Consider the following 110,585-nt stretch of genomic DNA (forward strand, 5'->3'; position numbering starts at 1 on the left):
CAATTTCCTAGGCTGAAGCTACAGTATCTCTCTTCTGCTCACCCCACCCTTGCAATGACCAATGTACGGCTGTATGTAACCAGTGGTTTCCTATAATATAATATAATTATTATTTATTGTTTTATATAGCGCCATCAAATTCCGTAGCGCTGTACAATGGGTAGACAGGACATAACAAGTAGTATGTAACATAACAAATTGACAATTTGACATAACAGAAAAAAAAGGAAAGTGACCCAGAGCCCCGAGGAAGGAGCGCTTCACCCAGAGAAACTCCTGGTCAAACCCATAGAGTACACATAAGGTGATTTTCTCATTCAGATACTGTATTATATAGGTCTGTATATTGTACTGACCTGGGTGATATTGACTTTATTTGTAGTGCTTTTCAAAATAGCCAGGATTTTTCCATTTCCTATCTCATTAGTACATACAGTATTTCAATCTGTGGGTGTCTCTATAAAACTGTCTAGAAACAGATGTACTTACATATTTACAAATCTCTGAAGCTGTTTATTTGCTTTTTATGACTATTAACTTTTTTCTAGTCCATTTGCCTGTCTGTTTTTTTTTGGTAGAATATTCATCATTGCATACAATTTACATATATTGCTTTATTAAGACTATTTCTTTGTCATATTTACGCTTAGCAGTGTGTATTTAAGGAAGCTTCCATACCGGGATTTAAAAGTTATGTCATGATGAGAAATATATATATATACATTTTGAATATTTGGTATCTGGCTCTTCCATCTTCTGGGTCAGGACAGGTCTGACACCCATTGTAAGTAAATTCAATTACTTTTCATTTGTAGAAATTCCCTGCAGTCTTTCTTTTTGGGTTTTGTAAACTTACCGAGCACCTAAAGACCTGGGGGAGGTGATTGCCATCACGCCCTGGTTATATATTAATATTAGGTTTTTCCAGTTGCCCCTTTGACCTCTTCTTAGGTTAGGGGCTTATCCTGAGAATGGGGTTATATGTTGTGTTTCATTTGTGTAAATATAAAAACAAAGTATCTAGTATGTTATCAATACCTACATTGTCTTTACTTATTACCTCCTGATCCAATCCTTAAAGGGGGGGGGGTAATGGGGAAAACAAATTATATTTGAGGATAAAATACAGTAATACAGGTTAGTGTTGACAAAAACCTGGTTTTAAACTTCCTTTACCTGCAGACCTAGAGGGTGCTATCGATGTCAGTCATGATATTTTGACTTTCCCTGCTCAAACACCACACTGGGCTGATTCTTTATGGCAATGCTAATGAAGTCTGCTCCTCAATAGATTCTCATCAGCCAGAATGTCTGGCTGATCAACAGTTAGTCTTTCTATTGCTTTCCACAGGCAGTATGATAAGGGGTCAAGGTGTTTGTCTAGAGGATGGTGCCAAGATTAGCAGAGCAAAAACACATACAAATGGCTAATATGTAGCTGTCCAAAAAGATGAAATTATTCCAGAACTAAAACTGTTTGAAAAAGAAAACACAATATTTTAAAAACTTATTTTTAAATCTGATACAAGTAAAAGGTCCCATATTTCAATTTTACTTCCAATTTCCATTTGGCATGTACACATTTGTTTTAGCTTTGTGACGCTTTCTCTTAATGCGAAGGCAGTTGACAGGCTTGGACAGCACATGGAGCCCAATCAGTCTCTCTAAGATACTTGCCTATTTATTTGTAATGTGTTAGTGGGTGTAGGTCTGGAGTTGAAAGTCACTATGTGCCTACTCTCATTTACCAAACTCATTCCTGTCCCATGCTTACTCGTCCTATCTGGCTTTTTTATTTCATGACAGAACAGAAATTCTTATTCTAGTCTAAATATAAATAGTTACTTAAGGCTCTAACTAGCTGTCTATAGTTGTAGATGACAAGGATATAAGGATCTATAGAAACTAGGCATGTAGGGCCATATACATTATACAGTATGTGGTTGTATACTGGGGTGGCCCCTGCTACCACATATTTGATATTTTATTATATGTAAACCTAGTAGTGGAGAACTCCCTGGCACTTCTTAGAATAACAAAAGACTGCGAGACACATACTTTGTCTCTTCATTCAGTAAGCCTCTTAACTAAGATTATACTTTATCCCTTCATGTACAGTAGCAGGTTTATAATCTCAAGCTTCTTCTTACAGATCCCACCTTTTATAAGAAGGGATCAAAGCCTGTCGCTCCTGTTCAAATTCTGTTAACCCTTGGATAATACACAGATATGAGTGATATCAGCAAATTAGGTCAGAACTCAGAAGCATATACTGTGAACTGTTCACTTCTTAAAAGTGTGTATGTATATCCTATATCATGTATATCATGTATATATATATAGTTCCAAATGGCTGTCCCAAATAATACCCCAGTCAGAGGATGGCAACAGCAGAGTTTGTGGCAGTTTTCTATATTAACAATCACTTCCACAAGCCTTCTAACAGAGACTTTCCTTATCCCTGGTTTTGCCCATATAGTGGCCAAATAAAGCTCATAAAATACACTGCTGGCAGAAGATACTTGACAACATTCAGGTCCCTTTGGTAGAGACATCAACAGATTGATGTCTCCAGTATTTCGCCCTTCGGCCTGTATCAAAATCATCACGTCTTCCACCCTGATATTTCCCACGTTGCTCATGTCCACTACCCATTTAATAATCAAGGCTTGTATGTAAGACACTAATTGTGATGCCAGTGGCTCATCTAAGACTTAGAAAATCTATTTAGACCTGGTTAGTGATGGATTGTCAGCCTACCTCCACCTCCAAAGCTGATCGTGTGTGTAAGTGTACTAATTCCTGCAAGATGTTATTTTTTCTTTTAATTGACTTGCCATGTCTTGACCCCCTTATCCAGTAGGCATTTTGCCAACCTAGAACTGATTTTCTGTGTGCGGCAAGACTAAATTTAATTGCAGAATAGAATGCTTGTGCATGTTGGGTTCTAGGAGCTGATTTTGATACCTTACCCATTCCCATGTACAATCTTAATCTGAAAAGGCTGTTATTTAGGTAAGTTTTTGTCTTTGCCATGGTATTATATATTTTAGCACTGTGATTTTAAAGGGTAACAGTACGCAATGTTTATACACATTGTACAAATTATAAATTATGTTTTGTCCTTATAACCGGTAACCAGCCATTTACAATTACGGTGAAGAATACCTATATGGATTATGTATTGTCTGTGATTCCATTGTGTAATTGTTGTCTCTGCTATTATGTACTTGCCAATGGACATATTTTCATGTGTCCAGAATTATTATGCTATTAAATACCCACTTGTAGGCATTTTCCATTCTCACTTACCGTCCAGTACTAGAAAATCTGTGTCTATTGGTACACGTGTACACATTATTATGTTTATATGTTTCTACAAATATCATTTGTTATTTTGGGTACAAAATATAATGACTATTTTTAAAGTGGCGATGTCTTGCATAATGATTTCAGTGCAATTACTAATAGATTAAATGGAAGCTAAGAATGTAATAAAATAACCCATAATTATTTTCTGTTTATCTGTATCAGTGTTTTTTATACACATTGTATATACCGGTATTCTTTACATATATGCACTTTCACATCAAAACAGTCAAAGCTGCCAATCAAAGGGTACTTGTTCCTCCTAACAAAAGATCCAAGTACAATATGTCAAGGTCCTTGTCCTTCTGAGCGTTGTGCCTCATTGTTGGAAAGAAGAACAGTAAGCCAGTGCCATCTATTGGTTATAAAGCCTTCAGTCTCCGTGGTTGTGAGAAATATATTATGATGCATACCTGACTCCATTCGTGATGCATTAGCTAATGCATCTGTCAGCCTGTGTCTTTGCAACCTAGAATTATTGTTTAAAACCAGTGGGTCTTATGATTACTAAGCAGGATCATTATGCAACTGATATAAAAGTGCTTTTAGTCCAAAATGGATTAACCCCTTATCTGCAAGGAGGACCTGTAAGAAAATCAGCGCTGATAGCAAACTTCACTCTGGCAGTCCCGATGTTATTGCAGTTAAAATGGATGATTATACTTAATCATTATACAAATCATTCTTCGCACCCACCCGTTATCTTAATAAAAAATATACATCCTTAAAACAAAATCCCCCCCCCCTATTTTATGGATGTAGCTATCAGAATTTCTCTTTGATATAGGTCTCTAGGTCATAATTAGGAAAATGTAGGTTGCATCACCAGGATGGCCATCTCGGACTCGACCTTATCGAGCTATCATGATAACTATGTCTATTAAAAGCATAGGATCCATGTAGCAGCACAGGTTGGGTGTTGGCAGCAGGAACATTATATCTGCTGCATGGTGAGTCCTGGAAAAGAGACATACAGCTGACCAGACTCTAAGTAAAACCCAAGATCATTTTATGTAATTATAAAAGTGATTAAAATCCAGTGGCCAAAATTAAGTTGTGGTCCCTCAAAACAAAATATGAATACTTTTTTGTCATGCTCCATCTACACTAATTAATCTAAAATGGGTGTCCCACAGTTATTTTCTTTTCAAATTCCATATTACTTGTATAATATATCAATTGTGCTTCTCAGTCAAGTTAAACATTTTATAACTGAACACTGTATTAGAAATAAAATCCCTAGTATGGTCCAAGCCCTTAGCAGAAATAACATAAAATGTTTCCTTGATTATATTTTTTTTATTCTTACATGTAATAGGACACAAATGCAGGTGCTGATCATATAAGAAGTTTAAGAACCAAGTGCAATTATTATTGTGAAAATAAAATAAAGTTTAGAATTGTCCGTTTGTCTCTAGGCTTAATAAGCATTGGGGGGGGGGGCACATGCAGGGCATATGTTTTAATTAATATGGGAGGATCTGGTTGCCGTAAGGTAAGACATTGCTAAAACATAAACTGCCAAAGGTAAGGTGCATAATAAAAGCGGTATATAGACAATAGAAACCGTGTGAATACCAGGTGATTTTAGAAAGGAAATCCCAATATTTAGTAGCAGAAAAAGGGACATAGTTATGCCTCTTTACCTAGATCTTGTCCCCCCCCACAAGAAAAAGTGTTAAACATGCATGGGACAGCCATATGCATTGAAGAGTATCCATGAAGACAAGACCAAGGACTGAAAAGAAGTTTGAGATTTTTAATAACAGGACAAATGGTCACACTAGATGGGCCAAATGGTTCTTACCTGCTGTCAAATTTTATGTTTTTTATTTTTCTATTTAACATCTCATCTCAGGCTAATTATTTTGCTTAAGGTTAACCCACTAAAAGCCAATCTCATTAGCTATACAGTGAAGGTCTCAGTGTTGCTGTGCACAATAGAAGTGACCTTGTCCCGTTGTCTAACAGGGTTGAGGTTAATTGTTTTTTTCATTCTAAAACTCAAACAGAGATTAACCCACTAAGTGGTTCATCTGTTACAAATTCAAGGATAAGCCAAGTGTTTATGAACGTTCGATGGTGTCCGGGTACATTGCTACAAAATTTAAACTCCACCAAATTTAAATTCCACCAAAATTACGTAAATGTAGCAAGGATCTGGAGGACTCTGTGGTACAGTTGACGGCATACTTGGCGGACTAAGAAAATGTCACCCGGGCCCTGCTGGAAAAGGTGGACAATTTGGAAAATCATAGTAGGCGGAATAATCTTAAATTACGAAACCTGCTTGAATCAGTCAAACCCCATCAACTGCTGCAGACCACCCAGAGGTGGCTGCTGCCGCCTTAGGCGTAATGTATTGTGCAGATCAATCTTTGCTGATAGAGAGGACACACAGGATCGGGCAGGGGATGGAAGCAAAAACCCTGGTGAACCTGTGATCTTTAGGCTGCTGAACTTCAACAACAAGTCAAAACTTCTTGCAGCCAGCGGAGGTTGTGAATAATCCCCTATTAATTTCTACAATTAACGCATGGAAACCGTTTTGTATACGTTTATGCCTTCATTTGTGCTTTTCAAAATGGGAGGTGTCATTCCCATACTGTCAGTGGCACTCTTGGGGGTTATAACCTTGGATGCTCTATATTCTGGCATTCCAATACCTCTATTTACGTTTAATCAGTTAATGTATTACTCCCCATTACACCTTTTTAAGATGGGAGACAGGCAAGACAACAATTGCACTAAACTTAAAGCACCCTCAGTAGACCTACTGTATTTCACTGCTTTTGGCAATGCCCGTTGATAGAACATTTCTGGGCACAGACCTTAGGTTTTTGCCAGTAAGTGGGAGCACAGCTCAAACAGATAACACCGGAACTAGCCAAAGATTTTCTTGGTAGTAGGGTGACACTGAGAATGGGAATGCCAATATTGACTCTATTTACACTCCTAAAACTGAAATTGATTTATGTTTTAAGAATGGATTGGTTGGATTTAAGAATGGATTGGCTGGAGGCCAGTCTTCACAGAGAATAGAAGGTTAATAAATTATTTCAGATCTGGGGGGATTTATTGACACACTGGATAATAATATCAAGTTTGGGATCAGGGATACCTTCCAACACAGCTCTTGGTATTGTATACAGCTGATAGGGGGTAGTCCACCTATAGGGGGGGTAAGGTGATGGACCTAGGCTTTACTACGGTGACTGAGCTACATGGTGGGGAAGCATCCAACATTTCAATTTTGAATAAGATTAGACCATTTGAGGGAGTGACGGAGACAGGCAAATTGTTAATGACGGTTTATTAAGTTATTAATTTTCTGGGCTCATTTTACCTCCAAGAAAATGGGAAATGGCTAAGGAGATTGGAGACGATATTTCTTTTGCAAATGTCTTAATGTATATAATAATTGAACTAGCTGAAGCCACTGCTGTCAATACATTTGTACCTTTGTCTTCAATAAATAAAAAGTTTTGTTTTTTTTTTAAAGTGATTATGGTGAAAAATTGGATCTTATCACCATATTAGCCAGTAGAAGGCCAAGCTCATGCGTTGCTATAGAAATAAGACCACTTTTCAAACTGTAAGTTCCTTAGTTTCTGACCAAGAGGCTTGTAAGAAAAGCACTTCCTACATCAGCAATGTTGGATTTTGATATAGAAAGGTTATAATATACTGACTAAAACTGGTAAACTAATATGATCTTGGTCCAGCTCTATTTTTTCCTACTATATACATTTAGTAGAAATTCAACAAGGGTCTAGTTCAAATAACCCCTAATTTACATGGACAGTAGACTAGTGTAATATGATATTATGTTTTCATTAATATATCCAGTTAAGAAGGAAAAATGGTTACTCATAATGTGGATTATGATTAATAGGATTTATAAATAAGGCCAGCTTTTACGTGATTAAATAATTACTTCAGGCAAAGGCTTGGGCATTCAGCAGCACTATTAATGCTATAGTTAGTAATACAATTGTTAAATTTAGCAGAGTAGGTGGGATACTGACTTTAAAACATTATTGCTATATATATATATATATATATATATATATATATATATATATATATACCATATTTTTCAGATGCACCCATAGCTAAAAGAAACATCTGATCGCCTTCATTTAAAGCTCCGTATTGGGAGGCCTCAGACATTGACTGAAGTGCAGACTATGAACATGGCTCAAGGGGATATTTAAATGAGAAATTATGTCTGCTCATTTTCAGTGCCAATATCTACTTCCAGTTGCGTATAGGAAAGGTCTGATCATTTTAATCACAGCTTCCAGTGTCAAGGGAGTTGGAAAATTGTGTCAACAGAAATGGTGAAATTGTATTGTTACACTCTGGGATATAAATCAGTGTAATACTTCATATCTTGAAGTGTATTCTCAGAGATACTGTCACTTGATTAAATTTGCTCTAATACAGGCTTACCAAAGGTAATATATTCAAGAATAAACCTCCTTGGATCATTTGCACCATATATTGAAAAATGCCAGATTTCCTTATAACAAGCCCTAAAATGTTGGATTTTCAGGCAGGATGGATGTTGAAAGGTTAATGAAGTCGTATCACATTCTGTGTCTTTGTATATGTGCAAACTTATTATGTATTATAGCAGGGCAAGTTGACATTGATTTGACCCAGATCTGTAAGAGTGAAGGAATGCGAGCCAGAGCCAAACTCTTCCTGCTGCAATGTCCTTGCAGCGTTTCTTAATGCTGAGTTCAGCTCACACGTTGCCGGAAGAAGTGAGCTTGGGGTCCACCTCGGCTTGTGCTGAGCTACCTGTGTACAAGAAAGACAGAAATGCCAACTAAACATGTTGTTGATGCGCAAAATGCTCCAAAGTTCAGCATTCTAGATACTTTTATAATACTGACATGTAATGCTACTGAACATATAAATCTGTCGATGCCAGTAATTAACTAAGGGGCTTGTAGTTATTAGTAATGTACTTTATTTGTACATTTAAACAAACCAGTGTTGCCAGAATTCCTGTGGAAGAACCAGGTAGCCTTCACATCTCTCCAGTGTCCATTGGCAGTGCCAAGTACTGGTAGATACGAAACCCATGGCTCTGGCGACTGATTTCTCACTAGCCGTTAAAAAAAAGAAAGATTTGTAGCAGCCACAACAATTGTGATTTCAAATAATTTATCCTTAAATAAGATATACTTACTAGTCTTCCCCTTATTTCTTATATCCTTCCTTACCTCGCTAATCAAAGTTTTTACTTGTGTGCCAATGATAGCTCTGCCACAAATTCTAATTTGGATTTTTACGCAGGACGTGAAATAACCAGACCTGAGAATTCCTGGTTCTAACGTCGAGTCTAATTTTTTAATCTAGTCTAATGGTTCATGGGGGAAAAGACAGGATCAAAGGGACTCTGAGGCTTACTCCTTCAAATTCTACATAATAAAAATTCATAATAAAAATGAATCGTTACCATTTCTTATTAGCGTGCCCTAAGTGAAATCCTTGTATCAATGTAGTTTGGAAATTAAGCCAGGTAGAGTTCTACGTGGCATTTGGTTACCAAATATCATAAGTCATCATATAAAATTCTCATAATTCAGACTCTTTTGGATTAAATGTTTGCCATAACTGCACCATGTAAATGATATAAGGGCTTTAACCTTTATCAATCAAATACTGACATGAATTTTTATTATTACCATTATACTTATTTTGCGACAAAGTAGCAACGTACTCAGCGTCGTTTCAGTAATTATGCTGTATGATGTCACAATAATCTTAACAATATGAACTAATCTATATACAAAAAGCGGTAACGTAAATGTAATTAGAGGGTTGTTAAAAAAACTTTGAAAATTATAAGAACCATATAAAATATTAAGAACAGTGAAGTCCTTCAAAGAATGTTGACTGTGTTTTCTTGCCAAGCGATTTCCTTGCATAGGTTGCTGTAGTAAGTGTGACTACAGCTTTAATAAGGGATCATCGGATTAATTAAAGCGTGGCTTTCTCCATATGTGCGTTTTCTTTTGTTCGGAAAAGAACAGCTAAGGACCTAGCCATGCGCGCCATTCATTTGTTTAATTCTGTCACCATTGTTTTTAAAAACCTGTCTTCAAATCGTCACCATAATGGGCTTCGTTCAGACACGCTCCAGGGAGCCTGCTGATGCGCTGACATCAGCTCCCCGAGCATCGTGGGTAACCGCCGAATTAAAATGGAGCTAAGCACACAAGATTGTGGGCAGCTGGCTCTCGCCCATTCCATCCCAGCAAAGACCAGATTGAGGAGGAAAAAGGGGGACAGCTTCAGCAGGTAAACATCTGGCATGTGTGCCCCCCTTATCCTCTTTTCCTGGAGTGTGCTGTGGCCCTCTAGTCCTGTAGTGAAAAACAACGTTATTTAAATGTTGCGCAGTATTGTGCTGTTGTTAATTTCTTTACTGTAAAGTACTTTAGAGTTCATACCAAATTAAGTATAGTTTACGCATTAACCTAAATGGTGCGTTGTAGGAAGGCACTTTTTGTTTTAACGGTGCGTGTAATTCTTTAAATTTATCAGGATACCTTAAACTGTGTTGTAACATTATGTATTGGTAACAAAGGTTTGGTATTTTATATAATCTCGATTATCACAGTAAGTATATATATATATTACAGTGTGATTTTATGTTATTTTATTTTTAATGTGAAAAGCACTAATTTACAGAAAATGTTTTGAAGTGTGGGTTTTTGTTTCTATGGTAACATCATTGATATGACAACTGTTGCACCCCTTTCTGTCACATTGCTTTTGCATTATATATGTCGGATGTGACAGATATGTTTTGGCCAAAGTACCGTATTTGCTCGATTATAAGACGAGGTTTTTTTCAGAGCAAATGCTCTGAAAAATACCCCTCGTCTTCTAATCGGGGGCCTTCTTATAATCAGACCTCAAATAGAGGTCTGACTATGAGACTAAGATCCAGATCCCCCGCTGCAGGGGACCTGGATCCTTCTGTCTCCCCCCCACCACCCCACACACACTTACCGGTGCTTCCTGCTGTATACCGGGGCAGCGGGTTGACGTCCACACGATCCGCGTAGACAACTTTCGCTGCAGCTGGAAGGAGGTGTGGCTAGCAGCGGGGGTTGTCTGCGTCCATCGAGCAGACCTTCCCCGACTGTCAGAGATCAGAGTTCCCCGCACCGGTGCCGGAGACAACCCCCGCTGCTAGCCACACCTCCTTCTGGCTGCAGCGGGAGACAGAAGGAAGACTGCTGGCCCGGTATACAGATGGAAATTGGAAGCACCGGTAAGTGTGTGTGGGGTATGGGGGGGGGAGTGTTAAATGGGGGGGAGACAGAAGGAAGACTGCTGCCCCGGTATACAGCAGGAAATTGGAAGCCCCAGTAAGTGTGTGTGTGGGGGGGAGTGTTAAATGGGGGCATAGGGCATTTCTGGAGGCAGAGTGCTCTATGGAATGCCTTTTAACCCCCTGAACGCCACTCTGCCTCCTGAAATGCCTTATACCTCCCTATATGCCACTCTGCCCCATAATATGCCTCTTAACCCCCTAAATGCCAGAGTGGCATATAGGGGTATAAGGCATTTCTGGAGGCACAGTGGCATATAGAGGGTTAAAAGGCATATCATGGGCCCCAGTGCCATATTGGAGTGGCAAGCCTGAGGGCAGATGTGCGTAACTGGGGGGCAGGTTGGAAAATACAAGGAAATAAAAACAAAAAAATATTTTTCTCAATCATAGCTTTTATTAAAAAATGTAATAGTTTACATGAATTAACATTTACTGGTAAAACTTTTTTCCTATAGGGTCGTCTTATATTCAGGCTTTTTCTTTTTTTCCTAAATTAATATTCAGATTTTGGGGGGGTCGTCTTCTAATCGAGCAAATACGGTATTTCACAAAATATTATTACATAGCAGCTTCTTATGGGCTCGCTATACATGTAAATATACAAAAAGAAGGGAGGGGAACAGAAGTGGCTCCTGTTCACCTGAAGGTGGAAGCATAGGATGGTCTGTTTGGAGTCACCACACACTGGTGATTAAAGCCAGGTGAGGGCTGACACCTTCTGGCCAAGCGGACAAGTACAGCTGAGTGCCCCCCTGCCCCTTGCCCCCACTCACAGTGACATACACACACTCGTATTAACACACATACACACCACTGTGCTCCCGGCTCTGTTAGCGGCTCCAAGTCAGCCTGTTAGAAGACTATTGGACCTGCCCAGAAAGCAATTGCTCCCCCTGTCTCCCGTGCCAACCTGCTCCTGATTTAGGGGCCGTTGTCCTTAAAGGTACAGTATAATGTGAACAAAGTAACAAAATGACGCTGACTATGTCAGTACAAATGATTGGTTATACTGTGAAGCAAATAAATACAAGGTGCCAAGTTTGCACAAAAAAAGCCATGATGTGAAATGAAAAACCCTGCATTTGTCTGGCCATAAGCAACAGATGGCATCAGTGCCAGCTTCAAAGCATCACCTTGTGTACCAAGAAGCCTCTTGGTTAAAGTCAATCAGATTTCTATACATTCATAAAAAGCCCATTAAACCTTTGGCTTGGAGAGGGTAAAACTATAATTTCTCCCCCCGTGAGGCTAAGCCAATCTTTGTAATTAGATTTAAAAGACAACCTTATTAACATCTTGCAGCTATTGAAACCTTATTATTAGGAAAGCTATTCATAGATATCCTGTTTGAAACACATATCCCATCACATCATATAATACAAAGAAACCAAAATGCATTCTTCCCTAATCTTTTTTTTATATATGGCAAACCAAACAGTAAACACAATAAAAGTAATGTTATTAAAAGCCCAAATCACCCATAGTAAATGAACCCTATATGTAGTGGCACATACATATAGGCTGTGCATACAGTAAACCACATATATTAGAGTAGAAGCAGTTAAACGTTATAATATTGTTAAATGATTAAAATATAAGCAGTAAATACAAATGTCCACAAGGATCCATCATGCACATGTTAAGGGTGGTGAAAGTTGTAGTCCACATCCACAACACCTCATCAGCTCAATGTTAAAAAATGAATTGAGTTATACAGATCTATGTTGCATGTATCATTTTGTTTTAATTTTGATAGGGAGAATGTTTTACAGTGAGGGGCACCTGTGACATTGCAGTGGCTGATCCCTGCTATGTATGCTGGTATAATAATGGTTAAAGGGGAAACTTTAAACCATTGTTAAGTAAAAACACACATTTTCCAATTTTCATCGTTATTTAGCAGATCTCTGCCTAATCTACTTTACTGTATAATAGTGTCCAGATCACATCCATGTCTCTCTTGCTTATCAAAAGAAGGATGTTTCCCCCATTGTTTAACCCGTTTCACATCACTGGCAATCACTATTAACACTATTAACAGTAATTAATTTGCCTCCTCCATGTAGATTCTGCAGTGCAGAACTGATCTTTTTGTCAGTTTAATAAATAGGCTGCTTATTTTTCTTGCTCCTTTTTTTATACGGTTGGGCTCAAAAGTTTGCATACCCCGACAGAAATTGTGAAATGTTGAAAATATGTCTGCGTAACAAGGTAATGGAACTTAAAGATGGAAAAGGATATAAAAAGATACCCAAAGCTTTGAAAATGACAGTTTGTACTGTTCAATCACTTATTAAGAAGTGGAAAACTCATGGCTCTCTTGATACCGAGCCAAGGTCAGGAAGACCAAGAAAGATTTCAGCCACAACTGCCACAAGAATTGTTTGGGATACAAAGGTAACCTCAGGAGAAATAGAGACTGCTCTGGAAAAAGATGGTGTGGTTGTTTCAAGGAGCACAATATGACGATACTTGAACAAAAATGAGCTGCATGGTCGAGTTGCCGGAAAGAAGCCTTTACTGCGCCAAAGCCACAAAAAAGCCCGGTCGCAATATGCCCGACAACACCTTGACACACCTCACAGCTACTGACACACTGTAATTTAGAGTGACAAGACCAAAATTTTACTCAGAACCAAGACAGCTCCTTTTTACTGGAGAAATTTGCCAGTTTGGGTCCTTCATAATGAATAGATAAGTAGTTGGAAGCACAACTTTCCTGCTGACTCCCTCAAAACTTGATGGACCTCAAAGTAAACATGTCCCATTAAGATCTATAGGTTCTGTCATAGTTGTGTGCACTATTTACAAGAGTTTTCTTATCTTTGAAATATTTACAGAAACGTTTCACAGTTGATGTCTTAATGTTAAAGCTTTGGCCTGGTTGGTGTTCTGAGCTGTACCTAAATGACAGAATTAATGAAGTAGTCAAAACATTTTGCTAGTGTAGAAGCTGCCCGAGGACATCTGAAAGATAGACTAACTGGACCAAACCCATCACCAAAATGACTGCCAACCACAGTGCTTTTTGGGTCTTTGTGTTTTAATGCTTTGTGTTCTTTTAACGTCCCATTAAAAACTGCCACAAAGCAAGGGTAATCAAGTAGCTTTTTGTAGTTGCAGTAGAATCAAGAGTGAAGGCAAATCAGAACCTGTGGGACCTCAAGGAATTACATATGGCTGGCTAAGTAGTCTGTAGAAAGCAGACTTAGAGGTACCAGATCAGATCAGAATCAACATCAAAGTTCCATCCAGGATTCCCAGAGGTCAATGGAAAGAGGCACTGTTTTATCTTCAAAGCAATAGGCTTGTGTGTAAAAGCAAAAAAGCCAAGTAATCAATTAGGGTAAGAATTTCATTATGTTTGTAATAAAGGGTAAATTGAGGCATAGGGTGGGGCTGTCCACTAAAAGCTTCATTAGCCTTTCCATAACACCAATCCAAGGGGGCTCCAGGTAGCCTGAGCCTGATAGTTCCCAGGTATGCCTACTAGGCACATGATACTAGGTACACTACAGACTAGTGCATGTTTACTACTGGTTGCATTGCATACTGCCACTACACGGTTAACAGCTTCCTGTCCTATGCCTTGTTTAATGACAGTAGATAATAAGGGAAACCTTTCAATTATTTGAAAATAATTTAGTGCACAAAAATCTTTTAATTAGTAAAACTGGAACTAATTGGTTCCTTTCTTCAATTCTTTAATTTTACAATTGCTCTTTGTTGGCCTCTTTCATAAGTTTCTTCTTACTTAACTTTTGTGTGAATTTGTGGACCTTGTCCAGATCTTTGGATACCCCTTTTCCTGGTAAGAAAAATAAAAGACCTAGAGACAAATTATGACTTTTGGTTACCTTGATATGCTTCTTAATAACCATCACATTAGCGACCGCCACCATTCTTATTGTAACTTCTACCATTTGAGTTTCTACAGGGCATACTGTGTCTTTGGTTATCTATTTGTAATGCTTACTTGTAATGCTTATGCATAATACACCAACTACTCACATTCTCTTTTTTTTTCAAAAAAGAGAAGGAATGCTTGGGATTGTAAAAAAATATACATTGTTGGCTAGTCACTTTTTCAGATAAATGCCTACCAAACACCACTAGGTGCCACTGTGGGGCTTTCCGAATGCTAAATAATTAATCATGTTCCTCATTATAATTTGATTGGCCATATCAAATATTTTAACATTTAGCCAATCACAAGCTGGGTCAAAAGTAACCATTTATGGGTCATAAATAATAAGTGGCTTGGTTCACAAAAGAATAATATGATGGTGCTCAGATCCATTGTACTCTTGTCAAGTAGAGCACCAGTGAGGATGGTGTTCATTTAACTCACTCTCCAATGCTGCTTAAACCTAGACATCAAGTTTAAGTTGAGTAGCTACTTTATCTACTTTTCTGATACCAGTAGGGTATCATCATTCTTAAAGTCCGTGTCAGTACCATGGACAGGGGCCAGGGGCACTAGCATAAACTTCTATAAAAACTACGTATGCTGTACTTTAGAAGACCAAATACAAATAATAAACGCTAACAAAATAATAATAATAATATATATGTTATAATAATAGAGTAAAAAATATATAATTACAGAACATATGTGATTCACGAATCTGACTCTGTGTACGTGTAGGTAGAATTATGTTTAAGATACGGGAGAGTCTTGAAATCATCTGAGCCCAGATATGATGATTTTGCACCTGTGGAGCGTATAATCTCAGAGATGAGCTTTCTTGCCATAATAAAGCACTTTCTCTGGGTACCTTAATTTATTATGATATCCAACATGGATGGAACGGATCATTCACTTCTGCTATCACATCGCTGACCTGAAAGGAATAGGTGTCTTTTGGACTAACCACTTGAAGTACCATTCCTCTTGTTCAAACTACACTAATGGATCAATTCATTTTATTTCCTCGACCTTTGTTCACGTTGGGTTCAGTCTCACGTTTTATACTGTGTAAGTGTTTTCAAAAGTTCTTGATTGCCTGTTCTTCAGAGGGTACTAGAGTATCTGTTGTAAGGCGTTCCCATGTGTTTTTATTATCTTTTATTTCTAAAGCACCAACAGTTACGTGGCACTACTTAAAATACATATATTGAAGGGAAATGACAAGACTAGAATAGACAGGCTAAGGCAAACTGATAGAGAGAACCATGCTCGCAAGCTTACAATCTAGAGGAAGAGTTATTTGTCCTTGGAAGGGAAGTAGGTTGTCTAGCATGCTTTTGTATACCAGAATGAAGGATCCACCACTGTTTTGCTGTCCCTTAATCCTATTAAATAGAAGGTCAAATTATGGTCATCAGGAATCATTAGTAAAATGAAACAGTGACACCGTAAACTTACAAAAGCAACATTGTTTCTACCTCTAGCCCCAACCTTTAATCCGTGATTCTACTTTTAGATCTTTGCCCTCTGGTGACGGTAGCTGCAGTTGTTGCGCATTCATTGCCAGTTGTCTGGTTAGATGTTTGCAAGGTGACCACACCTCCTATTTATTGCTGAATGCTTCTGAAACATTCATAAAATACCGCCATGGCCTCAAGGATGATCCAAAGCAGAATGAAGTGTAGTGACCTACATTAAAGCCAAGAATACATGATGAACTTCATAACCTACCGAGTATGCGCTGTTCTTCATAACAAATATTTTCTTGACTTGCTACATCACAGCCAGTAGGACTTGAAAGCCTTTTGTCAGCATGCAAAGCTCATCTCTCATTACAGCAAATGATGATTCCTATTAAGGATTGTAACAATGCTTGTTAAATTAAACAATGACAATGCTGTGCCAAAATGTCTGGTGCCAAACACAAAGAGAATTAAGCTAATTTTGTCCTGAACAAAGCTTTCAGTGGGGGAGCCTAGAATACTTTGTAGGTCATGGGCAGCATTGGGTTAAAAAGTCAGCTGTGAAATACTTTAGTTGAAGATTACACTGTCAAAGTCCAAAAAGCATCCAGCCGCCTTCAGTGTTTAACCGGTTTGTGTGTTTGTACAGCTTCAACATGTATATTCTTCTGTGGAACGCTGGGATCCTAGGAATTCTCATCCCACAGGTGCTGGGCTGGGGGATCCAGTATGACGGGTAAGAATTTCTTTACAATTTGATGGTAAATGACATAGGATACAGATGTAAAGTTTACATTCCTTATTTGCAGCAAGATATAAACCACTGCACAGCACAGTCCAATTCTAGGAACAAGAAACGTTGTATGTTAGTGAACTTACTGGTAATTATGAGTTACAAGTTTAATAACTAACAATAAAAAAGGAAACTACCTTTACTACCTGTATTACTTGTACCTTTTGATAATATATATTTAAATACCATCATAGAATCCATTTAAACCATAAAATATTTAAGGTATTTTAAAAAAGACAAAGGCATAGTTTAAATTAGTAAATTGTGTTTTCCTATTTGCAACCATAAATACTAATAACATTTTTTTTTTATGTTATGTATGATCTTGAAAAAAGGGGTGTACGGTGCTTCTGTGGTTGTGGACAGCAGCTCAGCCTCAACTAGTGTCTCACTACTAGCTAAGTAACCAAAATGCAAGAAGAATAGCATAATGCAAGTGAAGAAAAGAGTTCAGAATACCGCTGTGAGATTCTGGACTTTTTTCTTCACTTTAATTTCCTAAGAGCCAACAGCTGTTTTACAGAGGTGGCACCTGGTGGATGTGTTGAAGATCTTGAATCCATATGTAAGATACTAAGTTTTACTTGTTCAGATCCATTTATTTACTACTATTGATGCTGTTCCTATGCTTCCCTGCCTGAGGTTCATTAATTACTACTCCCTAAAGCTGGGTAATACTGTGTATATTTTCCTATTTTGAGGTGTGGGACTAGCGCACTATGCTATTCTTCTTGCATTATGTAAGCACTGCCTCTATATACAGCATTGATCAGAATTAATTTGGTGAATGCACACAAGGGGTTATTTGGAAGTGCTGTACTAAGACATTGGACAGATTAAATACATTTGGAGCAAAATAGTATAAAAACTAGTGGGTATCCATGGATTAAAGTGGCTTCATACTACAATTCTCCCTATGATTTAATTAAGAAAAATGTTAAACTTTTCTAACAAATTGCCTTAAAAAGCAGTTATTCTTCAAGATGCAGATCTAAATATGGAATAGAGATTTCTAGCACATTACCAAGACTTCATACAACTTTTCACTGATGTATTGTTTATACAACATCCTTAAAGACACAGCCTTGCCTAATGTTCTTTTTTTTCCGTGACCAATTATTCACCTCTTGGTGGTTTTTAGACGTCACTAGTTTCTTAAATCCACACTGTGAATAGGATACGCAACGTTACTTAACATGCCCTCCTAGCGCACTTCTCCATGGTGCATAGGTTCAGTGATGTCATATATGCAGAATAAGACGTTGTTTAGGGACCCTATTGTGTTATAAATTCCAAATTTTTGTTTACACAAAGTTTAAGGATCCACAGTTTGCCCCTTAAAAAGTTTATACCATGTTAAAGAAAGAACCCTCTACCGATAAGAAAACAAGTGTTGTTGTATTATTCCAAGAAACATTGGAGTCTATAGTTAAAGGTGTATCATTTGTATCAATCTTTTGGCCACAAAGAAAAATATGTAAAGATACATAAGCTTTCGGGATTTCAGATGTTTCTTCATATGAAAACTACACTTTCTTCCATCTTGGTCCAAAAAAAACATATCAGCTTCAATGAGAGACTATATAGTAATACAAGAGACTAAAGATGTTTAGAATTCTAAAACATGTTGATACAAAAACATTTATACAAGGGCTGCATGGAATGGTCATCTAGAGCCAGTTATTAGTTATAGGATGAGACCACATAGAGGATAACTTACTAAGCTTTAATAAAATGCTGTATTAATGCACAATAGATTATACAGAGTGTAGGGTTCAGATTGGGGTGGCTGGACTGGTGACAGAAAACAGAGCATTAATTAACCTCAATAAATGACTTCTCTACTGTGTCTTATTGCATTTTCTGGTACATTTCATATGTGAAGATAGAAAAAGCTCGGTTGTATATTGTGTTTAACAGCCCAGAAGTCAGCAGTAATGATATGTTAACTACATGGGAATCCATTAAGAAACATCATGTCATGGGTTGACAGTAGGGATATCTGGCCTCAAGAGCTAAAATAGCAACCCATGATTTAGCATGAATGAAAGGACTGCTTGACGGGGCATGGAATATGTTTAACATATATAGGGACCAAGGTTTAGGTCAGTAGGGTTTGGGTAGGAGAAATAAGACAGGTCTACCTTCAGATCTCTTTGGCTGCATATGCCTCAAGGATATGCCCGCACACTTTTGTTTTTTGGTTCTGGTCAAGATGATCAGCGTTGACATGGGTCCCAGGAGTCAAGATGTGATTAGCTCTTGTTTCAGTAGCACAGGTATCTAAGATTCATTGTGGGTTCTTCTTGGTAGGGCCAAGCAGTGTCTCTACTGTGTAGAGGATGCTAGTGCAATGTCTCTGTTAGTGCTCCCTAGGGGCCACATTCAGTCACCAAGATCTCATCAGTTAGGAGGATTAAGCTAACAAGTCTGATAAGTTCATTAATATATTTTATTACAGTTTGTTAACCTAAAAATAAATGTGAATAGTATAGGCTTTTATCCCTAGTCTCCAAGGTCTGTGTCTTTATTTAATATAGTTGGCTGCCCATATTGACATTGCACATATCATGGGAGAGTGTCTCTAGATCATGTTTCAAGTACTCCCAACTAGAGCAGGCTTTGCTTTCTTCCTTGCATCAGTACAAATGTCTTTTGAATTGGCACAGGTTTGAAAGAGAGTCATTTATTGCTCAAAAGAGGAGATCCTGAAAGCCAGTACAGGTGGTCTGCAATACCAGGTGGCATTTTATATTATGCCTGGAAGCACCTAAACAAAGTTTTAAAAAACACAGCAATCCCGCAGGAGTGTGCTTGACATTTCGAGAATAAGTGAGATGAGAGCCTGCTTGGCAGAGGATAGAAATGCACTGGTTGAGTGAGCGATGTTTAAAAGGTGAAAATAGTGAGTGATGCCCATTTGACAGATTGAGATTTTAATGGAATGGAGCAAGCAGATAGAGACAGGTTGTTGGGTCAGAGGACTATAGTAGTTTGGCAACGTGTCGAGTATACGTTTTAAGGAAAAGTTAAGAGTGAAAAGATGATTGTTAGGTTGGGATGAATTTGATATGTCATGTATGAAAAGTGAGTGCTGGAGTAGATGAAATGTAGCTATATTATACATACATTTTACATATTTTGGTAGACAATACATACAATTAATTCGAAAAGTTATATTACTTTTAAAATAAATACTGTATTTGCCCGATTATAAGACGAGGTTTTTTCCAGAGCAAATGCTCTGAAAAATACCCCTCGTCTTATAATCAGACCTCAAATAGGTCTGACTATGAGACTAAGATCCAGTTCCCCCGCAGCGATGCAGGGGACCTGGATCTTCTGCCTGTGTTATGCCCCCCCCCACTTACCGGTGCTTCTGAGTCCCCGGTGGTTAGTCCGGGCAGTGTGTAGAGCTCTACGCGAATCGCGTAGAGCTCTACACGCTGCCCGGACTAACCACCGGGGACTCAGATGCAGGGGACCTGGATCCTCCTGTGTTATCCCCTCCCCCAACTTACCGGTGCTTCTGAGTCCCCGGTGCTTAGTTCGCTCAAGCGTGTAGAGCTCTACATGCTGCCCGGGACTAAGCACCAGGGACTCAGAAGCACCGGTAAGTTTGGAGGAGGGAGAGGGAGGGAGTGTTAAACGGACGGGGGGGGGGGGCATAAGGCATTTTTGGAGGCAGAGTGCTCTGTGAAATGCCTTTTAACCCCCTTAATGCCACTCTGCCTCCAGAAATGCATTTTAACCCTCTATGCGCCACTCTGCCTCCTGAAATGCCTTATACCTCCCTATATACCACTCTGCCCCATAATATGCCTTTTAACCCCCTAAATGCCAGAGTGGCATATAGTGGTATAAGGCATTTCTGGAGGCAGAGTGGCACATAGGGGGGTCAAAAGGCATATCATGGGGCACAGTGGCATGTAGAGGGTATAAGGCATTTCTGGGGCAGAGTGGCAAGCCTGGGGGCAGATGTGCATAACTGGGCGGTAAGGGGAAAAAAAAGAAATAAAACCAAAAACAACATATTTTTCTCAATCATAGCTTTTATTAACAAACAATTGTTCACATAGTTTACATGAATTAATATTTACTGGTAAAACTTTTTTCCTATAGGGTCGTCAGGCTTTCTTTTTTTCATTAATTAATATTCAGATTTGGGGGGGTCGTTTTATAATCAGGGTCGTCTTATAATCGAGCAAATACGGTACTTAATCTGAAAAATACTTAATCAGAAAAAAAAATCTCCTTCATCTCTTCAGTGGGAAGTTACTAAAAATGCAAATGTCTGCCCACTAATTTAATGTGGCAGAAATGTAATATTTATTAGACCGTGCATTATACAAATAAACAAATGTTTTTCCTGAGCTTAAAATAAAATGTACTATGTAGCTAACCGTTTACATTATATCTCTAGTATCAGGAATCGGTATATATGATTAGATAACTAATCACTGGAGCTAAAAACGGTAAGCATAGAATAATCTTAAACAGCTCCCTGTGAAAAACTACCAATGCTGTGTTGTATCAAGACCTCCCTGTTAATTAATTAAAAAAAGTATAAATTACTATTGCTGCGTTGTGTATAGATCTCCATGTTAATTAATTGAGCGGTAGAAACAAGAGCTTAAACGTTCCTCCATATTATTAAAATTAAAACAAATTAGTGTTGAGCGTGCCCATAAAGTACTTATAATCTTTAATAGAAAATAAAAAAAATAAGGGAAACACGCTCAGGCTACAGCGATCGACACGTGGTTCACCAAAAGTCTAGTTTTAGGGGGCCCAAGGCTTCTTGGTGCAGAAATGGGCTCTTTGAAACTGGTTTTAATCTGTTAATGACTTCTTTAATATTTTATTATTGAGCATAAGCAAGGTATTTGTTAACTAACTCATATTTTGAGCAAAACTGTTTTGCTCCATAATATAAATGCAGAAATGAATTGTAATTTCTCAAGTTCAACAACATATTCCAAGACACAGACATTTAGATCCCAAACAGGATACAAGTTCTGTTGTTAATCAAATGGTTCACCCCACTGCTTTTGCATGGTATGTATATTAAAATAGAAAGTATTTTACTGCCATTGCCCTGGAGAATGTATTCTCTTATTTTTTTTGGTGAGCCTGTCTACAAATGCTATAAAGTCTCCAATTTGTAGAGACCACTTAAACCATATTCTCTGTGGGATATGCCTCAGATTTAGTACTAAAGTTTAATACAGTATTAAGCATATTAATTGTTCCCTCAGAGGGTTAGCAGCGCCTCTGTTTTTTAATATTGATCTGAGAAGAGATTACTGTGTCTGAGAATTTAAGATGAGAGGGGAGATGAAAAGGAACCATGCTGAAATTCTCAAGGTCGTTAGAGTTATTAAAAAGGCAAAAACATGAATGCGTTCATAAAGGATTCATTACCACCAGGGTCTAACAGGAGAGGATTCCTTATATATCCCTTGCTTATACTTTACGTTTACTATTCTTCCATAAAATCGCTTTAGTGCGACAAGGTCTGCAATCTATCAGAGAACAATACACTACGGGGCAGATCATCTTAGAAGAGAAATCAGAAAACAAATTCTGTGTCTGTGCATCTACTAATGCTCTTTGTGTGTTTCCACTCATCAAAAGTTCTAGATATATTTCCTTAACTCTTTAGTATGGAATATAGTATGAAGAGGTGCAATCCTGTTGAGTACCTGAGGTGGAATCTAAAATCCACTCATTTGTGTAGGGCAAGCCCGTTTGGGTCCTGTGGCTGCTCCAGATGGTCTCACTTGTATCCAAAGTATTAGCCCTTCATTCTTCTCACAATGTCAGTTTGTCCATCACATGTATATATTTTTTTTTTTCAAAATTGAATTAAACTCATACGATTTGTACTTGTCATTCGTTTACCTAAGCATAGATTTTTTTCCATTTTAGGGACCAAGTGTTACGAATCATCCCTGAGAATGTGAAACAGGTCCAGTGCTTGCAGGAAATGTGTCAATCATGGATGGTAAGTAATTAGTTCATGGAGGAAGTCAAGCTAATGATTTATTCTAGGGGGTTACATTGTCTAGAACATCTATCTCTTTGTTACTAATAGCTGGCCCTTGTTTTATCTACAAGGTTAGGTAACCTCATCATGGACATTTTTAGCTAGGTTTTCTGCAGGAACTAGATTGCATGCCTAAGTAGGGTAGGCTACTCAGAGCTCTCCCTCTTTTGGGGAAGCGGCTTCATGGGAGTGGTGCCAGCCATGCATGGGGCAGAACTAGCCCCAGGCGGTCTTAAGTGGGGAGGAAGTAGGAATGCAAGTGAGCGTGGCCATACACCACTACCCTACTTAGAGGAAAAGAAAAGTGACACAGAGTCCTAGGGAAGAAGCGCTTCACCTGGAGACTCCGGGACAAACCCCGAGTTACCAGGTATGCTTGTTTAGTACCAGTGAATTCCAACCATATGGAACATAAGCTAATAGGTTACCATAAATGTAATAATGATCTTATTGTGGACATTCCGCCAAGGTTTGATTTAAGGAGTAGTGGCAGGTTTAATCAGCAGGATGTTGTGGCTGAGCTCCCCTTAATGAATACGAAAGTTGTTCTAAATTAACAATTACTAATTGGAGAAATAACTAAGCATTCCACAGTAGTTTGAACCACATCTGAAGCCTGAATGAACACATAGCTATGAAAATGCAGATTTGGTTGTTTTGTTGCAACACTTCAAAAGAAAACGCAAAAGACCCATCTTTAATAATCTTTAATACTTGGAAACTCAACTATAATTACAGTCTCTCTTCATCATGTGTAAGAATAGAGCAGGTCCACACCAAAAAGGGTCAGATGTGGTAGAGTGTGAGTGGAAAAAGGTAGAAAAGGGAAGTCATAGGCAGTAATGGAATGGCAGGTTGGTGATTGTAGACAGTTCCCAACTGTGTGACCCTGAGAATCTGACCCTTCAACCCGAGCTTAGGACAAAAACTCAGGTTCCCAAGTATGAGTACAGAGCCTTGCACATTCCCAGAGGCCTCCAATTCCGTGCATTCAGAAAATGCATACAGACATAGGGCTCCTTACCTGGTTCAAATTACAACTCTTTATTCTGGCTTGGATCAGACGTAATGATGTGACAATGAATGCATCCCTCTGTGCAGTGGCTGAATCCGTCATACCTTTGTCAGCACTGTACCTGAATTCTGATTTATTTACCTAGTTACACTCATATGTATTGTAATTAATGATGCGGCAGTCTATCTAGAAAGGAGGCAGGTTTAGTTGTAGAATACCAATGTCTTATTTTATATCATCCTTTGAATGTTAATGGGAGATGCCTCTAGGCAGTCACATTACTGAACACGGTGTTGCATTTGGCACTTTATTTCTATGATGTGTAATTTATCATTTTTGTACCAGATGGATCTCTGGAAGCCTCTACAGCCAGAAGATATCACTGTCGGGAATGTTGTGCATGTCAGGATCCCATCGACTGCTCTGCAGCCCATGAAACAGGACTTGCTTCACTGTTCACTATCTTTTGAGTAAGTGACGTGATGTGTGGTTAGCAGTTTTAATCTTACAGACTCTGGCTTGGTATAAATTGAATATCAGTCATGCAGAATGACACACTGAAGTTAAGAGAGCTTATATCAACTGCAGAGACAGGCTGCTGGAGTAACTACATATTTGTATGCAAGATTAACCCTTTACAACCGAGGTTTTTTAAATAGGGTTTACATAAACTTTTATAACTTGCATTTAAGATATTGCTGTTACAACCAAATGTCAGGCAGCTTTCAATATCCAAATCGTTCTGTATCATGGAGTCCTTGATTACCGTAACCCTTTCAGTGCCAGCGTGCAGGCCCGGACTGGGACAAAAAATAGGCCCGGGCATTTAAGCCTGAGCAGCCCATTTTTATTTATTTATTGTTAAAGCCCATCCTTCATGTACCATCTTTGCATTTACTCACTCATTCACACAAATCATTAACACATTCATTAATGCAGTCTCACAAATCATTCAAGCAATTCATCCACACATGTATTCATTAATTCTCATACACATTCACACAATTCATCCACACATTTATTCATTCATTCTCATACGCATTCACACAACCCCCTTTCCCCATCTTATCTGCCCCTTCTCACTATGTAGCCCCTTTTCACTATGTACCCCCTTCCCCACTTCTCAATATGTACCCCCTCTCACTATCTATCCCCTCTCCCTATTTCTCACTATCTAACCCCCCCTCTGCCCCTTCTCACTGAACCCCCCTCCCTCACCCTACTTACCTTGTTGTTGGAGCAAGCAGCAACTGCGACCGGGCCCGCGGCAGGGCCGGATTGACTTAGGGGCTGATGAAGCTGCAGCTCCAGGCCCCTACCTTAAAATAGGCCCAATCAGGACCGGACTGACTGGGCCTATGCGGCCTCTACGGCCGCATTAACGCAGGGCCCCTTAAGCCCGCCACAACTGCGACCGGGTCCGCCACTCTAAGGGGCCGGGAAGCCCCCACCAGGGCCGGCTTTAGGGGTCTGCGGCCGCACAGGGCTTAAATTAAAACATCGGGGTTTTTTTTTTTAACTTTATTTAACATCCTCCATGTTAAATAAAGTTAACAAAAACTTTATTTAACATGGAGGATGTTAAATAAAGTTAAAAAAAAAACCAACAAAAAACCCCCCGATGTTTTAATTTAAACCCTGTGCGGCCGCACAGCCGTAAGGCCGGCCCTGGTGGGGGCTTCCCGGCCCCTTAGGGTGGCGGACCCGGTCGCAGTTGTAGCGGGCTTATGGGGCAGGTGCCCCTTATTCCCTGCGTTAATGTGGCCGTAGAGGCCGCATAGGCCCAGTCAGTCCGGTCCTGACTGGGCCTATTTTAAGGTAGGAGCCTGGAGCTGCAGCTCCATCAGCCCCTAAGTCAATCCGGCCCTGCCGCGGCCCGGCCCCCCGGGCAAATGCCCGGTGTGCCCGATGGCCAGTCCTGCCAGCGTGATATGGGACACACTGGAATTATTTAAATCTAGAGCTCCAAAGGGTTGTGGGGGGATCACTGCAACAAGAAAATGTGTTCATTAAGAACAATATAGCAGTCATAGCAAGTGACCGATAACACATGCGATAAAGAATGCAGAGTTTGACCAGCATTTATTGGTCTTGTTACAATAAATGTCTGCCAAATTATCGCCTTTTATTCTAAAAATTGGTGTTGAAAAATGGAAAATTGTCAAGAGGCATACAAGCTCTAGCCTACTTATGTATACATGTCCATTCTTACTATTTACTCTTGACACAGATTACATGAAATATACACCAGTATACGTACCAGGGGTTATTTAGTTTTTAACAGGCAGTAATAGATGCACAACAAAAATGATCCAGATACAAGACCATTGCTAACATAACACTTAATTTACTTTTTATCCCTTTATGCTGTCAAATAGCACTTGTAAGTAATAATGACTTAACTTACTCACCGAAGGAGAGGTGAAATGTACTACATAATAGATTCAATGCCAGAATTCATGCTGGTGCCCTAATGATTTGTATAAACAGAATTACCAGGCTTTATACATATTTCTGTAGTGGATGCAATACCATCACTTAAGATGTGGTGACAAAATTTGTTAGTGATTTTTCAGGTGCAAAAACCCAATAAATATTTATACATTACATCACTTTTTACGGCATGACTGTTCCCAAAGTGTACTTTTTAGGTGTCAATGTTACATTCCAGAATTCCACATTACGAGATTTACCTCTCTATGTCCCAGAAAATGCTGGGCAAGTGGCCATAATATTTGTATTGTATCAGTATTTGGCAGGAGTAACTGGACAGTTTTTAAACAAGTGAAAGTGACTGATTGCCAGACTTAGCAGGGCCCTGGCATGTGCTTTATATACGGAGGAGAGAGCCCCAGGCACGTTCATGAAGTAGAGGAACATCAAGGTGTGCATGTGCTGGAGCTTTGTAGGCTGCGGAGATAACCCAGAGTCCTGTCAGGGCAGATTCTGTTTCAGTGTAATTTGGTACCGTCATTTAGACTATAGGGTTCCTAGGTAAGCTTTTATTCCTGGTAGGCTACGCAGACCTCTTCTGTTGGAGTGGATTTGCAAAGGGGTAGAGTCAGCCACACATGGTGCCACAGACAGCTTTTAGTGAGAGGTCAACTAAGGGCAATAAGCAGGAAGTGGGCGGGGACTGGACATGACCAAGCACGGCCCACCCTGCCTAGAGAAAACAGAAATTGAGCAGGAGACTCACAGAAGCAAGACTTCATCTGGAGACTCTGGGTCCAACCCAGAGAGTTCCCATGGTATGCCTGTCTCACTCTGCTCAGTTTTCTTGTGGTATTATATATATATATTTTTTTTTAAATGGAGGTTCTTTTTTTCTTCTTTCATTCTGACTTCAGGATTGAGATAAATTAATAAAAAAAAGGGTTAGAATGTATTCATATGCACATATAAACTGTTTATGTTATATTTATTTTGTGTTGTTTTTAGTGCAGACAGTTTTGTATACATTCTTTTTCAATCAGATTAAGATGTTTAACATCTTATTTGACACTTCTGTAGAACTGAGATCCCCAGTGGCTGGATAACGACTACTGCAGTTTTACTACCTTACATTCTATTTAGAACCATAATAAAATAACTACCGCAACATGTATACATGTTGGTCACTAATTTCTGTCTGAAGGTTTCTTGGCTCCTGCTCTTCATTTTTCCTGTCTATAGTCAATATTCCTTGTGAAGTCATCTGTGTGAGTAATGTACCTGGCTTAAACTGTAATCGGGTTATGATCAACATTTGTCTCACTTGTTTAGCTGGAATTACCGTTATTAGCACTTTCTCAGTGGGTCATACCGTCCACAAGTATCAATTTAAAGGAGGGATAAGTGATAAATGCACTGTACTTATTTAGGAAACAGATTACTGTAGTTATGCTCTAGAATTGCTAAGCGTTAGTGTTGAAGGTTGAGTGTTCGTCTGAACAGCAGTCAAGAAACAGCTGAGATGTTTGCACACCGAGAGGAGGCCTGGTTTTTTGTTGTAATAAAAACTAAAACTGGGTCTAGGTCAAGCCTAAACCCTACTTGTGTAGATGATGGGAAATTAGGATGCAGTTGAAAAGAGGTCCCGGTAAGTTTACTGTCCCTGTAGATCACTTGGGTCAGGTATATATTTTCTAAAAGTCTTCTTTCCTGAAGAACCATCTGGGGTATTATTCACATGTACGTTAAAGCAAACCATGCCTGGCCTTAGGTGCTCTGATCATCCATTGTGTCTGTCCAAGTAGTTCAAACCTGTGCTCGATCTACAAATTGTCCTTCGTTATATTTTTCTTAGAACACGAGGCACTAGTAGTCTCTGGGAGGCCTGGCATGTAAATATGACTATACCTTAAAGCAGGGCTTGACAAATTTGTTGTGAATCTAGGCACCAGCTAAAAAAGTTAGGAGCCAGCATTTTTTTAAAACTAACAGTTGGTCAGGAGTGATCTGATCATCATCAGCCCACTTACTAAACTCACAGCGTTTGACCTGGAAGCACCCTGGACTTTCAGGTCAGTGCCGTTTTGTTTTTTTTAATTTTTTGGGGTTTTTTTTAACTCTTTCAATGCTGATGTTCCATTGGAGCATAGCATTGACTGATATTTAGTCCCTACAAGCTTGTGGGGACAAATGTTAACCCCTGCAATGCCACGAATGTGTCATACACAATTGTGGCATTGAAGGGGTTAACGCTGCACTGTCGCTCTCATGGAGCGATCGGGCAGCAGGGGAGGGTTGGGGCTGCCCTCCACACTCATGTGGAGACCGAAGATTCCTCTCCCCTGTCCCTGAAGCTGCCTCTGGCAGCTGGGACGCAATTCCTGGTCTTCCATGCCTACAGGAGTCATCAAAGGGCTTGTGGGGGCTCGTTTTTGCTGTTGCTGGTCTGCCAGCAGCAGAGCCCCGTACAAAACGGGAATTAACCCCTAAAATGCCGCGGCATTAAAGGGGTTAACGCTGTACTGTCGCTCTCATGGAGCGATCAGGCAGCTGGGGGGTGTTGGGTCAGGTCCCCACACTTGTGTGGGGATCCAATCAACACTCAACCCCCTTCCCTGAAGCTGCCTTTGGCAGCTGAAAACACGATTGCTGGTTTTCCTGCAAGCGCGTTTTCAGCCTATAGAATCACTCCGTGGGAGTGATCTCAGGCTCGGGGGCGGGCTTGGAGTGGCTGTGCTGGTCTGCCCAGACTCCTGGGCAGACAGCAGCAGCAGCGCCCCCGCGTGGTGATGCGGGGCAGTTTTTTGTGGATGTAAGAAGCAGACAAACACCTTGGCGCCAGGACAAAATTCTCTGTCGACCTGGTGCCTGGGATTTGTCGAGCCCTGTGTTAGTTAACTGCTGGTTATAAAGATTTTAGTGTGCTTTGATAACACAGGGATACGTTATGCATACTACTTTTTCTTAGAGGAGTAGAGGATATAACATGTTTCTTGTTGTTAATGTAATTATAACATTATACATGTTACGTGTAGTAATGGGCAATTTCCTCAACTAAATTGCACCAATTTAGTTGAGTCTGTACAGAAAAACAAACAAACCCTTTTTTAATAATAATGTAAGCTTTTCTATAAACTTACAAAAAAGATACTATTAGCCCAAAATGGGTCACCAGAACTGAAGTATTCACGTAACTCTAAATTTACAGTAAAATTTGGGCCCCTGCTTTGTTTACTCTAATTCGGAACTTTGGCATATAGTATGGTTTCCTTTAAAAACTGTAAAACCTCTAAATCTTATAAAAAATTGTACTCTTTTTTTAAATACATTACAATATACGAATATCCCAGCTATCCATTTTAATATACAATGTGTTGTAGTTAGATATCTATGTAACTAAGGTATTATTTTAAACACCATAGTTTGACATTGGAATTTTAATCAGTAATTATGTAAAAGATGGTCAGGTGATGGGCTCAGTGGGGCACTTAATATGAAACAGCGAGAGAGGAATTCCGAAGGACTGGAAAAAGGATAAAATTTAGTTAATGATACAGAAACCCCTGTTGTGTTTACCTTCAACCCTCCTTGTCTGCAACAATGAATATTAGCTAACTGTTCTGCTATCTCTGCATATAGGTTATCAATCAGCAAGGAAACTAAATCCCATAATAGATACGTGAATTTCAGAAAGAGGATTACTATCCTGCGCCATGGGTCCCTTAGTTGTTAGACAGTTAGCAGTGCTTATCCTTCTTTATTGCCTTAACGTAAAATGTTGATTTTCTCGCATGTAGTGAAATCATGAACTGAGTTAACCAGGGTCTTCTTACATTCATATTCAGAAGCTCCGTGTTGAATAGTGGGGCATAATAATGGCATTCAGTAACTGTAACACAACTATTTTAACTTCTGGCCACCTCCAGAGAAAAAGGTCAACTGCTCAGTCTTAGTCACTTTCAAAGGCTCCTGAAGCCTCCTTTCTCCATTGAGTTCTTTGAACATTTCTTCGAATAGATTCTCAATCTAGCCAAATATTATAGCAAGTTTCTTAGATGAGAATGCAACAAACTCGAGAATACAATTCCTAAATTACTAAAACATTTGCAATCTGCTTTTTCTTGACACAGAGCACATTAAATATATACCAATATACATGAGGGGTTATTTTGTTTTTTTTTAAGGTGGTAATAGATGCCCAACAAAAATGATCCAAGAATTTCATGCTAAAAAGTTATTATTACACAAGAATGGAAAAGCAAAAATATGTTGTATATTACATACCACCAAATGTACTGTATGCAGTTTCAAACAAGGAGCAGATTAATACGTCATTTCTCCAGAAACACCCCAATCTCAAGCATCATGACATCATAGCATTGAAATGATCAAATTTATTATTATTATTATCTTATATTTATATAGTGCCAACAGTTTATGCAGCGCTTAATACAATACATAAATTCAAGGTGTATGACAAGACGAGAATTGACAGACTAAGATAAACCGATACATTAGGTGGAGAAAGTGTGAGAGGTAGTGGGGTGGTTGTCTCAGTGACAAGGAACTTCTAGCAGCTAAAACGGTGCGGCTTCTCTGAAGAAGTGAGTTTTGAGCTGTTTCTTGAATGTTGGGAGGGAGGGTGAAAGCTGAAGGTTCCTTGGGAGTAGATTTCAGAGATATGGGGCAGCTCGCGTAAAATCTTGTAGATTGGAAAAGCAAGAGGTGATGAGTGATTGTAAATTAATACAAAACAAATGGTGCAATAGAGTTAAGTAGTTGCTGATTAACTCCTTTATTGGCCAGAATAAAAATTGTCAACGATTAGTGATGAAATAGAAGAAATGAAAGCAAACATATTGAAGCAAACATAAGTAAAACATCATATCTGGCATTATTAATAAAATAAAAAATAGGGCATTGAACGTAATCAAAGGCTCAATAACATCAGTGGACTCTTTGACATTTATGTATAAATTTGTCTTAAAATCATTATGTGCTTAAGTTGAGCTACTTCATCTTTTATATGATTCCAGAGCATTATATATATATATATATATATATATATATATATATATATTCATATATACATTATGGCACAAAAGGATTGTTAAAGCTGTTAGCAGTTGACAATTCAAACAATGAAGATGTTGCATAAAGTACGTGCTTAGGAGATAGAGTCCCTGAAATGAAATGATTCGGCGTTGAGCAAGATTCGTGATAAATGAGATGGGTAAGATTTATCTGAATGAATCAGACACCCTCATTTAAATGGAGAGCTTGGAGGTGGGTTTGGGCCTTATTTTAATGCAGCAATATTTCGCTGCGCGCATGATATGAAGTATCAAGGGACAGCTTATGCCAGATGAAGCATTTTCCATTTAACAAGTGCTGCTCATTTTTAATAATAAGACATCCCTGGCATTCAATTTCTAGATGGCATTTATGGGCTGAATTAATGACTAAATTAAAAAGAAAACACAACGTTAACTCCTTTTGTGCTTCCGACGCCCATAAACACAGTCAACAGAAATTTACACGAAAAGCCCTTTTGCATTCAAAGGGTTCATTTGCGGCTGACTGAAAGCTCTACCAAACCTGCATTTTATCTGATAGATATAAACATTTATTTCATTCGTCTCAATGTACTCGTCAGATCCTTAACTGCATTCTAACAACCGATGCCTAGGCAAGGCTGCCTCTCATATTAGGAGAGGTGATAAAGCAATCCAGAGCTAACAAGCACTGGGGGAATTGCCCTGTGTATAAACGTTTGCAGTAGATACTTGTGTATGTATGGCATGAGAGCCTGGGATGCCTCCTACAGCCAACTGAGGACTCATTATGGGTATATGAAATCTCAGTTCTACATCTGTTGCTCCTCTTTTTGCTGAAAAAAAAGCATGGGGTTTTAGTATCCGTACCCTACTTAATTCTTCATATGGCCTATTCACGTAGGAAACTTTAAATGTAACACACCCCATAATTTCAATAGAAAAAAAAATCCCAAGAGTATATTTCTGCATTTAGCCACAAGACAGGCTTCTTTTGGTGTGGCGTAAAAAAGATATATATTTTATTTGAATGCCCAAATATTATAAATCAAATTGTAATGGTAAAAATGTGGAAGATCATTTCCTTCTAGCCCCAAATTCCATTTGCCTTAAACCGTGTTAAATGACAGCAATACTTTTATATTTGTTAACAGAATGTGCTATGTCACATATGGTTGAATTCATCCAATGTAGAAGTAATGCAAGAGATAAAGTACAAGTCTTCTTCTATTAGCCATAGAACATTGAAGGCATCGGGATACGTTGTTACATAAAACCAAAGATATAGCCGCATTAGCCCATAATAGCATTGAGTCTTTTGTTGAAGTTGATATTTTTCATTAAGCCAACGCAGAAAAGGATGCAGAATTACATCAGCTTGCGGGATCTCAGAGGTCTTCACATGGGTTTTTTTAGTGCACAACCTGCGGGATTTCACTTTTTCTGAGCAGTGCTGGTCCATAACGAAGCATAGCAGTCACTGGAAGAAGTTACACATCTTATTTTAATGTACCGACTGCTGACATTGATGCAGCGATTTGCAGTACCAGAAGAGTTACTTCAACCACTTATCTGCTGATTGAAGACAGATGGGCGATTAAAGCCGTATTGTTGTCTTACCTGCTGCTCTCAATGTGAGATTACAGGTTGTAAATAAATAAATAAAGATCAACTGGGAGGATTTATTGACACTCAGAGCACTAGAGAGGGGTCAGGAGCTCTGTTCATTCTAATGATAAATCATGCATTTGATGTGGGTACGCGTTAAACATGTACCTGCGTGTAGTGAGTTGAAGTGTTTTTATGGTTTGCTTTCACAGGAGATTCCCTGAAATACAGGGAGAAACAGTGCATCGGTTGCTTGTACTTTTGTCATTATATATTGTAAAGGAGGCATACTGTACGCAGCAATGTATTTACCTTAGGCGCAGTCCAAGGCTTGACCCAGGACAGCACCCATGCTGTCCCTTCCACAGCTGCAATCCTCACTGTGGAGCAATGGGATGTCCTAGGCCTAGTCAGCCTGGACAAGAAAAGGAGAGGTGAATGACACTGTTTGGGGCACTAAATCATAAATGGATTTAGCTTCCTGTTTTTTTAGGATATAATAGGTATATTTGTAACTTTTCATGCAGCTGATGGAGAGTTTAAATGTTTCCTCTCTGTTTCATCAGGTCTCTTTTCTCGTCTCTCCATCTTCCTCACTCTTTCCTTTCTTTTCTTTTGTTTTTTCTTTGCTTCGGTTTCACACACACACACAAACACACACACATATAATAATGTATATTATTTCTTGTATTCTCTTGTTTTTCTCATATCTCCTCTCTTATCTTTCCTTTCTCTTTCCTTCTTTTCTTTCTTTTTTCTCTTCTTTTTTTCTTTCTCACTCTTTCCTTGTCTCACCTCCTTGCTATACTTTCTTTTAACTAAACATTTTAGCTGCCATAGGTAAAACGTTATCCATGGCCACAGCCTTGATTATGCCCCAGACACAAATTCTTAAATAGTATCCAGGAATTGGGTTTGGAAAAGGTGGCAACCTTAACTCTCGGACTCATCTACATTATAAAGGGCAACCCCAGTTAGCATTAGCTGCAGGAAACATTTGGCTAGCCATGTATAATCCACATGCAACTTCAGCGGGACCACCCACTGACGTCAGCATGGCCGCCATCCTGCAAGAAGAGTGCTCCAGATAGCCAGAGCCACAAAGATCCCAATTATGTATAATGCATAGCTCCATCTGTGTGATTCTCCAGTCTACTCATCCATTAACATTATATGGGTCAGCTCAGCCTTTTGGACACAAATTGTAAAGTTAGACAGTTGAAACCACAACTTTCCTATAAACTTTACCTTTAACGAGCAGGCACCTTCAAGTCAGCATTTACTAAGTAAGCATGATAGTAGAGAACCACTGATGTTGTTGTGATATCTTCAACTGCCTAGGCAGATCGGATTTTTGACTAAAAGGTCACAGCTAAAAGGTGTCAGAAAAGCATGCGTCTTATCTTGCGGTAATAGTTATGATTTAGAGTCAGCCCAGGCCTTCCTGCATTTGGCCGAACTAGTCACACATATCTTCATGAAGCCCAGACATCTTGAACGGTGGGTAGATCTGTATTATTGTTATTGTCACATTTTGTCTACCCAATCTCTTCTATTCTGTTTTCTCTCCCCCTTACAGCAATTTTATCTTACAGAATCCTGATAGACAATGTAAAGCACTTGGTGGGTCCAAAACCGAAGGGTACAGAACAAAGGCACAAGAGGTCCCTGGCAAGCTACAACTACACCAAATATAATTCAATGGAAGAGGTAAAAATATAATAAACATGGGTAGATTAAAAAAAAGGGAAGAAATACGAGGGGGGGAAAATGAAGGTCACGTTGATAAAAATATGCATACATCTAGGGAATTTAATCTAAAAGGAGATCAAGGACAGGTTAAGGTTTAAATCTTTAGATGGGCAGAATGATTCTTAGTCATCAGATGGTCTCAGTTGCATCAAGATAAAGATTTGCCAGTTTTATTTTATTGTGGGCTATCCTTCCATATCTCAAGTGCTAAGTCTGTGAAGCATGGTTACGATGGTAGACATAGTCATAAAAGACATAGTCACCAGTGGGATTCCACATCTGAGCAATGAAGCAGCATGAGCTATGACGCTTGATCAACATACATTCTTTTGTTAATTCTTTCTTAAGCTTGATCTCTTTGTTTAAAAGGAAAACACAATTTATAAATTAACACACATACTTTGTATCTGTACAAACATATAATGCCACAATACGTTCACAAATGTGTCATATAAGCTATGCCTCAGCTATCCAACTGTTTCATGCCTTGATGAGTTTGGAGTGCTCGGGTATCAGGTAACATACGCATACCAGTCAGCATGAACTGTGGTTTACATTGCTTTCTTACGGGTAGAAATGCAGGACTGCTATTAATTATGTTAACATAATATTTCTCATGCAACAATTTTTCACCAATAAGCACAAGAACTATAAAGGACCTATAAATCATCTTATATTAAATTATATAGTGAAGAATCAAAGAATATGAAGCAGATGTGAGAGTATAAAGGAATTTATTTAAAGATCTTAAAGGAAAAGTATTTTGTTTTCCTTGAGCATATGTCAGTGATGTATAACGTCATTTAGGTTAGCATCGACAAAAGCGTATTGCATTCTGTTCTACTAAATTTTCCTTGGTGACTTTCCCTGCCCAAGCACCACACTGAGCTGATTCTTTATAGCAATGCTAATGAAGTCTGTTCTCCGCAGACTTTCATTATTTAGAGTGTCCGTCTGCGTGGTTAACACTGAGTCATTCTATTGTTTACTACAGGAAGTGTGATACAGAGTCATTTTTAGCAGATAACAGAGGTAGAACAGCAAGTTTAATGGAACTCTTTCACATAAAGTAGATACTTTGACTTGTGGGCCACATTTCCAACTATGCATGCTATGAATTTTATTTACTTGCTAAAGGTAGCTAAATGTTACGGTATATCAATCAATGACCCTCAGCCATTACCCATACTACTTCCCCAATTGTTGGGCACAGTACTGCCCTTGAGTGAACTGTCCCTTTCCTTATGGTATGGTTACTAGAGGGTTGTCTACATGTAATCCGTGGTTGGTTTGAAGAGTGATAAATTGTGTATGGACCACGCTTTAGTTATCCATCCTTGGCCTCAACCAGATTTTCCCCATCTATAAAACATGTAATCCAGAGATACTTTTGATATAACCACAGAGTTCAGGTGTTAGTGAGATCCTATGAGAAATAATTACTCTTAGAAGTTTAATATGTTTATAAAGGTACTGGAAAGAAGAAACTAAAGGACATAATGTTGTTACTATTGCCATTTCTGGCCACAAAGTCTCTGATTTGCAAACCACAGTGAAGAGGAGACTTTGCAGGCTGAGATGTTAAATAATGTTTGTTTTTGTTTGACAGATTTATCACTGGATTAGTCAGATGTCAGAGAGCAACCAAGGCTTAGTAACACAACATTTTTTGGGCACAACATATGAATTAAGACCCATGCACTACCTGAAGGTAAAGGATTCAGAGTTATGGTTTAATATTCTGTATCTTGATGCTTACACGTTTGAATGCAAGCAGTGTAAGCAATGTGTCACACAATGTCCACTAAGGCATGCAGTAAGCTCTCAATTGATATGGAAAATCAGGGTTGGGCTCATCATATGTGACTGCTAACTAGTCTTCAGACACACCTCATCCGTGTGGCTTTGCCTTCCAGATAAGTCTTCAGTCAAATAAATCAAAAAAGATTGTCTGGATAGATTGTGGAATACATGCCAGAGAATGGATTGCCCCAGCCTTCTGCCAGTGGTTTGTCAAAGAGGTCAGTATCTAAGCTCATGTACGTTAGCCAATACTGAGAGGATGGTCACTAGTATACTTCACCAGTGATCCTCTGTAGGTCTTAGTGTCCCTCCATCTCTCTTTTTTTTACATCCACTTTTTTCAAATAATAAAAGCGAATCTCCTATAACAGATTGTCCAGAAACACAAGAGTGATCCCAAGATCAGTAAAATCCTCCAGAACATTGATATCTACGTCTTACCTGTTCTCAACGTTGATGGTTATATCTACTCCTGGACACATGTAAGCCACATATTCAGTTGTGCTGTTTTGCTTGCTTTAGGTAATTTACTGTATTTGCTTATTTTACTTTCCAGTGTTTTATACAAAGAAATATAAGATCCAAAAAGCAACATCAGGGTTGATGACAAAATGTTGCAAATGCTTTTTGGTTGTACTCCTGTGTCTATGTTATTGATCAGTATAAAACAATCCTTAACCTTTATTCTTAATATAATAAAAACAAAATTTTTATTATGGAAAATATTTTTGCTAGGAAAGACTCTGGAGAAAATCTCGCTCTCAGCATGAGAATGGCACCTGCTATGGAGTGGACCTTAACCGTAACTTTAACATAAAGTGGTGCAGTAGGTGACGTTTTTTATTTTCACTCCAGTTTATCATAGAAGACCTCATTTTCAGGTTACCTTATGTCATATGTTATTTTTGTGAGGAGAGATATTTAAGATATGGAGAGATATTTAATATCTCTCCATCACAAAAATAATTATTCATTTTCATTAAACAAGAGATTTTTTTTATTTTCCATGTAGGCAGTTCCAACTCCCATTTTATGTTGTATGAATACAAGTAAAATAATGTGAGGCTTTCATGTTGATTCCTTCAGGCAGATGAGGAGAAGGGAGAGAACTTCAGGATGGGAAGTTGATCAGATAGAACTGGCCCTGCCACTGAACACAGCTTCCATGGGCTGACATTCTTAATAAAACCTCTTCAAAACAATTACACTAACTGACAAATACAAAGCGCAAGTTACTGATGGTTTTAATAAATTAATGTGGTTATGCTAAAATTTGTGACGGTGGCAGTTCCTCTTTAATTTGACAGATATAAATCCAGGGTCCAGGAGCAATACACTAAAAACATGGCTTCATGCATAATAAGCAACACGATGGAGGGCTACACAATGGCATCATGTATTTTATTATCGTATATGTTATATCCAAACCTAGGCCAGCAAAACCAAGAAGTGTCAAGCAAGAAACATGGCTACATAGATTCACACACGCAGAGAGATCTGAATCATGATCCAGCTTTTTATCTTAAGTGCATGACTTCATCTTATCCGGAACACAGAATATTGCCATGCGTTCTGCCACCCTGATGGAAACTATAGTTTTTAGCAGGTTAATACAAATGTTTTGGTTTTTTTTGAACCGATGGACCTTAATGTATTAACACTACACATTCCTTTCATTGTACTTTAGCTCTTGGGTCTTCTACCAACTGCAGCTCCAATTCTTTCTGTGGGAGTTCACCTGCTTCTGAACCAGAAACTAAGGCAGTGGTCAATTTCATAGAGAAAAATAAGTCAGATATGATATGCTACCTCACTATACACTCATATAGTCAGTTCATCTTGACTGCATATGGATACACAACAGAACTACCAAGGAATTATAATGAAACGGTAAGGGTTTGGCTCCTTTGTGTGAATTATTCTATGCAGACTATACCTTATGTGCTTGTCAGACTAGCACCATGTATATTACTTATAAATTATTTCTGACATCTACAGTATGTATCACTTTATCTATGGAATATTATAGACTACACTATGGAGAAATAATAAATAACCCCTTAATGACAAATGCATTGTTTTCAATGGGTTCAGGGACCGCCCATTTTCCTTAAGGGGTTAATGACCTTAGCCCTGTCATCTTGATAAAAAAAAATAAAAAAATAAGTTTGCTAATAGTGGATTCGCCGTTTCTTTTCCAAATCATTGGATCCAGTGATTTCCAAAAATGAACTTTTGGCAGAACAAGTTGATTATAGGTAGCAGGTTCAGTGGTGTTAGAAGCAGGGATACTGATGGCTTGGAGTTCACGCTTGCTCTACCTCTTGTAGGAAGGCTGTTGCACTTAAAATGTACAGTTGTAGCTCCTAAGGTTTGCGTCAAAGAGCTAAAAAATAACTTTAAACGAAAAAAACAATAACATAGCAATAGCAATAGCAATATATAGTCTCCAAGGGTCAAAGGGCTTTTCGCACCCTTTTTAGTCACTGAAAAAGAGAAACCTGGAAGCCCACAAGATCGTCATATGACAATGGATCAATGTCTAAAGATGGACATGCTAACATTCAATGAAAATAATAGACATTAGATATAGTATTTATCTGATATAGTAGAGACTGTTACATGTATCCTAGTATTTTACCCTAACAATCGATTCTCTATCTTAGGTTAAAGTGGCCAGGATGGCTGCCTCTGAACTGAAGAAGAAACATGGCATAGATTACAGTGTAGGAACCTTCTCCAAACTCCTTTGTAAGTGTTCAATGTGACAATGTTATTTATACAGCGTGTCTACCAATTGTCAATGTGAATATACTGGATCAGAAAGTTTTGTTCATTCAGTTACTTCAAATTATGTGAGCACCATGTTATTTATAAAACATTTTAGAAACACGTTTATAGTATAAAAAAAACGTAGATGTGGTGCATGTATTTTATATTGTGATGCACGTTGCATCAATAATGTTGAATATTTCATATAAATTCTTGTAAAGGCCTGTGAGTCACGTACTTGTGTTAGTCTTTTGTAGATCTGCAGCTGGGAACGCTGTGTGGAATCGTCCATTCAGCTAAAGATTTATTAATCCTAAACTGTTTTTATCAATACATTATTATTATTGTTGCTGGTCAAATTAGTTTATATTAAATCTCTTGGTATTTTTCTGAAATCCTTTGTGATAATTGGATGTTCCTTTCTACAGATGAAGCCTCAGGAACCTCACAAGACTGGGTCCACGATCTTGGAATAGACTTTTCATTTACTTTGGAGTTGAGAGACAACGGAACCCATAAATTCATATTACCGGAGGACCAAATCCGTCCAACTTGTGAAGAGACCATGGCAGCTGTGATGACAATTATAGATTATGTCGATGACAAATATTTTCCAAATAGCGCACCTGTTGTCTCCCTTTTTTTCTGGTCTAATGTTTTCATCACATATACTGTTCTCCAAATGATGTGAAGTATGTTGTTTAAACTTGCACTAAAAAGGGAAGCACAATTTCCAGACACAAAAGAATCACACAACTAATTTTTCTCAGGTCTACATTTCTCTTTGTGTAATTGTGAACATTTGTTCAGAGCACGTTTCGATGAATAAAAAGGCAAATTCTCTGTCTTTGTGATATTGTGTGTTATGGACAGGTTTTTGGTTTTTTTTAAAAACCAATTGTTGAATGAATGTAAATTTGAAAAATGTGATTATTTCTAATGCAACTAAGGATACATTTTTAATTTAAATAATCATCACGTGATATATTATCTATCACGTGATAGATTATATTCAAAAACATGAAGGCATCCATTAAAGGCCAGGGAGGTCACATTTGCCCAGGTTCATTAGAGAAGTGAAGATACCATGGTGGCGATCTAAGAGTAATCATTAAGTAGTCAGTATTTTAAAATCAAATTCATGCACAATTCCTTCACTCATCAGTGTTGATCCCCAAGGATTCAAGATTCTTCAAGGTAAAATTACAAATTCAATGAACTGTGCAGGAGTTTGTGAGGAACTAAGTGCCAACTCACCTAAAAGGGCTTTAAACACTCAATATCTCCACAATCTATGTTTTTTGGTGAATAAGACAAAAGGAGGTCTGGAAGGTTAAGGTAAGGAATCCTATAATAAATGGCAGTTTGTATGACTTCACGGTTTTGGGAAGGGGCAGGAAAGACTGACGAAGAATCCTATTGTACCTAAAAGCATAGCTGCCAACTCTCCAGGCTTGACCCAGAGTCTTTGGGCCAGTTTCTTTTTTTCTCTGGGCAGGAATGGTGTGGTCATGCCCTCTTCTCACCCACATTCTACCAGCTCCCAGTTCACTCTCACTAAAGTCTGTCTGGAATGATCTTGGCCCCTACATGTAGCAAGCCTCATACCTATGAGGTACCTACGACTTTAATGAGGGAAAGCTCTGGGTAGCCCAGGACCTTTACCTTATCGCCTATATTTTTCTGTGTCCCATTAATACAGCTATATTCATACGTCCCTCCATTGGCGTATTGTTGATGTTATATCAGTGGAAAATGATTTTGTAGAGTCTTTCATCCTTGTGTACCTAAAAATAGGTAGAGGACGGGAAACAATCTTTACTTTTAATATCTAGGAATAATGTTTGGAGCATGCAGTAGGCGCCTCCTTGGGCAATAGCGTGATCTTCCTAAACAAGAAAATCCATTCTTTGTCATAGAGAGTTTGTGAGCCTTGTTATGGGGGGAAAAACATAAAACATGCGTGTCAGAGGGGTTAACCTCCAGCGAATTTATGGCAGGCATCCAAATTAACAAAGTGATGTTTAGCCATTCCTCTTCTTATTCTGCTAACCCCGGGGCCTGAAATTAGATAGGCATGAATCTGATTAGTGCATTTGTGGCTTTTGCTGAATGAAGTATTAATGGTGTTCGCTCTGTCTGGGTCACGATACAGAGATATCTGAATTTTCATTTGCATATGTTTAAAAACGGAATATGCCTTACCTCGATTTCCTCTTGGCAAATGTTAAGCACCGAACATTTTTTTTATGACAAATATGATTACATTATGACTAGTTTGATAAAATTGCAATCTAACTCTGGACAAGTCGGCTAGTAAGTCCTCGGTAAAACTGATGTTTAAAATAAAAGTCAAAAGTAATTGAAATCAATGAATCTGTCATAGATATAAAAAAACATATTTATTTAATGGGATAATTATCATAGGAGTATTACCACTGTGCCATTGGATGAACTTTTTTTTTTTTCCTCTTCTCACTGAAGATGACCTTAAGTGGAAAAGGTGTGCATTGACGTCCCCCAATTAGATAATTAGTACATGCAGTGGCATTTTTTGGCTACTGAGGGCTACCATACGCCTGGTAATGGCAGCGAACCTCTCACCCCCAAGCATTCCTCTGCTGACATCGTGTGTGGATGTCCTGCCTCCTAGGGAGAAGTGGTGCTGGCTAGGGTTGTTCTGGAGACAACATGAGGTCTATTCACTAAAAAGGCAAGGTTGCAGAAGCAAACAGGGAATTTGCTAATATTTTGGTTCTTTCTAGTGTGCGCAATAGGCAAAATTCAGGAGATAATTTTCCCGCGAAGGCGGCCAGATTTGGTGAGGGACGTAATGTGAGGGATGATGGAGAGAGCAGAGTCAAGTGTGACACCAAGGCAGTGAACTTGGTTGGGTGGTGGAGTTGTCAACAGTGATAGAGATGTCAGGAGTTGTGGATGGAGGGGATGGCGGGATAACCATAAACTCAATCTGAAATGTTAAGCTTTGTGTTACGAGGTGCCATCCATGATGCAATTAGAGAAAGACGGTGAGGCGGGTTTACTTCCCCTCCTGGTATCCAGAGGCTGCTTGAATATACCGCATCATCCTACTTGGGGGAATTGAAAGACGTGGGGTGTCCATCCAACCAAGCTTGGGCTGGAAGGTGCATGGAGGCAGGGGATGAGTTTCAATGAGACTTTGAGTATAATTTATTCTTCAGTCCAACGGAGCTTCCATTGCCCCCTTTTTTACATTTATTTTCAATATAAATATTTCTGAAGAATAAATCGATAAGGGTGTCTGCTAATTGCAGATAAGAAATGCGAGTTGCAATGCAACTTGCATGGCCTTGTCTGCAGATCTCAAAATTGAACGCTGCATGCACTTGCAAATATTCACCAACACATAAGTTGTTTTGTGGGTGTTGGCAAGTGAGGGTATACAATTTTGGTCAGTCAAGTTAACATTTAACTCAAATTGACCACTCAACTTCGTAATGAATAGACCCAAGCGAGTTACAGGGTCGATGGAATTATTATTTTACCAAATATGGATCCGACTGTATGAAAACCTAAAGCTAATGCTCTCACTACGGAACGTTATCAAACAGCTTCACCTAGTGGTTACATATAAACTTCCCAAACGGTATGTAACATCACTGCTAATATGTAATACAGCTCCCATAAAACAACAAGCGCTACACAAGCAGATCCTTTCTTAACCCCTTCCAGTGGCAGATAGGCAGTATATTGTGAGCAACGGACCTCATCCCTTCTATATGGGGTACTTACAGGTATGGGTGGGGGGTAGGTAGTATTTTTTGTTGAGATAACTTTTAACACCAACATGCCACTGGGCACGTGTGTGTATCTACTACATGAAAGGTTGATGCTGTCCTTGTTAAATTGGTAAATTATTTCACCTAAACAAAAACCTTACGTTGTCTGTCAAACTTAAAACACATTTATTAAGTGCACAAAATAAACTGGAGATATCACAAAAATAGTAGTCAGTCTTTTAGAGGATGTCAACAAGTAATACCATGATTAAGGATATAATCATACATTTAACTACTTTATGTTAAATATAGTTTGAGTAAAATGATTATTTAACTTGGCCAAAGTGTATGACCATCTACAGTAGCCAACAAATATGTCACCTTATTATGTACGGGAATGGTTGAAAGAGTAAATGTTATGATTTCAGGATAGCATTGTTAACTAACCACACATGGTTAACAATAGGTTAACATGGTTAATAGGTACTGCATACATGATAAATAAGTGGACTGGAAATACAGTTATAATCGGTTATAAATTTATTGGCCAAAAATCTTCAGGACAAAACGTGAAATAAACCCTTTTTTTTTGGTACACATCTTTTACAGGTTCCTTTGCAGATATACACATTAAAAACGTCTCTACGCTACATCTAAAATGTATATTTACAGAATGACTGAATGAGTGAATGTCCATAAATTTTGCGTTTGAAGCCATAACTTATGACATTGGGGAACAAAAACACAAATTTTAAACATAGGCAGCATTTGCCTCATTTATTTCCTTTTGATGCCAAATTATGTTGTTATTGCAAAAACATAAAAAAATAAAGAGTAACATACAGTAGCAAAAATGTCTTAAAAATAAAAAGCTCTGCACACGAACAACACACTGATGACCAAAACGTTCCAAAGACGATGAAATAGCATGATGGTGTATACTGGTGCTACCCAACGTTTGTCACGAGGTGGCAGTAGGTAGTAAAAGATCACAAGATCATATGCACCAGGACAACATAAGGTCACAGATATGCTGTGGATGGAGGCTTCATGCATCCTATAAACATCAGTGTCCTGAACATCAGCTCTGGTGAGTTGTGTGTGCATTCCGGTTCTCCAATTCTTCAGCAGCAGAAGATTCACCTGGAAAGATCTGGCTTCTCAGGAACATGATTCTCTCGGCCTCTTTAAGCTGTCTAAACTTGTGTAGTGGAACCTACAGAAGAAGGTGGTGTTAACTGGAATACTTACACAAAAAGCCTAGCGACTTTAGTAGATATACACGGTAAGGAAAATGGTGTAGGCCTTCCATAAACAGTGCATGGTGGCCCTGAACATAGGAAGCAAATGCGCAGAGGTAACACAGCACTAGAAATCTATAAACGCTGCCTGGGAGAAGGTCAAATACGCTGTGCAAGTAAATCACAAACATAACTTGTTGATCAAAGTCTAAAACCTTACCAGTATTAAGCGATAGCCAAGTGTCTTGAGATGTCTCATTTTCATGGCCAGCATTCCTAGTGGATGAAGAGTCCCAACAGCAAACTGGGAGGACTGGATACATAGCACCGCCACCCTGTAAACAAGGATCAATGGGAAGCAATGCTTTAGAAGTGAAAGGTTTACATTGCGAGCAAATTAATTAGTTAAAATTAATTTGTAACGTGGAAATCTCTTGCGTTAACCTACCACAAATGCCACCATGTAGACACAAATAAATATATATCGCATCAAAGCACATTGCAACAAATTCATCTGATGTGATATTGTGAAATACTGCTATCACACACACATTGTTTCTTTAGATAAGGGTTAACAATCACCTACATTTTTGAGTAAGTATGTTGATTACATCAAGCAGTTTTGTATTACTATACTACTGCAGATGCAAAGTAACTCTCCAATTATGATATAACATCTGGTGGACTACGATATAAAAAATGTATACTGCCCTATTAACCCAAGAGAAAACGGAGTCTTCAGTTGAAATCAATACCGTATTTGCTCGATTATAAGATGACCCCCCAAAATTTGAATATTAATTTAGGGGGGGAAAAAGAAAGAACCTGTATATAAGACTACATTATAAGAAAAAAAGTTTTACTAGTAAATCTTAATTCACACGTAAACTTTTTTTTTAAATATTTAATAAAATCTACGATTCAGAAAAATGAATTTTTTGTTTTTATTTCCTTTTATTTGCCAACCTGCCCCCCAGTTATGCACATCTGCCCCACGCCTTGCTACTCTGTCCCCCAGATACGCCTTACACCCCCTACATACCACTCTGCCCCCCTGACATGCTTTATACCCCCTATATGCCCCCCCCGACTTACCAATGCATCCCTAGACGTGACCCTCATGCTCCACACTTCCTGGTGTCAAGTAGGGGCAGCCGGTGAACATCCGGACTTTCTCCGTCACAAAAGCCCTGGCGGAAGTGTCGGGTAGCAGCGGAGGTCGTCTGCGGCTTCACCAGAGAGGAGGATCCAGGTCTCCCGCAGCGCTGTGGGGAATCCTCCTCTCTGGCAGCCGGTGAACGTCTGTGCGATGCACGCACATAACCTCCGCTTCTGCCAGCATGTGACGCACTACCCAGGATCCTCCTCTCTGGCAGCCGGTGAACATCTGTGCGATGCACGCACATAACCTCCGCTTCTGCCGGCATGTGACGCTTAGTCATAGAAGCCGCGGCAGCAGTGGAGGTTGTCTGCACACATCGCACAGACGTCCATCAGCTACCAGAGAGGAGGATCCAGGTCCCCTGCAGCGCGGCGAGGGATCTGGATCTTAGTCTTCTGGTCAGACTAAGGTCTGATTATAAGATGACCTTGAATATAAGATGGGAGGTATTTTTCAGTGCATTTGCGCTGAAAAAAAACCTTGTCTTATAATCGAGCAAATATGGTATTTTATTGGGCCAACACAGAAAAGGGCCATTGCTCTGAAAAGGAGACCCCTAAGGTCCTGAAATCTTTTGTAAGTTTACTTCTGGTGGACTATAAACCCTCATTCTCTGATGGCAGCATCTAATAGCTTATAACAGATAATAAACCCAAGAGGATGTACGGTATCATTTGTAAACGATCCCATTAAGACATTTTTCTGGCAAGAGACCGGGCCTTTTTCTTAACCGAATCCTCTCAATCTTCTCATAAATGAAAGTGGTTTCATACCGGTCGGTGTGTTGAGGGTCATCAGATGGATGTGTCTCAGGTAGAGGGATTACTTTATTATTTTCTGTATCGAACGCAAACAAAAAATCTGAGAAAAAAAATAAATAATTACCATCAATTTTGTATTCATATGCTATTGAAGATATTATGTGTGAAGGTAATTAATATGGAACACATCCATGAGTGTTTGAAGACACTCCACCTTGATTGCATGTCAATTTCTCTCTTTAAACTGGAAACACAAAGAGGTCCTTACCAACATAGTAATTACTGGGTAAGTGGATTTTATTCTGTACAAGTGCTGGATCTCCCAGAATAGCGTGGAGCGTGGTCTCGACCTCTGGTTGGGCTGTAGAAGTCCCATCAGGAGGCCTTATCTGGCACATTGCTTCAGGAAAGGAGGCATTTTCATCCAGCTGCAAGCACAACTTAATACTGTGCAACATTTGCAAGTTCCTTTCCACCTTTTGTTTGCCTATGGCTGAAATGTTAAAAAGTATCGGTTATAAAAAGTACTATCATTGTGTACTGTAACAGTTGCCAGCGGCAATACAATACTTTTTAAAAGTAAAAAAAACAAAACACACAAAACTTTGTAAAGAGGGGGTGTTAATAGCAATATGAAGCAAACTTCTACACAGTGAAATAAAATATCCCCATAACATTTCCATGCATTACAAAACAAAAAGCACGAGCTGATTGATCCTCTTACATCTTCTTTGGCTGGCCAGGAAAGATCAAAGAAATGAAGGTCTGTGTTTCTGCAGCACAGACATCCATCGCAGCCCCCACATTGCCCATCATGACACTAGAGTTACAAGGTGGCTGCCATGAACACTTCCGGGGCAGCCCCAACTCTTGCTGACAGACTCCCAACAAAGGCAACCCCATTTGGTTAGACTAAAAGCTGTGAAGATCTAACAACGGCCACATTACCCGAGTTTTGTAACTCATTCAGAACCTCATCCTTCAGAAGTGTCTCCAGTGGACTTGGCGGGAGGAATCCTAGCATACAAAAGTAGTACACAACTTTCAGAAGCTCTACTGGAGAAATCCGCACCAGGTACAACTGCAGAGACGTGCCTAGAGCTTTAAGAAACCTTTGCAAGATAAAGGAACACAACAGAATAGTTAGAAACAGCTGCAAGTGATCATGTACGGCACAAAAAGCGACATCAACATAATAAACTGAGAACTCCTGGGTTAGGAAACCTGTAACCTTCCAACTGTTGCTGAACTACAACCTCCTGTAAGCTCAGATAGCCTTTAGGCTTCCTAGTCCGAATGGGAAATGAAGTTTAACAATAGCGAAGGAGCCGTTTATGGTTTTGCTCTTTACAGATATGTTGAACACTAGCTCCGTCTGAGTAAAATTATTCTTTAACACAACGCTGCTGGCTATTCCAATTGCATTCACCATGAAAAGGATGGGAGGTGGGGGCAAAGGGAACCACATTGAGTTTTATTGATGCATCCTGCTTTTATAGAAAGTATTTCTTGTAAGAGGCTGCTACATTCGCTACGATTCATAATCACCTTGGACTAATCGTGATCCGTTGTTTTTCCCCCACTAAGGTTTTATCGATAAAATATAAACACCCCAAACAGTTCAAAAGATTGTCAAAACAGCCCAAGTACCGCGAGGCTAAAATAGCTGCAGAGGCCGGTTTGGCGAAGGTTCAAAATTATTCCTGCACCCCTTGTTATCCCCACCATGTTTTCCCCATTCGACAACAACACGTAACATATAAACACGCATATAAACATACATACAATCTAGAAGACTTACTCTTGGCTCCCCTCCTCAGGTAGATGGTTCAAGGCAGAGTACACTTTAATTATGGCAATTAAATCCTTTAGCGTAAGCTCCTGTGGGTTTTCCATCACTTTCTTTGCAAAACTATCCAGCAAAGAAACATGTCGGAAGCCAAGGGTTTCCATCTGCAAGAGGAACAGTGACACCTACAAACAAAAAAAGGGAAGGACTGAGTAAGCCACTGGTAACACAACCAGAATCTACACGATTATGTACTTATAATACGGCACAAAGTATTTACTACAAAAATAACTAGCATAGCTAACAGAAATCTTCAGAAGTAGGGACATTGAATATCACGGTGGGTGAAAAAGTAGTAATGCTAGCAGTAGTTCTCGGCCACAGTGCTTTTCTGGTGGTTGCCCACGTGTACATACGTAGAAACACAGACTTCGAAAGTAATGAAAAACTATTCTGTATATTTATTTTTCCATGCTGTGTAAAAAAAAAAAAAAAAGTCCTAGTCTTGTCTTTTGCTCGGGATAGCCATAAGCCTATGTTAAATTCTCTTACTGCATTAACCTTAATCACTTCTGCTAGAAGACTGTTTCACTTACCCAACCCTCTCAGTAAAAGAACACTTCCTTACGTTAAATCTTAACCTCTCATACTCTTACTAGTTTTAAAGAAGGATATTTTTCCTCCTTTGAATATAAGAAATAAGAAGACCGCGATCAGATATGCCTGTTTCATTCTGGATTCATAACATCCAAGACTGAGACTGCCTGTCCTGATGTCAACGCTCCTTCTCCTCTTTCCTAAACATTGCACTTAAAGATTTGATCTAGTAATCTCAAATCCACCTGTTTATTCTGCCACATATACATCGTGTCCACAACATAATCTCCAATTGCAGTGAGCATCTCTTCGTCCCGGTATGACAGCTGATGGCAGGCATTTAGTATATGGATCAGCCTCCAAAAAGGGATACCATCTACATTTTCTGTGAAAAACAGAAGACATTGATGATGAGAATGATTAGTGGAAACAATAGCTTGGAATACAGATTTGCAAACATTTTCCCTTTTCTTCCTCTGCTCTGATTCCGCCGCTTACACATAGCAAACGTAAAATAATGTTCCTTGTTCTTATATCATTAGGTACATTTGAAGATTTTTTTGTATTCCAAAAATAGTATTACATCTGAGAAGTCTCAAAACATTAATTTGGGATGATTTATAAGAAAAATTGTAACGCTGAATAAACCTATTTGCAACAAAATATTCTGGAAAGAGGCTCTGATGTCAAAAGTATATTTTAAATCCAAAATGACCAGAATTATAAAATATAAAAGTAATGTACCTTCCTGTATAAAAATTGAAGGTTTTTAGCAAACAAATAACCCTCTACAAAATCAACCACTTAACATGAAGTGTCAGAATTATGCAGTATCAGCCCCTCTCCTCTCCACACACACACACACACACACACACACAGCATGATTCTTCAGCCCCTCTCCTCTACACACACACACACACACACACACACACAGCATGATTCTGCAGCCCCTCTCCTCTCCACACACACACACAGCATAATTCTGCAGCCCTCTCCACACACACACACACACACACACACACACACACACACACACACACACACACACACACACACACACACACACACACACACACACACACACACACACACACACACACACACACACACACACACACACACACACACACACACACACACACACACACCATGATTCTTCAGCCCCTCTTCTCTCCACACACACACACAGCATGATTCTTCAGCCCCTCTCCTCTCCCCACACCCACACCCACACACAGCATGATTCTGCAGCCCCTCTCCTCTCCACACACACACACAGCATGATTCTGCAGCCCCTCTCCTCCCCACACACACAGCATGATTCTTCAGCCCCTCTCTGCACACAGCATGATTCTGCAGCCCCTCTCCTCTCCAGACACAGCATGATTCTGCAGCCGCTCTCCTCTCCACACACACACATAGCATGATTCTGCAGCCCCTCTCCTCTCCACACACACAGCATGATTCTGCAGCCCCTCTCCTCTCCACACACACACACACGATTCTGCAACCCCTCTTCTCTCCACACACACACAGCATGATTCTGCAGCCCCTCTCCACACACATAGCATTATTCTGCAGCCCCTCTCCTCGCCACACACACAGCATGATTCTGCAGCCCCTCTCCACACACACAGCATGATTCTGCAGCCGCTCTCCTCTCCACACACACAAACAGCATGATTCTGCAGCCCCTCTCCACACACACAGCATGATTCTGCAGCCCCTCTCCTCTCCACACACACAAACAGCATGATTCTGCAGCCCCTCTCCTCTCCGCACACACACAGCATGATTCTGCAGCCCCTCTCCTCTCTACACACACACACACACAGCATGATTCTGCAGCCCCTCTCCTCTTCATATGCAAAGTGATCCAGCAGCTCCTGTCTTCCCTACAAACTGCACAACCTGGCTTGGTGCTAAATTCCCAGCCATGCCGGGTGATGCATCCATTCACACATGACAGATTCCACACATTTGGCCAGGCAGGGAAGATCATCCCTGGACTTACCAATAATTTTCTGTTTGCAGAAATTAAGAAGCGGAAAAGAACGCATGTTTACAGCAGCGAGAGTGGTGAACATATGTTGGGCATTTGGGAGAGTAAACTGGTCCAACATCTCCAGAGCTTTCCTCTAATACAAAACAGAAATAAAATAAAGCATCTCACAACAGAATATTGTATACACATACAACAAAAGTTAAATCGTTTTATCCATTTTGTCTTTGTGTTCATATGTGGTATGAAATATTTGTTTACATGGTAATGGTAGGTATACTGAGGGATTTTTCATAACAAACCCAAGTGTTTGTAGCCAAGTTAAATTTTTCAGCTCCAAGAAGTCACTATGCATTGTGAACACCTGATCTCAGGTAGCTTCACCTGTATTAAGCTCTAAGCTGTTCATATACAACATATAACTTGGTGAGATTACTCAATAAATAAAGAGATGGCATGTCTAAGGACAGCCGAGCACTTCTTACATTACCAGGATTGTTCCTTAATATTACTTATGAAAAGGGGCAAGAAACTATCCATTTAGGCTCACAGTCCCTACAAGGACACCAACCGCACTTCACAGATGAGGTCCGAGAAGGGCGTTACAGACGAAATTTGCCTAGCATTTTTGTCCTAGGCTACCTTTATGGATAGGGTTAGAATGATATGCAACAAAGCGCATGGGACTGTAAAGGTGTGACCTATACTTGGGCCAACAGCATGTATACAGTGAAAACATATGGCACTCTGGTACCTCAAGCTTCTTCTTTAGTGAGAGTGGAGCATCTTTTCCAATACACCGCATCATGGTTTGGAGAGGAAGGATCCCATTAATTTCTGGCATGCGTACCTCCACCAACAACCTACGATGGCCATAATGAACAGTCATTAAAAAGACTGATTTTCTCTCTCTCCCTGTTCTTTTTTCCCAGTGGTCACTGAATCTAACAATTTTCGAAACCCTGCTTATTCACTTCTCCACCAAACGCACCCACAAGGCAGCACCGTATGCTGATGAATTCAACCTCAGTGGTGGAGTACAGAATTAGAACTCACACGGAGGCTGAAGGAGATTTTTTCTTCATGAACCTACATTGATAGAACATATAGAAATATGGCAAATGTTACCATAGCTTTCTTAAAAAAGTGATATATCCTTGGTATATTCGGCCTTTTAGTTTGGTTAGATAAAATGTGTATGTTAGCTACCAAGAGACTTTCCAATGGTAAACTACCCACTACACAAATGTATTTCTTAACATAGCTTGGTGCTCACCTGATCCCCGATCTTAAAGAGTCTACATTTCTGCAGCTTTCCATCACGTTCAGTGAGCTGGCCAAGATGGAGATTTCTCTCTCTTCAAACTCATTGAGGTGCTCCTAAGAAAAACATTAATTATTGACGACGTCTGGAATTACACATTAATATAAGATTATGATGTAGAGGTACAGTTAACACTGTGGATTTACTCTAGAATTTCCATTGATTGTAAAGGTTTCCAAACTGTCAAGACGGAGTTGAGAGTCTAAAAATGTTATAAAAAATATTAAATGAACAACCAGACCTTGCAAAATCCTTTACTGGCCGGCAGAAGGTTACTGGTATGAAAGGTAAACAGTTTTGTTTTTTTAATTAATTTTTTTAATATTTTTTGTTTGTGGTAGTTTTTTTACTTGCTACAGGTGAACGGCCTGAGCACTGTTCTGACCATCATTTACCTGACAGACCCTTAATAAAGTCTGGACCAGTCTTGAGTTTTGGGGTACTTGAAGCATTACCACGGCATGCAAAGTATAGACCAAGTCATCGAGGGTCATTTTGTGAGCTGTATACATTGCTTGACGACATAAATTCTCGAAATTTGGGTGCTCAAACATAAGCTGTTTCTCATAATGTCTCTGTCCTTGGCCTTGTTTGATCTTCTTGAAGGTGGTCCACATGGTGGTGAAACTATTGCTAACATGCTTCGGGCTAAGTGAAGAACCGCTGCATAGGTCTAGTACATCAGAAGGAGAATAGCACTGCCGGAAAACATCAGAGTAGCGAGGAATATTGACTTCCTTAGTTCTGGAAGGACTCGATTGGTCTTCAGTACCTTCTTCCACAAAGTTCAGACTATTTGAGTCCAGTTTCTCTTCAAGCAAGTTGCCTTTAACATCAACCAAAACTTTGTCTTCTATATCAGGCGCCACGTTCTGTTCTCCTACGCTACCTGGGGCCACAGTACTTAAAAACCTTAAAGGTGCAGCAGGTTGGGTATATGCAGAGGGAAATAGGTGTGTTTGTCTAGAAGGTTTAAGACTTCTTAAACTTGTTTTTGATGTATAATTCTGTGCAGATTGAGGGATCCTGATTCCAACTGAAGAGCTGCATGACTGCAAATGCCGTAAAGTGCGCACCAAACACAAGTATGCCTTGTCACTCATTCTCTCGATAAGAAGGTGCTTGCTTGACAAGACCTAGTTGGGTATCGATGTGCTACGCTGTATCTGTAAAACACAAAAGAACATGGTATTTACCCAGAGCATTCATATTAAACTATTTGAAGACATTTAAAATCAAGATGCACAGTGATCACAAACCATTTAAAGCCCCTGTATAGAAGGATGTATTTTAGAGTTCATTAATATGTATTCTTCCAACAAAAAAAACCACGTGAAATCACTTGACAAAGATGGGGAAGTCCTGTTGCAGCAGCTGCCACCTGCCTCCACGCACGGGCGTAGGAACCGGGGGGGGGGGGACGGATCCCCCCCAGGAAATCATAAGGGGGGGACCGATAATATAGAAATCCCCCCCAGGGCTGTACGTGAGTCGAGTGCACTCACAGCTGCCCGATCAGCAGCTGCAGCCTGCAGGACTGGTTAGGGAAATCCGTGATCTCCCCAACCAGTCCTGCAGGCTGCAGCTGCATTAAGATCACACTCACCAGCGTGCTGTCTGTAACTGAGCGCCGGGGCGACGGGATATGACGTTTATATCCAGCCCCGGCGCTCAGCATAAACAGCTGTGCGCAGCCGCACTGCACTGAGAGTGAGCGGCAAAAAGGAAAGTTGAAAGAGAAATCAGAAAGGAGGAAGCGAAAGCAGAAAGGAGGAAGAGAAAGGTAAGAGATGTGGAAAACGAAGGTGGGGGGGTATGATGTGGAAAACGAAGGTGGGTGGGTGGGTATGATGTGGAAAACGAAGGTGGGTGGGGGGGTATGATGTGGAAAACGGGTGGGGGGTCTGATGTGGAGAACAAAGGTTGTGGAGGGGGGTCTGATGTGGAGAACAAAGGTTTGGGGGGGTCTGATGTGGAGAACAAAGGTGGGGGGTCTGATGGTAGATTTGTGTGTGCATATACATATGGTGAGGCATGTGTATGGGTACTTGGGCAGGCATATGTGTTTGTGTATAGGGCAGCTGTGTATATGTGCATGTATGTGCATACGCGTGTATGGGCAGTGCATACGTGTACGTCTGTATGGGCAGTGCATACGTGTACGTCTGTATGGGCAGTGCATACGTGTACGTCTGTATGGGCAGTGCATACGTGTACGTCTGTATGGGCAGTGCATATGTGTGTATATAAGGAAGGAGTGTATTTGTCTTATAGTGTATACGTCTGTGTAAGTATGTGCAAGGGCAGTGTATATTTATGGGGAGGCGTGTGTGTGTGAGCAGTTTATGTATGTTTGGGCAGGCGTGTATAAGGGTAGTGCATTTGTGTGAGTACTGGCAAGTGTGTATGTGCAGGCAATTGCAGCGTATATGTGTGTTTTTGTGGGCAGCCATGCGTAAGAGAAGTGCATATGTGTGTGTATGAGCAGGCATGTCATACTTAAAGGGAAGATAATGATTCCCTGTAACACATGTTTAACCCATTGTGTGTGTGTGTGTATGTTAGTGTGTGCATGTGTATGTATGTTATTCAAGTGTTTAAGTGTGTGGATATGTTCCTGTGTGCATGACGTGTTCGGAGTCTTAGATGGATCCTTCAATACATCATTGTAGTCTCTGTGGCCGTGTCCAGTGGAGTCCATCTGTGGTTGTAAGATTTTTCTGTTTCTGTGGGAATTGTCTCCCATTCATCTAGTAGAACGTTTTGTGAGCTGAAGGTGATATACAAGACATTTTAGACAACACTATGCTTCTAACTTTGTGGGAACAGTTTTGGGGAAGGGCCTTTTCTATTCCATCATGACTGTGCCCCAGTGTACAAAACAAGGTCCATAAAGGCATGGTTGCAAAAATTCCCCACAGAAACTCTCCAAAATCTTGTGGAAATCGTTCCCAGAAGAGTGGAAGCCGTTATAGCTGCAAAGGGGGACCAACTACATATTAATGTCTATGTATTTAGAATGCAATGTCATAAAAGTCCCTGTTGGTGAAATGGTCAGGTATACCCTACCAGTAAAAAAGCTATCCCCCCCAGATTTTTAGGGGTTCCTACGCCCATGCCTCCACGGCCTGACTATTCTTAGCACTCATTGGCTGCTTGAGTCATTGGCTGCTTGAAATCTATGGCAGCGCCCCCTCCCTGTGCACAAGCATCTGAAGAGCCCCTGGACACAAGACATTGGCATTCTTCTCAACATTTCAATTGGCCAAGGAGCTACCTTTTTTTTTTTAGGTGTGTTGTTGGCATGACTTAAAGTCTTACTATAACCTGTAGGCAACTAAATCCTGGTGTTTCATTTAAACGCATTTTCAGCCGTTAAAAAACACACCATTGGGACCTGTCAGATTGTAGAACCCTGAGATACACTAACACCCCAAAACATTGCGAGCACCTAGAGAAGAGCAGGATTTGGGTGTCAAAGTGGAACAGTTGGGATGAATATAAGCACACCTGACAACTCTAGCTGACCTGGTATGAATATAATACCAACTGGCTAACAGAATTGCATTAGATTGCAAGCTTTTGAGTCTACTTAGGGTCTTCCTTATGCATGTTATCCCCTGACGTACAGCATGCATGGAGAAAATGACTATGCGATCTAATGCAATTAAGGTACCATGATTACAGTATGTGTTTATCTCCGTCATGCCAGGAATCCCATATAAAGCAGGACAGGACCATGTGTTAATATGTTTCCGGGAAGAATACTCAGACCCCGATAAATCACGTGAGATATTTTCGCGAAGGCAGACAAGCAGCACATAGAACAGAGCCGCAGGTTTTCGGACAAGACCTTGGGATCTGTCCAACTCACCTTCACCCGGCACTCGAGAAGCATGCCATGCTGAAACACTGTGCGACTCCACGACACTGCAGTCACGTGATGTATCCAACTAGCTACGGTGTCTGCTAAGGATCAAATACAGCACGCGTTGCAAAATACGAAGTCAAACGCCACCTATAAATTGTTTAGAAACTAAACATATACACACACAACATAATGCGCGCAGCATTAAACCACAAACCAGATTGATTTTTACATGTCTAAGCATGTATATACATATAAGGACATCACTTTACTTTGCCCTTATAACTACATACATCCTATCTGACCTTGGACAGGGGTACGCTTGCGTGGTGACGTAGAACGTACGAGCCGTCCCCAAGCTGGACGACTTTTGGCGTTCTGTTGCCTAGCAACGGCCAGTATCATATACTCCTGCTTCCTGAGTTGATGATACCATGGCGAAGTTCGTACTGGCAGGTAAAGGGGATCTGAGGATACTACTGGGAAGATTAGCAGGAGGCTCATGTTATTTGTTAAGGTGGGATTTAATTTTAACACTGCTGCATAATTTAATGGAGAGAGATAAATTCTGATAGTATATTGTCCTTATTTGGATTACTTGTTGAAGTGAACGCATGGTTATGATCTATAATCTAAAAATCCTGTTAATGAGGGCTGCACTTTATGGCAAACCCAACCAATAAAGTGCTGACCTTTTGTTTTGTATATACAAGAGCATTATTATGGAGACTGTATTTTATTTTGCAGGAAAAGCAAACTGTCCCTATTATGCCAAGGCTGAACTGCTTGCAGATTATCTTCAAAAGAATCTTCCACACTTCAGAGTGCACAAGATCACCCAACATCCTGATGACTGGGAGGTGTGAGACTACAAATACATCCGTCGCCACGCGTGTGCTTGGAATGTGTTGGGAAAATGCCTTCCTTCCTTTCTTGCTTTTCTTTTGTCTTCCTTCTATTCGTTTGCATTATGTTCCATTTGATTGCCATATCTGTGAACTCTTAGGGTTTTCCCCAGAGTCTCAGGGTTTTTGCCCCAATATCAGGGTCTCGGGGTAATGGAGCAGAATCTCAGAGTCACACAGTCTAGAGCTGACCCATTCACAACCTACACAGATCTGAAGATACCTGAGCCTCCCAGTTAGTGCTTTTGCCTCCAATATGACATAGGTATTATCACAAAGTACGATTTTGAATAATGACGAGTCTGGTGTTAGAGCCATTTGATTAACAAATTTGGCGAGCCACTACATAAGATTTTCGCTAAAGGCTATTAAAGGGTTAATACTTAAAGAGTCTCAGGGTCAGCACTTTTAGAAAGTTTCCAGTTATGTCTATTACAAACCAATATCACTAGCCACCTTTAAATGTCATAATTAATCTTCATGGCTTAGTATATATATATATATATATATATATATATATATATATATATATATAAACAGTAAGGCTGAAATGGAACATTAAAAAGAAATGATTTTCTTGATACTTGCAAAGATATTTGTTCCCCTATATAGAAAGTTCAAAAAACTGTCCATATGGAAGTGAGATTTGATGTGCTTAGCAATAAATCTGGATTCAGTATTAGTTGTTTGTAATATTCAAAAGAACATCTCTACTTACTGAGAACCAACAAAAGTCTTTTTTTTTTAGCTTTGATTATGTCCTTAAGGGATGAGTCCGAAAAATCTACTATCCACTTCATTAAACCTTAAGTTTGTAGAACTAATGCTGTGTATGTGTGGGCTAGCATTATGGCTACTGATTGTGAGACCCAACGCTAGATGATGTGCGTGGGTTAAATGACTTTTCAAATCTATCATAACAAGTTTCTACTTTCCTGTTTTCTTAGTCATGGCTAACAAAAGTGTGTGGGAAAAACGGATGGAAGTACAAAGGGTCCCCGATAATATGGAGAGAGCTGGTACATCGAGGAGGAAAGGGGTTACTACTTGGAGGGTTCAATGAGTTCCTGGAACATGCTCAGGTATTACTCACACAAAATAAACTATTTCTATGCATTTTATGTGTTGATTCATACTATGCTTTGATCATGGATGTTAAAGATTAGCGTTTTCCTTATAATGTTAAAGCAATTCTGATAGATTTCCCAAATATTCCATTTTCTCTGTTATGTTACGTTACTGTCTTGATTTGCTCGAGGAAAAGGGGTCATCAGGACAGGAAATTGATCGATATGCTAGTTCTACCATCTGTTGCCACCAATCTTAAATGGACAGTCTAATAAATCACTTGGCGGACACAGAAGAGACTCATCCAGGGTCCAACTGTTCTTGCCACTGATTGGCTGCTTGAAGCTGCCAATCAACAGCAGGAAAGTGCTCCCATTGAAATCAATGGCAGCTTTTTCCACACATGCGCACTTGGGTGACCCGCCAAGCCAGCGCTGGAGCTTATTAAAGGTGAATGTAGCATATGCACACATATCCTGCATTTAATTTCCATTAAGTCAAAATAGCATCTTGCTTACCTTCAAGCTTAAATCACATACCTCCAAAACAATGATTGAAAAACAAAACGCACTCCCTATCGCTAGTTTTATGTCAGTTGAGGCTAAAAGCTTAAATAATGGCATTTCCCATTTAAGTTTGAAATGTAAACAGTTTCAGCTAATTTTATGTATAACAACAGTTTTTATTTTATTAGGAGTATTATAATATTACTTCAGCCATGGTGACCGCACACATGACGGCAATTGCAGCAGAGAACTTGGAGACTCACGTTGAAGTACAAAAGGAGCAGGAGGAGATTCAAAACAAATTTAACCCTTTACATGTCTGGATAACAAGGTGTGAACAGAGAGCAGTTGTTGAAATGTGCTAGCGCTTTTGTGTGTTAGGAAGTGAGTATTTTAGGTCAGGTAATAAATATCATTTTCATTGTTTTATGTGTCGTTAAATTGAGAGTTGGTAGAAAAAAAGGCCAAATAGACCTATTTATGAGCTTTCTGGATCCTTGGATTTTCACTTCTTATGGAAAAGAACACCTATAGTACTTTATTTTGATTTTTGACTTTCTTTGTAGGTCATCAGTGCCAGCATGCTATAGTCTGATCCCTGTTTTGGCCAGTGGTGAAGTGTTTGGGATGAGCAAAGAGATTTGCTTACACTTGATGGACACTGATCAGTGCACAGAAACTCTTCAAGCTTTAGTAATGGAAGCAGTAGACTTGGCATTTCCACTTCTCCGAAAGGTCACCATTCACACAATCACTGAAGATGCGTTTCTGCAGGCCAACTATGTCATAGTTCTTGATGATGTCCTTACTAAGGGGGATGAATCGCCTGAAGAATGTGTGAAGATGGTCACCAAAGAGTGTGCTCAGTATGGCTCTCTCATTGATCAGAATGCCAAAAAGGATGTCAAAGTGATTGTGGCAGGGAGCAGCTATGTGAACCTCAAGGCTCTAGTGATTGCTAGCCGAGCACCATCCATCAACCAACACAATATAGTAGCATTGCCCACGCAATTGGAATTTGAAGCTAAAGCTCAGATAGCAAAGAAGCTGAATATACATTCAGCAAGTGAGTAACATAGAATTTGGCAGCAAATGAGAATCATTCAGTCCATGTAGACTCCCTGTTTTTTCTGAACTAATGGACTCAGACCATAATCAGTCCTTGCTCTTGTCTTAGATTCAGGATAGCATGCATGTTTACATTGCCTCACTGTATTAGCCTCTACCACTTCTGATAGCATGCCGTTCCACTTATCTACCTCCCTCTCTGTAAAATAAATTCCCTTACATTACACCTAATCCTCTGACCCTCTAGTTTTCGATTACGATCTCTCGTTCTAACGTTTCTCCTCCTTTGAAATTAACTTCCCTCTTGTACTCTCAGTATGGGAAATTCAATTAAAGCAATATCTTAGTAATTATGTCAAGCTATTTAATTTACTGTTCATTGATGTTCCTCCTAACAGTAACACAGAGGAAATTTGCATTGTGGCTTTTAGCTTAACCAATGCAAAGTAGCCATACGACAACTGCGACCTGATCTGGCGGATTAGCATCCACACTAATGCATATTTGTTTTGTAGTCGAAGATAATGCTGTTGTAAAAACTGATCAAATCAAATGCCTTGTGAAAAATGTTATCATTCTCTTATCTCTTCTTCTGAGTGGTCCTGTGGTTGAGTCTCATTATGATTAATGGTTTCTAAGTTCTTATGTCTTGCATTTCTCATCAGCTGTTAAGGATGTCATTGTCTGGGGCAACATTGGTGGAATTAACCACCTTGATCTTCATGAAGCAAAACTTTACCAATATGATAGCTCCATGTGGGGACCTCCCAACTTCTCCCGTCCATTGCTCAGTATGATACATGACAGGTACTCAAATTTGTTAGGTGAGCTTTGATGTCTGTTTTAGATTTGCAAAAGGAATATAAGTAGTGCCTTTGCTTGTCATGTATAAAAGTCATGCTGTTCTGTATTCACATACAGTATATGTAACATTATTATGACAGCAATATTTTCATTTATTTGACAGCAATGAAATGTTACAGCTATAATGAATTTCAAACAGGCTTTGTAAATGCTAAGTGTTGCTGTTAATGTCACGTAACAAAACCCGAATTTAGAATCAGGTTCCTCCGTATTCCACTAACAGGTAATTCCATAAAAAAGAAAAACCGTTCTCAGTGAGTTGCAATGATTTCCGTTCCTCTTGCAGGAAATGGCTGAAGGATGATCTCGTTAAAGAATGGAATAAGCGGAGGGAGCACCGTAACGGCATGTCAACTGCTCGTTCTATAGCCAAAGTCTTGTCCTGGTGGCAAAATGATTCAAATACACAAGAGATTGTGTCGCTGGGTGTAATAAGTGAAGGTAAATATTGCAACTGATGTACTTCTGATATACTTCTTTCGGTAAAGTATGCAGTGTTTTATTTAGCGACACCTCTCCTGGCAGCTGTTACCTATCGTCGGTCAGGCAGCACCTTTGGATCCACCGTAGGTTTGCTCAGGAGCTCTGTGTACATGTTCTGACACCGACATTAATGACATTAATGGCTAGGTTCAGGATTTAACCTGAGTATACCCTGTCCATACCATGGTCATATTAACCTGCTGAACAGGCTAGTGTGTCTGATCATGGAACAGGGGGCTAGCACAGGGAAGTGGAGGGTAACCAAAAAAAATTAACATTTTCTTTAGCTGGGCTGCTTAGCTGAAGAGTATAAATTGTCCTGCTTAGTATTTTTACTTGTGAAAAGTGTATGTAAAATAAATATTAGGTTTAAATAATGCCATCATTATATACTGTAGTTGTGAAAAATAAGGGCAAGACTTTTGTTTAACTGAACACCACACTTACTCTATGTTTGCATCTTACATAGTAACATTTAGGTGGAAAAAAGACCTAAGTCCATCAAGTTCAACCCTTCTACTTATCGTTCCTGCTTTTGATTCAAAAGAAGGCAAAACGCCCATAAAACTCCAAAAAGTAATCAGATTTCTCCTGAAAAAACTCTAAACTATTGATGTTTATTCTATCATTAATAGCCCTGTGTGTTCTGCTTTTCTAAAAAGATAAAAATAAAATAAAGATATATATATCCAGACCCTTTCTGAAGGCATCCATGTACTTAAAGTAGTATAGCTGGAGTGTCTGAACCATAATAGAATATAACACAGCTATAAGAAGAAGGTAGCATCAGTTTCAGGGGCGTAACTAGAAACCTCAGGGCCACCCCCAACCCATCTACCCCCTTCTCACTATCTACCCTCTCCCTCCCTAACCCCCCTTCTCACGATCTACCCTCTCCCTCCCTACCCCCCTTCTCACGATCTACCCTCTCCCCTCCCTTCTCACGATCTACCCACTCCCTCCCTACCCCCCTTTGTAGGTCACTTACCGTGCACTCCTGTGGGGGCGCGAGGCCTCTTTCTCGCTGCGCACGGCTTCACTGCTGAGCGCCAGCATATGACGTCATAACAAATGCTAACTATTCTGTCATTCATTGGTATTATCGTTAAGTATTTTGCGTAGAAGAATCTATTGGGGAGCAAGTTTCACACTTGTGTATTTACAGGCAGTGTCAGGAATTAATGTGGATGGCTATAAACGTGATAACGGTGTCCCCGTGTACTGGAGATTAATTACACCTTTCCTAAACCAATAACGTCTTAAACTGCACTGCCAATGATCTCTTTGAATAATGAAAATTAAGTTAACCTCACAAATGCACGTTGACGATTATATAGCTGATCAATACTAGTAACTGATGTAAATACTTTAGTCATTTTATTGCTAAGGCTAACCAGTTTATCAATAAAAACCATAGAATATTGGAATAATCATATTGGAAATTACTGATTGAGATTTTGGCTATTGGCAGCTTAACCATAAAAAAAGGACACTGCCACCTAGTTATTATATATATATATATATATATATATATCTGTGTAGAATATATGAAATACAGATTTTATATCTTATTTGTTTTTTGGTTTGTTTTTTTTTCCCTTTAGGGCAGTTTGAACTCCCTGTTGGTATTGTATACTCCATGCCGGTACAGTTCCAGCATGGAGAATGGCAGGTGTACAAGCATGTTAACATTACAGAGGAAACAAAAGAAGCTTTATTACAGGCAGCAAACGAGCTCATCAAGGTAATAGGCTTTTACTGGAATGTCATAAGGGTATTATAATAATTATGGCAAGATAACAAAATATTTCTCATATGAAGTAATAAAATACATTTAGAAAATATATTATTTCATCATTTAAGTGGATGTAAGATTAGAAATCATGATGCACTAAGGCAGCCTGAGCAGCTTCCATTTGCTCTATGGTGAGCTGTGCCTAGGGGTTTAATAACCCCAGCATTAGTCCTTAGGAAAGTCCTTGTTAATCTTGGTGCACTAGGTAATGCAGAATGACGCTTCTGATAGGCCTTCCTTACTTTATTTTACACTAATCTACCACTCATGGGAGCAATTTCAATGATCCTCCCAAAGGGTACAACAATGTGTCATGTATATTGGGAACTTTATCTCCTATCCAATTATTTCTTATTAGATTTGTTCTACACATCAATGTTCATTAAATGTTATTACTGACCTAAGATAATAATGCTTTTCCTATTAATCTTATATTAGTAACCAGCAGAGTCAATTTGTTTGATTAATACTAAAACACAAGTTTACCTTTTCAATCATAGATCCGCCTGCATCATATACCCTTTATTGAGAGTAGGGCTGCAACTAACGATTATTTTAATAATCGATTAGTTGGCCGATTATTTTTTCGATTAATCGATTAATCGGATAAAAAAAAACAATATGCAAATTTTTTGTTTATTTAAAATAATTTAATGAACTGGATGTTAAAAAACAACTTAAAATTTACATTAACATTCTTATTTTGTTTTGATGTAATAAAAAAACAATATTTTCAAAGTACAAAAACCCAAACACAATATTTATGAAACAAAATAACCCCAAACATTCTGAAAAGAGGTGGACTATTACTGTTCAAGAAACTTTGCCCCAGCCCTGGTACTTTGCACCCAGCACTTTGCACTTTGCACCCAGCACTTTGCACCCAGCCCTGGCACTTTGCACCCAGCACTTTGCCCCACCCCTGGCACTTTGCACCCAGCACTTTGCACCCGGCACTTTGCACCCAGCCCTGGCACTTTGCACCCAGCACTCAGCACTTTGCCCCACCCCTGGCACTTTGCACCCAGCACTTTGCACCCGGCACTTTGCACCCAGCCCTGGCACTTTGCACCCAGCACTCAGCACTTTGCCCCAGCCCTGGCACTTTGCACCCAGCACTTTGCACTCAGCACTTTGCACCCAGCCCTGGCACTTTGCACCCAGAACTTTGCACCCAGCCCTGGCACTTTGCACCCAGCCCTGGCACTTTGCACCCAGCACTTTGCACTGTGCCCCTGCACCCAGTCTCCAACTCTGCCCTGCACCCAGCCCTGCCCCCACATTCTGCCCTGCCCCCACACTCACACCCTGCCCCCACACCCTGCACCCACTCTGCCCTGCACCCACACTCACACTCTGCCCTGCATCCACACCCCCACTCTGCCCTGCACCCAGTCTCCCACTCTGCCCTGCACCCAGTCTCCTGCCCTGCCCCCACACTCACACCCTGCCCTGCATCCCCACCCCCACCCCCACTCTGCCCTGCACCCCCACCCCCGAACAGAGCCACTCGCACAGAGCGATTCGCACAGACATAAAGAATACTTACCTCCGGAACGCGTCACATCCGTCACGCAGTGCAGAGCGTGTAGCGGAAGCAGGGAACGCTCGCGGAGGTAAGTAAAAGGAGCCAACAACGAATCGATCACTCGATTAATCGATAACGGAAATCGTCGACAACGATTTCCATTATCGATTATTATCGATTTTATCGATTCGTTGTTTCAGCCCTAATTGAGAGCCATCCAATATAGAGTACTAATGTATAGTTGACTTGCAGTGATTTCTCAACACCACCATACTGCATTATTTTCAACTTATTTTATGATGAATTAGAATACATAATTTCGATATTCAACCAAAAGTGGTAAAAAACAGAATTGGCTCTAGACTTCAAGAAGCTGTGAGGGTGGGGGATAATGAAATGACAATAATGCATAAATATAGTCAGTATATAGCATTTTATGTATATAATACTGAATGGCTGGCACTGCTGTGTGAAAGCACTTTCGAGGGAATTTTTGGGAGAAAAAAGCATCTACATCTTGATTGACAACTATGATTTAGGTCTCTGTGTGGATACCTGTGTTTAAAATACTGATGATTGATTAAGATTTACAAATATTAATAAGTGGAATAACACATTTAGAATAACATTAATGATTCTATATGTTTTTGTTTTTTTCTGTAAATTTGTCTAAAAATGTCACATCAGGAAAAAGTGATTGCATTAGGAGTACCTGGAGAAGAGCCTAAAGAACACTTGCATACTGGTAAGTAGAACACTGCTTTTTGAAATTACAATATGACGATAACATAGAAAATGTTTTTCTTTCTTAACAAATAATATTTAAGTTCAGATAATATATATATATATAAAGATGAAATAATAATGTCTTTACTGATGTCAGAAGTCATCAAAACAGACATAGAGTAGGTTCTCTAACATAGACATGAATTTAATAATATCAGTTATGAACACTGGTGAAAAAGGAGGAAATTCATGGGATGTGGACATGATGTTAGCTCTACTAGTTTTCTCGCATAACTCATTTTTCCCCATGTGGAACCAAATATTTTTAAAACGCTTCCTATTTACCTCTTCCTCCTATTCACTATGTGTTATGGCACACTCTGTGTATATAAATGGCAAGTTCCCAGCTCAATGCTGCTTTTTGTCTAGGCTCTTGGTTTATGACCGTTTTGTTCTCCATTTCAGGGAAAGGTATATCATTTGGCACATTTCTACAAGAGGCAACAAATGGTCCGCAATCTATATGCCCTTCATGTTGCACTCAAGACACATCAACAGAACGTGGAGAGGTTTTATCTACTCAGCCAAGTGCCGACCATCACTTGCCCACAGAAGGAAGTACCAATGATCAACCTGATAGCATGAGCTGAACCTCTTGGTGCATTACTGCTAATATTATAACATTATACATTGTTTGTAGTATCTTTGTACTATTTCTAAATATGATGGTTGATTGCTGGGCTGATTGTTAAAGTGTTAAATTAAATATATCATTAGCAACATTATCAATAAAACGTTTGAATGTCCATTTTCTGAAATGTGATTTATTTCATCAGATTTCCTCCCATTCATGTTTAATCGGGACCAGATTAGTTTCTATCTATAGTCATGCAATGCAAAAAAAGGGCACTGGCAGGTCATAAGGCTATGTTACCAGTGGAGCAGAAATTCAGCTTAAGCATATTCTTGACTTTATGCATTTAAACTATGGTGGAATGAATTAAATGACAGATTTGTTTTATTTGTTTAGTGTACAGAACACTCATTTCGTGGTATGTCTTCTTGAAACAGCACCATTAATTTGATGTTAATTTGATGTTTATTGCTGTCACATATGTTATTAAGTTAAGCTTTTTTCCATGTTTATGGCTCTTACATCTGTTATTATGAGCTTGCAGGCACTGGGAGCACATGTTTATGTAGGGCCAGTAGTTTTCCGCCTTACAGCCGATGCTAGCAATCTGTTTAGTAAAAGCCTTCTAGCTGAAGGTAGTGTATTAATCCAGAATTGTGGACAAATATTTGTGGTTTACAGCTTGGCTCCTTAAGGACCATCTAGCATCTGTGTTTAATATGTGCGTTCCCCCAATGCATAGTCAGGTCGGTATTTACTGGTTTGTTTTCCTGTAACATGCACTGCTCTTGTATACCGTATCGCCAGCATCTCAGGTACCCAAAGCGGCACACCGCAGAGACGGTTTGGCTAGAAGTGAGGCCAGGTACAGGACCATTGACATACCTTGTCTATCAAGTTACCTCACAAAGTATTTAAGCACAACGCCCGGGAATGACATATGTTAAGATGCTGTGGGACAGTTAAGTTACATTTCAGTTAAGTTACTCTGCTCTCATGGATATCTAACAATTGGAAACACAACACAGGTTTATAAAAAAAAATAATTGTGAAATATATGTGTGGCACAATTATTATCACCCCTATGAATTCATATTATAAAAATATATTTGAAGCATTTTCCCGTTGATATTTTACATTTTTAGTACACCTGGATGACTAGGAACAGGAAATTGTTCAATTCTGACTTCCTGTTTAACAGGAACATATAAATATTAGGTAACACATAGGCCATATTCCCTTAGTCATTCATCACAATGGTTAAGATCAAGGAATATTGCTGTGAAGTGCGGCAAAAGGTTGTTGAGCTTCACAAAATGGGAAGTGGCTATAAGAAAAAAGGAACATGCTCATTTCTACCACCAGGGCAATAATTAGGAAGTTCCAGTCGACTGGAAAGGTTATGAATCAACCTGGAAGAGGATGTGTATATATTGTATCAATGCAGTTTGAAGAGGATGGCTTAAGTGGCCAAAAAATCTCCAAGAATCACAGCTGGAAAATAGCAGAAGTTAGTTGCGTCTTGAGGTCAAAAAGTGTCCCAAACTACAATCTGACATCACCTACATCACCACAAGTTGTTTGGAAGGGTTTCAAGAAAAAAGCCTCTTCTCTCATCCAAAAACAAACTCCACCATCTTCACTTTGCCAGATACTACTGGAACTTCAAATAAACACCAGAAGTCGGTTTGGGGCACACAGAGAGGTAGCCGTATGGAAAAGTACCTCATGCCCATGGTTAAATATGGTGGTGGCTCTGTAATGTTTTGGGGATGTTTTTCTGCCAGGGGACCTGGAGATTTTCTTAGCATACATCACATCATGGACTCATATCCTAGATATCAACAATATCATGATATCATATATTAACAAATATTAAATGATTACCTGACTGCCTCTGCCAGAAAGCTTAAAATGGACTGTGATTGGATCTTCCAGCAGGGCAATGATCCAAAACATACATCAAAATCAAAACAAAAATGGGTTACTGACCAAAAAATCAAGGTCCTACCATGGCCATCCCAGTCCCCTAACATGAACCCCATAGAAAACCTATGGGTTGAACTATAAAGGAGAGTCCATCAGCGTCGACCTTGAAAGTTGAAGCATAAGTTGAGAGATTCTGTATGGAGAAATGGTCTCAAATCCATTATAGGAAAAGACTTGCTGGCAAAAGGAAGGTAGCACAAAGTATTGAGTAATAGGGTGCCAATAATTGTGCCACATATATATTTAATTTTTTTGACAAACCTGTGTTGTGTTTGGAATTGTTTGATATCCAGAGTAGAGGTTTTTTTGTGTATTTTTGTTTTAAAGAAAAGATCAAAGGGTTGAACAATAAAGACATTTTTTTCACAGCATTTACCAAGAGTGCCAAAATTAGTGGGAGTAATAATCTTGTAAATCCAGAGAACAGGAAGGTATGCACTTTTTGATGGTATGTTATACATGTATGTAGTTTTGTATGTGTGTTTATTTAGTGTAGCTCAACAATCAAACATCAGTTCACAGAACTGTGATGCTAATGTTTACAATAAAGTTGTTTATCATATGATGTGTTATCAGTACATATCAGCGTGTGTTATCAGTACATATCAGCGTGTTATCAGCAGGAACCATGGAACACTGAGCAACAAATAGAGTTGTATTATATTGCAGCGATCAGGGTCAATCTGTGGCAGGCCGAGATCACATGAAGCCCGGTTAATGCACAATAAAAAAGAAAATGGGGTATAATTTACTAGTTTGTTTCACTTTTACAAAAACATGGTATGTGCGAGCAAATCATTTATTGTCCAAATTTACCATATAATTTACCATCTACTTTGTAAACACCTTCATTTGACAAAACTACTCAACAATAAGATATCATTATTACACCCCTCACATTTTTGTAAATATGTTATTATATCTTTTCATGTGATAACACTGAAGAAATTACACTCTGCTACAGTGTAAAGTGAGTGTACAGCCTGTATAACAGTGTAAATTTACTGTCCCCTCAAAATAACACACAGCCATTTATGTCTAAACCTTGGCAACAAAAGTGAGTACACAAATTGGGCCCAAAGTGTCAATATTTTGTGTGGCCACCATTATTTTCCAGCACCGCCTTAACCCTCTTAGGCATGGAGTTCACCAGAGTGTCACAGGTTGCCACTGGAGTCCTCTTCCACTCCTCCACGATGACATCACGGAGCTGGTGCATGTCAGAGACCTTGCGCTCCCCCACCTTCGGTTTGCGGATGCCCCACAGATGGTCAATAGGGTTTAGGTCTGGAGACATGCTTGGCCAGTCCATCATCTTTAGCCTCAGTTTCTTTAGCAATGCAGTGATCTACTTGGAGGTCTGTTTGGGGTAGTTACCATGTCGGAATACTGCCCTGCGGCCCAGTCTCCGAAGGGAGGGGATCATACTCAGTATGTTACAGTACATGTTGGCATTCATGGTTCCCTCAATGAACTGTAGCTCCCCAGTGCCAGCAGCACTCATGCAGGCCCAGGCCATGACACTCCCACCACCATGCTTGACTGTAGGCAAGACACACTTGTCTTTGTACTCCTCACCTGGTTGCCGCCACACACGCATGACACCATTTGAATCAAATAAGTTTATATTAGTCTCATCGGACCACAGGACATGGTTCCAGTAATCCATGTCGTTAGTCCGCTTGTCGTCAGCAAACTGTTTGTGGGCTTTCTTGTGCATCATTTTTAGAAGAGGCTTCCTTATGGTACGACAGCCATGCAAACCAATTTGATTCTTTTTTTTAGATCCTCAGAGAGTTCTTTGCCATGAGGTGCCATGATGAACTTCCAGTGACCGGTATGAGAGAGTGTGAGAGCGATAAAACCAAATTGAACACACCTGCTCCCCATTCACACCTGAGACCTTGTAACACTAACGAGTCACATGACACCGGGGAGGGGAAATGGTTAATAGGGCCCAATTTGGACATTTCCACTTAGGGGTGTACTCACTTTTGTTGACAAGGTTTACACATTAATGGCTGTGTGTTGAGTTATTTTGAGGGGACAGTAAATTTACACTGTTATACAGGCTGTACACTCACTACTTTACATTGTAGCAGAGTGTAATTTCTTCAGTGAAACGATATAATAAAATATTTACAAAAATGTGAGGGGTGTGCTCACTTTTGTGAGATACTGTATGTCTCCACTGGCATCCTAACTGTATAAAAAATACATGTTTTTGTAGTGAACAACAAAGGAGCTTCTTGCCTGGGGTGCAGTCAGTTCCAGTTTATATCTAAAATCAAATCTGTAGTTTGGTTTCTTTTTGGATTTAGAAAAATAACATAACTTATTATATTATTAGAATGAGAAATAAGATGAATACTTTTAAAATAAATCAAATGACTACTATCACTAATGTGCTCAGGTGATTATGGAGTTTCTGTATAAAGCACTTTGTTCAAGAATACAGTTTCTAAAATAAAGTATATATTTCATTTTAGGGATAAGGGCTTTTAATTAATTTGTCCATTGAAAATCAGTGGGGTGGTCACTGGTTAGTTAATCATTACTATTATTTCCTTTTGGCAGTCCTGCAGTTACATTAAGCAGTGTTGTTACTGACGTCTTAATATATTATTGGAACTCCAATATATGCTTTTCCCCACAGACACATTTAGACATCTAATATAAAGGTGTGTTTTATGGGGAAGCATGCCACTTATTTTCTGTTACGCTTTATGCTGGTAACCGTAACATCAACACACCTCCTATTTTATTCGGGAAGTATGTAATTAGTTCATTGAGGTTGCTTTTTTTCAACCTGAAACAGAATGCCCCCTCCATGCTTCCTGGTTGCTACGGTAACATGGTTTCTTGGGCAACTGGAAATTGGTTTGAGTATCATAACCTAGGAACAAAAATAATTGCGCTTGATGTATTAGTAAAATTACCCCGTGAAACAGAGATCAAAAAGCTATTAATTATTAAGGCTGGGTATTACTAATTAATGCACTTCATTGCATCACGTGTAGGGCTGATTTCATTAAGGATTTTCAGCACTAAGCAAGTAAGGTTTGCCTGCTGATTCCGTAAAAGAGACAATTTAAGAAAAAGGTACAATCAATTCTACAGTTTGGTTTTCCAATAGGTTTTTACTGGAGTGATGGCAGACAAACAGCACCATTAAGGACCAAAGGTAGGCAATTATATTGCAGTACCGGGATACGCATGTCACTCTTAAAAATATTAAATGATTTAGAAATATAAAGAAAATAAGTATATTGCTAAGCCAAGAAGAATCAGACTGATGGAATCCCTAGAATTGTTATGTAATACAAAGTGAAATAGTGCATAATACTACCGAGGTGTATGAAGATTCTTTGGTACGGGCATATGGTCAAAGAAAACCCCAAGGTAGAGGCTCGGGTTTCATGACAAAAGGGAGAACATCTTATATGTGTTGCATATATTGTGTTGCATCAATCAGATTGTACTTTTTGTATTCATTTTAAGTACAAATTCCCTAATCATCAGTATACTGTTGAAGGAACGGAGGTTGTCCAATCTTGTCCATGGTAGACTGGGTTTGCATGGGCTCATGTATAGATACCCACAGTTCTATTAACATAAATGTTTATCATTAATTATTTTCAGTCTTAATAAAGCTTAAATATTGTGTCTGGTAGGTTGCTATCCAAGTCACAACCCTTAGTTGAATTTGATAGGTGTACCTGGGAATAAGGTGACTCTTCTAATGTTGGTACTTTACTTTATTTACTTTACTTTATGGAAACCAGTGTTTTAGGTAAATAATGTTCTGAAATGTTCTGAAATGTTCTGTATTCAGCTACAGCGTAGCAGTAATAAGAGCACATGTTGGGATGCTTTGATATTTGTTAATCAGAGTAGAGTATGAAGGAGTCAGTTCCAGATCCTGTGAACCTGACCATTTAGTTTAAGACTCTAGAGTAAAACTTGTGGGCCTAAGGATAAGAGTTCCCAAGTATGATGAAAGTAGCGGCAGCATGCCAGTGTGTTATTAGTTTATTTGACCTGTAGTGTGAACACCAGACTTTTCCTATGAAACAGAAAAATGGTGACATGAATCCTGTATACAGCCACTGGTTGCCCTGAGAGTATAAGGTAAATCCGGTCTGTTGTTTGTGACATGCTGTAATGGGAACCAGGGGGGTCTCCCGGGACATCTCTTAGTGTCATTGCCAAATCCATCTGCAAGATAGGTAGCAGCTCCAGTTCTCCGAGTAAAGGTCGTCCTCCAGGGAAAAAGGGTCTCTCAAAAACCATACCACCAGTCAGGACACACCAGTCAGGACGCAAGAAGACACACTTTATTGGGACTGGGCATAGGTTATATAGAAAGGATTTACATACAAAGACAAAGCAAGGGATTACGCAGGGAACATCAGCACCAAACTAATTTTATCACACAACAATAGATGTCAAGGGATTAGGGAAGTTACACTTAAACATAGACTAGACAGTGAGTCATTTTTAATAGATATCGAAATGCAAACAAGAGGGTGAAAATACAAAAATGCTAATGGACCTTCCCAATAATTTTCCTAAATGGGGGATTACACATGCATTCCTGGGAATGCATTCCCTGGGCAGACTACTCTGACCTGAAAAAAAATCCAGGGAAGCAGGGGGTTTACTCAGAGACTCTGGGTAAAACCTGAAGAGTTACCAGGTCTGGCCCCAGAACACTGATTAACATACGGGGGATCTTGCATTAGGATGGATTTCATGATTTTTGTCATTCTAATTCTGGAAATAAAACAATATCTTACTTTGTTTCTCTGAGGTTTACATTATTTTCACTAACAAGACTTGAATTAAGAGGAATGCTAAAAAGGTCTGTGTGTACATAGCTGAAAATCTCTTCTAGGGCCAGAGCTATAGACAATGTGTTTAAATTGCAGAAACAGAAAAGGTGATTATAAATTTGAGGACATGTGCTTTCAAATAGGACATCATATTTATTCATGGAATTTTTTTTTTACAATTGACTAATTTGTGTCTTCTTTCAGAATGTCCCAATTTGTTAAGTAGAGTAGAAATTATTTATGATTAGCTGTGGTCCCTGACACCAGATGAATGCCAGAAAATAATATGGAGAAACTGAGATCATCATTAAGTCACAATAAGACGTAACTAAATCTAAGCTTTATGTACGCAATGTATGACTAAGCCTGAATTTAGACACTCGTTATTTAAATGTACATTCAATATTTTTCATAGACGATGAATATCGCATTTTGTATTTTTTGTTCTGTTATCCAAATAATTATACTTGCCTATTTATTTCAGGGAAGGTGTGAGATGCAAAATTAGCCTGGTTCATCAGCAGATGTCAGAACCTGAAGGACCTGCAGATGAAACCCTCCTACATCCAGATACCGTGCCATTTCAAGTAAGATATACCTTATCCACGTAAGACTAGTGAATAAAACAAATAATGTGTAAGGATATCCACAATGTCTTTACTCAAGGCATTATATAAAAAGCTATCAATAGCTCACAGTCCTATGCAACTCTCAGTAAATCCCTGCTCGTAGCACGCTTGTGACCATCATACCTGGGAATTTCCAGACTGCTCCCTCTTCACACGCAGACCTAGCCACGTGTAGGAACCGGCCTAGCCATACATAGGGGCAGGACTAGCACCAGAGGACCCTTAGCAGAAGGGACCACAAGTGGGGAGCAGAGAAAATGGAAGGGGAATAGGTGGAATGTGTCACCACACACTGCACCACCGCCTGGAGAATGAGAAAACGTGCCCAGGGAACTTAGGCTTTATCCTCACACTTTGGGTCAAACCCAAAAAGATGCCAGGTTTGGTAACCACATCCCTAAAGGAAAACTTTTGAACTTTTTTTGAGGTTTAAGTTTTTTATGTTTACATTTTTTTACGAGTTCTATTTTTACCTAAACTTGCCTACTTGCAAATAAAACAAAGAAAAATGAAACAGAAAACACTGAATTTTCGTTTGCATTTTGTTGTTTTTTTCACACTCACTTTCTCTCATTCTTCCCCACGCTTTCTCACACTCTCTCACGTTCTTTCTAAATGCCCCCCTACATTCTCAACCAACTACGTTCATGTCTCCTTTTCCGCAGCTCCTCTTCTTGTTCTTCTGTATTCTTTCTTCTGTCTTGGTCCGTTTCTCATGAAAGCATTGAGCTATAATACCGACTTAGAGTTGAAACAGTTAAATCAAGAAACAAAAATATGAACTTTTAATCTTCCCTTTTGAGAAGAAAAGCTAAAAAGATATTATTTTTGCATCATTCTAAAGCACACTTTGCTACATATCAGACAATGATGGCTTGTTCCAAAGAGATGTACAAGAGATTTTCAAATGCTAGGCTTTCTGAAATGTATCCATCAGTGCCAATCTTTTGTGTAGTATTGGAAGGTCAATTTCAGTTTTTCTAAGTGCATGGCTGGGTCCTATAATGCAGTTTCTTTTAAAGCTCTGAGGCTAAAAGGTACATTATATGCTTTTCAAAACAAAACTAGCTTTTCTGTTGCTTATATTTATATTATTACTAAATCAGTCTTCATTTTGTTTGTTTTTTGTTTTTATAAAGGTTCTATTAATGCAGCACCAATGAAAATTATAGGGAAAAAAACATATATATATATTATTTTTTTATTTATTTTTTTATTTTATTTTTATTTTAAAAAGATATATATATATATATATATATATATATATGAACATGGATATAATGTTAAATATTACATGTTAATATATAATTACCTCCTCATCTTAATTGTGATAACTACTGGAATGCTATTGTGTCAGATATAAAGCTCACATTAGAATTTTCATTTGGCTTCAATTATCTCTGTAAAAAGGGTTACTTCTGTTTGAATATTGTTGTCTATCCAAGGCAGAAGCAGCCTATACGGAGTTTTCTTTATGTCTTAAAATTACATATGTTCTTATGGGATTCTGGCAACTATGCCTAGGCAACTACATACTAGGGATATATTTTTATAACAAGTTTACACCTATAAAAAACAGACACCCCAAAACAACATTTAGCAAAGATAAACAGTTTAAGTGCTAATAATTACAAGATGTCTCCCCCTAGTAATTTGCCACCCACCATAAGACTTCTGAGTCTGGCTACATCATAGTATACCTCTCAAATAGCCTTCTTTAAGTATCGTATCATTTTATCAAGAAGTTATGCACGTAAATTGTATTTGGAATATTTCTCAGTGCTTTTAATATTTTAGGCCATATAAATCAAAACCAATTTTCAAATATTTTTTTACCATTTTGTGAAAAAGAGGTTCAAGTGACACACAATTTCTTGGGGACCAAAATTTCATCAGTGGACTTTTCAATGAAAACATGGACTTGCTTTTTGTGTTCCTATTTCTTCCCCTGATGTCCATTTTTTCTATCAGCTTTGGATGTTTGCTGGATATGAGTATATCACAGTGTTCTACATCCCTAAAGATTTCTAGTGTATATAGAAACAGCTGAATATGAGTTTCTTCTAAATGCCTTACTTAATCAATAAGTAGCAAAGATGCAAAAAAAGGTCTTAATTTCATCACTAATCACAACCAAAGTTCATGTAAGTTCAATACCGATCTGAGTAACACATTATTGTTGAGCATACTCAACCTATTTTAGTTAGGTTGATAAATCTAATGGATTTACCAAATGTCTATGGTATAATCTAATTCCTAAATTGACGTTTTAACCCCTGAGCCTGAATAAAATATATTTCACATTTTAGGCCTTACAGTGTATCAAAGCAGAGCTTCTAAGAACACAGAGATCCATCAAAGACCTTGAAAGTGAAAAACGGTATGATCAAATAGTGCTGAGACCTTTCTCTGTCTTCTCAATACATATAAAGAGCCGGGCTATCATTACTGACTAAATCTTCAATGAAGTGTGTGACACATTTTGTGAAGAAACACTTTTAAGCCAAGAATCAATGAAAATTATGTTTGGTAATTATGTAACAGTATATTGGTGTGCATCAAGCTAATTATAGGCTGGAAACGTACATTTGGATGGATTTAGAAATAAAAATATGATTAAATGTTTATGGCAAAATTAAGGTCAGTAGAGTAAATACTGTAGAATATTCCACCAGTCCCTGAATGCTCATAATGCACATATTAATACCCAACACAAGTACATGAATAGCAAACCTTGCAAATCTTATAATGGAAAAAAGATAAAAACAGTGCTCTATTATCTTAGATTGATTAAACAAAATAAAAAAGTATTGCTGTTTTAATCAATGTTCCATTGTACTCTATTCCATTCCAATGATATATGATTACTTTTAATAAAGTTATTCCTGGCATTGAATCTAGACCATTCATTTATTGGTTATTGGTTACTTTACAGTGAATTTTGCATATTCAACTCCAGCAAGACTTGTATCATCGAGATCATTACATTTTATTTCAAACCAGATTATCAATATCTTATTAAAATGTTCTTATTCAAAACACACTGCTTAGATGATGGTGACAGATGAAATTACACTTTATTTTAACAGAAATTGCAGCGCTTCTCTTCATACGCTCCAAAAGGTTAAAATACACTTTTCAGTTTGAGCGACCACTAGTCAAACAGCAAGGTGTTAATAAAATCTCTAGGACAAAATTAGGTTCGTCTTAAAATTTTAAAAGTATTTGGAGGTGGATTAAAATGATATCCTAGAATGAACCTTGATACTCTTCACAAAAGTTTTAGGTGAGAGATCACCTGGCTTTATACAGATATCACAGTATGGTTTAGTAATTACATGCATGAAGCTGTGATATGTAGTTTGTTTTCTCTCCTTATGTAACCTCTGAAACAGTAACGTTACTGGAAAAAGCATCTTGAGTCGTCTCTCAGCTGCTAATTCAATTTTGACTTACAGGGTATTAAGGAAGAAGTTAAACCGTTGGACTGAGGCTGTCCATGTACTGCAGGCGTCTCAACAGGACAGTCACTGCAGACTAGAGGGGAAGATCCAAGCATTAACAGAGAGCAGTGAGATCATGAGAACAGAGTTACAGCACCTGAAGCAAAGTGTGCAGGTATTACACATACATTACATATTACATTGTAAAGTACATATCGCTTCTCAGCCTTTTGGCTAAGATCAAGTGAGTACCTATGACAGGGGGAAAGGTTGACTCTCTGGCCTTGAGGCTGGGTTGCTTGGAGCCCTAGGTTACTAAGTGTAACCAGACCATGGTCCAGGTCTGGGCTCAGTGCACTAGGAGTTTTTGTGTGAGGCTTACAAATATCGGTTCTTCAGTTTTGCACTTTCCAGTAACGAAATTTGGCACCTTGGACCCCTACAAGGTGAAGGGAAGGACCATGAAGAATCTGGCCCTTCTGCATTCCTTCTGGCAGGGAGGGAAGGACGTGGTCGCATATCTGTTCAGGGAGTGAGGCCTGCAAAGAAAAGAAATAGACTATCTGGTGTCCATGGTGACCATATCTTCACATTTTTGGTACCAGGATCACCTTTTTTCTGTTTCTCACACCAGAGCCTCTGACCTTGGGGCTAAGTCAAAGTGAATGGAAAATGCAATTAATCTGTCTTTTCCAGTTATTGTTGGTTGAAAAACAACAACTTGATGGTTGCTAGATGGTTTTAAAAGTGGAATTATGTTACAAGTTGAACCTTTAGAGTGCCAAGGTTTCAGCAGTGAAAATCTGGATGCATATGATGAACCTCATCCACCCCACATTGTGGACTAAGATGTACTGGGGTGTAGGTGGGGCATTTTAAATTAAATTATTTATTTTTGTGTTAACTTGTGTTATTCCATAGCTCATGGTAGATGGGAGGTGAGAGGCATGGTGAGCACAAAGAGTTAAATGGCGGGCTAGGTTTTTATTTATTCCTTAATTGTGCCATCCAAGTGGGTTGGGTGGCAAATGGGGGAGTTATGTGTGGTCTCTGTGACTCCTGTAGGTTACTTTTTAAGCTCACACTTCATTGATAACAAAATAGGGTATAGATGTGCTTTATGTTCCTCTGTCCAAGGTTAATATTTTATTACACTCCACATCATATGGACTTGTTACCTTTGCCCTCAACAGGAGGCCAAGATAATACATAGTCAAGTAAATGCATAAACATTAGTTAAAAAGTGATAGGGGAATTAGTAGGGTACATAGCATTTATCCATAATGTAATGTCTGCCGGCTTAAGCAGATTGCAGTTGCCAAGGCTACAGTATTGAGAAGGGGTTTACTTGGGTTAACGCTACATTATGCAGCTTTGAATATGTATTGATTCCTCAGCCTTCCCATATTCTTATTTCTGATTACATTTAAAATACTTGTCAATATTTAAAATGCTCTCTTTAGACATAATTGTTATGTTACTTATTGGAAAATCTAGCTGAACTTCCAAAAAATACCATATATACACAGTGTTATAAAAAATATATTGCGGAAAACCAAAGTTACACGCATATAAAACATATTCTCAAAAAGGCAGTCAAACCAAAGGACAACCTTTGCCCCAGTGGCAAAAGAGCAAACCAAGATCAATGCACTTATATCATTGACAAGGCAGTTTCTTTGTCAGTAGTATGCACTGATGATATCTTTTGAACTTTTCATACAGCAAATAGTAAATATATTTCTGAATATTATCTTTATTTTTCTCAATTTTATTATTTTGAAAAGAAGGCTGGGGATTAACCCAATGGTGTATACTGGTCTAGGCTGACTAGGTCTAGTGTGACAGGTCCAGGGGTTGGGAATCTTGGCGATTAAGCAATCAAGTCCCTGCTGTGCCGCTGCACAATGGGCCAGCTACATGGGAGGTCTTTGATCTCCACAACTGGCCTATTTACGCTGTGGATATATCCCAACACGCCTTGCCTTAAAGACGCTGCACACCTTTTAATGTGTTAAAGAAGGCGACCACTAAAGAGGGGCAACTGAGGGCACTGTTGTAGGTCGAGTCTAAGGCAGCTCCAATGGTAACCTGGATTTACCTACTCGTTGTATAACGGGTAAAGTTGTATCTATTTGAGTTGCAATAATCTTACCTCTCTCATTCGATTCCTTTGTCTCTGTACTCAAGTGTTTTACACAAACATATATATTATAATGCTTTACAGCCGCAGGGAGATGTTTTGTTGTATTTTACTTATGGAATAAAATCATGGATGCAAAGCTAATGTATTGGGGTAAAACATTTAAAGAGCAGAGAGGGCCAGTCCTCCAACTCCATTTTTCTGCATTATCCAGTCCGGGACTCTTAAAAAGCCTGCATCAGGTGTGGGAAGTGGACATTTATACTCACTTAAAAAAAAATTGCATCCAACAATGATGAATGTTACATTTGGGCTCTATAAGTAAAGGTGTACTTTTATTTAGTAAACAATTTCTATCGAATCAAGCATTGGCCAATAGACCTTCTTCATTCTAGCAAAGGAGTTTAATAGCTGTTAGAGGGTCGATTTTGGGATTGACGGTGTTTTGCTTAGTCGATCCCTGCTGGTCCTTCCGTTTTCTGCCTGCTGATAGACAAATGCAAATATTAAAGTCAATTCTTCATATCAGCTTGCTTGTTATACTGGCAAATTATTATCCATTATATGATTTTCTTATGTTGGCATATGATTTGAATAAAAAAAAAATCTAGGAAAGTGTCTGTATGCAATGATGATGCACACTCTGTCTCCTTTCAGATGCTAGCTCGACAGCATCTGGAGAACAGCAGCACCAAAGAATATTCTTCTTATGACTGTATTTGCAGTATAGCATGATAGACTCCTGAAGGAGAAGCAATTGTCAGAGGCTGACACAGCAGCTCTTACATTAGGAAAATTAAAAACAGCAACTGTCAAATGATCCGTTTTGCGGTAGATTCATTGGGTCTTAAGAGAAATAAAACAGTGTCCAATGTTTAGTTTGAATCAATGTAGTTGTTGGAAAAGAAGAAAAAGTTTTCTAAAGTAATAGATAACATGATGTTAAAGACATGTCTGAATTACTAATGAGACCCATATGATATGTATTAAAGGGCCCATTCCAATACTTAAAGCTGAAACAAGGTTTTAATGAGAAGACCCTGCATGTTTCAGAATCAGTAAACGGCGCTATTCAAGAATCCACACAACTGGTAAAGGCCAAGGAAATAAACCAGAAAGACCAGAGGGAAAATGACCTCAAAGCTCAAAACAGACAGACTCTAACACACATGAGACACCTATGTGAGTCATTAAAAGCTGCTAAAGGTTTCAAAGGTCAAGTTATAATGGAAAAAATGAATTGTTCAAGCAAGCCCCAGCCAGGGGCACGATGTCAAAGAAATGAGGCACTGAGAGGGCATTATCCAATCAAAGATCAGTCAAGAACTTTCAGACTTACAGTGGGACAGCCAGATGCTTGTTCTTCACTGATATACCCATCACACCCTGAGCCGCCACCAACAAAGTATGAAGAAGTAGAACTTCAGACATTGGTAGAAAAACTAAAGGATGCACTGTCACTTCAAATACAATCTGGTAATACATATAAATTATATGCTTACATCACTCTGTAATACTGTTGTCTGAATTTTGAATGTTAAAGTGGGTCAGTAAGCAGAGATTTCCATAGTGCTTCAGTGCTTTAGTCAGCTATACATGACATCTTGGTCTGAGGTTAATACAGTAAGATAATTTAAACATGTACTGAATATGAATAAACATAAAACCATGAATAAATCAAAGACAAGGTATACATTTTAAGGCTGTAGATTTAGTAAAAAAAACCCTGATAATTCCTCTTAGAGTTTCCCCCCAGAAAATGAATGGATGAGTATTACTGTTGAATGGTTTAGTTTTGTGTTTTGTCTTTTTTCTCTTTTTGTTAAGGGATATATGTTGTATATAAATGTACTCGCAGCAGGTTTTATACATAAATAACACCAAACTTTATTTTATTCCTCTCTTTAGGTCATCTTCCTTGCATAAATCAGGAGCTTCTTCATGCTGCAGATCAGGTCTGCAAGACTTACTCTGAGCTTATAAACAAAGCAATTGAACCAAGACTCAAGTGATTGTGGTATTAAAAAAGTATTGTTTTCAGGAAACTATTCACAACCTTTCTATCTGTGTATTCACAAAAATGACCGAAAATATGTTCAGAGAAAATTCACTTTCTTTCATAGAAGATTATACACATGTTGTGATATCAATGTGTTGTTTGTGAGATTAATACCCACAGTTAAATGTTATCAAGGATTTTAGGAGAGTACTAGATTTTTAACGGCAATCACACTCCTATCATGCGCAGGTTCTAGCATGTACTGGTTTCCTGGGCATGATAGGAGTGTGATTGCTGTTAACAATCATATACATAATACAATTGTTATTTCATTTTTCTGTCCAATTTTGGTGTTACTTACTTTTAATAAAAAAGCAACCCTGATAATTCCTCTTAGAATTCCCCCCCAGAAAATGAATGCATGAGTATTACTGAATGGTAACTACCATTGAATGGTTAAGTTTTGTGCTTTGTCTTTTTTCTCTTTTTGTTAAGAGATATATGTTGTATATAAATGTACTCACAGCAGGTTTTATACATAAATACAGACATAACTATTGGTAAAATTATGATGTACAATACTTGTTAAAATTATTATTTTTTTACTTTTTTGATATTTACATTTTGTATATTATGTGTAAAGTTGAATGCATTTCACCTTGTAGATATTGCATGCCCTGCTTCATTGCATATAGTTAGATATTATTGCAAACATTATATATAGGTAACATAATACTATATACAAAAGTACTGCAAAACAGCTTCTTTGTGATTTGACCCAACATGAATTGCTGTATTTAAAAAAAACAACCCCAAAAAAGGCGTTATGTACAAAGCAATTCTGAGGCAAACTTTGGAAAGTGGGCATATCACCTAAAGAAACCATTGACTTGTTCCTGCTGACTGCATCATTCCATTGATTGCTATGGTTCTAAGGCCACATTACACACGGCAAAATGTTTATATATAACCCACCATTAATCCCAAACCCATCATACATTAGCCTGTGGGATTGGGTTTCCACGTTTGGAGGGAAGGCCAGCTACTGTTATATAAAATGTCAGATTACAACTCATTGTCTTCACAACAAATATCTTTATTGGCATGTAGAAAACAAACACCAAGAAGACATAGATAAAATGACATTTCATACCTAGAGGCACTTCATTATATGTTGAGGTATTTTGGTAAGGTAGGTAGACATAAACCATAGTTTTATCCATATGTTCAACTAAAATCATGGCTAAATTAACACAACATGCATCCCTTGACACAGACCATCTATACCTTCCCTGACTACTCAAATATGGGATATCAGCATGGTTCATATGGATAAGACCATACATGAGAACTTTCTGAATCTTCCCAGAATCTGCATAGCACGCTCCTTGACATGCTTGCTCCTACTCCATCACATATCCTGTCCTTTCCTGCACATATCTACACCTCTCAGCATGGCACCTTTGGAATAACCCAGTCCCCTTTAAAATGGCATGGTATTGAAGGTGTTTATCACACCCATAATACAGAGCCACTACTACAACTATCCCTTGGCAAATTACTAACATCCCACAGCATCAATACAGACACAACCTCACACAACCAAACACTGCTTTACATTACACACATAGTAGTAACTTCCACACAGTCCAATCATACTACACCAAGGACAGCATCAAATCATACTACTCCAAAACCACTAGCATTGGACCATACCATTTATCCCTGCCAGGCGTGACCGACAATACCCACAGTCATGAGCCTTAGATACATCTTGTGGATCTAGGCAAGCACCTGTATGGTATGGTTTATTATAAATTCAGCTATGACTTAAACGTCAGTATCTTTGGAAAAAAGGGAAATCGAGTAATCACTTGGTTTATGCCATTTTATGTTGATTAGTATAGAACTACCTGGCTGTTTTTGGTGTTTTAACAATATGTGAGGCCTAAACATTGATACATTGTTGAACATTGTTTTTGGTTATTGGCAAATTATATGTATTCAATGAGTGAAAACATTTTAAAGAAAAAATAACAAAAGAGACCCACAAATGGTATTTTTTTTACCGCATCAATTTAAATTTTAGTATTCTCTTTAATTAGATAATAGTGAAATATAACAATGTCCCATAGGTTATAAAAAATAGACTTTCACAAAATGAATTGAATTTTTCCATAATGATCAGTGCTAGGGGTTCAGACTTTAGAAAGGGTACTGTGCTGCATTGCAGGGTACCTACACAAAATATTTTTATTTTATCTTCAACCAATACGGCAATATGCAAAACTTAAAATATATTTATGCTTTAAATCATAATAACTGTTCCCATCTCAACTAGGGATTTGGATTTTTTTTCGTACTTTTCAACTGGCTGGTGTTATTTATTTGTGTTGCGATTTTTTTAAAATTATGATAGCCTAGTCAAAAAACCTTTACATAAAGTATAAACCCAGCACTCAAAATACAACTAAAATATACTAAGTGGAATGAATAAATAATCAATACAGTAATTAATAGATCCCTTTTAATGCAGTCAGACTCAGTCTGGGAATGGATATGACAATGTTAGATGTTTTTTTTTCTTTTTTTGCTTAGAGTACATTTTATGATTTAGAGCAATGTTGATTTAATTTTGTGCAAAAGATTGAACTAGTTTTCTTTTAATGACGTTTTTGATGTCATCAAGCAGTCTTGATCCACTTTTATGTACACGACGGCCTATCAACTCTTCACTAAGATCTCTTTTTTTTGGTAGCAACGATCGTCGACCGTGGGAAAATGTTTCTGAAAGAAAATAGGAAACAGTCAAATACTTTCCAAAAAATAAATCTTTATCAATATATTTATGGTCCGCAAGACCCATTTCACCGTATGAATGTACAGACGTAAATGTGTAATGCTTAGGAATAAATGCAATAAACAGATACAGACTTTGTTCCGGGAATTATTCCTTTTTTAAAAAAAATAATCTTAAAGGAAGCCATAAGCCATCTATGATGTCCTATTATTACTTATGGGCATGGGCCGCCTGATGACGTTAGTGTGGCTGACTGACGGCTATGCATGGCTCACGTAGTGTATGGCCGAGCATATCCAGCCTCACACCCTTGGGAAAGTATGATGCAATGTTGACCAACGGGCTACTGGGCATGCCAGATGGCCAATGTGGGCCTGTGCAGTACTACCCTTATGGCAATATATGGAATGTTTCTCCAAACTGAACCATTCCATTGGATGCTATAGCGACAACAGACAGAGTGCCATGGGATTGCCTGTATGTGTGGCATGCCAAGACATTTGTTATAATACCTAGTCATAAGGATAGTCCCACGGCTGAGACTGGCCCAACTGTAGCTGAAGTATGGTAAGTTGGGTTCTGGAAAGTCAAAGAAAGACATCTCCAATATTGTCAAAGTCTTCTGAAGCCAATGAAAAGATGGCAGCTTTTCTTATACTACCTGGCTATTTTCTTTCTATAACCTAGAGTAAGGGCTTTACTTTTATTTATGCCCTAATATCTCACAAAGTAACAAAATTCTAAAGGAACTTGATACATTGCTACTTTCATTGTGATCTTGCACAGTAGTGTCTCTGGCCCGGCAACCTTACAAGAATACTCCCTAGTGTACACAAATGTTTAAGCTATAGGGAAGCGTAAGTACTATGTTATAGACACATTTGAGGCTTGTATGTTTAACATAAACAAGTGCTATATCACAGTAATAGATTATTATTATTATTATTATTATATCTATTATATCACAGTAATAGATTATTATTATTATTATATCTATTATATCAGAGTAATAGCTAATATTCACTGCCTTTATATAATCTTCATTTGATTTATAGCCACTGTTTATTCGAAAATAGGCAAATCCAGAACAAAATTAAAAGGGACGATGTGGAATCTACAACCTCTTACATAACCTTAAAGGGACAGTGATGTTAAATAAAAGTGAATTGAAAACTTGACCTGTTAAAAGTGCAAATGGGTTTTGGTTATATATACAGATTTCTAACTGATACTAAGAAATGTGAGCGGCATCAGGTGCATGTAGTCTAATTCTTAGACATATCTTTATGTTTTTGTATAGCATGTGTTGGAAATTTGGAAATAGAAACGGAGCTGGGGTCAATGCACTTTGGCTTATGATGTCATCATGCAGAAATGTAAGTGGTAGAAGAGCCTCGGTGAGAAAACGTGTGGTGCTCCCATATCTCCCCCCCTATTACACATGTCCTAACAGGTTGGAGGGACCTGGTGGGTGATTTCTTTGTAGTCTAACTGGGAAGATGTTTCCACTGGCGTAGTTCGCTCTTAACTTCACAAGGCTCCACTGCATTTGTTATAGCAGGAGGCTGGAATATGATGTCATACCCAGGGCCGGCCCGACAATGGAGCCGAGTGGGGCAACCGCTCCAGGCGGCACTTTTGAAGGGGTGGCACTTTGCCGCCCCAAGCACTTTTTTTTTTAAAAAAAGCGAAAGAGAGAAAGGGGCGCAGAGTGGTTTTCGTTTACCAAGCTGTCAGTACCCGCTCGGCGCCCCTCTCTCTCTCCTCTGCGGCGAGTCTTCCTGTTCGGTCTCGGTGCCGGCTTGTAATGCTGAGTGCCGGAAGATTTCCGGCGCTCAGCATTACAAGCCGGCACCGAGACCGAACAGGGAGACTCGCCGCAGGACTGCTGAAAGGTAAGTACAAGGGGGGGGTCGGCAGGGACGGAGGGAGAGGAAGGGTAGATAATGGGGGGGAGGGCGGCATTTTAAAATTCGTCCCAGGCGGCATTTTGCCTTGGGCCGGCCCTGGTCATACCTTGATACTCCCCTACACCGATAGTGTGACTTGGCAAGGGAAGTTAGCTTTATGCTACCAAGGGAACTTGTTGATCCTTTCAGTTTGGCCTCCAACAAAACTAGCTATGCCACTCTCATCTACTAAACAAAATTGCCAATGTACAGGAAACAAATTCAACTAGGTGATGCACACCAAAACTTTAATCAACAAGTAATCAACAATCTTACGCTGCTTTCCTGTTTAAAGGAAATATGTTGTTTCATTAAAATCCAGTATGAGGCCACTGGACAAAAGAGGAAGCAGCCAGGAATAAGAATGGGGTTCGCCTGCTCATGCCCATAGTCATACCTGGGAACCTTCTGTATTCCTCCTGGACAATCTCCCCCGGCCAAATCATTTTTGCGTGAAAGAGGAGTCTGTGCAGCTACTGGCACAGATTTCTCCACTAGTGAGTCCACCATGGTCTGCATGCCGCTGGCTGCTAGGTGCCAGGCTATACATCGATACTCTTTAACTGCAGGAAAAAGCATTACGAGGGCTCTGTAGTAGCCTTCGCACAGACCTCCACCACGGCACTATGGCAGCTGATTCTGAGGGAGCGTAATGTGAGACGAGTGTGGTTACTATTAAGCCCCTACCATTTACCTTTTTGCCCTTTCATATGCCTTATCAATCTTTTGGAGAACCTAGGCCTGACTAGATAAAGGCTCATTTAAAAAGTACTTAATAAGGTAGTGGTTTCATGCTGTGCTTTTGACTAAATGTCCTGCAACAGACCAAATCATGGGAATGTTTAAAATTTTCATAACAAATAACATATTTTGTACAACAAAGTCATGTTTGGTAGACATATTCTGGACACTTCCATTTTGCACATTAACTCACATAAAGAATTCTACCTTCTGTTTAAATGAGAAGGAGCTTACCTGTTGTGAATTGTGAGATCAAATTGGATATTTTATTTTCTCCTTCATTTATTTGTCTTCTTCCAAGGCCATGGGTCCTAGAGAGCACGCAGTCAACATATATGTCCCAGAAAAGTTGTGCCAGGTCCCAGAACAGAACTCCATGCTTTAAGTTATCAGATGATTTCAGGTATATCATGAAGTCCCAAAAACCAGATACAGTGTCTGCAATGCGTGGCTTCTTCATTTCCAGTAAGATGGCAGTTGATGTCTCCCAACACTGGGGATCTGCACGCCCTAGGGCTAGTGGATCAACCTGACCATGGCAAAAAATACTGTGAATGCCAAATATTCCCAGGAATAAAAGAGTGCATGTCAGCTGCATACTGCAGTATGGTCTTCCAGTGCTACCAACACCCATTTCACTTCCAACACACTGTAAGAGAAAATGAAATTGAGCCCATGATCAAAACATTCAATACAACTCTTATCCATATCTATTTTGACAAACCTTATTTAAACTTCCACTTAATGTCCACTAGGTGGTGGTATATTAATTTATTTATAATTAGTCAATATCTTGATATTTGTATTTATGTTATCTGTTAGACGAAAGTCGTTATTTTGTGTATATGAACACAATAATGCGCATGTTCTGGGTGCCAATCAAAGTATATAGAAATTTGCACAGCATGAAAAATGGTGTCATGAAGGCAATATGAGAGATATTTTATTTATTTCATATGTAAATTTGTTTCTTCTAATGAGCAGGTCTCTTTCATAAATAACCAAAACTAAGCAAGAATTCATCGCATAACTAGCAAAAAAAAGATTCAAAAAACACATATCTAAGACATAAATATTGGGGATTCCATCACACTATAGGGCTATATATTGCTTAGCCTGCCCCTACGTCATGGTATTGCTCTGCATTTTTACCCAAATGAGACTATCAAGCAATTTAAAGCCCTCTCCTGACACCATTAATGAGTGATAGGTGGGGCTGGTAAACCCTCAGGTATCCTCTTTTATAATAAAGCTACTGCAAACATAGCCCCCATGAACTATATGTAAAAGCTTTGCAGAAGCAATGGCATAAAAAGATACATTGTCTATTTTAAATAGTCACATATTAAAAGGCAAGTTTAAACTAGGGATATAATATACACTAAAGAAAATTTCTGTTGTGAAAATAAAACCATTTTATTTACATGACATGCTCCCTTATGTATTTATATACCACCAGCCACATAACAGAGATGTACACACCGAGGTAACTTTTTAAAAATGATCTTTTGATATATATATATATATATATATATATATATATATATATATATATATATCCAGGCATACAATGACTAACAGTCTTTTGGAAGATGTACTTACTTATATTGGATATTGCTACTTCACCTATTGATCTGCGACCTCTAAGTCAATATAATGTAATTGCATGTGTTGTATTAGCCATCCATTTGGACAGCATTACTGACCAGGGTATCATATTATTAAAGGGGTACTTGTTATAAGGTGTCACTGCAGGTTGCACATTAATACAAACATTGTCTGAGTAGCTCTGCAAAGAAAAAACAAATATGTTGGGGTTTAAATTTGACTTAAATGATTTGTTTTCTTTCAAATGGGGTTATGTATAAATGTGTCTTGTAGGTTAATCATTGTAATGTATATAGCAATGTGGTGGTACTACAGTGCTAGCAACATAGATAATTACTAAAATCAACCATTTATAATTGGATCCTCTATTCCCCAATATAACAGTTTCGTGTTTCGTTTTGTATATATATTTCTAAATAAAATTTCTTGCTTTGTTATATATATATATATATATATATATATATATATATATATATATATATATATATATATAGTGTTGTTAAGACAGGGAGGTCATTGAGAGCACTTTAAAAAAAGAACTCCTTATACATAGCCTAATACTACTATGAAAACAGTTCCTTAATATGATCATTTCCTTTCAAAATATAAATGTATCAGACTTTACTGATGACAATTGGTGAAACAGCATGCACTTGATAACTACCATATCCTCTTTTCTGATACATAAATTACTCTTTGGATAAGCAATTGATTTTCATGACCATAAACTGTGCCACTAATAAAACAAATCACTGGGCAAATTGCAAATACTTGATTCTAATACTTTCTTTATAAGTATTAGAGCAACATTTATTTGTACAGGAGCTCACATAATACAAATTCAAACCATTGCAAATAGTAATTCCCTGCAGATTTCCTATATTCTTAACACTGCTTTTCCATACAAGAAAACTAAAATTGACTACAGCTACATTTGTAATATTTAACTGCTAACAATGCCACAACATTTACCCAATAAACAAGTGCTCATTCACACATCTGTGTTACATATTAGGGCATTCTAAAACTATTTTGACTAATCCTTTTCTTATTGGCACCCACTGAAAGGGGGTTAAAACATCCAGAATGGTCACACACAGCTGTATCTACTGTCCATGGTGCTGAAGGTCCCTGTCTATTCCTCACATTGCCTCTTGACTCCCTTTCAGCCTATGTGGTCTTTCTTATGCCTGGTCCATCTTCTATGGTCTAACACTTCTGCAAGTACTTGTCACATTCCAGTTGAATGAATAGACCATTTCTCCATCCTCTATCACAACATTAAAGCTTCTCTTTATCAGCCCAGTAGTCCTGGTTTCTGTTATCTCAACTACTTCCACACTGCACATATTTAGTTTACTGAAGAACAACATGCTAATTCTAGATACATCTATTAAGACTATCCTGTGGTTTAAAACCTCCCTCCTCCCTTCTTCCCTTGTTAGATTACTAATCTACACGTTTCTAAAAGTTATCCATGTGTTGCTATTTTGACTATTAGACTTCTTTGATTTAAAGATAGAGATAAACACTTCTGCATGTGTTCAAAGTATACATCATCTATGACCTCCTTAACTTACCAGTTGGGTTCTCCACGTTGGAATAATCCAAGTCTTACCTTTCTAAATCTTCTTCTGTTCAGGTCAGGTCTGGGAGGATCCTTTTGACCTCAGGCAGATGAAACTTCTTAGACTTAGCCTTTCTGGATCTCTTTGTAATCCAGATTTCATGAAGCTACAATTGCTCTTTTTAAGAAGTGGGAGTGCACAGAATTCCTTGCACAATACGTCAAAGCTCAGTGGAGAACCCCCCACCCTTTGGAAGCTACAATATCCTTATTGAACACTTCATTACAGCTCTCTGGTTCTGTTCTAATTTTAGTGTTCATGTTCAGGCTAGTGAAATACAGAACAAAATACGGACCTTGCTGCACAGATTCTGCTTAAATTCTCCCTAACAAAACTTACTGTATCCACGTGCCACATGATTTAACCCCTTGAGTGACTGGATAATGCACTTAAAGGGTTCATCTTCCTTTATTCAACCATAGGTAATATGCAGCAGCCCACCTTGTAATGTTTGCACATTTAAAGGTCCATAATTAAATATATAATGTCAATAATGACTTTTAAAATATGATGTTTCTGTTGTTTTATGTTCTTTTATTTTTTCAGGGGTAATTAACAGAGAAAGTAATTTTATTACATTTTGATCACTTGCTTGCTCTCCTTCTAATTTTAGAGTTTTACTCAAATAAGTGAATTATGTTTGATTAAAAGTAATAAAATATATGCAGGTTGAATTCATACTAGTTTTTTTACTGCATCTTTTGGCAGAAAACACTCAAGAAAAATGAGTTTGTAAACTCCAATACAAAAAGCTGTAAGTATAAAATAATACATTTTCTCTGATGGAAAAACCCCCCACTATACATACAGTGCATTTAAATAATTGGACTTTTATTTGTACTAGAGTTCACCGTATAAAAAAATAAACCATTCTGTTTGCACTTAGTAGAAAAAAACCTTATCACACGACATACATGTAAATCATCAGACTTAGACTAATGTATTTGTATTGTGTTTTTTTCTCTATAAAACCAGGTTCATACAAATGACATATGACCAGTAACCGTATTTAATGCATATGACTGATCAGTACTGATCAGAAGCTACTGATGATGTTAAAACAAATTCCAGAATTTATTTTATTTCCTAAATTTCCCATTAAGAACCATTTTTATGGTATAGGAACACCCCTTGTATGTGCTACATATGTCTCTGCTTAAGCAATGAGAGAGGTTATATTCTTAAGATGTCACTATGCTTTGGGTCTACACATGCCATTTACTAAATATGCCTCAACTGAATGGTATCAAGGTCACAGCAGGTTGATGACTGGGTTTCTTTATGGATATATTTTGCAGGAGTAACAGATAAAGGATATCCTTGTATTTTGGAGCACTGTGTCTGACGTCAGTGTGTGGGATATTAGTAATGCTTCATACAATGAAATATACAAAATATAGAATCTCATAAAACTGCATAACACCGTTCCTTTGGATTCCATAGAGTGCATTCACTAAATAACAATTTATCGTAGACTCTTCAGTTAGTAGTTGGTAGAAGAACATGACAGTTATCAACTTGGTATTCACAAAAAGTAGACCGCAACTCATCTGGGATCAACAGTTAAACTCTTTAGGATTCATTAATCCATGTAACATCATGAATATATGGGTAGATGTATTTTATTAATTCATACTATTTTTATTATCATTCACAATGGACAATATTGTGTAATTAAAAGTGCCCACAATCAAAAGCACATGAAAACTACTGGATAACATTTTAAAAAAAAACCATGAGTCTCTGAAAGAAGACAGAGGGGAGATGTGACAGAAACATTTAAATACATAAATGGATTTAACAATGTACAGGAGGGAAGTATATTTCAGAGGAGAAATTTTACAATTAGAAGTCATAATCTAGATCTAGAGATCTTTAGGTGTGATGCAAGGAGGTTTTACTTTACATAGAAGGTGGTAGTTAAATGGAACAGCGTCCCATCAGAAGTGGTAGAGGCTAATACAGCAAGGGAGTTCAAACATGCATGGGGTAGGCTAAAAACTACCCTGAATCTAAGACAAGACCAAGGACTGATTGAGGTCTGAGTTGTCACATCAGGCAGACTAGACATGCTGAATCGTTCTTATCCAATTCTATGTTTTTGCATCATAGAGAAAAATCACTACTGGAACCATTTTCACTAATCTAAGGGAAATTAAATCTGCTGGATGTTTATCAGTTTCATTGGTGAGGTTCTCAGAAATGCAATATAGTAATGTTAAATTCCATTCAGTGATTACACAGTTACACATAATCGAGTCAGATGTAATTCGATGTAATTGACTGATTGTGCTTTAAGAGTACTGATCTAATTGACTAGAAACATTTTGGACTCTTTTGCATACAGTTGCAATTTAAGTGTTCTTTGTGGCTGTTCTTCATATACAGTCCACAGACCTTTCTGGGTAACACATATTAATGCACAGGGATTGCGTCAATGCATGTCTCGGCCCATTCTATGGCACTTTTGACTGTGATACAAAGTTTGAGAACCTGCTAAATAGGGCATTCCTTTTTACTTTGTTACTTTTCTGGGACTCCAATTCTATATTTTTTAACACCAAAGATCCTAGGTGGTTGTGTTGATAAGGTTGCATGCCATAATGGTTCACAGTATGCCATTCAAGTGTCTGTGTTGGTTGGATGGTTTGTGTATCATCATAATGGCTATTCGGTTTGTAGTCAGTGTTTTAAATTGTATTTTGACATGTGGTCATCAAAGGGGTTAAAAAGGTAAATGTTGGAGGCTGCATCACAACATTTGAAAGAGACAATATAAAAGTCACATCATTCCATTTGACTTTCTTGCTCAGGGCTGTGAATAAATTCAGCTGCTGCTTTATCTTGCTCATGAATATGTACAGTTCATGTAATGTTTATTCAGGGTGTCTCTGCTTCAATAGGGTAGAAGAAAGTGGGAATTCAAATGTTTTCTGAAACCAGCAGGGTTAAATCAATAGGAGCAGATGCTTTCCAGGTACGTCCAGCTTAGTTAAAATGCCCCAAGCACGCTTTCCAACATGAATGGCCCCTTAAATCCTTGGTTTCCAGATATGGAAGCAGGTTAAATTAACTTACATTATTCTAATTACATTTGACCCGAACTACAGAATATTAAAAAAAAATCAGTTTTTTTGTCCCACATAATATTCGATCTGGGGTAGAAATGTAATCTACTTTTTCTGTGCATATTAAAAGTATTAACTAGGGCTTTTGGTGAGGTTTACCAAAATGATACAAATACACTTTCATCACAAAGATGTATTCATTTAGTATCTTATTTTACTTAATTTACAAAAATCTTGGTAGTTATTATTTGTTATTATGCATGTGAATATATATATATATATATATATATATATATATATATACAGTATATTTTTATTTATAAAAAAAGGAACTATCTTATGGTGTATGTTTTCTGGATACAGATAAAAATATATTTTTTAGTAAAGGTTTCATAATTGTGAGCAATGTATTAACACGTCTGGAAACATGCATGGTGTATAGAAAACGGCTGTAAAAAGCTGAAGTCACTTTTCCCTGTCATGGTTTTCCAGCACATATCCCCTAACAGCAAGAATACTACATTGTCTTATATTGTATATTGTTGTGATCTTTGTATACATCACTGTGAAAAAAATAGTATAAAAGTAATGTCATGTAGATATGTCAGTAAATGGTAATATTCAGTATCATTCAGGAAGCTTGTTGAGAAAAATTGCTTGTCTTGTCATACCCCTTGAATATATGTATTGTATTAAGCGTTGCATAAACTGTTGTCGCTATATAAATAAAAGGTAATAATATTAATAGGTTCAAGTTATAAATGTGTTGGATAAAAAAAGATAATCTTATTCACAAATGAAATCCTGCTGTCTCTGTGGTTGATGCTTTGAATTATGGGGATGAACAGGAGAACCCCTGGACAGATTTAAACTTCTCATAGGGAAGTACTATTTTGATATTTATTAATAAGTGCTTTCTGTTTTTTTCTTTTTGGGAATTCCATAGTAAATTAACATTTAGTAGGTGTGTTTAAAATAACATGGGGGTTTACAAGGAAAGGAAAACACTATTTTCTCCTTTTCATATAGTGCTCTTTGCAAGAAGCTCCAGTAATGCCCCAAACAAACATATGCCATGGCTTTATATATATATATATATATATATATATATATATATATATATATATATATATATATATATATATATATATATATATATATATATAAAAGAATGCCAGTGTAAGCAGAGATTTCTTGTTCACATGACCTACACATTGTGGAGGCTCTCACTGCACAACTGCATTCGGTTTTAACTTTTACATACAGTATTAGGGGCATTTTCCAGGATGAGATCAAGTAGCAGACCTGAGGGGGGTGTGGGGGGTGGTATGCCACAGGTGCCACTTAACAGGGGGGTGCCACCAGGTCTGTATTGGGTGTGCACCCCTCCCGAGATGCACTATAATGTCTGCCACTAGTGCTACTAGAGGAGCAGGCTCTGTTGCATAGATCAAGCATTTCCCTCTAACTGGCTTAAAATCAATCCAGGGAGCGGTAAGTCTGTTAATACAGACCTCCTATTCTGCTCCCTTGCGATGCATGCCCGGATCTGATGAACTGATGCTGTGTCGGGATTTGATGTTATATCCCAGAGCACAACACTGAAGCCGCACCCACCGAGAGAGAGGCTGGTATTCTCTTCATTTATAAGAGTTACCTTGTTGCTGAACCCTGCTTGTCATGACCATCCCTGTATATCTGGCTCCTCTGACCTTGGCTTACTCATTTGACTACTCTGATTTTCTGGCATCCTGACCCTGGCTATTCTAATTGCTGACCTGTCCTCCGCCATCCCTACAAACCATTCACCTCTCTCTGCTAGTTCCAGTCACTGTCCTGTCTAGGCTCAACTTCAGATAGTGTGGTCATTCAGGTGAATACCCCCTCTGAGGCACTGGTCCTTTGAAGATGTCCTCTCATTGCCATCAATCAGTCAGTAACATAAAAATCACATAACAAACCAACATAAAAAGAGAAGAGGGCCCTGCTCTTGCTAGTTTACAATCTAGTTGACGGTGGTACAGCATAACTCCTATAACTAAATACTGAGCCAGACAGTGACAGTGGTACAGCATAAATCATATCACTATACACTGAGCCTACCACATCAATGGCTGTCTCAGTGTATAGTGATAGGAGTTACACTGTACCACTATCATCATCTAGCTCAGTATATATTGATAAGAGTTATGCTTTACCTACATCAATGTCTGGCTCGGTGTATAGTTAAAGGAGTTACGCTGTACCACCATCAATGTCTGACTTTATATATATATAATGATAGTAGTTATGTTGTATCACCATCAATACCTGGCTTAGTATATAGTTATGGGAGTTATGCTGTACCATATATGGTCAGTAAATGTTATTTATTTCAATTTTTCCAGTTGGCATACAGTTTACAAATATGTGCAATAAATATTCCTGCCATTAATTTTTTGGGTGTCTTTTCATGTTAAAGTGGGAGTGGGTAGGTACCACATACAGGATCTGCCCCAGGTGCCAAATACTCTAGGTACGCCCCTGGTGACAGCTGACTGACTCTGGCTAAATATCAAGTATCCCACGACGTCCCCGGCGAAGTCCTGCCAAAGTTTTAGTTGGTCCTGCTGAGGTTGCAGGTTACATGGCATTTTGGATGGGGAAGTGGGCAGGGAGAGGGCCGTGCTGCAATCTCGATTACACTACCTGGAGTTTCCCCGCAGTGAAGAACCAGTGAAGCGGCACTTCCCCCGGAGTCTCCAGGAGAAACTGGTATGGAGGTAACGCAAGTATTAAAAGGACTGGTTAAAAGAGAGATTGCTGAACTCCTCAACTGGCCCATAAACACTACAACAGAGTGCTGTGCCAAGTCAGCACAGTCCTTAAAAGTGGAGCACCAGTAAATGACATCATATTTTGAAACCGCTAGAAAGGACAGCGGCGCAGAGGGGGTGGCAGGCAGTGCAGCCCTAGGTCTAAAATATAAATACCCCACTGTATGTCATCGCACCTTTTTATTTAGCATTGCAAGCCCCTGGGAGATCAATATGTAAACACATTATTTGCAAACATGTAAAACCTAGAGATACCCAAATTGACGGGCTACTTTCAGTAAATTCACATATAGCACTGAAATCAAGTTGAGTTCCAGGAAGCTTCACTTTTTTTAAATACGGGTACCCCCTCCTCCAAATTAATCATATTTGCGTAGAAATTACATTTCTGTTACAGGAAAACGGAAATCAAAATTAGCTTTCGGACATGACATAATCATATTAACTTTGCATGTGATTAGATCTTATTGTATGGCACTTGTTTTTCTTTTAGATATGTGTTAAAGTGAAAATGCAGTAGTTAACTTATTCACTGCCATAGAAGACTGAAAAGAGTGATGCCTGGTGGATTATGAAAAGTTACATCAGATAAATGGAAACACCTTTTTGATTCATAGTTTGTATTTAAATTCCTTCTGTGTAGTATACAATAAATCAAAGAATGCATTTATTTCTCTTTGGCTGTCCAAGTGTTAAAAATTAAGCATGCAATGGGTGTTACATAGAGGACTCTTATCTCATGCATTTTGGTTTTGATAAGCTTATTGACGTCATCTACATGGTGCATCGGAATACCAGGACTTATTTAGTAGAACCTTAGGCTAAAATTTCTATTAGTGTCCCAATTAATAGTACCTAAGCATTCCACATGCACTGTAATCAGGGATAGACACAAACATGTTTCATGGTGGACATTTTCAAAATCTACTGTGGAGGACAGCATTATTATTATTTTTATCCTTCAGTTAAAAAAATTCTTAAATTCTCTTGGTTAAAAATGTATTCATTAATCACGTGTTTATAATAGAATCATTATATTACCTTTATAAAGGCCCAAAATAAAAATTAGTAATGAACATACTGTAAAGCTAAGCATTTTGCCACGATTTAAAAATGTTTGAAAACTCCAAAAAAGTGATATGCATGTGAGTAATGAAAAAACAGCGATGAAATATAAAATGTTGTCCCTATCTCAAAAAATGAAATAAATCAGTAAAACATTTAAAAATGTTCTATATTTGTAAAAACCTTTGCTGTTCAGGATTTTTTTAAATGTATGAAAAGATTATATTACATAAACAATTTCTATGTACTCAAAGTCCTATAATCCTAAACCATTAAATGGTTAGCTTACGACAGAAAGACAGCCAATATATTCTACCCTTTATCAAAGTGGCTCAAGCCTAGAGGACTGCATTGGGATGCGGGTCCCGCCAAAAAACTTGCGGGCGCTGGCGGTCTTGCTGGTTTTGCGGGCGGGAGCGGGCGGTCAGACACTGTACCTGCGGGTCCTGGTAATCTGCCTTCCCGCTGCTCCCTCACAGCATCTCTTCTCTTGCTCAGCCCAGGAACACAGCGGAGTCACGTGATGTGACGTCACTTCCCGGGACTCCGCTGTGTTCCTGGGCCGAACAAGAAAAGAGACGCTGTGAGGGAGTAGCGTGAAGGCAGCCTTGCAGGACTGCGCGGGAAATCTGCAGTTCAGGTAAGGAGGTAGGGGTGATTGACCACACTTAAAAAAAATATTATTTTTATATCTTATTCTCCATTGCTAAAAATTGGTGACAAAACCAGGCATTTTACTGTGTGCTTGTGTTTCATTTGTTTAAAATTTTAAACGTGTTACTAAGTAGTATAGGATAGTTGCCCATTTACTCTACCAGCTAAGCCTCTAATATGTACATACAAATTTACAAAATAAATATTATAAATATTGGTGACAAAACCAGGCATTTTACTGGGCTGCATTTCAGTTGTTTGAAATTTAAAACCATTTTAAGACAGTTGCCCATTTACTCTACCAGTCAAACCTCTAATTTGCAGACAATGTAAAAAAGTGTATTAGCTTTATATCTTATCATATTCAATTCATTGATAACTATTAGTGACAAAATCTGGCATTTGACTGTGTAGGGGGTATACATTTAATTTTTTAACTTTTACTGTCAAATACAAAACACTTGGAAATGTGAGAAGGAGTGATTCCAGTTTGCTTGGGTTGGGCAGAGCTGGCTATAGGCATGTGCAAGAAAAGAAAAGTCAGGTGACCCCTGGTATACCAGCCCCAAGTAGGCAGAAGCTTTCTTGCTTTTAGTCAGAAGTTGAACTACTATGACCCGCATCCGGCCAACATCTTGATCTACCACTAGTGCTAAAAATTTGCCCCCGCGCTCTGCATCAATAGATGGCGCATAGTGATTAGGGAGCATGGAAGCTGAGGTCTGAAAGGACAGACCTCACGCTCCCACCACAGAACGGAGGATGGAGGTGTTAGGATGTTCTAACTGGAGCTCTATATGCAGTGAAGTAATCCCCAATCTTGGAAGGGTAACCAAGGGCAGTGAGGCATTAAATGGTTAAACAACCCAAGGTCTAGGAAACCAGGGAGGCAGCAAATGGTTAAACAATCCAGGTCAAAAAATATGGGGAACTGTAGGTACTGAAGCTCACAGAACACCAAGCACAGATCAGCAGGAACCATCCCCCTTTGTTTTTTGGTCAGGTAGTGATGTCACAAGGGGGCATGCCCGTATGCAGCTTCAGCCTCCATGGATCATACAAAGGTAAATAAATGCGGATGGCGGGTGGGTATTCGTGCGAGGCACGGCGCTTTGGTGCATGGCGGGCACCGCGAGTGCCTGCCTGACCAGCGCGATGGGTAGGTGTCTGACATCTCCCCCTCCCAATGTGTAACCCCCGGGCACACTTAGGTCCAGGTTTCTCTGGATGTCTTAAATGAAAGGTGCTTATGAGGGCAGGAGCATGTACGTTTTTAGCACTTATCCGTAGCTTCATAACCTTTCCAATGGATAAAATATTGTAATTGTCCATGTTATATGTTGGAGTCTGAAATTTTTTCTACCTCAAATTCCTCTACTCCATCTAGCAGGATATGTTCAGGGGGATAATTATGTCCAGGAAACAGATTCTGAGTCCAGGGTTTTAATAGGGACACATGAAAAACTGGGTGAATCTTGATTGAAGGGGGAAGGTGTAATTGAATTACGAGAGGATTAATTATTTTACAGATCGAGAAAAGTGCTATGAAGGACCTAATTTCTTCATGGGACAAGACAAGTTGAGATGTTTCCTGCACAGCCAGAATTTGTGCCCAATCTAATACGAAGGTGCCGTCGGCCGATGTTGGTCAGCAAAGAACTTGTATCGACGTTTAGCTTGTGTCAAGGTTCTTTAAAGTTAACAAACACAGGAAAGAATCCCAGCACTCCAAATAGCTTCCTGGGAGTTGAGTGCTGAACCAATTTTTCTTTTTTAACAGTTCTTTGAAGTCAGGCCTAATTGCAAGTGAAGTTGAATACATGATCCTTAGCAGAGGGGGGCCATACTCAGAAGTGGGGAACCCGGGAGCATGGATGGGTGATAACCATACCTGGGAACTTCTGGGCTCCGGCTACCCGGAGTCTTTCCTTGCGGGAAAGTCAGTGTGCGGCCCCGTGACGTCGGTGGGAGGTCCCACTGACGTCAGGGGGAGGGAGCGGGGCATGTCAAGACCCCACTCCCGCGACCCGGAAGAGTCAGGTCTTGACCTGGAGAACCAGAGAAGCTGTGCAAACCCGGAGAGTTCCCAGGTATGGTGATAACCATAATTAATTTTAAAAAACGGCGACATCTTGGTTGTAACATTATAGTTTTGTTCTGTTGGCGTTAGGGTCCTTGAGAAGAAGGCGACTAGATGAAGTCACTTGGAGTATTGTGTACATTACTGGAGACCATATTTCCAGAAGAGTAAATCCTTGGTCTCAGATTAAATAATATCTGGCAAAAAGTAATGAATGTACGGTATTTATTGCAATCACCAGCAAATATGTCACAGAGAATGGCAAGAGGTTCAGCAGCAGTAGCTCCCTCCAAAGGGTTTGAAACAGAGGCTTGAGACGAGTAGTTGCTAGCATGGCCAGACTGAAGATGCTATATCTGTTGTTGGAGTTGGTTCTGTCCGACTGGAAGTTCTTGCACCAAAAATGTTATAGGCTGAGATAGCCTCAGGTAACCCTGTGGGCTCCAAAAGTGGCTGGTGTAATGTTAGGGAACCCACTATGAATCCCCAAATGTAGCCGGAAGAGTAACCAAGGACAGGGATAGAAGAGAGGCAAGAACATGGTTAAACAATCCAAGCTCTAGGACACCACAAAGGCAGCGAATGGTTAAACAATTCACGGTCAGGGACACCAGAGAAGCAGCAGAAACGGTTAAACAATCCAGGTCAAAAAATACGTTGAAACAATAGTGGAAACGCTAGGTAGTGACGCTCACAGAACACCAAGCACAGATCAGCAGGAATCATCCCCTTTTAAATGTTCCCAGGGTTCTTGGTCAGGCCGTGATGCCACCAGGGGGTGTGCCAGAGCGGCCTCTACATAAAGGGGAATGCATACTGCAATAAACTGGTATTTTGGCATCTTATTTATATATATTTATTTGTTTTCTTGAGTGGCATGATTTAGTGGTGGAACTTATTCGCGTCCTCCTAGTTTTGACTGTGGTATTTTATGTGGCCACTATATAATGTTCCTAGAGTCACCACTAGTCAAGTGACACATCTTCCAGTAATAATTCTTCTTGTTAGATGTGTTACTCCTTCCACTCTGCAGAAGCAGTGCAGCTATGCCATTGGTTCCCCTACATGCACTGACAGCACTACAACCACCACCATCACACCATACAAAGGGTAGTAAATTGTGGGAGCATTTTGAGACTGTGGGAGATGGGTGCACTGTAAGGTGCAAGTTGTGTCGTAAGGTAGTGAGCCAGGGTAAGGTGAAATTCTGGTATGAATCAACACCTACACACACACCACAGTGCAGCTTTGCTTCAGGGAGAAACTGGCGGCATTGGCAACAATAGAAAACCCACAACCGCAACCAACTGCAGCTGCCAGAGCAAAGGGCATGGTGAGGACTCAGCCTTCTCAAAAAGTGTGATTGTTTGCCAGAGACAGGTGTCCGGTAGCATACCTAGGGGGCGAGTGGTCCACCCCAGGTACCACTCATCAAGGGGGTGTCACAAGGCCGGCTTCAGGTGTGCACCACCTGCCGCTAGAGGAACAGGCTCGGTTGGGGAGATCAAGGATCTCCCTCTAACAGTCTTAAAATCAAAGGACTGGAAGGTCTGTTAATGTCAAAAAAAGATAAAGTATGATGTTAATAATTATAATAATAATAATCTTACATTAGTTTAATCATTTCAGAGGTAGATAAATATATATTTTAAAATGTAAATCAACAAACTGGACCTTATTTTTGCCCCTGCATTAAACTCATTCGCATCAATCATACAATTGCAATGCTATATCTCTGCCCACTGTGATGGAACTCTCATGAAACTTTCAGAGACTATAGTCAGACTACTTTAGTTATAATTATAACAGGTAGAGCCGAATAGAAGAGTTCTGGTACACCACTGTGATGTCTGTGGTGTTAATTGTGTACATAAAGTTTTCTTTCTAATGTGAAATCCAGATCTGAAAAAGGGTATATGAATTCTCATCTTCATCTCAGCTTGACTGCAGAAAAACTTTCTACATAACTGAGTAAAAAGACCAAGTCACGCACTTACATACACGCACTCATGCACAACCACACTACAGAAACAAGTTACATGGGTGTGTTACATTTTGACCTATATTGAAGCAATCGGATCAGCATAAGACTCCACAGGGTCCTAGGCAGGAGTTCCCCAACCCTGTCACTTTTAAACACTAAAAAAAGAAGCTGAAAGAAACCAGACTTAAATACATATCATGTGATCATCCTTCTTCGCTTTCAGTTTTTATTATATTTTGTATTCCTCCCCCTTTTAAATTATTTATCCCCTTGTTTTAAATTAACATTGCTGTTTGTTGGTAGGTGATTTGTTCCACCATACATTCCAGCCTCCTGTATGTATTATATTGGTTTTGCGGCTATTTCCACTTTCGTGCTCTAGTGGCATCTCTACCTAGTTTTGGAACTCTTGCTCCAATCTGATGGCGTCAACTGGGTCTCATTAACAACCTTATCCTGTGCAGCCCTGCCCTATGGGTACCTGCTGCTTTCTACAAACGGGCCTTTGCATTGTGTCAGTGGCGGAACTACCGGGGTCGCAGGGGTCACGACTGTGACCGGGCCCTGGAGTTCTGCCAGCCAAGGGGGTCAAAGGGGTGCCGAGCGGTCGTTTTCAGCAACCGCTCAGCGCCCTTCTGTCTCCTCCGTTCCCTGCCGCCGCCTGCCTCAGCGCTGCCCCAACTGCAGTAGTAGGAGCATGAGGCGTCTGTCCCGAGTGCCGACACTTCACGCTGAGCAGTGAAGCCGTACGCACCGCAGCAGAGCAGCGAGACAGATGCCTCGCGCCCCCACCACAGGACTGCCCGGTAAGTGACCTACAAAGGGGGGTATGGAGAGGGTAGATAGTGAAGGGGGGGTAGGGAGAGGGTAGATAATGAGAAGGGTGGGTAGGGAGAGGGTAGATAGTGAGAAGGGGGTAGGGAGAGGGGGTAGATTGGGTTGGGGGGGCCCTTAACAGATTCTCGCACCGCGGCCCTGAGGCTTCTAGTTATGCCCCTGCATTGTGTTAGTGTAGCAGCTTTGTGTTCTGACTCGTTGGCCTCCTTATCAGTTGTTGTTAGCTGTGTCTTTTTCACCTAGCAGAACCTGGGACCCCTAACCTGGGGCTCAACCACCTGGGGGAAGGGTTCCAGTGTCTCTTGTTATCTGTTCCGGCTGCAGCTTTGTTACTATCGGAGCTAACCTACCAGTCCGACCACAGAGTAGCACACGCCAGTCCGGCCAAGGCCTTTTATATACCTATTTTTGCGCTCCTGACCTGCCACATGCCAGCCTGCATATATTTATATACCTGTAGCCACTGACCTCATGGTCAGTTTTTTGTGCCAGATTCTCCATTCTTGGGTGTGTTTCATGTGCCTTATATATTTGGTTCCTTACCTGGCTTGTGTTTCTGACTTTGCTTGAACACCATTTTCTTTGATATCTTGGCCTTACTAGTTTTGCTTTTGGATTGTCTATTTGTACTATTATCCAGTTATCCCGTGAAGACTTTCCAGACTCCCTGACCTAGGTCCTTATCTATTGACATTGAGTATGTCGTGATAAACACCAGAGCTCAGCTTACTTTACTACTTCTGCAGTCTTTCTAGTTATAGACACATAAGGTTAATATAATTTGTGCCTAGAAAGTTTTTCCTGAAATTGAGTTATTTTAAAACAATTATAAATCCATCATTTATTGGTTTAGGTCTTCTCTATTAAGTAAGAAAACGTTTTTGTTTTTTTAATACCTGGTAATGGCATAAAGCTGTTTTAAAATCTCTTTAAGGTAGAAATTAAAATGTTTATTTTGGGCTGCTTACTCTCAAAGCAGTACTTTCACAACAAAGTGAATGTGTTATGGTTCCTCAGTGCATTATTAACAAAATTTATTGCTACCACAGGCATAATGATTTCCCTTTTTCCAAGAAAATACATGAGGTACTTAGAAAACACAGTGGACCTTGAAAGCCAGACATGTCCATTGACATCATCATGTTATACTGCATTTGTTTAGCTCGTAATGTAGGAGAAATGAACATAGAATTGTAGTATACTGCCAACAAAGTATCAGGAGGAGATGAGCACCTCAAGCTTGGTGTCAGCAGCCCCCCACTTCTTCCTGCTCCTCATCCAGTTTACTCCCACTAAAGGTACTTTGGAGTTTGTCCTGTCTCCACATATACCTATGCAAAGCCATTCCTCCAGAAGAAGGAGAGTTCCCAGTAGTCTACTGTGGGAAGTTTTCATGTATGCTGCTCAGTCTTGCTTTGCTGGTGACATACAGTATTTACATCCTGACTCTTTCAAAGCCCTTCACAGCCCTTGCCCTACTTACATCTCCTCACTCATGTCTAAATACACTCCACACCGGTCTCTCCGTTCATCCAATGATCTCCTTCTATCCTCTCCTCTGATTTCTATCTCTAATGCACGCTTACAAGATGTCTCAAGGGCTGTAATGTCACCTGGAATGCCCCCCCATCATCCTTCCCCCTCCCTTCGGTCCTTTAAAAAATCCCTTACAGCATTCCTCATTAACGCCCTCTCGTATTCCTTTAACTCACCTTTTCTAGTCCCACTCCTGCAATACTTATACTAGTGTGGCTGGTCCATCCCTAACAACCGCACTTTACCTCTGCTTATGGAGTGCTGCTTAAATCCTGGAACTGGCTTCATTTTGTGCATTTAGTCACCAAAGGAAGAATTTTACATTAATTTTGTAGGAGAATTGTGGTTTACAACTCACTGACTTCATTATGTCTTATCAAATGCCAATTCTAGCAAGTTTCTCTGGAAAGGTGGTCTAAAGGGCCCTGCATAAACTATAGATCAATACAGGATGCAAAATGTTGAATTCAACTGTACAGAGATATCTAGACCAATGTTAAAATAAACTTTCATTGTGGGATGTTTATAATCCATAGCAACGTCTGGGAAAGGGAGTTGAAATTGGAAGGCACTTGCAAACTCCCCATTAAGGAATACGCTTAAATTTAGCACGGCACAGGTGTGTGTGCATGTGAGTGTGTGTGCGCTGAGACTTTCAGGAAGCTGTGATAGGCCAATCAAAGCAATGCTTGCAACCTCACTCTTTGCCTGCGTGTGTGCATTGACAGGTAGACTTCTGCTAGAAGCCCAGGTAGAAGCACTGTACAAAACAGAGAGATCAGTAATGTCACCTGGAAAGCTGTTTTCAGCTCCGGGCGTTGTAGGGACAGGAATGTGTTTTCTTTTTAAAACGGACTCACAAGCTTTTTGGTATCAGCCTAGGGCAATATATACACCAGGTTACCTGGTTATGTAGCAGCGGGGCTAATGCCCCCTGGAAGTGCCAACCTAGCCAACCTAAGCCATAAAATGCCAATTGCTTGGGTGGAGGGAATAGTAAATATAAATATGATTTAGATAAAGGTGGATGCTGCAAAATGGTAGATGGAAGAATGGGGTTGAAAGTGTAAATAGGTTAAGAAGGAGGAAAAAGAAAAAAAATAAACAAAATTATTTTATATAAAGGTGTTTTCAGATTTATATGTACATGTGTGTGTACGGAACATGGTCATAGCAGAAATGCTATATCCAGGACATGCTTAATTTTTTATATTGCTGACCAGCACACGTAAAGTGTACAGGATGTATGTGAGCATACCCTCAACATGTCAAATGTCCAACATAGCTAGAGATGGTGAGGGGCAGGGCCAGTCCCAGAAACCTCCAGGAAAAGGGTGGGGCTGGAGGTGTGGTCATGAACCAATGAGCAACAATGCAATGCTCTGCATTGTGAGGGGACCACATGGGACAACAATGGAGGTCTGTGGTGCAACAGTACGGACCTCAATTTATTTTACAGTTTCCTGTGATGTCCCATGATCCTCACTGCCTGCAAAACATGGACTGTTGTAATTGGTTAACTTCCATGAGTTTATATATTCCAAGGCGACTCGAACACTATGTGAAAAGCCAAAGAAAAACCTGCAGGAGAAGTGAGGGAGGTGGGATGTGTGTGTGTGAGCATGAATATGTTATTGTATGTGTGTGAGCATGAATATGAAATTGTTTGTGTGTGAGCATGAATATGTAATTTTGTGTGTGTGTGTAAGCATGAATATGTAATTGTGTGTGTGTGAGCATAGATGTATACATGTGTGTGTATGTATGTTTACTTGTGTGTGTGTGAGCATGGATATGTACGTGTGTATGTGTGTGAGAGTATGGGTGTATAATTGTGTGTATGTGAGAGAGCATGGATGTGTAATTGTGTGTGAGATCATGGGTGTGCAATTATGTGTGTGAGAGAGCATGGATGTGTAATTGTGTGTGTGCGTGAGACCATGGATGTGTAAGTGGGGTGAGTGTGTGTAATTTGTGTTAGCATGGTTACCGTGTAACCTGTGCTTTCTAGTTACGCCTCTGGCCTGAAGTGAGCATTGTATTCACCCCCTAATTATAAGTGCATTGAGAACTGTTCCTCAGATTTCCTTAGAATTTAACAAATTTCATAACCAGTCTCACAACTCCAATGATCTGCTTTTTTCAGATTCTAGTTGTTGGCCATAACTAGTGACTATGATTGTGCCTTTTGACCCCCATATTCATCTTCAGGTGCTAAGGCCGAAGTCAGTTGAGGTGGGTGGTTGTCTTTTGGTCTTTTCAGAACATCTTCTGCAGGCTAACAACATTTACCCTATTGCCCTCTGGGTACATGTACTGGGAAGGTTAAGCATTGTGCTATCATGTACAGAACATAACGAAAAGGAAACATAAGGAAGACATTCTGTATGTAAGTAAGAACATTTTGTTTTGGAGCGGGCGCAAATAGTGAATGGCAAGGGCTCAGGTGCCTCTTATAATACAACTGAATCACTCCGATAAGAGACAGCACTATAAATACAGAAATGTTTGCTAGGATAAGATAATTTAAAAGTGCACCAGGAAAACAAAATTTTGATAACCCTGTACATCATATGAAAACTTCAAGCTATACTTAAAGTCTATAAATATAAGATATAATTGGAATCAAAAGGAAACAGTTTCAATACTTATGTGTGTTTTTACTTGGGTAATATTTGTATTTCTTTTAACTGTTTAATTTTGACTTGCAATGCCGATATCTACCACAAGAGGATAGCATTAGCACGGAAAACTGACAGAATTTAATATACTTCTAAGGCCATGCAACCCCACAGTTTTAGGTGGACAATATCTTTGCTAAGCTTTTTATATAAAGAGAGATTCAGGGGATGCAACCATTGTTGTTGGATTTTTTCCTAGAATTTCTTACAATTTTAGAAAAAGGGATTTAAAGAATGTAGCGTCTCAATCATAAAAATGTGTGAAACCTTAAACAAGACGTTTGAGAAAATGGCCTTTTTTCCCACAAGATCTGCAGAAATTTCTTCTCTCCAACATTGTCAATTACTAGAATTACATTCATTTATCACACATGATATGTGAGGAATTCAAAGTGAGCTGAAAGCTTTCATATATACTTTAAAAGCCCATCATAAAGATTCTGTTGTACTGTCTCCCTAATGGTGGCAGGCAAATGACATGACATTACCATACCTGGGAACTCTCAGGGGCTTTTGCCCCAATCTCAGTGTCTCAGTATGAAGGGGCAGATTCCAAGGGCCACACAGTCGAGAACTGACTCCTTCCTATCCTACCATGCTGTGATCATTTTACTACCAGTATATTAAGGTTGATATCCCTGCTTGAATATTGATGACTCAATAAAGTGTATTTTTAAATAATGACAAGTCAACATTTCCATAAGGAACATGTACTGGAGCCTTTTGGTTAAATAAATAATGGTTAATATTTCAAGAGTCTCCCGGTCAGTTTATTTAGAAAGTTCCCAGGCATGGACATTACTTGTTAGGAGGTAGCACTATTCTGAATAAATCATCCTTTATTCAAGCAGAAACGTTAACTGTGCTTATTGGGTGGGGAATTGGGATATCATAAAATCAGTGGAATTAGAGAAGAACCTCTCCAATGTACTCAGCTGCTATTGGGCTATAACCCAAATATTGTATTTAGCACGCAACCCTGTGGACATGCAAGTACAACCTTAACCTTCAGTGGCCGTATCAAACATTGGTCCCAAGTGGCACATTCATACAATAAATCAGACAAGAAGAGAAGCAAGAAAAATGTTTTAAGTCATATCCAGTTATTCATTGAAGCTTGTTAGCAGATGATCACATTTTGCAAATGAGGATTAATGCTGAACAAAAGCAAAGAAAAAACATAATTTTACACTTAAAATTGTTACAAATCATTTCCCCCATAAGTAACAGTGGAATAAACATCAATCTTTAAAAATAAATAATTACCCAGTGAAAAGAAATTCAAGTATTTTCCCCACCATTGCATAGTAAATAAAAACTGTGAAATAAAAAACACATTGGTATATGGACTACATTTCAACATGCACCAACAGAACTCTTTAATAGAGACAGTTCCCATAGGAGGAATAACCTTAAAACATAATTTGTAATACACACACGTGTATAAAATACATGTATTAATGTTCCGGGAAAACGTAATATATTAGTGCCTGTGTATAATATGCAACCACTCATTAAAGGTCCCCCCCAAAAATATATTGTATTTAGAATAGGGTTATTGTAGGGTGAGGAAAATAAATTCTATGGGCTAATCTATTACTTCAGTGCATAATAACCTAAACCCTGTGTTATAGGAACCCAAATCCAGTGATTCCACAGTAGGTTTCCCGATACCTGTTCTCAAGTACCACGGTTTCATTGTCATATGAGTACGCACGGATCATTATGTTGGAGAGATAGACACCGACTAACCCATTACTGCTTATTCAAGGAGATCCTGAAAATATGCAGAACTTGTGGATTCAAGGTAGGAAACGTCTACCAAGTTTTGTTATCCCTGCGTTTGTGATTGGAACTTAAATTGTGCACTGCTCTATAACTGCATACAAAGGTGGCCAGCATGGCAGGTGGATGTTAAACCATGTAAATTGGGTAATATTTATAATGATGCAAGGAGGTGAATAATTCATAGTCACCTCTGTAGAAGGACCATGATGATAGGCCATGGTCCAATTGGTGTGATTACTGGTGATGCGCTTTCAATAAGAAAAGCCTATAAGCGTATGGTTATTTTATTTTATAATTATATTATAGTTTATTTGTTTTACGTAATAGGACACTTTCCAGTGGAGTCAAGAAGTTCTAATGGAGGCGCAAAGCTTACCCAGTGTTGTTTGATCCAGTATGTAGTGTTAGCCACAGTTAGGATCTAGAGATTTAAGTATTTGGAAGACTTAAACCGTTTTGTACAAGGCCTTTCCCATCAGTGCAACTGTAAGTATATACAGTAGTGAACATTAAAGGAACAAATTTAGGCTATTTTAATTTTTTAGGATCATAACAGACGCTGTGTGCAATAAATACCTCTATATAACTAGAAATATCTATTTTATAATCATATAAAGTGAGGATTTAATATTTCACATTCAATGCTAACACAAGCAGTGACACAGGCTTAATAAAAGCTTTCTTTACATTTGTACAAATGAACTCTTGAATAATAAATTAATCAGTAAATAAACAGTTAGGTTCTCAAGAAACTACACAGAAGTCGTAACTTTGCTTCACAAGCGCATCCTTGCTTGATCCCTGACGCTCAATGCTTGTTCTCTACATCAATGAAAAATACAATATAAACTACATATTAAAGTGACATTTTGTTCACACATAAAGACTACCAACATGTGTACATGTGCAAATGTATGGTGTTATATTGTGTGTGTTTGTATGGTGCTAGCGTGTGTTGGTATACAGTGCTAGCATGTGTGTGAGCAAATGGCACTAACGTGTGGAAGTATTCTTTCAACATGCGTGTGTTACTTTATGGTGTTAATGAGTGTGTTAGTTAATGCTGTTAGCATTTGTACGTATTAGCATGTCTTAGCATGTGTACGTATTAGCGTGAGTGTATGTGTCAGCATATGGTGTTAGAATGTGTGTGTATATTAGTGTATAGTGTTAGCATGAATGTATTAGTACTTGGTGTCAGCATGTGCGCCAAGGTGTTATTATATTGTGTTAGCGTGTGTCAATGTATAGTGCTAATGTATCACGGTGAGCTTAGCGTTCGTGGTGCGTGGCAGAGGAGAGAAGGAGATACTGGGGGAGTCCAAACATGGGTGGAGCCAAATAAATATTTGCAACCACGTGCCATAAACACTAGGTTCATCCCTGTGCAAGGTATCACAATTTCTAAAGATTCTGTTCCCATTAAACAGTTAAGGTACACAGCGGACAAATTAGATGAGTGTCTATACAATGAGATATAATGAGAGTACTGCATGACAGTATTCTGCCCAAAATATGCTCATGAACAATCAAAGCATATTGAAGTAGTCAGTACTTTAATATGTATTTCTTTACTTGGGGGGGAAACGCCTTCTTAAAAAGCTGCCCATAAACTCGTAAAAATTCAATTTTGCTTACTTAGGAAAGCACTTCTGTTAAAATCACCGGGAGCGACACATGCACTCCTGGAGATCTCCCAAGTGATTGTGCCGCAGATTAGCAGGAGTTGCTTCTGATGAAATGCATCTCCTGCAAGGTAAATAGGGCCAGGGAACCTCAACAAACGCATAGCGAGGAGTCGGATAAATCCCACTGTGGGTTTGGATTCAAAAATACACCTTAATTACTGAGCCATCATATCCATCAAAGTGCATATGAGGGCTAAATTGTAATCTTAATATATATTTTTAAAGGCATCCTGAGAAAAAGTCTTACTCTCCCCTTCCAGTTTCCTGTGGGCCATTTTGTCTCTACTGTAGATCACAATGCAACTGCACCTGATTACTTATTGCATTACAGACATTTATCATTATTTGATCATGCATTCATGCTTATTTACTTAAGTGTGCATTAAAATATAGGTGAAATAAATAATTGGTGAAAATATACTGCACTCACTTAAAAAACAAGATATATTTCAATGTCTCTATGAATCTTAGAGTGGGTTAAAAAAATAGATTTACTTGTGGGAATGTGTTCTTACATTGTAGTACTTTTTGTTATCACCATCGCTTATAGCGATGTGATGTAATTACCAGACTAACAGAATGATCACAATCATCAACCGCAGTCTATAACTTGGGACAATGCTGATAATTATTTTTTTTCCTACATTCATTTTAAATGATATCTCTTTATAAGAGAAATATTACATTTGGTTGGTTTGGCTGGCCGTGGCATTGTAATGATAGGACTACCTGAAATATATTTGAAGCACCAGTAGGCGTGACCTAGGGCTGTGTCTGTTGACACTGCAGACTCTACACTAGCCATAGACCTCTGTAGAGTAGGTGGACTTCTTACAAGGGAGATCACTGAGGCACTAGGGAGCCTTATCAACATAGACATAAGCCTAGTTAGTCTAGGCTACTATATTCAGGGCACACATCCTGGGACAAATAGAGACCTAGGGGCAAGAAGTCACAATTTGGGGACTCTAACCAAAAACAGTGATATCCGATCACCCTGCTATATATGGGTAAAGGAGATTGCTAAGAAAATAAAAGCAGGAATCTCAATGGACAGAAGGAAAACAAAGCTGTTAAATACACCAACTAGGTCACAAATGGAAGGAAAGGAAACATCTGTCAGCAGATCTGCTAATGACATCTGCGTTTGCTGCCAGT

General features: G+C 39.0%; 4 protein-coding genes across 4 annotated transcripts; 3 read left to right on the forward strand and 1 right to left on the reverse strand.

The window, feature by feature from the left end:
- Window positions 1–16,834: 16,834 nt before the first annotated feature.
- On the forward strand, window positions 16,835–40,075 carry LOC149290587 (carboxypeptidase O-like). The gene is made up of 9 exons (XM_089488404.1): window positions 16,835–16,841; window positions 34,637–34,767; window positions 36,419–36,520; window positions 36,726–36,830; window positions 36,984–37,094; window positions 37,348–37,438; window positions 38,300–38,502; window positions 39,279–39,363; window positions 39,813–40,075. The coding sequence occupies exons 1-9, from the start codon at window positions 16,835–16,837 to the stop codon at window positions 40,073–40,075; spliced, it is 1,098 nt and encodes a 365-aa protein (XP_089344530.1).
- A 6,143-nt stretch (window positions 40,076–46,218) lies between these two features.
- On the reverse strand, window positions 46,219–53,124 carry LOC149290588 (FAST kinase domain-containing protein 2, mitochondrial-like). The gene is made up of 9 exons (XM_089488405.1): window positions 52,417–53,124; window positions 51,974–52,077; window positions 51,452–51,560; window positions 50,710–50,833; window positions 48,941–49,080; window positions 48,111–48,283; window positions 47,258–47,421; window positions 46,578–46,802; window positions 46,219–46,409 (listed from the first exon to the last, which is right to left on the reverse strand). The coding sequence occupies exons 1-9, from the start codon at window positions 53,122–53,124 to the stop codon at window positions 46,219–46,221; spliced, it is 1,938 nt and encodes a 645-aa protein (XP_089344531.1).
- A 3,199-nt stretch (window positions 53,125–56,323) lies between these two features.
- On the forward strand, window positions 56,324–65,482 carry LOC149290589 (putative malate dehydrogenase 1B). The gene is made up of 10 exons (XM_089488406.1): window positions 56,324–56,345; window positions 56,637–56,749; window positions 57,742–57,876; window positions 58,557–58,699; window positions 58,935–59,434; window positions 60,102–60,243; window positions 60,587–60,741; window positions 62,388–62,527; window positions 64,794–64,851; window positions 65,298–65,482. The coding sequence occupies exons 1-10, from the start codon at window positions 56,324–56,326 to the stop codon at window positions 65,480–65,482; spliced, it is 1,593 nt and encodes a 530-aa protein (XP_089344532.1).
- A 4,827-nt stretch (window positions 65,483–70,309) lies between these two features.
- LOC149290590 (dystrotelin-like) lies at window positions 70,310–80,517 on the forward strand. Its single transcript, XM_089488408.1, has 6 exons — window positions 70,310–70,437; window positions 72,775–72,877; window positions 75,229–75,299; window positions 76,378–76,537; window positions 79,498–79,981; window positions 80,414–80,517. The coding sequence occupies exons 1-6, from the start codon at window positions 70,310–70,312 to the stop codon at window positions 80,515–80,517; spliced, it is 1,050 nt and encodes a 349-aa protein (XP_089344534.1).
- Window positions 80,518–110,585: the final 30,068 nt, after the last annotated feature.

This window comes from Sceloporus occidentalis, unplaced genomic scaffold (assembly GCF_023333645.1).
Source record: "Sceloporus occidentalis isolate IW3139 unplaced genomic scaffold, rSceOcc1.0.p SCAF_38, whole genome shotgun sequence".
Taxonomy (NCBI): domain Eukaryota; kingdom Metazoa; phylum Chordata; class Lepidosauria; order Squamata; family Phrynosomatidae; genus Sceloporus; species Sceloporus occidentalis.

What these genes read in the sequence shown, in the direction of transcription:
- LOC149290590 (XM_089488408.1), top strand. Translation starts at nt 70,310, where the DNA reads ATGGTTTCTTGGGCAACTGGAAATTGGTTTGAGTATCATAACCTAGGA. An exon ending in CAGATACCGTGCCATTTCAA is followed by an intron (nt 72,878 to 75,228) that starts GTAAGATATACC and finishes TTCACATTTTAG; the next exon opens with GCCTTACAGTGTATCAAAGC. An exon ending in ACCTGAAGCAAAGTGTGCAG is followed by an intron (nt 76,538 to 79,497) that starts GTATTACACATA and finishes TATGTATTAAAG; the next exon opens with GGCCCATTCCAATACTTAAA.
- LOC149290587 (XM_089488404.1), top strand. An exon ending in GCCAGTGGTTTGTCAAAGAG is followed by an intron (nt 36,831 to 36,983) that starts GTCAGTATCTAA and finishes CTCCTATAACAG; the next exon opens with ATTGTCCAGAAACACAAGAG. An exon ending in AACCTTCTCCAAACTCCTTT is followed by an intron (nt 39,364 to 39,812) that starts GTAAGTGTTCAA and finishes TCCTTTCTACAG; the next exon opens with ATGAAGCCTCAGGAACCTCA.
- LOC149290589 (XM_089488406.1), top strand. Translation starts at nt 56,324, where the DNA reads ATGGCGAAGTTCGTACTGGCAG. An exon ending in AACATCCTGATGACTGGGAG is followed by an intron (nt 56,750 to 57,741) that starts GTGTGAGACTAC and finishes CTGTTTTCTTAG; the next exon opens with TCATGGCTAACAAAAGTGTG. An exon ending in GCTGAATATACATTCAGCAA is followed by an intron (nt 59,435 to 60,101) that starts GTGAGTAACATA and finishes ATTTCTCATCAG; the next exon opens with CTGTTAAGGATGTCATTGTC.
- LOC149290588 (XM_089488405.1), bottom strand. Translation starts at nt 53,124, where the DNA reads ATGAGTGACAAGGCATACTTGTGTTTGGTGCGCACTTTACGGCATTTG. An exon ending in CCTGAGGAGGGGAGCCAAGA is followed by an intron (nt 47,422 to 48,110) that starts GTAAGTCTTCTA and finishes TATCTTGCAAAG; the next exon opens with GTTTCTTAAAGCTCTAGGCA. An exon ending in GAATGAGTTACAAAACTCGG is followed by an intron (nt 46,803 to 47,257) that starts GTAATGTGGCCG and finishes TTAACATTTCAG; the next exon opens with CCATAGGCAAACAAAAGGTG.